This window comes from Theropithecus gelada, chromosome 11 (genome assembly GCF_003255815.1).
Source record: "Theropithecus gelada isolate Dixy chromosome 11, Tgel_1.0, whole genome shotgun sequence".
Taxonomy (NCBI): Eukaryota; Metazoa; Chordata; class Mammalia; order Primates; family Cercopithecidae; genus Theropithecus; species Theropithecus gelada.
Genome location: NC_037679.1, coordinates 94,576,795 through 94,698,481, shown reverse-complemented (window position 1 = coordinate 94,698,481; position 121,687 = coordinate 94,576,795). Strand labels below are relative to the sequence as shown.

The 121,687-nt window shown below is 38.4% G+C and overlaps 3 protein-coding genes and 2 pseudogenes across 13 annotated transcripts; 3 read left to right on the top strand and 2 right to left on the bottom strand.

Annotated features, from left to right (window-relative positions):
* The first annotated feature begins 2,913 nt into the window (after positions 1-2,913).
* CLEC9A (C-type lectin domain containing 9A) lies at positions 2,914-39,197 on the top strand. Its single transcript, XM_025402939.1, has 9 exons — positions 2,914-3,210; positions 14,355-14,509; positions 24,729-24,832; positions 25,369-25,517; positions 27,019-27,099; positions 33,966-34,112; positions 35,906-36,057; positions 37,583-37,704; positions 38,655-39,197. The coding sequence occupies exons 4-9, from the start codon at positions 25,427-25,429 to the stop codon at positions 38,785-38,787; spliced, it is 726 nt and encodes a 241-aa protein (XP_025258724.1). The 5' UTR covers positions 2,914-3,210; positions 14,355-14,509; positions 24,729-24,832; positions 25,369-25,426; the 3' UTR covers positions 38,788-39,197.
* On the top strand, positions 11,482-18,496 carry LOC112635070 (annotated as a pseudogene).
* A 10,608-nt stretch (positions 39,198-49,805) lies between the features above and the next one.
* Positions 49,806-78,680, bottom strand: CLEC1A (C-type lectin domain family 1 member A). Of its 5 annotated transcripts, XM_025402322.1 has the most exons (7): positions 78,423-78,641; positions 72,336-72,433; positions 69,060-69,158; positions 61,175-61,351; positions 55,445-55,596; positions 53,253-53,371; positions 49,806-50,898 (listed from the first exon to the last, which is right to left on the bottom strand). In XM_025402322.1, the coding sequence occupies exons 4-7, from the start codon at positions 61,299-61,301 to the stop codon at positions 50,718-50,720; spliced, it is 579 nt and encodes a 192-aa protein (XP_025258107.1). In that variant the 5' UTR covers positions 61,302-61,351; positions 69,060-69,158; positions 72,336-72,433; positions 78,423-78,641; the 3' UTR covers positions 49,806-50,717. The 5 variants fall into 5 exon arrangements, with proteins under 5 accessions (XP_025258107.1, XP_025258104.1, XP_025258106.1 ...); XM_025402319.1 differs by lacking the exon at positions 72,336-72,433 and having other exon boundaries at positions 78,423-78,680; XM_025402321.1 differs by lacking the exon at positions 72,336-72,433 and having other exon boundaries at positions 69,018-69,158; positions 78,423-78,601.
* Positions 78,681-79,841: 1,161 nt separating this feature from the next.
* On the top strand, positions 79,842-95,189 carry LOC112634989 (annotated as a pseudogene).
* Positions 95,190-99,464: 4,275 nt separating this feature from the next.
* On the bottom strand, positions 99,465-112,556 carry CLEC7A (C-type lectin domain containing 7A). Of its 7 annotated transcripts, XM_025402273.1 has the most exons (7): positions 112,490-112,545; positions 112,267-112,384; positions 109,761-109,859; positions 108,572-108,709; positions 107,292-107,443; positions 104,947-105,065; positions 100,163-100,345 (listed from the first exon to the last, which is right to left on the bottom strand). In XM_025402273.1, exons 2-7 carry the CDS (start codon positions 112,367-112,369, stop codon positions 100,174-100,176), a joined length of 783 nt encoding a protein of 260 aa, XP_025258058.1. In that variant the 5' UTR covers positions 112,370-112,384; positions 112,490-112,545; the 3' UTR covers positions 100,163-100,173. The 7 variants fall into 7 exon arrangements, with proteins under 7 accessions (XP_025258061.1, XP_025258062.1, XP_025258057.1 ...); XM_025402272.1 differs by having other exon boundaries at positions 99,982-100,345; positions 112,267-112,545; XM_025402274.1 differs by lacking the exon at positions 108,572-108,709 and having other exon boundaries at positions 99,982-100,345; positions 112,267-112,545.
* Between the last annotated feature and the right edge of the window lie 9,131 nt (positions 112,557-121,687).

Here is a 121,687-nt window from a genome sequence, read left to right as displayed (position 1 = left end):
CAGTAATGCATATTTCAGTACACGCATTTTCCCAGTATTTGAAATTGCATAGATCTCACTTAATAATAGACCAGAACTTACAAATTTAGTCTTAGGTAGTTTGTAAGAGATGTAAACTAGTATCATACCAGGTATTATAATCCTGGCAAAAAATAAGCTTACTGTATTCCAATCACTTTCATTATAGATTATCTGTATGAGGTAACCTCTATGTAATCAGAGGGTTAAATAGGAAATTCATTTCATGGAGGTAAATCATTGTGGTTAAGGGCACAGACCACGCAGTAAAACTTCCTTCCTTCCTTCCTTTTCTTCCTTCCTTCCCTCTTTCCATTTCTTTCTGTCCCTCTCTCCCTCTCTCCTCTCTCTCCCTTTCTCTTTTTCCCCGTCTCGCTGTCTCTTTCTCTGTGTCTCTCTTTCTCTCTCTTTCTCTCTCCTGCGCTCTCTCCTTCTCTGCCCTACACCTCTCTATCTCGGATCACTTGGTAAACACCAAGACAAAAACCTGCCAAAAGAAAAAGGAATAGCTCACCACATTTTTCTAAGAACTTGAAACACATTAGGGAAGCGATTGTGCCATCTTATAAGAGTCGCACTTTCCTAAGAATTTGACACAGTCAGAGGATTATGCTATCTTTCCACACTCATAGTTGGATGTGCCATGTGATAACCCCAGCCAGGAAGGAGGTAACAGTCAGACACAAAGTTCTGTAGAAGACAAAAGCAGAACATAAGTCAAATCATCCATGATGCTGCCTCCGGGAGTTGACTTGACCGTGATGAAATGTATCAGAAATTGACAACATTCCATGACACCACCATGGTTTCTGTGCTGAGGATGGACATTGGAAAAAAACGCACAAGTTAGACAGTTGATTTCTTATCCTGCCTTTTCCTCTGCCTCCAAACTCTATTAAATCCAATATAAATAAAAATCCCATTAAGTGTTTACTTTTTAAAGCTTCTTCCCAGAATCAGTTGTACATTATCTTCTTTCAGCATACTTTCCATTTACCTAGACTGAAAGTTTGATTCCCTCATGAAACGTGCTCTTCTAAAACTTTCCAAAGTATTGCATTTGATTGTCAGAATTGTCAGAAGGCAGGTGAGTTGTTGTGTAAACCTTAACTTTATACAATATCAATGTATCCACCTTAGAACAATTATAAATTCAAGATGCAATGTCTTTTTAAAATTATTCTCTTTTTTTGTTTTGTATTTTATTTTCTTCTTCTTGTATACTATCATTTCCCTAGAATCTCTTTTCCAAAATGATATGTTAGATTTGGAATTCAATGATGAAAGACAAAAATAAGTATTTAAATGAGGAAGTATGTATTTCCTCTGTCTCTTTTTATTTGTTATCCTATTCAATATGCAACCCCAGGCTGTGTGATCTAAATTAAGTTTTTTTATCCTCTAAAGCCTAGGTTTCATATCTAAAAATTAAGAATGATATTACCAGACTTGTAGGGCTGTTGTTTGCACACAAAGGAAGAATTAAATGTGATAATTTATAGACTCGCCTGAGAACATAGTATTTTATTATTAGGTACTCAATAATTGTTTTTAACTTATCCTCACCTCCTCACCTCACCTCTGTAAATTTTAACAAAAGACAGGAGACCTGCATACTTACCAGTTCCTTATTCTGTATATTGAGTAGGGTAGAAATTTTAGAGACCCTCTAAAAATTTGTATCCTTGCTATCTTGCCATGTTATGGATTCCTGAATTATTTTATATTACTGGTCTTTTGCTCCATTGCCACCTTTCAGGATAAGGCTTACATCCATTATCTGAAAAGTCAGGGGTATATATTAATTATCTTGATTTCTTTATATTAAATATGGACCATTTAATGCAATGCTTGAGTTAGTTTTGAAAATATCTCATTTCCTCCCATGTTCACAAAAGTCAAAATATGAAAATAACCTAAATGTTCATTTCATTGATGAACAAGTGGATAAAGAAAATATAGTGTGTGTGTGTATATGTGTGTGTGTTTGTGTGCGTGTGTGTGTATATATATGTATATATACACACACATACACATATATATATACACACACAAGAAAAAAGTTTCCACAAGAACCTCCGTGTTCTCATTTAGAATTTAATTTTTTACCTCACACACCTATTTTTTTTTCTACTTCCACTTGACACCTTTCGGGGGTACTAGGTAAGTTGTACCTGAATTCCACTTTCTCCCTCAAAATATCTGTCTCAAATTTGTATATACCTTAGTAGGTATCAATCAGGAAGGTCTCCCCCAACCCATTCAATAGGCCCTGCCCCAAAATTGGAAAAGTTTAAGAAATTCAGAGCCCTGTTTATGTACTTGGGTGTACATTTTTGCAGACAAAAATCCCCTGTGCTCTATCTACTCATCAATCTTCCCCCTTCCTATCAATCTTCCTCCTTCCTATCAGTCTTCCTCTTCCCCTGAATCATTGATAACAACTGATCTCTTTGTTTTCTTTGTCCTGACTTTTCTGGAACGTCATATAGCTAGGATAATATGATAGTTTTTCCTACTGGCTTCTTTCACTTAGTAATATGCATTGAAGATTCCTCCATGTTTTTCATAGCTTGACAACATGTCATTTTATCCTCGAACCGTATTCCATTGTATGAATGTACCGCAGTTTGTTTACCCACTCATCTTTTGAAAGACATTATAATTGCTTCTAATGTTTGGCAACTATGAATAAAGAAAATGTGTGTGCCAGTTTTTGTGTGTACATGTTTTCCACTTTCTATGGTTCCTAGATTGTATGTTAATACTATACTTAGCTCTATAAGAAACTGTCAAGTTCCCCAGCCCCGAAGGTGCAGGCTGCAGAGATGGCGTGGTCCTGTGCCCCGGAGGGCAGCAGCTCCCACCCCCGCAGTTTGGAAGGGGCGGGGCTCCCGCTTGTCCTGCGGCTGTGGCAATCTGTGGTGAAGTTGAAATGCTTTTCTGCTAGACTGGCAACATGTTTTGATTCTTCTCAAATAACTTGCAAGCTGCTGTGAAGCACATCAGCTTACCTTGCCCTGAAGGAAACACACTCAAGGGCCCACAAATGATTAAACCCAGCAATTTATGTGACAATAGCATTTTTATTTTTCTTATCAAGATCTGGCTATTTGATCCACATAATGGTAAAGATTCGCAAGTTAGCCACCATCTAAATGATTCAAACTGATGATGCTCTCTGCAGAAGAGGTAAGAACCACTGGCAGTAGGGTGGAAGGTATGTCATTACAGATAATGCTGACAGAGAAAGTAATCTGAGCCTACCTTATAAGAAAGGCGTGATTAAAGGAGAAAGGGGAAAGGGCATTGCAGGTTAGGAAAGATTCTGAACAAATGTAAAATAATATGAAGGTGTGAGCTGATATATTTAGGAAATAATGAATGATATGTGGGGGTATGTATCATCTGCAGAGGTGGGTGAGGGAAGATTCTAGTGGAGATGAAGGCTGGAGCTGCTGGTGGAAAGACATCAGTGTATTTCAAAGGCCTGATGCTGGAGGCCATAGAGAGCCTCTGTAAATCAGGCAGCCTCCTTACTCTTGCTCCTACTGATCCCTCAGTCTAAAATGTCCTCTTCTCTTTCTCTTTAGAGATAGAGGGAAAGGGAATCAAACAATAATCTCCAGGAGGCCCTCCCTGGTTATTTCTTACTCCTCTGTTGATTTCTTTTAATCTGTGAAGTGTCTTCTAACTCATGACCTGAGGCTTTACTGACTCTGCTGACTCATTGTCTGGTGCTACTGATTGTCTTCGATCTTGTGTCAGTGCCCCCCCTCCCTGCCCCCACCGTTTTGGGAAGGAATTGGCTTCAGTTTTTACTCAGATTGAAATTTTATTTAGAAACGGGAGTAGCAAGGACAGGTGCAGTTAGTTACACCTGTAATCCCAGCACTTTGGAAGGCCAAGGTGGGAGGATTGCTTGAAGCCAGGAGGTTAAGAAATGGGCATAGCAACCAATGTCAATAGAAGAAACAGCATATCACAGGATGTGATAAATCTCAGGAAAAGTTATGCACAAATTACTATGGGATCAGGAACGAGTGAGCTGCCCGATGCTGTCAGTGAAGGCTCTGAGGGCTGGGAAGGATTGCCAGGGTTACAGGAGACAAATAAATGCTACAAATAACGTTCAAAGTAGAAGGGGAAGTGAGGGTAGCGAAAGGAATGCAGACAAGGCTGTGCCTTGTTTGGAGTGCTAAGAAGTTCAGTGTTGCAGATGCTCAATGTCATGCCTTAGGAGGGAACTGCAAATTAAAACAATAAGGAGAGACCACTGCATACTATTTGAATGACTAAAATCCAAAATACTCACAACATCCAATGCTGGCAAGGATGTGGAGCAACAGGAGCATTCATTCACCGCTGGTGAGAGGTAAAAAGGCATAGCCACTTTGGAAGGCAGTGTGGCAGTTTCTTACAGAGCTAAGTATAATATGTACATACAATCTAGCAACCATAGACGCAGGACAAGAACTAGGGCAAAGACGCCGCAGCCACAAAGGTTTCCAACCAGAAAATCAACACCCCAAAGATGCCGTAACATTATCTATGATCAATCTCCATCTGTATATTGAAATCAATCCACCTATCTCCTTAGGGATTTCAAGCTTGTAATTTTCTTTCTTTTGTTCGCTCTGGACACTATCAATTTCTTTTCATCTCCACTTGTTCATTCACCTTCACCTCCCAGTGTGGTGCAATATCTCTATGTTAAAAACAAGCAAAAGCCATCTTTTGTTTACCATGCCCCCATACACATGATTCTAATTTTCTTATATTTCTTCTTAACATTTCTCTAATTTTCTTAACAGCAAAAAGGTTCAAAAATCTCTCTGTGCTTACTGTTTCATCCTACTCTTCTTTTATGCTAATTAGGCTTTTTCCTTCACTATTTCTATGAAAACACTCCAGTCAAAGTCACCATTAACCTCCATCTGAACACATCTAATGGCTGGTTCTCAGAATTCATCTTACTCACCAGATAAGCATTAAAAAAAAAAACTGATTATTTCCTTTTCATAACATATATTCTTCACTAAAATATGTTGTTCCTTAGGACACCGTTCTCTTCGTTTTCCTTTTGCTTCACTCAATCCCAATCCTCCCTCAGATTTGGATTCCTCCTTAAATTAATTTAAAATGTTGTTGTGTCCTAGAATTCAGTTCTTGGTCCTCTTTTTTTTTTTTTTTTAATTCATCCTGGGATGAACTAAATTGGATAGTACCCATTGAATGGCCATAATGGGAGTTAATTTCTTGTAACCTCATGACTTAACAGCCATACATTGATAATGCCCAAAATTATATTTCCATACCGTTGCTTGATTTCCAGAACCACATATCTGACTGGATTCTTGGCATATTGACTTTGATCTACTATAGAATTTTTTAACTTAACACATCAAAAAATGGGCAACTCTTCCCAACAAGTTTCTCCATCTCGATAAATGAATATTCCATACCTACGGTTCTTCCGCCAAAAACTTGGAATCACCTTTGACTTTTCCTGCTGCTCTCACATGAATCAAACCTGTCAGAAAATATTGTTCACCTTGGAAAATATGGAAACACAGTTATTAATTATGGAAGTATTGTTGACTGAGATACCTTAAAAGAAATACTGAGTTAGCATGATAGGAGGATTCATTCTCCCTCTGTTCTTTAACAGTCTTTCCATTCTCACATCTCATGCCTATTTCAGAGGACACTTTTAAAGTGGGGCCTAATTGGATAGTACCCGAGAATGGCCAGAATGACAATTAATTCAGAAGTATTTACAAAGATAGAAATAGGGAAAAATGAAGATGAAAGTCGTAGTTATCAAAGACATAAGGGAAACAAAAATAAACTAAAAGCAGAAGAAAAATAAATGGTCACAAGGAGGAGACAGAGGATGAATACAGGATGGAATTTATTTTGAAATGTATTAATACAGTCACCCAATTAGGTGAGTATACCTGACCTGGATAATAAAATGTCTTAATTAAAATGAAGCACTATGAAGACAAGCTGATTCATTCAAATCCTGGATCAACATTTACTTGTCCTGTGGCTTCTAGCAAGTTACTGAACCTCTGTGCTTTATTTTTCTTAATAGTAAATTTGCCATAAATTCAGTGCCTACCACAAATATAGCTGATAAAAGCATATAGAAAGAGCAATAAATGGCAGCTGTCATCGTAGAAGTAAGTTTGGATTATTCTGGATTGTCTTAAAAATGGAAGAAACCTGGGAAATTGCCCAAGCACTGACAGTGAAGCTTAAACAAATCAATCCTCATGAACACAACCAGGGTCTGCCTTGAGCCTGTCCAGAAGAACTCGATTATATCACTTTTCTTCATTTGTAGCATTTTTCATGATATAAAATTATCTTGATCTTTGCTTTCTAAGTTTCTTTACTATCTGTGCTCCCCACTCTTTACTATAAGCTCATTGCTGTATGATTCATTAATGATTAGTCCCCAGAAAATAGAAACATGCCTGAGACTTCAATAGTGATCAATAAACATATGAAATGGGAAAAGTCCCCTTATCCCCTTTGCAGAGAGTGCAGTGGAGGTATGGCTAGCTTCTTCAGTGCACCGCTACTCAAACCTCTAGGGGAAGGGCAGGCTGTGGGGCTCTGGCCCCACAGCAGTGTCTAGGAGTGAATGTTTGCATCTGAAGCCCCACTGGGCGTGTGTTACAGGGTGTTCTTTTAGTTTACCCATCCATAGGTGGCTTGTGTTAGTCAGCTCAATTAGACCCTTACCTTATAGCAAGGACAGAGGCTTTCTGTATCCAAGAGTTCTTGCCTTGGTGTACCAGAAGAATCAGATTACACGTGGGCTTGGATAATGAGTGAAAGGTTTTATTGAGAGGAAGTAGCTCTCAGCAGATGGTGGAGGCAAAAGGGAGATGGTTTTCCCCTGGAGTCTGGCCACTCAGTGGCGTGGGCCAGATTGTCCTGGCCAAACTCTGCCTTGTTTCACCAGTTGGTGGCCTGCCCATGTGCTCTTGACATGCAGCCACTTGTGTCTTGTTCCATTGATGTCTACTCTCAATGTCCAGCCACTTGTGTGTCTGCCTGCTAGGATCTTGGGATTTTTATAGGCACAGGATGGGGACATGTGGGCCAGGGTGGTCTTGGGAAATGCAACCTTTGGGCATGAAGGCAGGAGTGCCTGTCCTCACCTAGGACTATGAGCAAAGGCCCGGGGGTGGAGCCCTCGCCAAGGACCCACTTTTCTCTACCCAGCACTTCTCTGCCCCCCTTCTATATCACATACATTCAGGTAAATGATTAATTGCCCCTGTCATGAAATTTTATAGTAATTTTAAAGGAAAGTGCAATGGCGGATATACTTAACATACTATGAATCCTCAATTCAAATATACTTGATCAGTTCACTTTCTTTCAATCAGTCACACTATTTCCCATAATCACACTGGGTAGAGTAGATGATAGCACATTTTTCTTATTGTTAGTGTTTTGTTTTTGAGACAGGGTCTGGCTCTGTCACCCAGACTGGACTGCAGTGGCAAGATTCATGATCTCAGCTCGTTGTAATCTCCGCCTCTTGGGCTCAGGTGATCCTCCCACCTCAGCCTCCTACGCAGTGGAGCTACAGGCATGCGCCACCACACCCAGCTAATTTTATAAACCATGGGTTTCACCATGTTGCACAAGCTGACCTCAAACTCCCAGGCTCAAGCAGTCCTCCCACCATGGCCTCCAGAAATACTTGGGATTACAGGAGTGAGCCACTATGCCCAGTGCCTGGTACTGCTTTTTACAAGAAGTATACTTTCAAACTTCCAGACTTTTATTCAGATGTTTGCCCTGACTGATAAACATTGCCTTCTTCTTTCTCTTCTTAGGCAATATTTACCTTTCCTTCAAATATCAATGCAAATCTTAATTAATCCAATTGATTATCATTCTTATTTTTTCACTTACGTATGTTTTGTATGCAAATGCTTGATAAACTTTGTGATATGACTGCAGTCTGACACATTTTTCCCTTCATTTTCACTACTGTTTGTCACAAATGATCTGCCATAATTTTGGTCTGATAGTTATTAGTTGTTTGGTTTATTAACTTTTAATAAAGCTCATTCCACTTTGAAATCCACATGTTTAAGCTTTCTGTAAATGAAGGAGAAAATATTAATTATACTTTTCTATGACAGGAAATCTTACAGAATTTAATATTTGTGTGAGAGCCTGGTAAGTCAAAGGTGAACTAACAATTGTAATGAAGAGAGAGGACCAAATATCACTGATAGAAGCACCTAAGGCTTTAGCTTAAAGGTGGTAAGAAGTCTGTGAAAAGCTATCACCAATTGCAAAATACTTCCTTTTTTTCCTGTCTGCAGTCATAACACCCACAGTAGTCAACATCTTATGGTCCTTCTCTTTTACACATCCACAGGCCATCCCTGTATGTTAATCAGTCTTATCTACAATGTTCCACATTCCACTAATTTCAATTCTTACTGCATGTACTCCTTGTCATTGCTATCTTAGTGTCTTTTACTCATTCTTCAGCTATAAACATAGATGATGGAGTATATGAAAGACATCAAAATGTAGTAGAAAGAATTTACACACTGGGTAGATGCTACTAGGTGCTACTTTTTACAAGAAATACCATGATTTAAAAAGTCCCCTAAGTTTCTTAAACTTCTCTTCCCATGTTCAAAATCAGGATGATAATGCCCATCATACATACATGCATTCATTCATTCATTCAACAAATATGTATTGGGTAACACAGGAAATCCTCACTTAACATCATCAATAGATTCTTGGAAGCTGCATAGAAACAAGGTAGAACCAAACTAACCAGCATATTTCTGGTCACAAAAACATCACCTACCTTGTAAATAAAGACTCAAAACACTTCTAAGAGTAAACATCAAAACAAATGTGAACTATGCATAATATGTACATTCAGAAAAGATGAATGAAAACAAGATAATTATATACCCAATTTGTAGTAAATCAGTGGGTGTTGGTGGTCATAGTAGTAGGTAAAATCAAGGAATAGATGTTTGTAAAATAAAAATTGACACAAGCACCTCCTAAAACATGCAGTTCAACAATACACAATCAGGAATAGGGCGGACTCACTGAGCCCTTTCCAACTGCATTGTTTATTTACCTGCATTTGTATATTGACTATTTTACAGATTCTTATTTTACAATCATTTGTATTCATTCATTCATTCATTCATTCATTCATTCATTCATTTTCCCACATACTTATTTCAGCTCCGTGTCTCAGGTGGCCAGAGACCATACCGGCAGCTCAGGACCAAGGTGGGCACTGACTGTGAAGGGGCCACCATCCCATCGCAGGGCATACTCACACACACGCACCCTCACTCACACTGGGACCGTGTAGACACGCCCACTCACCTAACGTGCACATTTTGGGACATGGGAAGAAACAGGAGGGCCCAGGAAAAACCCATGCAGATGTGGGGAGACCATGCAAGCTCCACACAGTGGCCCCAGCTGGGAAGGAATTTTTTTTTTTTTCTCAACATCGTTATAACAAAACAACCTTACACAGAAGGATGTTACTCAAGAACCTGCTTTAACTGCATGTCAGTCACTATTTTAGAGCCATGGGACATTTTCTTCTGGGAATAAAGGACAAAAAATTTATGACCAAAGATATCTCTATGCGTGTTGGGTAGTGATCAGCGTTATGGAAAAGAGTGAAGCAAGGAAGAGGGACAAGAACGTGGGCTGGTGTGTAGTTGAGTAGGGAAGATGTTCTAAATGTTCAAAAAGAAAGTTCACATAGCCTGAGAATGAGTGAAGGAAGAATTTTAAGAGTCCCTTTTGGCTAAAACAGAAGTTACAAGGACACACGCTGTGGTAGGTGAATGGTAAGTGACTGAATTTACCCAGCTTACAACTGAGAACTACTGAATATTTTAACTGAGATTTTTAAAAACTCAGTGACAAAAATGGGTTTGGGATTTTAACTTTTTAAATTTTTAGTACTTTTAAGAAATTCAGCATTGATTTGAAGTGAGCTTTTTTATTATTAAGAATTGGTTTTTTTGGTAAAAATATTTGAATCATACTAAGTTTCTGTTTCCAAAATCAGGTACTGTCTTATTTTTTTGGTTGTTTATTCTTCACTTCATTCTCAAAATAATTTGAAGAGTGTAGAGAAAGAAATTTTAGAATGGAAGATCATTTTAAGTGAATTGACAAAGAATTCACAGAGAAGGAGATAGCAGGGAGAAAAAAAATATGTACAAGCTATGTCAAAGGGCATGTTAGTAAACAAAATATCTGCCACTACAACTCACATAGTTACTATATCGAGAAGTCTAACATTCTGCTATTTAGAAGAAAAAAAAGAAATCGGATCACTTATAAAGTAAAAGACTACCACTTATTTGGAAAAATGGAAGCTTTTTTGATCATGGGGGTTTAACAACAGCAACAAAATCTTCCATAAAACTATGTAAGAGCTACTCTAATGGCAAAATAGACAACATCCTCCCCAGTATTCGTATGATAAACACATCAGCTAGCTTTGTATGGCTGTTCTTATAACTATTTTCAATGCAAGCTAAAATAACTTAAAAGCTCATTTCATAAAGTTAAATGTATGCAATACAATACATATTACATTGTGATGAAAGGATACTAGGAAACCATTCAGCCTTAAATATTAATCTAATCACCACTATACCTGAAATTAGGTGATTTCATCACATCAAAATTCTCCATTTCCAAGAAATTCACTGTAAAGTGCAAACATTACTGAAGAATAATGCAGCAAGTCACTAACTGTATTATTTTACTTTATTTGATAGTTTTCCTTCAATATCTAAATCTAAGCAATATCAGGCCTGCCCCACGTGGAGTCTTCAAATAAAAAAAATTGATGTATAAAATATGCAAGAAGTTGGGTAAATTCTAGGTCATAATCAGGAATGATTTCTTCCAACACAAGGCCATGAAATTTAGCCTCTGTAAGATCCAATTATATTAGACTTGCTTCTCACAATGGGATAAACTGTATATCTGCTGGTGTGCTATCCATCGGAAATCACTTCATTTGAACAATGTGATTTAGACTATGCTAGGGCTAAGATGAATCATGAACTTTTGTTCTTCAGAAGGATACACATGGTGGAGTATCTATTTACTTAATGTTGAAGATAAGGAGACAGGAAACAAATGCTCTATCTACTTCTTTACCACAAGTTATTTATTATTTTTGTGTTTTTGTGTTCACGGTCCACGTATCTCTGAACACCTATTAAAGGGCTTCCTGGAAAACAAAAAGCAAACAAACAAAAAAAAAAATGTGTCCCATCTCACATGGTTCTACCCTACCAGAGAGGAAGATCATATACTGACAGATACTGAAATTGTAAGAGTTGGACACTACATTTTGCAAAGTCATTGAACCCTGTGCTCACTTGCAGTCTTCAGGTAGCCATGAAGGTTGAAGATGGATACATCACCTTAAATATTGAAATTTGAAAACCAGCTCTCACCTCAGGTAAGAATGCCCAGAGCTAATAATTTGGAAATGAATTAGAAAAATGAATACAACCTTTTTTTTCTTTTTCTACTATTGATAGTATATATAGCTTAATTTCTTTTTCCTGAATAACGTGAGTGCTCTATAGCATTTGAGCTGTACCTTCATAGGCTCATACAGACCTATTTAGAATACAAATATCAAATATAAGGGCAGGGAACTTTTCATTAAGCCTCTGAGAGTTTAATGTTTGAAGGCATAGAGGTTTAGGGGACAAGGGAAGATAATGTTTGGAAACTTCATTTTCTAAATGTGAGCAACAACAACAAAATAATCTTCCATAAAGGTATGTAAGAGCTACTCTAATGGCAAAATAGACAAAATCCTCCCCAATATTCCTACAATAAACACATCATCTAGCTTTGTATGACTGTTCTTATAACTACTTTCAATGCAAGCTAAAATAAAAGCTCATTTCATAAAGTTAAATGTGTGTGTGATTCTCCAGTTGCTGTTTATTAAAGCAGTTATTCATGGGATGGGCAGGCATAAAACAAAACAAAACAAAAAATACAAACACATCAGGCCTTAACAGAGAGTAATGTTTTGGCTTGGAGAGGTAAAGTCCATTGGGGATGAGGATGGGTGTGTGGTATGGGAGTGGGCCATGCCTATTGTTGATGATCATCAAGAGAACACAGGTGAGATCTGCCAGCAAAGCTCTTTCTATTACTTGGAGAATCTTGAGACGGCAGGGACAGGGGCAGGGGTGAGCCTTCCCCATAGCTAACCCACACTGCCTGCTCCTTGATATCTTTATTTTATGCCTACAGTGGCATACTCCTGGTGGCGTGTGATGGCCGATTCTGCTGATTCTGTGCGTGGGGATGGTTGTTGGGCTGGTGGCCCTGGGGATTTGGTGTAAGTGCTGACTCTTTGCCAAAGATTCGACTGGAGGAAGGTAATACTGAAGGGTCATGGCATATCCTACTAAGCTTCTCAATTGTCACTATTTGTCTGTCTGTCACTACTTCAATTGTCCTATACATAGCTGCCAAGATATTCTCAATGAAGGAGAACACCGACCTTTTCCTTGTGATCAAAATAACTTTCTAGGTTTTTATTACTTAAAAGTATTTTTAAGAATTTACTACTGGCTTTTAAGAACTCCTAAATATGGATCCAAACTATTTTAAAAAACTATTTTGTCCCTCTTCCTATCTTGCATATCCTAAGAACCATGGAGTTTTTCAATTTCATATGTAAATCCTATGTTCCCCTGTCTGAAATCTTTCTCATTCTATTCTCTCTACCTCAAATTTCCTTCATCCCACTTTGTTTACTAAAATATTGTGCTGCTTCCCTCCAGTAAATCTCACAGTCCTCCAATGGCACACTGTAGTCTGCATAGCTGTTGCTTGTTTACATATTTGTTGATTTTTCATAAGATATTTTAGAATCTTTCATTTATCATCTTTTATGTCTTTGTTATTTACCTAATTATCACAAGTACTTTATTTATTTATTTGAAACAAAGTTCTGCTCTTTCACCCAGGTTGGAGTGCAGAGGAGCTATTTTGGCTCACTGCAACGTTTACCTCTCAGGTCTGAGAGATTCTCATGCCTCGGCCTCCCGAGTAGCTGGCAGTAAGGTGCGCACCACCACGCCCGGTTAAGTTTTGTATTTTTAGTAGAGACAAAGTTTTGCCATGTTGGTCAGTCTGGTCTCGAACTCCTGGCCTCAAGTGATCTGCCAGCCTCGGCCTCTCAAAATTCTGGGATTATAGGCATGAGCCACCGTGCCCAATCTTATCACAAGTACTTTAACTGTAACAAGAAATCAGTATGCATTTTAAAATAAATGAATAGTCTGGCATCACGCAAGGAACAGAAAATGAGTTCATTCACCTCTCTGAACTCAGCTGAGAATCCTGTATTCAAGAAAATGTCAAAACAACTGCTTTGGGCACGTTATTGATCTAGGGATCTTTTTTATTTGTGATTGTCTCCTTCAAACAGTTCACTTATTAACCCTCAGGTGTCAGTTTTGTGTATTTCTTAATCTGTTCTTTATAGCCCCTTCACTCTTTTCAACACTCATTTAATCACCTGTATCTAGTAAACTCTTCAGATATTGGCAATTTTAATGAAATGAAAATTCAATAAAAAATCTTTGCATCATTTTTATAATTCTGATTACAAAATGTTATTATTTATTTTTTAATCTAGCTGTCATGCAGCAAAATTACCTACAAGTTGAGAATGAAAATCTCTCAGGAACTCTGCAACAATTAGCAAAGCTCTTCTGCCAATATGTAATAAAACAATCAGAACAAAAGGGCGGCTGGATGTGGTGGCTCACGCCTGTAATCCCAGCATTTTTGGATGCCGGGATGGGCGGATCCCCTGAGGTCAGGAGTTCGAGACCAGCCAGGACAACATGGTGGAACCCTGTCTCTACTAAAATACAAAAAAACTTAGCTGGGCATGGTGGTGGGTGCCTGTAGTGCCAGCTACTGGGGAGGTTGAAGCAGGAGAATTACTTAAACCTGGGAGGTGGAGGTTGCAGTGAGCCAAGATCGTGCCACTGCACTACAGCCAGAGCGATAGAGTGAGATTCAGTCAAAAACAACAACAACAACAACAAAAACAGAAGGGTACTTTTAGTAAGTATTGTTTTTTTAACCTCTTCATTTCTCTAATCCCTGGAGCATTTCTCTGACGGTAACTGAAGGGAGTCTTGAGATCTGCAGAAAACATTGAATGTAGGGAAAATGTAATTCCAATTTAAAAACAGCAACAACATTCTTGTGCTTGGTTTCTCCAGGCGACCATAAACACAGCCCCTGTGACACAAACTGGAGATATTGTGCAGATAGCCGCTATGGGTTCTTCAAATACAACTTGACATGGAAAGAGAGTAAGCAGTACTGCACTGACATGAATGCTACTCTACTGAAGATTGACAACCAGAACATTCTGGTAAGAAGATTCTTATGTCAAACATTTTGGAGGCAAGGGAGAAAACTCTCAAATGTAACACTTGACCTTTTTTGTTTTTTACATTTTTCTTAACATCTTTCAGTTTGTACTAATCTAAGAACCTTATGGAAACCTAGTAAGGATTACAGAACCCAAATATTCAATCCAATCATAATCTTCTACAACATTGCTAGAGTTGATCAGTCAAATTGACTTGTCCCTTCCTGACAGCTCAGGTACATAGTCGGTCACACAAAAAGAGTCAGCCCAGTGATGTTCTCAATCATTTGTGTCCTGTGTTGTTCTAACTTGCTGCACTGCCCACTTACTGTTTTTGTGGGCTCAAACTCATACAGAGGATATCCAGTAAAATTAATTAGCTTTTGTTTCCGCTCCAGCAAAATAAGAGAATTTCCTAAAATCTCAGCTCTGTTACAAAACTATTAATTGAAGACATATATGTATATCCTGAATTTGTATTAGTCTAGGCTGGTTCTAGTTTAAAGATTTATAACTAAAAGTAGTCATGCAATTTTTTTTAAGAAAAAAAGGTATAGGTGAATTTCAAGTAGAATTTATCTGTCAGGTTCTGTAGGGAAGTATGTAATGTTGATATATTCCAAAGAAAAGATTAGGAAATTAGAGAAAGGTTACTAGTGGCTTAAGCTTTTAGAAATAAGCAGTCAAATGCGACTGTCACACAATATCTCCTGTGGAATGCCATTCTGAGTCTTACATATTGGTCAAGAACCTCAAGTCACTTCCTATTTGCCAAAAATGCATTCTCACTTGTTATTCCGGGAGGTGTGAAAGAATGTAGACGTTTGTCCTCCATTTAGTTTTCTTACTCATATACTGATTGATTTACCTATTCCTTCATTAATTCAACAAATATGTGCTAAAACTATCCAGGACTTGGACCTATGCAGTTAGTAAAACACAAAAAATAATCCTTAAGCTCAAGGAGTGTATATTTTAGGTGAAGCAACAGCCAAGAAACAAAACAAACGACATAGTATACAGTATAGTAGGTAGTGATTATTGCTAACTAGAGATAAGTAAACCAGAAAAGGTAGATGTATGTTATTAATAAATCCCTTTGAGAAAGACATTATATACTCCTTGACTCAACTAACTAAATTCATGCTTCTGTAGGTAAGATTTTATAGGCAAGCTAAGCAATAAAACCAAGCCATATAGAGTTTTAAATCTAAGGAATATAAAGCTCACCAATAAGGTATTTCTTTGTGTTTTCTTTCTCTAACTGTTTACATTTATTCCTTTGAATCATGTTTGGTAGTCTATTTGGGAGTATAATCTTCAATTGATTGCAGATATAAATATATGCTATAAACACAAAGGAAGATTAGAATATCAGCTATTTTGTGTACAATTTTACTTGTGTCCTACAAGCTTTTTTAAGTTCTAAGACAAGTGAAATTGGTACAGATTCAAATATCAAATGAAATACATTAATATTAATATAAGCATGTAATCCAACTTTTTTTTTTGTCCGAAGTCTTATCATAAAGCTTTGTCTTTATGTCATTACCAACAGCTATGGAGGGATCTGACCATTGTGTTTATTTATGTTTACAATAGGAATACATCAAAGCCAGGACTGGTTTAATTCATTGGGTCGGATTATCCCACCATAACACTAATGGGGTCTGGAAGTGGGAGATGGCTCAGTTCTCTAAAAATATATGTAAGTCCCCAACACTCAGAATAGAAAGTAATACTAGAAACTCTTATTCTTGAGATCCCCTTTCCTCTCAGTCCAAGTCACTTAATAGTTGAGATGTGTCTCTACACCCTACTATGGGTTATATAAGCAGCAGCTGAGTCACTTACCCCCTACTTCAAACAAGAGAGCACTGGTCATAAGACAATTCTACTTTCCTCTCTCCCCTTCTTAAACTCTTTTATCTAAGCCACAACCGATCTTTATACCTAATATTATTCCCCTTCATTTCTACATTCATCTTTATCACGGAACAGAGTGTGTGTGCATCCGTGTGTGTGTGTGTGTGTGTTTAGATTGCTCTGATTCTCTCCATATATATATATATGGAGAGAGAGAGATGGAGTCTCGCTCTGTCACCGGGCTGGAGTGCAGTGGTGCGATCTTGGCTCACTGCAACCTCCACCTCCTGGGTTCAAGTGATTCTCGTGCCTCAGTCTCCTGAGCAGTTGGGATTACAGGCACGCACCACCACACCCAGCTAATTTTTGTATTTTTAGTAGAGACGGGATTTCAGCATGTTGGCCAGAATGGTCTCCATCTCCTGGCCTCATGATCCGCCTGCCTCAGCCTCCCAAAGTGCTGGGATTACAGGTGTGAGCCCATGGGGCGCCTGGCCCTCTCCACATATTTTTAAATCAAAATTTCATCCTTATTATTTTACAGTTGAAAGTTGTAAACTTGAGAGTCTTTTGACTTTTCAGTGGCATTTTGCCTACTCTTCTATCCTCCAAGTCTCCAAGAATTCGATACATTGTGGTTCACAGGATAATTCCAATGTCCATTAATGAAGCTCTATCCTCCTACACATGATGCAGGCAAATGGGCTGTTAACACTGGCTTGTGAACCTCAGCCGCTTCCTATTATGGTTTTCCAATGTCCAGTCTCAACATCTTTCGTCCATCCTACATATCAAAACTACAGTCTCTCTCCAAGTAAAATTTAAACTGATAACCAAATCTTGCACAATCTGATCATTACTTATACTATTAATTAACTTATTTAATAAATATTTAGTAAGTATTTACTACAGGTGGGATCTCAGGATACTACAGCTACAACTCTTCACAGACCATGGGCTTTATCTCCTATTACTTGCTGCCTCATTCACAATATTGCAGACAAATTAGTGGGTTTTTAAAAAAATTCTTCCAACAAATCAAACTCGTTTTCTTGTCTCAAGGCTTTTGCATTTGCTATTTTCTTCTCCTAGAATGCTCTGCCTCCACAACTCCATGACTGTTTCCTTCTTGTGAATCAAGTCTCTATTTAAACATCACTTCTTCAATGAAGCTAAGTCTAATTACCCAAACTAAATTAGCTTCCCTTCAGCCCACATCCACACAGTCTACCACTGTTTTGTTTCTTTGTAACTTTATCAGTGTCAGAAATTTTCTTGTCTATTTGTGGGCTTCTTACTGGCATCACCTGACTGAAATGGAAGTTCCCCCACAGGAAAGCCCTTGGCTTTCTTGCCTTTCCTTATCAGTCTATCCTCAGCCCATAGAACAATGTTGTCACATAGTTATGCAGATATATGCCAAATAAACTAATAAATACATATTCTTTGTCCTCTCATGATAAACAATCTAGAAGAGAATAAAAGATAACAGCCATTACAATACAGCATGCTGTCTTAGATCATCTATCCTGTAACATAAATCCTCAGTTCAAAAATATTGAATCAATTCACTTTTCCATGAACCTATTGCCATCCATTGCAGCTATTTGTCCTGTCCATCTCCTGTCTGTTCATCTAAATCCTGCCCTTCCATCAATACCGAACTAAAGTCTGAACTTGTAAATAAAACCTTTTCCCATCATTTCAGAGCTATCTCAATCTCTTCTTTGGGGCTCCTGTTGTACTAGTGTTCCCGTGCTCCTTAATCTTACGCTACACGAAATTGCTATTGAGCTTTTCAGATACACATACCTTCTACTACCAAGCAGGTTGGGAGTTACTCAATAATGAGAAACTTCTTTTCTCTGTTTTCCCCAGAGTCTCCATTTTGTGCATCAAAATACTATACACAGAGTTTGACTGTTGATTACTTCCTTAGTCTCTGAAGGAATTTATTCTACCTTTCCCATTCACAGGTTTGAGCTTTCTGAAGATGGAAAAGGAAATGTGAATTGTGCTTATTTTCATAATCAGAAAAGGCACCCTACCTTCTGTGAGAGCACACATTATTGAATGTGTGAGAGGAAGGCTGGCATGGCCAAGGTGGACCGGCTACCTTAATGCAAAGAAAGGGGCCGGATATCACAGTTAAGGGCTTTATTGCACAATGAAAGTTCTGAATGAAAAAAACAATAGCCAAAAATTGCTTATTTCTTCCTTTCTTCTCCTTGATGTCATTTTTAATATTATCTTTACTACCAGAATCACTTGCCCACTCCCTTCTTTGAATATCCAGAAGCCAACATGTAAATTGATCACTTGTTTCCCAATTATTCTACTTTCCCTTAATTTTCTTTCTTCTTGTCTAATTTCTAATTACCTGAATACAATATGATTTACTGCATCTTCATATATACACACATAAAATTAAAATCAGGACAATATAGGCTAGTGCTTAATTAAGTTGGGCAAAATATCGAAGCTTAAAATGTATGCAGAATATCTAAGTTTGAAAGATAGCGTGATGTAACAAAACGAATACTAAACTTGGAATCGGTAGAACAATTTAGATAATGTCACTTAAAGTACAAAAATGAACAAGTCACATAGATTTTTTTACCTTCTATTTTCTCATACTTAACATAGGAATAATACATTCTCCATTTATACCTCACAGTTCTACAACTTAAAATAAAACTTTGTAGTGTTAACTATACCAGAAACTTTACAAAAGCAGGCACTGTGACTTCTCCATTTACTATTGTATTACCAGCACCAACCCCAGATCCTGGCTTACAGAAAACAGAAAGACATTACAGAAATACAATTACTATTCCAAGTTCATTTCTGGTTAGACTCAACAGCAGTAATTTTGTGCAAAAGAAGGAAAAGAAAGTTTGTAAGAAAGCTCGTGGGGTTTGTAAAATGAATAAATGCTTCTCAAGAAGGCCCAGAGGCTACTACACAGAAGGACAAGTTAAAATGCTTTAGTTAGGTCTTTTCCTAACAACTCTATGCTTGCTTCTTGCTGAATAACTCAGCAAGTATTTATAGAATACATGGAAAGGCACCCTTTCACAGGATAATAGGCAAAAACTGCATTTCTTTCCCATAGCTTCCCTTCTTTAGTGAATACAATTTATAAACATGATTCTCAAACATCTCAGCTGAGATATTGGTGAAAACATTGAGACATTCAAACACAAATGCTGATGTTACTCAGTGGGAAGCCTGAGGACACACAGAGATGTGGGTTTTTACAAGCACCATGACATAATTCTTGTACAAGTAGTCTTTAATACAGTTGGAGAAATATCACTACTTTAGAACTTACTCTCTCTGTAAGTAATTTAGTGTCTTTAAAACTCTATTTCCTCATCTATGAAATGGGTTTAATATTATGACCTTGCTCATAAGGTAATTGTGAAGCTCATTTGATATGATTATATAAAGTATTGATCAGAATACCAAGCACATAATACATCCTCAATAAATGTGTGTTACTCTTAAAGCTTTGTACACTAACACTCAAAGACACTTGAATCTTTATCTTTTTTCTAGACTATTAATAAACAAGCAGATTTGGAAGGCTTAGGAAAAATAACAGAAATACCTCAAATTCTACTTGCTATTTCAAATGTCTACAGATCTTGGATTTGGAGTGAATGTATTATTATTTTCTTATTTTTAATTGTTTATTTAGGGAAACCAGATAGGAACCAATAATTCAGAACATTATCTAAAAATTAACCATATCTTTGGCTTTCGTTTCATCTCCCCAAAATGGGAAAGCATATGTTCATACATCACTATGGCACACATAAATTTAGAAGAATAGTATCTTAGTGCATGGCAACAATACAGCTTAAAAATGTAAGCCAATCAAACTGTGCCTACAAAGATATTTTTTTCTGGGTATTCGTATCTAAAGCATCTTACACATGAAATCAAAATAACAGAAACGTTGGTAGCACAAATCAGAACACTTCATTCCAAATACTAAATCTTCTATTATCTAAGTGAACTTAGCAAAATTTGACTCCTCTGTGCTTCAAATTACAACTAAGTTACAAGCATACCTCACAAGTATTGTGGACGCAGTTCCAGACCACCACAACAAAGAAATCATTGCAATAAGGTGAGTCACACTAATGACTTGGTTTCCTAATGCATATACAAGTTATATTTGCCCTAAACTGTTGCCTATTGAGTATGCAATAGCACTATGTCTACAAATGTACATACTTTAATTTTAAAACACAATACTTTATTGCTAAAAATGCTAACGATTACCTGAGTCTTTAGTGAGTGGAAACCTTTTAACTGGTAGAGGGTTGTGCCTCGATGTTGATGGATGCTGACTGATCAGAGTGGTGGTTGCTGAAGTATGGGGTAGATGCAGATGCAGCTATTTTTAAAATAAGATAACAGTGGGCCAGGCACGGTGGCTCACGCCCTGTAATCCCAGCACTTTGGGAGGCTGAGGTGGGCGGATCACGAGGTCAGGAGTTAGAGACCATCCTGGCCAACATGGTGAAATCCTGTCTCTACTAAAAATACAAAAATTAGCTGGGCGTGGTGGTGCACACATGTAGTCCCAGCTACTTGGAAGGCAGAGGATGCAGTGAGCCGAGATTGCGCCACTGCACTCCAGCCTGGTGACAGAGTGAGATTCCATTCAAAAAAAAAAAAAAAAAAGACAACAGTGAAGTTTGTGGCATCAATTCATTCTTCCTTTTATGAAATTTTTATCTGTAGCATGAAATCATGTTAAATAGCCTTTTACCCATAGTAAACTTCTTTCAAAATTGGAGTCAATCCTCTCAAATCCAGCTACTGCTTTAAAAACTAAGTTTATGCAGTGTTTGAAATCCTTTGTTATTATTTAAACAATGTTCACAGCATGTTCACCAGGAATAATATTTGTCTCAAGAAACCATTTTATTTGCTCATTCATAAGAAGCAGCTCCTCATCTGTTCAAGTTTCCTCATGAGATTGCATCAATTCAGCCACATCTTCAGGCTTCACTTCCAGTTCTAATTCTCTTGCTATTTCCAGCACATCTGCTGTTACTTCTGCCATTGAAGTCTTGAACCCCTGAAAGTTATCCATGAGGGTTTGAGTCAACTTCTTCCAAGCACCTGTTAATGTTGATACTTTGACTCCTTCCATGAATCACAAATCTTCTCAATGACATCTAGAATAGTAAATCTTTTCCAGGTGATTTTCAATTTACTTTGCTCTGATATATCAGAAGAATCACTATCCGTGGCAGTGATAGCCTTATTAAATTTATTTCTTCAAGAATAAGACTTGAAAGTCAAAATTACTCCTTGATCCATTGGTTGCAGAAATGGAGGCTGTGTTAGCAGGAATGAAAACACTAATATCCTGGTACATCTTCATCGGAGCTCTAGAGTGAATAGAGGCATTATCAATGAGCAGCAATATTTTGAGGAAAAAAAACAAACTTTTTTTTCTGAGCTGTAGTTCTCAACAGTGAGCTTAAAATACTCAGTAAACAATGCTATAAACAAGTGTGCTATCATCCAGACTTTGTTGCTTTATTTATAGAGAATAGGCAGGGTATATTTAGGACAATTCTTAAGGTCGCTAGAGCTTTTGAAATGATAAATGACTATTGGCTTTAACTTAAAGTCACCAGTTGCATTAGCCCCTAACAATAGAGTCAGTTTGTCCTTTGAAGCTTTCAAGGCAGCCACTGACTTTCCTCTCTAGCTATAAAAGTCCTATATGTCATCTTTCCAATACAAAGCTGTTTCATCTATACTAAAAATCTGTTGTTTAATGTAGCAACCTTCACTTATCTCAGCTTTATCTTCTGGATAACATTCTCCAGTTTCTAAATCAATATTTGCTGCTTCATCTTTCGTTTTTTTGTTAAAGAGATGGGTTCTTTCCTTAAACCTCTGGACCAACCTCTGCTGGCTTCCAATTTTTCTTCTACAACTTCCTCACCTCTCTCACTCATCGTAGAATTGAAAAGAGTTAGGGCTTTGCTCTGAATTAGGCTTTGGCTTAAGAGAATGTTGTAATTGGCTTGATCTTCTATCTAGACCTCTAAACTTTCTCCATATTAGTAATAAGGCTATCTTGCTTTCTTATTATTTGTGTGTTCACTGGAGCAGCACTTTTAATTTCCTTCTAGAATGTTTCCTTTACATTCACAACTTGGCTAGCTGTTTTATGTAATAAGTCTAGGCTTTGGCTTATCTTGGCTATTGACATGTCTTCCTCACTAAACTTAATTATTTTTAACTTTTGATTTAAAGTGAGAGACATGCAACTCTTCCCCTCAACACTTACAGGCCTTTGTAGCATTATTACTTGACCTGTTTTTAATATTGTTAGTTCTCAGGGAATATAAGGAGGTTCAAGGAAAAGGTACCGAGATGACGGAACAGTCAGTGGGTGGAACAGTTAGAACAACACAGTATTTACTGATATTTATCAACAAAGTTAACCAGCTTATATGGGTATAGTTCACGGTGGGTCCCCAAAACAATTATAACAGTAACATCAAAGATCACCATAACAAGTAATAATAATGAAAAGTTTTGAAATAGTATGAGAATTACCAATATGTGACACAGAGGCATAAAGTAACCATAGGTTGTTGGAAAAAATGGCACTGATAGACTTGTTGAAAGAGGGTTGCCACAAATCTTCACTTTTAAAAAATGCAATATCTGCAAAGTACAATAATACAAAGCTCAATAAAACAAGATATGCCTGTACTCGATGCTAATGATAGCGCCTATTTCATTGATTCATTGGTAATAATAAAAATAATTTATGTATAAGTTTTTGAAAATAGTACTTGGAATATAATTAACAATAAATAAAGGTACGATTAAAAACATCAAAAGTAATAAAGGGAACATATTAATCCTGCACTAGGAGAAGCCAATGGCTCCATACAATGAAATTTATCAGGGAATGTTCTATATTTGGGGAAAAGGAGTCTTTCTGAGCCTGATATTTAGTGCTGATAAAAGTTGAGAACAATTGGAAATTAATGACAACTTATGCTTCTGTTACCGTGTTCCTAACATTAGTCTCAATGTACATTTGGTATGCTTATGATTTCTTCCTCTGTTTCTCCTCAAGATAGAAGTGACCCTACTTCAAGGCTATGTGGGATTAAGTTATGTTAATTTTCAGATATGAATCTCAGGTCATGTGAGCATCACATAAAATATTGAAGAATGGGGCCAGGCACAGTGGCTCATGCTTATAATCCCAGCACTTTGGGAGGCTGAGGCAGGTGGATCATCTGAAGTCAGGAGTTTGAGACCAGCCTGGCCAGCACAGCAAAACCCCATCTCTACTAAAAATACAAAAATTAGCTGGGTGTGGTGGCAGGTGCCTGTAATCCTAGCTACTTGGGAAGCTGAGGCAGGAGAATTGCTTGAACCCAGGAGGCAGAGGTTGCAGTGAGCCAAGATAGGGCCACAGCACTCCCGCCTGGGCGACAAGAGTGAAACTCCATCTAAAAATATATATATGTGAATGGGCTGGATATTCTCTTCAATTGCCCCTGGGGATTATCTCACTTCCAACCTGTGTTTTGAGAGGCTGAGCTCAAATGAACACATTATCAGAGCACATAAACTTGGCCCCTGAATTGTAAATTCAGCCAATGGAAGGCACTGATGATCAGAGGTAGGGTATTAATTTGACGGGCTCTCTCCCTGCCATGTGTTGGTTTGGCAAAGGTACACGTTCTCTTTGTCAGGCAGGTCATGCAGTTCCAATAAACATTTTCAACTTAATTATTCAGGTGACCTGACAGCTTCCCAGTGCATATGTCACACCCCTTTTTGGTTCCCTTAACACTTCCCGAAACTTTATATACAGTCCTTTAATTAAATGCCCTTAGATTACCCCTTGAGTATGCCCTTTGTTTCTTTCTGGGGGCCTGATTGCTAGGGAAAAGACTGATGAATCCAGTGAGACACTGAAACAAAAGCAAACATTGTAATTTTGCATAATGTTGGGACTCGTAGACTATGTTACTTAGACATAACCTTTGGCCATAAAGACAAGTGGTCAAACGATGAATGATGATTAAAAGTCTCAAATTTCTGATGCTATAGTCACAAGATGTGGCAGAAATGGCCATTTGTCAGCTAAATAGTTCATGCTTTCCTTCTAGAGTGAAGTGGTCATCAAGAGTTTGCTGTCCAGGCAAAAAATACATTTTGCAAGCTCAAACCTTGTGTCCAAAAGTGGGCATGCCTTTGGTGGATGTGAATGTGAGACATGCTATTCTAGGTTATGGCTTTCAAGAGCAGGTGTGGATTCATCACCTTCTCTTTTCTTTCCCAGTGGATGGAAGTCAAGGACTCCAATGTCTCACAAGATGAAAGAATCCCAAGTCTCATTTGGAGGAATGCTATCACTAACTAGGATTCGTGGAGCTAAAACATTATGTAAGATATAAACTTTTATTGTGTTAAGTTGCTGATATTTTGAGGTTTATTTATCACAGTAACTAGCATTACACCAACAAATATACAGTATGTAAATTTAGCTTAAGGTTGAAAACCCTTCCTAGCTTTGTTGTTTGAGGCTACCCAGTTATCTCCCACTCTTTACACCCTGGTTTGCCCAATGTGAGTTATCTTTATATCTTTACTATCTAGGTCACCCCTATGCTTCATCTCCTATACCAAATGCAAGTGCGTTCTTTGCACTTACATCTTTTTCTTCTAAACTCACTGCTATCACCTTCAACATCTGCTACATTTTGGAAATCATATAAAAAATGTTCTATCATTGGCCATTCTGAATTCACTTCTCTCTCATTTCCTTTTTCACCAAGTTGTGTTTTGGCTTAGACTTCATAAACTTCCACTTTCTGAATGAAGGTGCATCTATTCTACTCCTTAAACACAAATATAGTTTCCCACTACTGTGAAAATGTAACCAATTTCAGTTCTTTCACCAACCTGCTCCAAACCACAAGAGGAGTTATTTGTTCCAGCCTCCTGTGTGGACTGCTTTCCTATCAAAGCACCTCAGACATGCATGAGGAAGAAATATACACCTCTCTTCAGTGGGATAGTCCAGCACCAAACACTTACCAGAAATGTCTGTCTTCCAACAAATGTTCAGGTAACCAGTTCTAGCTATTTTGTGTGAGACTTTAGGGTTCATGTTTTTTGTTCTTTGTGTTCTGTTTTGTTTTTTTCTGCTCTATCATGAGGCCAAGATGCTTATTCTAATCTGAGATAGTCTAGTTAAGGGTACTGTAACGTCCATGAAATGCTAATGAAGTGGAGAAGGAGTAAGTAAAGGTGAAAAATAAAAAGAGCAATTAACTTGATAAATATGTGGAACTGTTTTTTCCTCTGCCTCTCTGGAAAAGAAAAAGACGACCTCGATTTGGGAAATTTGTGAAAAAATACAACTTTAATTAACTGAAGTCCTATTAAAACATTCTGCAAATTATCTGATAAATACTAACAAATAAAAAGAGAAAACATAGGTTGAAAAACTGGCAAGATCTCATTGGCTTAGAGTTGTTGGCTACAGTGATTAGTTCTGTCTGCATCATTTAATATCCATATTAGTTCCTGTCTGCTGGTGTAACCAATCACACAGACTTAGGGGATTAATAGAACGTAAATTTATTATCTTAGGGCTCTGGATGTCACAAGTTAAAATGGATTTCAATGGGCTGAAACCAAGGTGTTGGCAGGGATCTAGTGGAAGCATCTATACCTAGTCTTTTCTGGTTTCTAGAGCTGCATTTATTGCTTTACTTGGCTCATGGACTCTTCTTCTGTCTTGAAAGCCAACAACATAATGTCTTTAAATGTTTCTCAGCCTCCATTATCATGCCATGCTGTCCCTCCAATATCCTACCTCTCACTTAAAGAGGACCCAGATAATTCAGGTTAATCTTCCCATGCCAAATCCTTAACTTAATGACATCTTCAAAGTCCCTTTTCCACATAAGGTAACTTACAAGTTCCAGTAATTATGACACTGACATGTGAGGCAGGGGCGTTTCTCTGCCTATCACAATATCCAAAGATAAATTTTAACTATTTTTCTCTGATTAGTGTTTGAATACAAAAAAATCACATAATCCTTTTTTTCCTCTCTGCAGGTTTGTAAAATTACCTTGGAAAACTTGTTCGTCTTCCAAAAATGCATATTTAAAAGTATATATTTAAAATGTGTATCTTTCTTTTATTTAATCATGTTCAAGTAACACTGAAGAGATGGGGAGATGTGAGACAGCATTTTTTATCTCAAAAGATAAAGCTAGCATTTGGCTTGGGGGAATCTCTAAAAGATGGTTGGAAAAGAATACATATAATTCGTTGATAAGGTGTGACATCAAAGATAAGGATAACAGAAGTATACTATTAAATCTATTTAATTTGGCAATTTCCATATCACATGTATTCCAAGTTGTGAGTTGCATTTCAATGCATTTGAGCAAAGGTTCTCTTTTTCCTTTTCTTTTACACATTCCAGGCCCCAACAACTCTCAGTAGAAAGGCCAATGTTAATTTATTTTTTTACTCAATCTCAATCCATCCTTGCCCCATCTTTTTTATCTACTTTCTCTAACTTGGTTTCATTTTTCCTATTCCATGGTTAGGAGCATGGTGTCTTGTGATGGTGATTTCATGTATTTTCTGCATGGGGTTATTAACAGCATCCATTTTCTTGGGCGTCAAGTGTAAGTACAAAAATATATTTTCAAAATAACCTATATTGATATATGTATTATACACTATAAATAGCTTATATATAATGATATATGTATATAATTATGTATAGAAGTTCATAATTTATAAATGAATGGAAAATCAATTAAGTAATATGTGAATGCACATAAATGATGTAAAATAATGGCCTCAAATTTCAAGCATTTGATAGAACTCTCTGAGCACTTGGATGCCACTGATAACTTTCAGTGATCTATTGCATGTTTTTTAACTCAAATTATGTGCTGTAGGTCTCTGGGAGAAACAGTGAAAATTATAACATATTCTGATTCAATTTGTGAGTCATGCTAACGTGCTAAAGCATGCAATTTGAAAGATTTCACATTCTGCTTTTCTGTTTCTAATACATATTTAATTTAAATTTGACTTTTAAAGAGTATTTATATTAGGCAAGTTTCAAGTTAAAATGTTTAATGCAAACCGAGAGCTTTGTTCGGCCACATTTAACCACATTGCTTTTCAGTCCAAATAGAAGAAATGTTTTCATGTTTGACAAGTGCAATTTTTATACAATTTAATAATTACAGAGCTTCTGTTTCCAGAAAAAGAACTATGAACCTCTAACATCACTCATGCTAGTACTAAGAAAAATGTACATTAAAAGACAGAGGTGAAGGGTATTGTTTGGATAGATGTTTGTTTCTTATATGCCTTGGCAAATCATATCTCTAGCTAAAAGACATCAGCCGGAGAGGAAGAATTATGAACTCTGAGAATAAGGAAGGGAAAGGTTCAGATTCGCACTCACAAAATATGGGAAGTTTGATCTTGCTCAGGTAATGTCATGAGCTTCATTTTCTGCCGGGTTTTGCAGGAAGGTTTTAAGAACTGCTAAGAGCTTAATCAGTGATTGTTACTTTGTCTATCTCCTCAAATAAAGTTTCACAGCTTAACAAAAATGTTAGAACTTCAAGACAGCTTTCTTTTTCTCTATCTACTCTCTTTGTGTCTTATTAAAAAATACATATTTTAGGCAAATGTGAGTTCATTTTTTAAGAAGCATACATATTAAATACCTGTTTATCAAACACAATAGAAACAATTTATATCTAAAAGACCAGTTAAGTCAATTAACATCTAATAATCCACTTCTGCAAAAATTGAGGACTTTTAATGACACATTGCCAAGCTTCATTGTACCTCTACAATATAAGAATTCATATTTAAATTGCACTGCAAATATTTAAAAGTATTGTTTAAATGTTAATTCTATATAATGAATTTCAATGTTATTTTACAAATAATTATTTGGGGTAAGAAGATTTTGAAACCTAAAGTATAAAATCATTTCCAATTAAAAACAAAAATTAATTGAAGATGCAACATCTTGAAGCAGTGTTGTCAAGTGAATGGGATATATAATTTGGTTTTTATATAAACATAAATCTATAGTCTCCAATTGCCAAATATTTTTTCTACTATATAGACAAAAATCATATATTACATAATAAGGATGATTATAAGAGTACACTTTAGGCCAGGTGTGCTGGCTCACGCCTGTAATCCCAGCACTTTGGGAGGCCGAGGTGGGCGGATTGCCTGAGGTCAGGAGTTCGAGACCAGTCTGGCCAACATGGTGAAACCCCATCTCTACTAAAAATACAAAAAAATTAGCCAGGAGTGGTGGCATGCGCCTGTCATCCCAGCTACTCCGGAGGCTGAGGCAGGGGAATTGCTTAAACCAGGGAGGTGGAGGCTGCAGTGAGCCAAGATTGCAGCACTGCACTCCAGCCTGGGCAACAGAGCGAGATTCTGTCTCAAAAAGAAAAAAAAAATACATTCTACATTTTCCATGTTGTCAAAAGATTTGCTGTTCAGTGTATACGTAAGTGTCTTCTCGGTCTAGTAAAGGAAATCTCTTTATATGAAACCTATAAATCATATTCCTAAGATGATGAGTTATTTTAAACTGTCTTAATTGTGACCCAGCAGCACCACTTTTGGAAATTGTTTCTATGGAAAACCTGCAATTTAACAATAGGGGAAAAGTCTCAAATACCCACCACATTGATGAGAGACCATGTTAATAAATAAGGGTACATCATCTACACAACAGAATACCTGGAAGCAAGAACAACAAAAGAAAGAAGAAACACTTCTGTATGTAAAGTGCAAAAAAACGGCATTTAAAATTTGGCTGATGAGATCAGTTGTACCCCAAACATCAGCATCATGCAATATACCTGAGTAACAAACCTGCACATGTACCCCTTGAATCTAAATAAAAGCTGAAATTATTTTTAAATGTATATGCTATGTTACAATTTGACTAAAAATGGACATTTTCTTGAATTTAAACAAACAATGGAAGGTTATATAAGAAATACTGAAAGTGAGGGCAAGAGGAGTGAGATAAATCGTGACGATGCGCAGAAAAAGATATTTCAATGTTTACTTTTTGGATTTTTTTTAATGTTTTAATCCTATGAATGTAGTGTATCTTTAAAAAAAGTTAACTCCCCAAACACAAATTATATGAAGAAAATGTTACTTTGATGAGGATAAAAGAAACATAGCTAGAAAACCATGTGCTTAAGACTTCCAATAATTTCTAGAAAATTCTTACAAATAAAAGTTTTTGCTTTTTAAATTTTGTCTTAATAGCTAAAAATGTATACTTACAAAACTTAAATATCACTATACAGATGTAAAGTATATTTTCCTTTAGTTTTTGTTCAAGTGTAGTGACTATTAATTTTTATTGTTGTTGTTTTAAAATTTATAATTTGCCTAGGTCTTCTTATACATTTTTAACACTTAGGGCTTTAAAAAAATACAACCAGTTACCATATTGAAACTGTTGTGTTAAGCAATAAGCAGCTTCTTCATGTGAAACATTCTGTTCAATAACTAATTACTTGTCCCAGCTGGTTATAGATTAAGTTATAGCCAGTAGGCTTTGAGTTACAAAAGTCATGTTTATTTTTTAATAAATATTCCATTTTGATTATGTTCCATTTTAAATTAAAATGTTACATCCAATTCTCTTTGTGAAAACTTGCCTTGTAAGACAAATGTCAAAACATATTTAACTTATATACATATATATATTTTTTAAATAGGACCATGTTCTGACAAAAAGTAGTAAATGAAAATTATAACCTGTTATTTAAAAGTATCATAACATGAATATAATGAAAGTGCTGATTACAAATTACTCATATATATTACCAAAGGACAGTTCATTCCTACCTGACAATAGAAGGACTGGCAAAATTAATTCAGTCATATTTATATAAAAGAATACAATGCCATTATTTAAAGAAATCTTCTAGAACCATTGTTATTGTTTTGGAAATATGGTTATGAAATATTTTCTCATGAAAGCAGCAGATTTCTAAAAAGACATTTATATAAAAATATGGTTTTCTAAAGGCTGTATATAAAATACTTTTCTATATATGTACATAGGAAAGAGTTTCAATAGACATAAACCAAATACTAATGGCCATATTTGAGTGGTAGGTTTCAAAGTAAGTAGACTTAATTTTCAGTTGTCTTCCTACTATTTCACATTTTCTAATTTTTCTACATTATTTATGCCATTAATTTTTTTATTAAAAAAACTCTATAGTTCAAAATATTTTCTAAGAAATCAGCTTTTTTATTTGTTTTTACTGTTCATTTTCTTGATTCATCAATTAGGTATAATTAGGTATAAGATCATATAACAAATAATTTTATTTGGGGGACGTTAAAAGTATTTTGTTATTTTTCTCTAGGTAATTATATTGTTTTGTCTTTAGTCCTCATTGCAAATTTATTACAACTTCAACCCCAATAAAGGTGCTATATTTTGCTTCCCATTTAGGGTGAAACTCTGAAGAGAAGTCTCATTTCTCTTTCTCCAGTTTTATTACAGTTTCATATAGTATAAGCTGTTCAGATAGTAATAAACAAACAACAACAGCTTCTATAATATGGCTAATCTAAAAAAGCATCTAAATATAAAATTTTAGAATTATATATTGAATCTAAGAGGAAAATTATTATTTTTCAATGTCTAAACATGCCAGATCATTAATAGGATAAAATTAGCGCATCATTGTCCTACACTCGACTCTGGTTAGATCCATCATTTTGCTAAAAAGAGGGAAAAAACTCCAAGCAGCTGACAGCCTGAGTTTTTTTAGCTATCCACAGACGGACAGGGCATAAACATCTGCTTTGTGTAGTCCATGGCTTTTGATGTCTGGTATTTTCTTCTCAGCAGCAATGTTGATAAGTAAAACAGATCAGAATATGTAGATATGTAATTAAATGGGTTTTTTTTCTTTTCTTTTCTTACTCTTTTGCCCAGGCCGGAGTGCAGAGTGCAGGGGTATGATCTCACCTCACTGCAACCTCTGCCTTCTGGGTTCAAGTACCTCTCCTGCCTCAGCTTCCTGAGTAGCTGGGATTACACGTGCACATCACCACGCCCAGCTAATTTTTGTATTCTTAGTACATGGCTCTGCCATGTTGGCCATGGTGGTCTCGAACTCCTGACCTCAAGTGATCCACCCCCCTCAGCCTCCCAAAATGCTGGGATTACAGGCAAGAGCCACTGCGACCAGCCTGTCTTGGTCAGAAGATTTTTGTGTGTGATCTTGGTTACCTCCGTTTTGTGGTTAAAAATATGAACATAATTTTAGAGATTTGCCCATTTGTTCTCCTCTTTTGTTCTGTTTCTCTTTAAGAGAGGATTTTTAATCCTAAAGGTCTAGCTGACATGCATAGGTGTTTTGATTTGTTTCTTAATCCACTAATTAATTTTTCTTGATGCCATTCTCTCTATACAATATGTCTATTCAATAGCCACAATCTGATAATGATTAACATATCATAAACTTATTTTAAACCAATTATATAACTGAGTAGAATCAATTTACCTGATTCCAAAACCTCTATTAATAGTGGACAAAAAGATAGCTATAAAATACAATAAAGAATCCAGAAATAGACTCATACAAATATGCCCAAATGATTTTTTCAGCAGTGCAAATCAATTGAAAGAAGGATAAGCTTTTCAACAAATGATGCTGGAGAAATTAGACATCCATAGGAAAAAAATAAATAAAAGAAAAAGAAAATAAGCCTAAGTCTTACACCTTACACAAAAATTAAAAGTTAACTCAAAATAGATCACAGTCTTAAATGTAGAGCATAAAACTATAAAACTTTCCAAAAATATAAGACAAAATCTTCAGAATCTAAAGGTGCACAAATAATTCTTAGACTTACATCAAAAAATGATTAATGAAAGGAAAAATTGGTAAGCTGGATGGACCTCATCAAAATGAAATGTACGTACTCTGCAAAAAACACTAGGAAGAGGATAAAAAGACATGTTACAGGCCAGGTGTGGTGGCTTATGCCTGTAATCCCAGCACTTTGGGATTTCTTGAGTCCAGGAGTTCAAGACCATCCTGGGCAAGAAGGTAAGACCCCATCTCCACAAAAATAAGTAAGTAAATAAATAAAAGACAAGTTACAGACTGGGAATAAATACTTGTAAATCAATATCTGACAAAGGACTAGAACCTAGAATGTACAAAGAACTCTCAAAACTCAACAGTAAAAAACTAGAACATCCAATGAGAAAATGGCAAAAAGACATGAAAAGACATTTCACCAGAGAGAATATACAAATGTCAAATAAGCACAAGAAAAGATGTTCGATGTCATTAGCCATTAAGGAAATGCAAATTAAAACAACAGTGAGATATTACTACATACATAATCAGAATGGCTAAAATAACAATAAGTGACAACATCAAATGCATGTCAAGCTACAGAGAAAGCGGATCACTCACTCATTCCTGGTGGAAATGTAATATGCTGTAGCCACTGTGGAAAATAGTGTAGCAGTTTCTTAAAAATCTAAACTTCACACTTCCTTAAAACACAGCAATTGCACTCTTGAGCGTATACCTCATAGAAATGAAAATTTATGTTCACACAAAAACCTGTACATGAGTGCCTATAGTAGCTCTATTTGTGATGACTAAAACCTGAAAACTACCCGGATGTCCTTCAGTGGGTGAACAGTTAAACTAGTAGTGGTAGTCCATATCATGGAATTCTACTCAACAATACGAAATAGGTGAGCTATTTATTTAAACAACAGTCTGCATGAGTCTCCAGAGGATTATTCTGAGTGAATGAAGTGAAGAGCAAAAGGTTACGTACTGTAAGATACCATTTATATTTCATTCATGTGATAGACAAGGAACACAAATTAGTGATTGCCAGGAGTAAACAAGGGGTGAAGGCAAGAGGGAAGTGGGTGTACTTATAAAAGGGCAAGGACAGATCCTGATGGTAATGGAGGAGCCGAGTTTCTTGATTGTATCAATGTCAATATCCTGGCTGTGCCATTGTACTATAATTTTACATGTCTATGTACTGATATGGAACTATGTTCAAATATGTATGTTAATGATAAAACAAAAGGTGAAAAACCATGTAAACATATTGTTACCATTTGTATTAAGGGGAGAGAGCGAGTTTTATATTCATTTGCTTTCATTTGTGAAGTTTCATTTTGTTTTATGTGTAACATTCAAAAGCTCCCAAATAATAAAAATTAAATTGGTAAATCTGGTTGGGGGGAGTAAAATCGAGTGAATTAAAAAGTGGTGCAAAGAGAAGTTTTGTTCCACGTCCTTTGTAGTGTTTGATTCTTGTACAATGTAAATTTTAAGCAAAAACTAAAATAATACAAATTCAAGTCTCAAAAATAATAGTAATTTGTAGTTGTCTTTAGTTTGTGTTGAAGGATTCTTTTGCTATAAAATGTCAGTATTTTATTAGGAATGATTGCTGTCATTTGAAGTGTTGCAGGTGTCCACCATTGCGATGCAGCAGCAAGAAAAACTCATCCAACAAGAGAGGGCACTGCTAAACTTTACAGAATGGAAGAGAAGCCATGTCCTTCAGATGAAATTTTGTCAAACCTTCATGCAAAGCTCTCTTAGTTCAGGTAATGGATAAAAATCAGTTTCCACTGTATACATCTAAATATATACACCAATACCTCAAAAGAAACAGTAACACACATTTTGTTCTCTGCAAAACTGTTAGGATTTCATAATAAGAGTAACATAATTTTGATCACTCTTTAGTTCAATCTTATTATAACATCCAATACTATGTGGAAACACCAGGGATCCAAAAGAATACAACTAAAGGAAATGTACTGTCAAATGCCAAAGAGGTGTGTGTGCAATTAGTAGGTCGGATTAAAAAAATACATGCACACACACAAAAAGACATTGTTTTATCCAGCCATTCAAATTTGTAAGGGTATTTTAATTCTAGCTCCAAATTTCCCAATATATTTAGATACTGTTTTAGTTTCAAGTTTAGATAGCTTTGAGCAGAAAAATTCATTTTGAAAATGAGTATTTACCACAAAATTCTTTTACGATGCAGGACCTAGCTCTTTTTTAAAATTCTATGAATTTACTCTAGTTTAATCTTTTATATGCTTTACAAGCATTTTAAACCTAACGCAGTCTATTTCTGCCTGTCATATAGTTTGTCAAGTATTCTATGGTTACTTAATTGGCATTTCATAATGCTTGTACATATAGTTTAGAGAATTAACTTTCCTAGACTGGATACCATTTACATAATTGCCAATGAGAGATGTCAAAAATCAACCATAGTTCTTTCTGATTAAAATTTAATCAAGTATTTGAAGGATCACTGTGTGCCCAACAATGTCTCTATGTGCAGCAGACCACTGCAAACTCGAGTGAGACCCACCTCTGAGCCATCAACCTTCAATAGAACAACAACATCCATTTTGGAGACCTACAAATCCAACACGTTCTTCAACGTCACAAATACCATTGTCTACATTATTTATACTATAACTCTAACAATGTTCAGGATATTGGTTAGCAGGGATTCCAAACAAAAGGTATTGAAGAGCTTTAAACAACTCAACATCTGGCCCATGGAAGCTACTGATGAGTTATTTCTTAGCCTAAATACAGGGACTGTCTAGAAACTAGAGTTGTGGAAGTTTCAGTGTCTTTCGTTCTATAAACCTGTGCCAGAAACACTTGGTCAAATTCTCGGTCTTTGGTCCCCCTTTTACATATTTGACCATTCTTCATTTGTGACTATATTCCATCTTAAAACAGGTTCCATAAAACTGATTAAACATTAAGGCTTACTTCTTAGTTGTATCAGAGTCCTAAACTAAGCATATTGTTCACTTATGTTCTTCTCCAATTTTCCTCACCTGCATGTTTTCAAATCACTTCTTAAGGTGGATTACTTGTTCTCTCCATTATCTATAAAATATTTCCTTGTTTAGCTCTCAGAATTTAAACATAAATTCAAGGCTTATGATTCAATCCATGCAACGGTCCAGTACATTTCCGGCTAAATTGGGGCAGTAAGATTAACCAACATGAAACAATAAGCAAATAAGTGAAGACAATAAATGATGTGAATTCAAAAAAGGAAAGACTGATAAAACGGGAATAATCAGATTAACTATTATAGAAGATAAAAAAATTAGTTAAATATATCCCACAATTAATTTCATATTTAAGTTAAAGGCCCATTGCATGTAGAACGTATTACATGAATCTTACTCTATTGAGCCTCAGAGAAGCTGAAATTGGTAAGTGCTACATCATGTGAACCATTATGTTATGGGATTCAGCCTCACTGAGGGTGAGGCAAGGGGCTTTTTGGGGGATATATGTTGTTAATATTTTACAATAAGATACTAAAGTAAAATGTTTATATTCAAAGCCCATAACTGCAGTCCTTGTCCAAACAACTGGATTCAGAACAGAGAAAGCTGTTACTATGTCTCTGAACATTGGAAAATTTGGCACACCAGTCAAGAGAATTGTTTAAAGGAAGGTTCCACACTGCTACAAATAGAGAGCAAAGAAGAAATGGTAAACACTGTTTTGTGGTCTCATGTTATTCTGAAAATACCATTTTACTTATGAAAAGAAATCCCTCATTCTCATAAGATAAAGTTCCTTAATATTGTATAACAGCAGTATAATTGTAAAAATAAAGGTTTAAAAGAGACAAAGTTAGAATCCGTATGTTTTATTTTCTTTTTAATGGGAAAACATAAAAACAGGATGGTTATCTGAAATTGAGAAGAATATGTTTGTTCTATGTCTTTGGTTAATTAAAAAAAGGAGGGAATAAGGAGAATACTATTTCATAGCATGATAATCCACTTCAAGATGTACGTACATTATAGTTGCAGATATGTTTTAAATGTATTATTTTCAATGCTGTAGGCAAATATAACAACCTATAATAATCTTGTAATTATCAAGAAAAAACAAGTATAAAAACTGAAGTGATGCCATGAAATAAATAGGTCTTGAAAAATAAGTATCTGCTAAATGAAATGTTTAATTGGCATTAAATCTAGTTTACCAACATCTTAAGAAGTGAATAGGCTGGGTGGGATGATTCACACCTGTAATCCCAGCATTTTGGAAGGCCAAGGTGGGTGGATCACCTGAGCTCAGGAGTTCAAGGCCAGCCTGGCCAACATGGTGAAACCCTGTCTCTACTAAAAATACAAAAATTAGGCGGGCATGGTGGTGGGAGCCTGTAATCCCAGCTACGTGGGAGGCTGAGGCAGGAGAATTGCTTGAACCCAGGAGGCAGAGGTTTGCAATGAGCCGAGATAGTGCCATTGCACTGCAGCTTTTGCAACAAGAGCAAAACTCCATCTCAAAAATATAATAATAATAAAATAAAACAAGTGAACAATAAGATGTTTCCTTGAACTCATTCTACCCATAAATATATGTGAAATAGAATGCAAAATTGCACACTTAGGTGCTATAAAAAATGTATACCTGCTATATTCAGTAATTAGATGAAGTTCATTTCAACAAAAATCATGAGAAAATAATTTGTTAAGGATATGCAACAAATCAAGAACACTTGAAGTAAATTATTACAATTATATGCTCAAAAAGTTATTTTACGTGTAAATTTGATGACACAAATTAGAATGCTTCTTCTAACCGAATGTGCTCATACTTAAGTTACTCCTGGAATCTCATGAACTATTTTTCCACATCGAAGTATTCTGAGAAAGACTATTCTATGTGGTCTATGATGTCAAGAATATTTTTACTTTTGATATTGAAGGTTCAGTATAACACTTTCTTTTTTTTTTTGATGTATACTACCTGCCGGGCTCTGAATATGTTGAAATTTCCCAGTTGTTTATTTTTTTCATAGTCTTTAACACCACATGGATCACACAGCAATAGAAAATAGTCTAAAAAATGTATCTGCACTTTTTTATAATACTCCCTTCTCTCTTTTTCCAGATTCAAGTTCCCATTAATTTCTAGCTAGGCACAATGTCACACTTTATATTTCACTAGAGTTTTGTTTGTTTGTTTTCTCATTTCACAGTTCAGGTCTTATCTCTTATAGGATTTTATCACTGGCAGCTTGAGGAAGATTAGAGGAAGCTACGATTACTGGGTGGGGTTGTCTCAGGATGGACACAGCGGACGCTGGCTTTGGCAAGATGGCTCCTCTCCTTCTCCTGGCCTGTAAGTCTCTGAGTAAAATGCTACAAGAAAAGTTAGAAACATGAGGGAATTCAAAAGTTTGTTTTACCTTGTATCATTAATTTTCTCCAAGGGACAAGCAGCATGATAATGTTACAGGCGGCTAATTGGGATTTTTTGTTTGTTTGAGGCAGAGTCTCGCTCTGTCCCCCGGGCTGGAGTGCAGCGGCGTGATCTCGGCTCACTGCAAGCTCCGCCTCCCGGGTTCCCGCCATTCTCCTGCCTCAGCCTCCTGAGTAGCTGGGACTACAGGCGCCCGCCACCTCGCCCGGCTAATTTTTTGTATTTTTCGTAGAGACGGGGTTTCACCGTGTTAGCCAGGATGGTCTGGATCTCCTGACTTCGTGATCCGCCCGCCTCGGCCTCCCAAAGTGCTGGGATTACAGGCGTGAGCCACCGCGCCCGGCCTAATTGGGATTAAAGCTAACAAAATTAAGAATAGCTTCATGCCTTCTAAGTCTTTCTCCTTCCCAGCCCTGCTACTATTATCTTATAGAAAATTCACCTCACAATTTGAGTGTCTGATGAATAATATAATTATCAAGTGTGTTTCTTTTGTATTGCTTAGTATGTAGAGAGTAACTATTCATTTCCACATTAAGCTTTTCAGATGGCAGTGGGGAGATGGAGAAGCAGAATCAGGTGCCTTAGTATTTTGAAAATTAAGAGTCAGCAAAGACATTCTAATTTAGGGACTGTCTTTGGGTATCTATGTTTCCGTTTTCTTTACATGCTGTTTTTGTTCAAATTATATTAACATTCCTTATTGAGAGAAATAAGCAGTTACTGAAGAAGGAGGACGAAACCACCACAGGAAGGTGCTATGTTAATACAAAACAAAACAAGTAGCTACACACATCTCATTAGTTACCCTCAGGAACATCTCTGAAACCCCCAAATCTAACCTCAGAAATGCTGACTTGCCTTTCCAGGTTGCCAGTAGAGATATCCCAGTCAACCAACCAAGTCTGTGGATACATCAAAAACAGTTCCCTTCTTTCGTCTAACTGCAGCACTTGGAAGTATTTTATCTGCGAGAAGTATGCGTTAAGATCCTCTGTCTGAAAGAAATTGTGTTCAAAGTGTTCTATTACACTGCTATTTGGAACAGGCCATTGGAAAACCCACCCTCCAACACCCCCGCAAAAAAAAAAACACAAAAAAAACGGTAAACCAAAATGTGGGCAATGAAATTAGCAACCTGGGACTCAATAATATACTTGGGAATATTCTTCCACACCGTCCAGATTTCATTCGATATTGTTCACATTGCAAGAATAAAACTTATTTAGAGCTACGGAGGACAAAACCCCGAAGAATTAAGAACAAACGCACGGAAATCATTTTTATTGTTTAAAGCCCAGAATGACTGTAAATTTCACACAAGGTACAGATCTATGTTGTTGGGGGAGGTGAAGCAGTTACAGCTGACTAATATTTTTAAAATAAATAAATAAATTTGGCCTTTTAAACTCACCGTCTGTGAGATCTTTCCATGCATTTTCTAGCCTTTCAGGCATTATGTTATCAGACTGATAGGATAGAAGAACAGAGATATGAATTTCCAAATTGAAAGAAAGACAGATTTCTATCTGCAGCCTGTAAGACAATGTACTTTTTAAGATTCGATTTCTACTAGAAAGATGAACTACTAGAATTGGACATAAGCAGAAGGAATAGTTGGGATGCCAGGATCAGAATGTTCTCCAGAGAATTCTGTGAATTCTCTCTTTCCTCTCAATGACCATCCCTACCATTCACAAATCAAAGGGCTCATGGTCTGGTCCCTCAGGGTTAACACACCAGCACTTTCGATTACATCTTTCAGTGCCTCAATTGCCTCGTTGTAAAATAACAACAGAACTTACTTCAAAATATTGTATGAGGATTAGACTGTAAATATATGTCAGTGCCGAGAATAGTCTTGCACAGAGTTGAACACTCTATCAGTGCTTGGTTTTGTTCTCTGGACTTTATCACCAGTCATCTCTACACATCAACCTTTATTTGTGCATCCCAGACAAAAATGATCCCTTTTTTTGTTCCTGTTGCAGGGATATTGAGAAGTTAAAGTTTATGGGTAAAATGTCAGCAACCTTTGGAGAGAATATCTGCTTTAAAGTTAATGGATTCTCCTCAAATAAATCCATAGACATTCTCTGTCCTAAGTCTGTAGGCTCCCTGAAGCATGGACTATCTTATCCCCAAGAGACGATTAATAGCAAAGTACCTTGTGATCTACAGAAAGAACAGATTCCTTAATTATTATTATATTACTTGTTACCACTTACCGTCCCTACAGGAATGCCTTACCACTTAGTAGGTTCTCAATAAATATTTGCTTAATTCAATATAAGTTTATTTAATTCTTCATTTCTCACAAGGAGGAGCTGAGATTCATTAGATTATCATCTTTTCTTCCTAAGCGTAAAGACATCACTTAAATATATAAAGTAAAAATAAAACCTAATTCTCTGAGTCACTGGAAATCATTTAAATGAAACTAAATATCCTCTTACCTAAATGTCCGTTTACAATGGGTAAGGTTGTGTAAGGATGAGAAGAGCATGTTTTTGCTTATTTACCTTGACCTAGAGTTTAAATGTGGGAGTTTAAGTAAAAGAGATTTTTCTCTAATTTTCTGCCGAATCTGAAAAAGGAGAATAGCAGAGAAAACACAGCATATATTGTCTCCTGTGTTCGATTTTTACAGCCGACAGCTGGCAGCTGAATGTAATAACCTGGAATAAAGGAGAAACAATAGCGGAATTTACTAGCAAAGATTGTTTGCCTTAAAGATTCTTCAAAGCATTGTCATGGAACTACGTTTAGAGAAAGGATATGAAGCATTTATGATCATTCTTTAAAAAGTACAATAAAGCAAAAGGCAAACATTCTTCAACTGATGTCATCCCGTTGTATGATGCAGTATTTTCAAATTAGAATTTATCTATAGCACAGCTGACTTCAGCTCCTACAGATCTCCTCAGCAATAATGCTGCTTTCCACACAGATGCTGTAGTGGGGGGATTCTTCTCTGCAGGTTGTTGTTGGTCCAGGATACCAAGGCTTTTCAAACACAACACTGAGTATGCCAGTCTTAGATCCTAGTCCCACCAACAATGAATTGGGCATCTTAGATCTCTTTCATTGAGTTCTAAGTTAGCCTTAAACAAACTAAAAGAAAACTAAAAATAAAACTGTCTTGCAAATGTAAAAAAGCTTTTGTTACATGTTTGGTTAAAGTACATTAAATGTATAATATATATATACATATATATATTATAATATTGGTAGAATAATAGTAGATATTATTCGAGCCTAAATATATATTCATATAATGAAGTGTGTACAAAAGTCATGCAGACTTTAAATCAGAGGATCCTGCTGTTTGTAATCTTCAAATACTATAAGAATCTCCCTACAGAGGAGTCAACTCCCACATATTAAAGCTGGCCCTGAGACAACCTACTAGACTTTCTACCTTGTTCATAATGTGTTTGCATCCTTAAAATAAAAGCTCCCCATTATCCTTCTCACACTTCCTGCTGTTACAGGGCTCATGGCCTGTTTCCTGTTGATAAATCCTGAGAGCAGGTTCAATATCCTCAGGAAAAGAAAGAGCTTATTGTGTACCCGGGGATCTCAGCTCTACCAGGAAAGGCTGGGCTCCTCGTTTGACTGTTCCTGCAATTTCTTCAGAATTACATAAACAAGAACCTAGAGAGAAAAAAGTCTCCTCATCCAGAAAAACCAATTCATACAGTGCCCTTCTCTGATTCTCAACTGGATATTGTTCTTAGCAAATCAGATTTTAAAATTCACTTTATCATTATTTCCTATTCTTAATATTGATTTTTCAAAAGTGTGTAGTGAGAATGTTATGCAATACACTTTTTCTGTTGTTTTGAAAAGTTTGTTCACACTGTGATCGATATTGTGAGTTTTGCTATAAAGACAAAGGTAAATTAAGGGGAAAGACGAAGAAGAATAAGAATAATCCCTATAAAGACAAAGGGATTAAGGGGAAAGACGAAGGGAAGGAGCTGAAGTATGTCAAATGTATGTTATTTTTTCCTCCTCACAATGTAAAGTGACACTATCCCTTAGTCCCAGACTTGGAATGACATACCATTCACCACTCACTCTGCAGGCAGCTAGACTCTTCACATCAATGGCACTTAAAGAGATGCTTGTCATCCATCCCTGAGCTAGACTGCAGCTATATAGGATGCTAGGAGTCAAAACTTCAATGAGTGCATGTCTCTGTTTTACAACTTAGTCCACAAAATCATTTGACTTCCTCCTATCAGTCATATTTTCCTTCTGTAGCAATAAGGCTTACATAACAATTGCTTAACTGCAGACTTACTTCTCATTTCTTGTTATGTACCTATTAATATGAACTACTTCCATTGAAAATCTGCACTCATCATCAAAAATATTTGGTAATAAAACCCTTAGCTCCCCAAAGTAGGTGCCCTTCTACAATTTGTTCATAAACACAAATTTCCAAAGAAGTTGGTTGTTATTAATAAATCAAGTTTAGCCTAACACTGCCTTCTCACGTATTTTAAGTTTAGCCTAAAGGATTCTCTGTACATAATGTCAACTATAACAAGTTGAGGTGTAAATAGACCCTAGCCTACACTTGTGCCAATCACTGTGTTTTGGGCAATCAAAGGTAGCCAACTGTTTGAACTGTGTTCAAATAAGGCAAACTCCGAGCTGTAACCAATCCAGCTTTTTCTGTACGTCACTTCTGTTTTCTTTACGACGTTTTCCTTTCTCTGTCCATAAGTCTTCTTCCACCACATGGCTGCTCTGGAGCCTCTGAGTCTACTCTGGCTCTGGAGGCTACCCAATTTGTGAATGCTTCATTGCTCAATTAAACTCTTTTAAATTTAATTCAGCTGAAGTTTTTTTTTCTTTTTAACATTGCTTATGCATGTGTGTGTGCCCCCTATATTTAAAAATAAATCGCTAGATCCTTTTTAAAATATTTTCTTGACTTCCTTTACATTTTATATTGAAGTTCACACTATGAAACTGATTTCACATTTACTTCATTTCAGCTAACAGTAACATTATGAGGAAATTATAACTATTTCTACTTCATATGCAGTGAAATAGGCTTCATGAAGTAAAGTGACTTGCCTAATAAGTAAATCAGAATAAGAGATCTAAAATCTTGAGGGGCGGAGCAAGATGGCCAAATAGGAACAGCTCCAGTCTCCAACTCCCAGCGCGAGCGACACAGAAGACTGGTGATTTCTGCATTTTCAACTGAGGTACTGGGTTCATCTCACTGGGGAGTGCCGGACGATCGGTGCTGGTCAGCTGCGGCAGCCCAACCAGCAAGAGCTGAAGCAGGGCGAGGCATTGCCTCACCTGGGAAGTGCAAGGGGGAAGGGAATCCCTTTTCCTAGCCAGGGGAACTGAGACACACAACACCTGGAAAATCGGGTAACTCCCACCCCAATACTGCGCTTTAAGCAAACAGGCACACCAGGAGATCATATCCCACACCTGGCCGGGAGGGTCCCACACCCACGGAGCCTCCCTCATTGCTAGCACAGCAGTCTGTGATCTACCGGCAAGGCAGCAGCGAGGTTGGGGGAGGGGCGCCCGCCATTGCTGAGGCTTAAGTAGGTAAACAAAGCTGCTGGGAAGCTCCAACTGGGTGGAGCTCACAGCAGCTCAAGGAAACCTGCCTGTCTCTGTAGACTCCACCTCTGGGGACAGGGCATAGTAAACAATAACAAACGCAGCAGAAACCTCTGCAGATGCAAACGACTCTGTCTGACAGCTTTGAAGAGAGCAGTGGATCTCCCAACATGGAGGTTGAGATCTGAGAAGGGACAGACTCCCTGCTCAAGTGGGTCCCTGACCCCTGAGTAGCCTAACTGGGAGACATCCCCCACTAGGGGCAGTCTGACACCCCACACCTCACAGGGTGGAGTACACCCCTGAGAGGAAGCTTCCAAAGCAAGAATCAGACAGGTACACTCGCTGTTCAGAAATATTCTATCTTCTGCAGCCTCTGCTGCTGATACCCAGGCAAACAGGGTCTGGAGTGGACCTCAAGCAATCTCCAACAGACCTACAGCTGAGGGTCCTGACTGTTAGAAGGAAAACTATCAAACAGGAAGGACACCTACACCAAAACCCCATCAGTACATCACCATCATCAAAGACCAGAGGCAGATAAAACCACAAAGATGGGGAAAAAGCAGGGCAGAAAAGCTGGAAAATTCAAAAAATAAGAGCACATCTCCCCCGGCAAAGGAGCGCAGCTCATCGCCAGCAACGGGTCAAAGCTGGACGGAGAATGACTTTGACGAGATGAGAGAAGAAGGCTTCAGTCCATCAAATTTCTCAGAGCTAAAGGAGGAATTACGTACCCAGCGCAAAGAAACTAAAAATCTTGAAAAAAAAGTGGAAGAATTGATGGCTAGAGTAATTAATGCAGAGGTCATAAACGAAATGAAAGAGATGAAAACCATGACACGAGAAATACGTGACAAATGCACAAGCTTCAGTAACCGACTCGATCAACTGGAAGAAAGAGTATCAGCGATTGAGGATCAAATGAATGAAATGAAGCAAGAAGAGAAACCAAAAGAAAAAAGAAGAAAAAGAAATGAACAAAGCCTGCAAGAAGTATGGGATTATGTAAAAAGACCAAATCTACGTCTGATTGGGGTGCCTGAAAGTGAGGGGGAAAATGGAACCAAGTTGGAAAACACTCTTCAGGATATCATCCAGGAGAACTTCCCCAACCTAGTAGGGCAGGCCAACATTCAAATCCAGGAAATACAGAGAACGCCACAAAGATACTCCTCGAGAAGAGCAACTCCAAGACACATAATTGCCAGATTCACCAAAGTTGAAATGAAGGAAAAAATCTTAAGGGCAGCCAGAGAGAAAGGTCGGGTTACCCACAAAGGGAAGCCCATCAGACTCACAGCAGATCTCTCGGCAGAAACTCTACAAGCCAGAAGAGAGTGGGGGCCAATATTCAACATTCTTAAAGAAAAGAATTTTAAACCCAGAATTTCATATCCAGCCAAACTAAGTTTCATAAGTGAAGGAGAAATAAAATCCTTTACAGATAAGCAAATGCTTAGAGATTTTGTCACCACTAGGCCTGCCTTACAAGAGACCCTGAAGGAAGCACTAAACATGGAAAGGAACAACCGGTACCAGCCATTGCAAAAACATGCCAAAATGTAAAGACCATCAAGGCTAGGAAGAAACTGCATCAACTAATGAGCAAAATAACCAGTTAATATCATAATGGCAGGATCAAGTTCACACATAACAATCTTAACCTTAAATGTAAATGGACTAAATGCTCCAATTAAAAGACACAGACTGGCAAACTGGATAAAGAGTCAAGACCCATCAGTCTGCTGTATTCAGGAGACCCATCTCACATGCAGAGACATACATAGGCTCAAAATAAAGGGATGGAGGAAGATTTACCAAGCAAATGGAGAATAAAAAAAAGTGGGGGTTGCAATACTAGTCTCTGATAAAACAGACTTTAAACCATCAAAGATCAAAAGAGACAAAGAAGGCCATTACATAATGGTAAAGGGATCAATTCAACAGGAAGAGCTAACTATCCTAAATATATATGCACTCAATACAGGAGCACCCAGATTCATAAAGCAAGTCCTTAGAGACTTACAAAGAGACTTAGACTCCCATACAATAATAATAGGAGACTTCAACACTCCACTGTCAACATTAGACAGATCAACGAGACAGAAAGTTAACAAGGATATCCAGGAATTGAACTCATCTCTGCAGCAAGCAGACCTAACAGACATCTATAGAACTCTCCACCCCAAATCAACAGAATATACATTCTTCTCAGCACCACATCGCACTTACTCCAAAATTGACCACATAATTGGAAGTAAAGCACTCCTCAGCAAATGTACAAGAACAGAAATTATAACAAACTGTCTCTCAGACCACAGTGCAATCAAACTAGAACTCAGGACTAAGAAACTCAATCAAAACCGCTCAACTACATGGAAACTGAACAACCTGCTCCTGAATGACTACTGGGTACATAACAAAATGAAGGCAGAAATAAAGATGTTCTTTGAAACCAATGAGAACAAAGATACAACATACCAGAATCTCTGGGACACATTTAAAGCAGTGTGTAGAGGGAAATTTATAGCACTAAATGCCCACAAGAGAAAGCAGGAAAGATCTAAAATTGACACTCTAACATCACAATTAAAAGAACTAGAGAAGCAAGAGCAAACACATTCGAAAGCTAGCAGAAGGCAAGAAATAACTAAGATCAGAGCAGAACTGAAGGAGATAGAGACACAAAAAACCCTCCAAAAAATCAATGAATCCAGGAGTTGGTTTTTTGAAAAGATCAACAAAATTGACAGACCACTAGCAAGACTAATAAAGAAGAAAAGAGAGAAGAATCAAATCGACACAATTAAAAATGATAAAGGGGATATCACCACCGACCCCACAGAAATACAAACTGCCATCAGAGAATACTATAAACATCTCTACGCAAATAAACTGGAAAATCTAGAAGAAATGGATAATTTCCTGGACACTTACACTCTTCCAAGACAAAACCAGGAAGAAGTTGAATCCCTGAATAGACCAATAGCAGGCTCTGAAATTGAGGCAATAATTAATAGCCTACCAACCAAAAAAAGTCCAGGACCAGATGGATTCACAGCTGAATTCTATCAGAGGTACAAGGAGGAGTTGGTACCATTCCTTCTGAAACTATTCCAATCAATAGAAAAAGAGGGAATCCTCCTTAACTCATTTTATGAGGCCAACATCATGCTGATACCAAAGCCTGGCAGAGACACAACAAAAAAAGAGAATTTTAGACCAATATCCCTGATGAACATCGATGCAAAAATCCTCAATAAAATACTGGCAAACCGGATTCAGCAACACATCAAAAAGCTTATCCACCATGATCAAGTGGGCTTCATCCCTGGGATGCAAGGCTGGTTCAACATTCGCAAATCAATAAACATAATCCAGCATATAAACAGAACCAAAGACAAGAACCACATGATTATCTCAATAGATGCAGAAAAGGCTTTTGACAAAATTCAACAGCCCTTCATGCTTAAAACGCTCAATAAATTTGGTATTGATGGAACGTACCTCAAAATAATAAGAGCTATTTATGACAAACCCACAGCCAATATCATACTGAATGGGCAAAAACTGGAAAAATTCCCTTTGAAACCTGGCACAAGACAGGGATGCCCTCTCTCACCACTCCTATTCAACATAGTGTTGGAAGTTCTGGCTAGGGCAATTAGGCAAGAGAAAGAAATCAAGGGTATTCAGTTAGGAAAAGAAGAAATCAAATTGTCCCTCTTTGCAGATGACATGATTGTATATTTAGAAAACCCCATTGTCTCAGCCCAAAATCTCCTTAAGCTGATAAGCAACTTCAGCAAAGTCTCAGGATACAAAATTAATGTACAAAAATCACAAGCATTCTTATACACCAGTAACAGACAAACAGAGAGCCAAATCAGGAATGAACTTCCATTCACAATTGCTTCAAAGAGAATCAAATACCTAGGAATCCAACTTACAAGGGATGTAAAGGACCTCTTCAAGGAGAACTACAAAGCACTGCTCAGTGAAATAAAAGAGGACACAAACAAATGGAAGAACATACCATGCTCATGGATAGGAAGAATCAATATCGTGAAAATGGCCATACTGCCCAAGGTAATTTATAGATTCAATGCCATCCCCATCAAGCTACCAATGAGTTTCTTCACAGAATTGGAAAAAACTGCTTTAAAGTTCATATGGAACCAAAAAAGAGCCCGCATCTCCAAGACAATCCTAAGTCAAAAGAACAAAGCTGGAGGCATCACGCTACCTGACTTCAAACTATACTACAAGGCTGCAGTAACCAAAACAGCATGGTACTGGTACCAAAACAGAGATATAGACCAATGGAACAGAACAGAGTCCTCAGAAATAATACCACACATCTACAGCCATCTGATCTTTGACAAACCTGAGAGAAACAAGAAATGGGGAAAGGATTCCCTATTTAATAAATGGTGCTGGGAAAATTGGCTAGCCATAAGTAGAAAGCTGAAACTGGATCCTTTCCTTACTCCTTATACGAAAATTAATTCAAGATGGATTAGAGACTTAAATGTTAGACCTAATACCATAAAAATCCTAGAGGAAAACCTAGGTAGTACCATTCAGGACATAGGCATGGGCAAAGACTTCATGTCTAAAACACCAAAAGCAACAGCAGCAAAAGCCAAAATTGACAAATGGGATCTCATTAAACTAAAGAGCTTCTGCACAGCAAAAGAAACTACCATCAGAGTGAACAGGCAACCTACAGAATGGGAGAAAATTTTTGCAATCTACTCATCTGACAAAGGGCTAATATCCAGAACCTACAAAGAACTCAAACAAATTTACAAGAAAAAAACAACCCCATCAAAAAGTGGGCAAAGGATATGAACAGACATTTCTCAAAAGAAGACATTCATACAGCCAACAGACACATGAAAAAATGCTCATCATCACTGGCCATCAGAGAAATGCAAATCAAAACCACAATGAGATACCATCTCACACCAGTTAGAATGGCGATCATTAAAAAGTCAGGAAACAACAGGTGCTGGAGAGGATGTGGAGAAATAGGAACACTTTTACACTGTTGGTGGGATTGTAAACTAGTTCAACCATTATGGAAAACAGTATGGCGATTCCTCAAGGATCTAGAACTAGATGTACCATATGACCCAGCCATCCCATTACTGGGTATATACCCAAAGGATTATAAATTATGCTGCTATAAAGACACATGCACACGTATGTTTATTGCAGCACTATTCACAATAGCAAAGACTTGGAATCAACCCAAATGTCCATCAGTGACAGATTGGATTAAGAAAATGTGGCACATATACACCATGGAATACTATGCAGCCATAAAAAAGGATGAGTTTGTGTCCTTTGTAGGGACATGGATGCAGCTGGAAACCATCATTCTTAGCAAACTATCACAAGAACAGAAAACCAAACACCGCATGTTCTCACTCATAGGTGGGAACTGAACAATGAGATCACTTGGACTCAGGAAGGGGAACATCACACACCGGGGCCTATGATGGGGAGGGGGGAGGGGGGAGGGATTGCATTGGGAGTTATACCTGATGTAAATGACGAGTTGATGGGTGCAGCACACCAACATGGCACAAGTATACATATGTAACAAACCTGCACGTTATGCACATGTACCCTACAACTTAAAGTATAATAATAATAAATAAATTTTAAAAAAAAAGAGATCTAAAATCTTCATTTTCTAACCACAAATACAGTTTTCTTTGCATGACACAATATATCAACAGAACTTCCTCAACCCTGAAGAAAATTTTAAGGAAATCAACAGAAAATTGAAAGGAAAATTCTCAAGGAAGAATCTGCAATCGTCTTTGCTAAGTGACAATCTAACAAAATGAAATTTATGAAAGTGAGCACTAGTGTGTTCTTTCTATCATATTATTGCTACTCTATGTCATTTTACCATGAGATAGATGTTTATGAAAAACAAAACTGAAGCACCTCAGTTGCCACTGTTGAAAAACAAAGATTTATAATGTTATCCTTTCTAGCATTAAACCCTCAGAATTGACTATCAATAAACCAATAAACTTGGTGGCTGTGATGGTGTCACTCCCAACGATCCCTGTTATACTTGTGCATGGAGTCATCTCAAGAAAGAAGTGCCTCACAAAGGGGCAGCTACAAAGATGTCACTGTCTCTGTTCATTTCCCACTACCTGACTGGAAATTGTGTGCACTAATGCAACTCAGCTTCCTCATCAACCATGTGTTGATGCCATAAGCTTGCCTCAAAATATTTCATTTTAGGAAAATGTTAAAACTGTTCTCTTGAAGACAACATGTATTTCAAAGACATCTTATTTTCTCCGAATAATTGTGTAATCCGTACTCTTGTAAATTCCCCAAAAACTCTCAGCAAGGCACGATGAAAATAATGATTGCCATCATATTCTGAAAAGCATTTCCATGCTGAATTTTCCCACAAATCACAAGTCCATTGTAAAATCACACACACTTCACAGTATTTACATTTATTATTATTAAATCTTCAGTACCTGAAAGGTATAAATATGGGTCAATGGAAGAAAATAGGAACTGAAACTGTTACAGGTGCAGATGAAGAGGCTGACTTTTTTCTAGTCTTTAATCTCTCTGAAGGGAATATCGGGGACGGTAGTTCTGATATGAAACTGAGATGGGGATACATTTCTTTCCTGGGAGAAATTCCTATGGAAGGGAGACAATGATCAGAGTCTTAATGGACACAGGAAGGAATGTTTATAAGGCATTGAGATTCTCATATCAAGAGACATCCCTGTTGGGAAACAGGGCATAGACAAGGCAGATGGGGTCTTCACTGATAGATTGGGAAGGGACTAGTATGAACTGAAACAAACAAAAAGAATGCCTTGTGTATTTGGTGGTATAATCTGGGGAGTAACTGCTAATTTCTGATGGACTGCTTGACTGTCAGGGAAAAGGATGTTACTTCGATGTATTTCCTCTACAAAAAGTTTCTCATTCCACCAAGTGTAAGGAAGACATGGAAACAGGGAGGTGATATTAGACATTGAGAAGAAAGAAAGCTAAAAGTTATCTCAAAGCCAAGAAGGTAGATGACATTATGGGTTTCTGAGGTTGGTTGGTGGCATGTAAATAAGACTTCTTGTGACTTTTAAATATGTGCATAAACTCAAGCTCACAAATGCTGCTGATCCTGAACAGGAAACACGAGAACCCATTTTGTACTAGTCAGAGAGATAGTGTTTCCTGATTATGTTCCATTTCCTGATGTCTCAAGTAGCCCTTGCATTGGCATTGCCTGGCTCACTCTGCTATTTGTAGTTGCAGAGGGAGAATCAGTCACCTTCGCCTAATGTTTCAGGGGGGAAATGGAGGCTCTCTGTCTTCACCATTCCCGCTCTCCTCTCACAGATACACCGCTTCAATTCTTGGCAGTCCTTTGAGAAGATCATCCCATTAAGGATGGCCACACAGTCTCTGCTTCTTGGGCTGGTGACATCTATTATAATCTCGAACCTTAAAAAATGAAGAAAAAGTAAATTTAATCACAGTTTATTTCTAAAATAAAATATTAAATACCCATTCTTCCTAGGGTGATAAAATTATAGTCTAGATACCAGAATCAGTTTACTGGGAAAATGGGGTCATATGCCTCTTTCTCTTCAGCCCCTAAGTTTCCACACTCATTCTTAGACACAGCAGGTCACCAGCCATCCCATTACTGGGTATATACCCAAAGGATTATAAATCATGCTGCTATAAAGACACATGCACGCGTATGTTTATTGCGGCACTATTCACAATAGTAAAGACTTGGAACCAACCCAAGTGTCCATCAGTGACAGACTGGATTAAGAAAATGTGGCACATATACACCATGGAATATTATACAGCCATAAAAAAGGATGAGTTAGTGCCCTTTGTAGGCACATGGATGCAGCTGGAAACCATCATTCTCAGCAAACTATCGCAAGAACAGAAAACCAAACACCGCATGTTCTCACTCATAGGTGGGAATTGAACAATGAGATCACTTGGACACAGGAAGGGGAACATCACACACTGGGGCCTGTTGTGGGGTTGGGGGAGAGGGGAGGGATAACATTAGGAGATATACCTAATGTAAATGACAAGTCAATGGGTGCAGCACACCAACATGGCACATGTATATGTATGTAACAAACCTGCATGTTGTGCATATGTACCCTAGAACATAAAGTATAATAAAAATAAATAAATACATAAATAAATAAATTATTAAAGGGGGAAAAAAAGAAACAGCAGGTCACCCAAAACAGCAAAAATCATTTCTAACTAAAGTGAAGCTACGTGTTCTCCTCCAAATTTATATAGTTTCTCTGCCACTTAAAAAGTTATCTACCTTCTCTGTAACTCAGTTTACTTAACTGTAAAATACAAATGATTACATCAAATATATCCTGTCTCCCGGGAGAATAAATGATATATTGTATATAGGGAAGAAGGATGTCTGTTCAAATACGGCTTTAAATGTGATATATTTTGATAGACAAATTACAATTTCCCGTTTCAAAGGATACTGATATGGTTTGGATGTTTGTTCTTTCCAAATCTTAGTTGAAATATCATTCCCAGTGTTGGAGGTGGGGCCTGGCAGGAGGTATTTGGGTCATCGGGGTGTATCCCTCATGAATGGCTTGGTGCCCTCTTCTTGGTGATGAGTGAGTTCTCACTCAGTTAGTTCATGCAAGATCTGGTGGTTTAAAAGGGCCTGGAACCTCCTCCCACCCCCCTCTCTTTTGTGTTCTCTCTAGCCATTGGACATGCCAGCTCTTGCTTTGCCTTCTGCCATGAGTAATGCTCCCTGAAGCCTCCTCAGAAGCCAAGCAGATGCTTGTACAGCCTGCAGAATTGTGAACCAACTAAACCTCCTTTCTTTATAAACTATCCAGCCTCAGGCATTCATTTATGCTGATGCAAAAATAGACTAACACAGATACCATGTGTACTCCTATCTAAATGCTCACGGCATATATGAGACTAGTGTTTTATATTACACCTTACATTTTCAGCAAATCTTTTCTCAGAGACTGCATTTTTTAAAGATGTGTTCCCTATTTTACTAATGCACAGAAAGCCAAGAAATCTTATCCTATCTCTGGGTACTGACCAGTTGTGTGATTTTAGGCAACCGCCATTACAGCCTGGACTCCTGGGCTTCAGTTTATTCACCCATAAAGATCTCTCTCTCTGTCTCCCCCTTCTGTCATCCACAGTATGTCCCAGACACAAACTTCTGCCAGCAGCAAGAGAACTACCCTGATATTTCACTAATGCCATGTATCTGTCTCCCTCACTGGCTTATAAGCAGTTCAAAAGCAAGCACTGGCCGGGTGCGGTGGCTCATGCTTGTAATCCCAGCACTTTGGGAGGCCAAGAAGGGCAAATGGCTTGAGTCCAGGAGTTCTAAACAAGACTGGGCAACACAGCATAAACCCAACTTTCCAAAAAATACAAAAAATTAGCTGGATGTAGTGGTGCACGCCCATAGTCTGAGCTACCCAGGAGGCTGAGATGAGAGGAGAGCTTCAGCCTGGGAGGCAGAGATTTCAGTGAGCAGAGATTGCACCACTGCACTCCAGCCCGTGCAGCAGAGCAAGACCTTATCTCAAAAAACAAACAAACAAAACACACACACACACACACACACACACACAACAAAATGAGGATGCACTATGGTTCAAATATCTTCAGTCATCCTCCTGCAAACACAGTATCCAGTACAAAGCAGAAGTTTGAGTAATACTTGATGGACCAAATTCTTGAACTCTGTCACTCAAGCAAAATATCTTTGTTAAATGCCTTTCCCATAAAATATCCTGAAGGCTTACAGTTCAGAAGCGAAAGGGGTTCCATCCATCCACAGCCAGGCCTTGCCACTGTCAGGGCGCAAAAGCCCTGTCCAATAAGAGTAGAAAAACGGAGAGCGGCTCTGGAACATGGCAAAGTCCTGCAGAAAGCACACAAGAAAAGCTTTAGCTTTGGAGGCATGATCACACACATGGACAGACATGCATGGGCCAGCCAACGCTTTTCTCAAAGCACACACCAGTCCTGCTTCACACAGATGCTCACATGCTTAAGAGAAAAAGCATCGACGCTGAGGCCTGTCCGAAATTTGTCCGGGTTTAATAACTCGTTTTGTCTTAGTAAATGTGGAACACATATCGATATTCTGAAAGCAGAAATCACATCAACCCAGATTTATTCCTGACCCATGGCTTTTAAGGCACAGAATTAAACATGAATGTTGATATAAAAATATGAGGGAAAGACTAATAAAGAGATGTGGAATGATTCTGGGACAGGGAAGAATATGGAGGGAAAAGTGCAGGAATGAGGTAGCAACCTTTATAAATGCCTGGGAAAGGAAGAAAAAAACTAAAAGAAAAATTTGCAAGGATGATTTACATCTTAGACTAGGAAGGGGAGAAAGAAATTTTTAAATTTCTATTTATAAATATTTATGTGCATACATGTGTATAGTCCTATACATGGTAATTCTTTTCCCAATATCCATATTTAACATATGTTTACATTTAAAAAGTGATTTGCTTCCTTCTATCTAGTCTCACTCTGCACTCCTAATACATATTTTTGGAGAATTGGTGGGGACAGGGTCTCACTCTGTCGCCCAGGCTGGAGTGCACTGGCACGATCATGGCTCACTGCAGCCTCAACCTCCCAGGCTCAGTGTACTCCTAATATTTTAACATAGACATTATCTAAATATTTATTATAATTATCCATTTATACAATGAGTTTCTCAAGGCCATACACTTTGTTTCATTGTTACATCCATAACCCCTCAGATAATTAATAAAATATACCGATTTAATGAGAGATTATTGCAAATGTAAATGAAGCTATTAGCAAGCAATAGTCATAGAGTAACATGTGAAAATAACTGTAGTTGAAAATCTTTATTCTAATTAAATAGGGGGGTCCCTTCAAATTAAAAGTTTTGAAAGCAAATCATATGAAAAGGATTTAAATATATACAAATATATGAAGTTCATATAAAAAATAACTACATAGATTTAACAAGAAAATGTCCTACCACCTGATATAGTATAGTTCAATTTTATACCTGAGTTTGCAGTGTATGCTGGAGGCAGAGGAATCAAAGAGAATAAGAAAAATTAGGAGGGTTTATGCTAGGGCACACTGTCTTAGTCAAAGAAATTGCCTCGCTTGATGCCTAAATTAAGCCATCGAGAAAGGGTTATAAAATGTCTTAGTAGCTGAGAGAAATTACAGAGGTTCTTTCATCACAGATTTCAGGAAGTAGGTAGAAATTAAGAAGTAACTAGAATGATGTTAAGAATTTGTATAGTGAGCTGAGAATTTAATTCAATTAAACAACCCTTTGTTGATAACCTACTCTTTATCAAGAAAAATCTCTGCCAAATTCTAGAGAAACAATGATAAATAAGCAATGGCCATACTATTTAAGAACTTCAAAGGCAATAATAAATATGAGAGAAAGTGGAATAATCATATTTTAATTGTGTACTTTAACTGCATGTATTAACTCAATATATGTCAGTTTGTAGTTTTATTGTCACATTTGCCTTGACCAATCTATCCTAGACTGTAAACTTCTGGAAAGCAAGATATATATTTGCAGGTTATGGTAATAATTTAGTTAAATATTTTCCACTTAAAAGCTTTGCCACTTTTAAAATGGAAGAGCAGGCAGTACTATCTTCATGTTTCTGACATTGCATCAATATTCTTCCTTTTCTACCCAAACCAAAACAGGAAAGAAGTTAGGACATTCTACCTTTGCTCCCTGAGAGGGGAGTTTAAAGTGATATTGCTTATCTTTCTAAGGGGTGTGTATTTCTGGAGAACACAACTCCTTCTAGCTACTTCAGGGAACCATTCAAAGCAATAGGAATAAGACTCAGGCCCTGATTGAAACGAGTGTGAAAAACTGTGGACCGATATTCTTGATCCTTAGAATCTTCTGGCTTAACTCTTTTAAGGCCTCTTTTTGAGAAAAGCCTCAGAATCTTACCAGATCTTCTTGTTTGTTTATCTTCAGCATGGTACAGTTCTCACTGAGGCAGAAATATTTACAGTCCTCCCAACTTTTGCCGTCTTTATAGAACTGGTAGCATTTGTCTCCATGCCACTTCCATTGGTCAGTACAAGGGCTGCACCTGTGCGCTTGGAAAAAAGCCAAATTTATTGTTATTTTCTGTATGAGTCTGTCTTGCTCCTCTCTTGAAATTACATAATATTTGATGTCCTAAGAAAGAATTAACTCCTCTTCAATATTTAATTAATTGCCCAGGCAATGATAACTACAATGTTTACTGGATACCTACTAAATGCCAGGAATTGTAACTGGTCCTAAGTATGTTGTAGAAATTAAAACAGACACTAATTGCTTATGTGGAATCTAGTAATAAATCATTGGAACTTTCTTGCCACTTGCCTGTGAAATTCAGCACGTGAAGAGAATATTCAATTTCACAAAGCAGTTGAAACATACAGAAACTCCAACCACATTGTGTTTAGGAAATAAAGTTTCTATAATGTTCTCAAAATTATCTTACATAATAGTAAAATAAGTTTTAAAAAAGACAGTATATACCGATCTGATGTGGAGTCTTTTTAAGGAAAAAAATACTGAGGCAAGTGTGAAGTTAGAATGCTGAATCTCCATGTGTCACAAATTAAATTGGGCATCCAGGCCAGAGAAGTATGGGTAAGGATCGCAAATATAGGATCCAAGCCCTGAGCACTATAGTTTTAACCCTATGTGGATACATGACCTTGGGTCATTTAGTTAGGAACCTAATCCAGTCTCTTGAGGGTTTGTAGTGGGATGAGAACTCAAGTCATATCCATAACAATTTCTTTATTTTAAAAGCAACTTAGTTAACATGTTAAAATCTCAGTAGCTAATACACAGGTAGGTATTATATTATCATTTAATCTTCTTGTAAGTTTGAAATATTTCATGAAGTAAAACAAAATTTAAATAAATAAATAACTTAGAAGGATATCTTTGTCATGTTATGAAAAACTTGCTGTGGAAGTCAATAGTTTTTGCACTCTCTCGGACAGGTCTGCTTGCTTCGGAATTCTACCAGGAGAAATGTAACAACCTGGAGAGACTCAAGCAAAAATGCAGGGAGCCTCAAACTTCCTAAAACACAGAACAAGAATGGGAATGATGCTCACCTAAAAGGATTATTGTAAAGATTAAATACGTAAAAACCAGAGTCCAGTTTGTGCAGAGACTTACGCATAAGAAGCATTTAATAAAGGTCAGTTTCAACTGTGGTCCCTGGTGTTATGAGAACTTAGATGGGTAATACGTGCTTGGAGTGCTGTGCTGAAAAAGATTATGAAGCAGCAACTGGACTCAGCAAGGAGAATCCTGGTTCATTCTGCTCTGGATTCAGTAAATAAAAACTATGTAACTGCAATTTTAGTACAGTGCATTAATACCTCATTCCCATCTCACGTACAATGTTTTCTTAAATACCTTTGATCTTCAGATACAAGTGACCCTCTATGTGCTCTATGTAAAAACAAGTCCCATACTTGCATGGGAATTAATAGAGAAATTTTCAATGAATGTTTAAGAGGAAGCAAGGGACAATTAGATCAAAAGGTGAGAGACTAAAGGATGGAGAGCCTTATGTGAAATAGGTAGTGATACGATGTAACTAAAGAGACAGAAATAGAGAAACCGCTTTACCTCCTTAACTTCAACTAACTAAATATTTAATATACTATTACTGAAACCATTGGAGGAGGAAAATGGAATACAGGTCAGAAGAAATTCATTTCTCTATGTGTACATATAGATATAGGTATAGACCTAGATATAAATAGATATACATATACATACACCCTCCACTCCAGCCTGGACAACAGCGTGAGACCTTGTTTCCCCACCTCTCTGCTCCCCCTCAAAAATATATATTTTTAAAGAAGAAAATGCATATTTTTGGCCAGAAAAATGGGTGGACTGAAAATGACCTGTTCTCAAATGTTTTGTCCATGGCACATACACCTAAGAAAAACAAAATATCAACTAATTTCTAAACGGAACACGTACACTTTCTATGAACTCTCTTTACCTATAAATTACTATTTTTGTATATGATATAGTGCAACAAATGTTTACAGATATTTAGGATCAATAAACAATAATGGTCATATTAGCAAGGCCAAAAACCCCAGGAAGGGCATTCCATTTCATAAATACATGAAAATATGTCATCCTTAAAAAAAAGGCTAATCGTCTTTTTTTTCTTACAGTCCTTTCTCTCTCCATTTCCCCTTCATTTTTGCTGTGTTTTGGACAAAAGGAATGTAAATCTGTTTACATGTCTGGCCCAGAATTTTTTCCTCATATATCTAGCTCCCCAAACAGCATTCCTGGTTTCCAATGTTCCCCTTGTAGCCAGAGAATTGTTCCTCCTTTCACTCGATCACATCCCTATGCTTCTAGCTGTTTTGCCCCCAAATTCTGGAGCTGTTTTTGAATCTTTCATTTCTCACACATCCATTTGTGTCCCATCATGCAAAATCATTTCCACAAACAATATCCTAGTTAGAAGAACCATCATATTTCTCCTGGATTTTAGTAATAGCCATCTCTTATCTGATTTCTCTGTTGCTATTCTTTCCTCTTCCAGTCCAATTTTAACATAATTGTAGATTAAGCCTTTAAAAACTTATGCCAGATCATGTATTTCCTCTGCTCAAGACCCCATAATTAATCCTCATCTGCTCAAAATAGCAGCCAAATCTCTCGCAAAGGCACCTAATGCTATCTATGATCTCTACCTAGCCTCCTGTTAGTCTCCCACTCCAACCACGGGGGCTCCTTATTATTCCTTGAATATGCAGATACATTCATGTTTTAAGGCTCTTGTGTTTCCTGTTTTACCTATAAAGCTTGTTATTTATCTGTATTACACGGCTAACTTCCTCAACTTTTCAAGTCTTTGCTACCATATAATCATCTTAATTAAGGATTTATGACTGTTCTATTTAAAGTAGCAACAGACTACCCTTGAATTCCTTATCCGTCTTGCCTTGTTTACCTTCATTTCTCATAGGATTGATTAATCTCTCATACATTATATTTAGGCTGGCTAATCATTATTGTATACCTGGGACCTAGAGTTTCCCAGAATCTGGGACTTTTAGTACTAAAATAGGGAACATTGGGGGAAAACTTGGAAATGCTGGTTGATACAGTTTGAACATCTGTCTCCTCCAAATCTCATATTGGAATTTGATCCCCAGTGTTGGAGGTCGGTCCTAATGGGAGGGGTCTCGGACAAGGGAGCAGATCCCTTATGAACAGCTTGGTGAGTTCTCGCTCTATTAGTCTCAGGAGAACTGATTGTTAAAAAGAGCCTGGCACATCCCTCCCCAGTCTCTTGCCTCCTGGACTCTTGTCCTGTTACCTGCTGCACTTTCCCCCATGTGTGAAAGCTGCCTGAGGCTCTCAGAAGAAGCAGATGCTGGCACCACGCTTCTTGTACAGCCTGCAGAATCATTAACCAAATAAAACTCTTTTCTGTATAAATTACCCAGGCTCGGGTACTCCTTTATAGCAACACAAACAGATAAAGACATGAGTCATCTTATTTTATGTTTTTCAATATACTTACTTCTACCACCCCACTAGAGTAAGTGGTCCATGAGAGTAGACACCCTGTGTGTTTTGTCAGACAGATATGCATCAGTAGGCATTCAGTAAATACTCCAACCATACTGGTAGTAGTGCTAACTAAATGGATAAATATCACTTCAGTGGGTGGATGGATGGATGGATAATGGGTAAGATGAGGGTAAGAAATAAAAAGTAGCGGATTAAAACTGAGAACTGACATCTAACCAAAAGTATGTAAGAATTTTATATGAGAAGAAACTTTAATATATTTGCATTTAGATTTTATATTTAAATTAAATGACTTATTTGCATAGTTTCTCTTTTTATTTGTTTTTATATACCTAAATAAAAATTTGAAAGACCATTTGTGTTAGGAAAATCTCGGTTACCTTAAAAAAAATTTTTTTTTGGCCAGGTGCAGTGGCTCATGCCTGTAATCCCAGCACTTTGGGAGGCTGAGGTGGGCAGATCACTTGAGGCCAGAGTTCAAGAGCAGCCTGGGCAACATGGAGAAACCCCATCTCTACTAAAAAAGTAAAAAAATTAGCCAGATGTGGTGGTGCACGCCTGTAATCCCAGCTGCCCAGGAGGAGATATGAGAATCGCTTGAACCCAGGAGATGGAGACTGCAGTGAGCCGAGATCACACTACTGCACTCCAGCCTAGGTGACAGAGTGAGACTCTGACTTTAAAAATAAACAATAAATAAGTAAATAAAAATAAAAATAATTTCTGAGATAGTGTCTTACTATGTTGTCTGGGCTGGTCTTGATCTCCTCAGCTCAATCTTCCAGCCTCAGCCTGTCAAGTAGTAGATTATCTTTTTGAAGATATGGCAAACAACAAAGGAAAGTATGCACACTGGGCTTTGTTGGAAAATTCGTAAATAAGCACCAGGCGGGGTAGTTCACACTTATAATCCCAGCACTTTGGGAGGCCGGGGCAGGGGGAACACCGGAGGTTGGGAGTTCAAGACCAGCCTGCCCAACACAGTGAAAACCCATCTCTACTAAAAATACAAAAAAAAAATTAGCTGGGTGTGGTGGTGCACACCTGTAGTCCCAGCTACTTAGGAGGCTGAGGCAGGAGAATTGCTTAAACCTGGGAGGAGGAAGTTGCAGCAAGCTGAGATCGTGTCACTGCTTTCCAGCCTAGGCAACAGAGTGAGACTCCATCTCCCCCCACCCAAAAAAAACAGAAAAAGAAAAATTAGTAAATAAGGACATTATGACCATTGAGGTCATTAGTCATGTAGAAAAGAATCACTTAGAGAAGTAAAACTGTGCCTATTAATATTTTTTCCTAGGTAGCCACGCAATCAGGATGTCTGTTTCAGGTGGGAAGTGGTGTCTGTATAGTAGATGAGGAGACTTTGCCCTCCTTCAGAGTTCCTAAAAAAGAAATAAAAAGTGGAAACCTGAACATGTATGCCATTTCCTAAGTAAGCATGATAAAGAGAGCAGAAGAGAGAGCTGACTTGAATAAAGTGGATTATCACAAAACTTGAAAAGAATAGAATAGGAATACACACACACTCACACTGAAACGATGCTCCTAGCTTTCTCCAGCAGTAAATTTATCAATGGTGGTTCACCTACCACTGGCACTGTCATCATCTGTGGTCCTTAATAAGCTACGTATTTCTGATACCCAGCCAAGTTATCCTGAATTAAAATAACAAGTTTGATTCAGGTTATCTGCATTTTTGGACTAGTCCCTGTATGATTTTTAAGATTTGAGAACTACAGTTATGAGTTTGCTTACTTCTTACTAGGAAAGAATTTGTAAGAACATCTGCTGAGGTAAACTGAGACATAACCCTGTATTTTCTTTACTTGTTGTCTTATTTTGGTTATTCATAGTTAATTGTTTGTATTGTTTTAAAATGTCTGCATTTGAAGAGTCCCTTGATGTATGGTATCACAGATACATGTGAATCACAGGATCCCAACAACTGATCATGATCTGGAAGCCCAAACCCTTTTTCAGTTTGCCAGACCTCTAGTTAAATAATACTTGACTCTCACTTTCACCGGCGGGCAATCCATCTCTCTGTTGCCAGATAACATGGGGACAGAGTGACCAGGACACACTTACCTCCAGCTTTGTTATAGAGCTCACGACAGAGTTTTTCAGCCACATGCTGCAGACTTCCTGCAAGCTTTATGTTCTGGACTTGAAGAGATTGCAACTCTCGGGATGTATTTCCTAATCTTTCTTCCATTTGAGAAATGGTGCCTTGACCAGTATTGGAGAGCTGGTAGTACTGAAAAACTAACCCAAATGACCAAGTCAGACTGGACAGCTTATTTCTATGTTTTATTTCCATTTTCTGCCTATGGGGAAAACAAACAGTATATTTTTTAGTATCTCAGGCTCTGAGATCTCATATTGCCTATATTCAAGTTTGGACTCTAGTACATATATGAAAAGTTGTATCACCTTGGGCAAATTAATTTCTTTAAGTCTGCCTAAAAATGTGAAGTCGTGGGGAGAAAATGGCAGCTAAGAGGGCTAAGGTGGAGCTCCCACTTGGACAACAGAACTGCGTGAGGAGACTCACACTGTGAACTTTTCCTCCAGGAACCATCTTAGGAACATACCAGGAAAACTGAAAGAATTCACAGATCCTTTGAAGGAAGCAACTCAATACTGAAAATTCTGTAAGACAGCCACAAATGTGTGAAGGGGGGAAAACCCGCCTCTGAACGCACATCCCTACTGGGGAACCTGAAAATCTGGGTTACATGAGAAGGATTTAACCTTACCTGGAACAGAAATGGATATAGGGAGCCAAATATAAAATATATGCAAAATATAAAAGTAGAAGAGGCAGAAGGAAGAGTCCTGTAGGCACTCCCATTCTCCATCTCAAGACCAGGGAAGCCATCCCTGACTTTGTCTCACAGAGGTCCTTGGACAAGGCAGCCAGTGGAATTAAAGAGGAGTCACAGGATGAAAGAAGCTTCCAAATGAATTTTGTAATAATTTCAACTGGATACGAATTTTCTTAAGCAGGATCCAGGGGGCAAAGAGGAACTGCTACAGATATCAGCACAGGAACTGTAACAGATGGTGTGAGAAGGTGGGGAGGGGCGTGGCCTGAAAGCCTGCTTGCTTTCTCAGTGGGAAGGGTTGTAGCCTGGGGCAAGATCAGAGCCCCAGGCATGAGCTGCCAGGATATAAACTCCGTGTTGTTGGTGGGGCATGGGAGGAACAAGACTTGCCTCACCAGCTATGTGGGAGCTGGGTAAGGCCTATCACTGCCAGCTTTCTCCCACTTCCCTGGCAACCTGTATGACACAGCAGAGGCAGCCGTAATACCCTGAGAAGCAACCCTCATGAACCACAGCATTCATGGCAAGCCCTGCCCAAGGAGAGTGTGAGCTCAGACCTGCCTAACCCTGACCCCATGAGATGTTTTTTCCTACCCACCCTGGTACCCACACACAAAAGACATAAACTCTTGGGAGCTGTATGGCCCCGCCCACCACCTGAGAAACCTGAATACTTATCCTGGCAAACTTAGAACAAGCTTACATCTCCTGTCTACTACTGCAGCTGGTGCTATCTTTAAAGCACCACCTCCTGGCTGGAGGCCAACCAACTCAAACCATTAGAGTAACTCAGGACAGAATAACCCTGCTCCAAGGAGGGAGAAGACAACAGCTAATTCCACTGCCTGCAACATCCTGGCTAACCAGAGGTCCTGAGTGTGTCCATCTGACAACTTCACTGCTAGCATAACCAGCATTCAAGACAACCAGCACACTAAACATATCTACAACCAAGGACTCTCACAGAATCTACTTCACTTCCTTGCCAACTTCATCATAGCAGGTGCCCCACAGATGGGAGACCTGAGATGGATCATATCACAGGACTCTGCAGACATTCCCCAGCACCAGCCTGGAGCCTGGTAGCACCCACAGTGGCTAGACCCAGAAGAGAATAACAATAACTGCAGTCTGGCTCTAGGGAAGTCCTATTCCTAGGGGAAGGGGGAGAGCACAACATCAAGGGATCACCCCATGGGATGAAAGAATCTGAACAGCAGCCTGTGTGTTCCAGATCTTTTCACTGAAATACCCAATATACCCAAATGAGAAGGAAACAGAAAAGTAAGTCTGGTAATATGACAAAACAGGACTCTATAACACCACCAAAAGATAACACTAGCTCCCCAGCAATGGATCCAAACCAAGAAGAAATCTTCAAATTGCCAGATAAAGAATTCAGAAGGCTGATTATTAAGTTACTCAAGGAGATACCACAGAAAAATGAAAACCAACTTAAAGAAACTTATTTATGGTTTTTTTTCTTTCTTTTTGAGACAGAATCTCACTCTGCTGCCCAGGCTGGAATGCAGTAGTGTGATCTTGGCTCACTGCAACCTCCGCCTCCCAGGTTCACTTGATTCTCCTGCCTCAGCCTCTCAAGTGGCTGCGATTAAAGGTGCCCACCACCATGCCTCTCTAATTTTTATAGTTTTGTAGAAATGGGGTTTCACCATGTTGGCCAGGCTGGTCTTGAACTCCTAACCTCAGGCGATCTGCCCTCCTCAGTCTCCCAAAGTGCTGAGATTACAGGCATGGCCACCATGTCTGGCCTAAACAAATTTTAAAAAACAATATAGGATATGGATTTTAAAAATTATCCAGAGAAATAAATATCATAAAGAAAAGACTATCACAACTTCTGGAAATGAAAGACACACTTAGAGAAATACAAAATGCACCAGAAAGTTTCAACAATAGACTAGAACAAGAAGAGAGGACTTCAGAGCTTGAAGACAAGGCTTTTGAATTACCCCAATCTGACAAAGACAAAGATAATAGAGAAAAAAAAAATGAACAAAGTCTCCAAGTAAGTTGGAGCCATAGTAAATGGCCAAACCTAAGAATAATCGTTTCTGAGGAAGAAGAGAAATCTAGAAGTTTGGAAAACTTATTTGAGGGGATAAACCAGGAAAAATCCCTTGGTCTTCCTAGAGATCTAGACATTCAAACACTAGAAGCTCAGGATGTAAGTGTTCTCTGGCTGCGATATCTGTCACCCCATTGATTGCCAGTGTTCATTTGGCTCATCTGGCTGGCTAGGCATGTGTCCCCTTCCTCTCTCACTGCTCCAGGTGCATCCCTCCTGAATGCACATGGTCGAAGAGGATGACTATACCCGATAGAGGAGGACCAGTCTGGTCAAGGGTATACAAGTAGTTGCACTCTCCTGCTAGAACCTCCAAACAATCTCTCAAATACTAGAAGCTAAAAAAACACCTGGGAAATTCATTGCAAAAGGATTATCACCTAGGTAAATATTCATTATGTTATCGAAAGTCAAGATGAAGGAAAGAATCTTAAAAGTTGTAAGACAAAAACATCAGGTAATCTATAATGAAAACTTATCAGATTAATAGCTTACATCATCAGAAACCCTAAAAGGCAGAAAGGATTGGGGTCCTATTTTGACCCTCCTCAAACAAAATATCGTCAGCCAAGAATTTTGTATCCAGTGAAACTAAGATTCATAAATGAAAGAGAGATAATGTTTTTTTCAGAGAAACAAATGCTGTGAGAATTTGTAACTACCAAGACAGCACTACAAGAAATGCTAAAAGGAGTGCTAAGTCTTGAAACAGAATCTCAGAACCTCAAAATACACCAAAATAGAATCTCCTGAAAACATAAATCTCACAGGACCTATAAGACAATAACACACACACACACACACACACACACACACACACAGTAAAACAAGATATTCAGGCAAGAACTAGCATAATGAATAGAACAGTACTGCACATCTCAGTACTAACACCGAATGTAAATGACCTAAATGCTCCACTTAAAAGACAAAGAATGACAGAATGGATAAGATTTCACCAATCAAGTATCTGCTGTCTTCAAAAGACTCACCTAACACATAAGGACTCACAAACTTAAGGTAAAGAAGTGGAAAAAGATATTCCATGCAAATGGAAAACAAAAATGAGCCAGAGTAACTATTCTTTTATCAGACAAAACAGACATTGAAGCAACAACAGGGAAAAATAAAATAAAATAAAATAAAACAAAGAGAGACATTACAGACATTATATAGTGATAAAAGGAATAATTCAACAGGAAAGTATCACAACCCTAAATATATATGCACCTAACATTGGAGCTCCCAAATTTATAAAACAATTACTACTAGACCTAAAAAATGAGATAGACAGCAACACAATAATAGTGGGGGACTCTAATACTCCACTGACAGCACTAGACAGGTCTTGAAGACAGAAAGTCAACAATGAAGAACAAAGAAAGAAACAATGGACTTAAACTATATCCTAAGACAAATTGACTTAACAGATATTTACAAAACATTCCATCCAACAACTGCAGAGTATGCATTCTTTTCATCAGCACATGCAACATTCTCCAACAAAGGCCATATGATAGGCCACAAAACAAGTCTCCATAAATTTAAGAAAACTGAAATTATATCAAGTATTCTCTCAAAGCATAGTGAAATAAAATTGAAAATTAACAATACAAGGCACGCTGAAAACTACACACATACATGGAAATAAAATAATCTGATCTTGAATGATCTTTGGGTAAACAACAAAATCAAGATAGAAATTAAAAAATACTTTGAACAGAACGACAATATTGGTGACACAACTTATGAAAACCTCTAGCATACAGCAAAAGCGGTGCTAAGAGGAAAGTTCATAGCATTAAATGACTACATCAAAATGTCTGAAAAACCCCAAATAGACCATCTAAGGTCACACCTCAAGAAATCAGAGAAACACAAACAAACCAAACCCAAATCCAGTAGAAGAAAAGAAGTATCAAAGATCAGCGCAAAACTAAATGATATTGAAATGAAAAAAAAAAAAGACATACAAAAGATAAATGAAACAAAAAACTGGTTCTTTGAAAAGATAAATAAAATCCATAGAGCAGGCCCGGCGCGGTGGCTCAAGCCTGTAATCCCAGCACTTTGGGAGGCCGAGACGGGCGGATCACGAGGTCAGGAGATCGAGACCATCCTGGCTAACACAGTGAAACCCTGTCTCTATTAAAAAATAGAAAAAACTAGCCAGGCGAGGTGGCCGGCGCCTGTAGTCCCAGCTACTCGGGAGGCTGAGGCAGGAGAATGGCGTAAACCCGGGAGGCGGAGCTTGCAGTGAGCCGAGATCGCCCACTGCACTCCAGCACTCCAGCCTGGGCGACAGAGCGAGACTCCATCTCAAAAAAAAAAAAAAAAAAAAAATTCCATAGAGCATTAGCAAGGTTAATCAAGAAAAGGAGAGAAGATCCAAATAACCTCAATTACAAATGAAATGAGAGATATTCCAACTGATGCCACACAAATACAAAAGATCACTCAAAGCTACTATAAACAAAGTCCAGAGGGGATAGACAAATTCCTGGAAATATACAACCCTCCTAGATTAAACCAGGAATAAATAGACACTATGAACAGAACAGTAAGAAGTAGTGAAATTGAAACAGTAAGAAAAACACTGCCAACAAATAAAAGTCTATTCACAAATGGATTCACAGCTGAATTCCATCAGACATTCAAAGAATAATTGGTACAAATATTACTGAAACTATTCCCAAAAATAGAGAAAGAGAATCTTCCCTAAATCATTCTATGAAGCCAGTATCACACTAATACCAAAATCAGGAAAGCACAGAACAAAAAAGAAACTAGAGACCAATATCCCTGATGAACACTGATGCAAAAATCGTCAACAAAAGACTAGCTAATTGAGGGCCTGGTACGGTGGCTCATGCCTGTAATCCCAGGACTTTGGGAGACTGAGGCAGGTGGATCACCTGAGGTCGGGAGTTCGAGACCAGCCTAACCAACATGGAGAAACCCTGTCTCTACTAAAAGCACAAAATTAGCCAGGCGTGGTAGTGGGTGCCTGTAATCCCAGCTACTCGGGAGGCTGAGGCAGGAAAATCACTTGAACCCAGGAGGCGAAGGTTGCACTGAGCCGAGATTGTGCCACTGCACTCCAGCCTGGGCAACAGTGTAAGACTCCATCTCAAAAAAAAAAAAAAAAAAAAAAAGACTAGCTAACTGAATCCAACAGCACATCAAAAAGATAATACCCCATGATAAAGTGAGTTTTATCCCAGGGATGCAGGGATGGTTTAACATATACAAGTCAATAAATATGACACATTACATAAACAGAATTAAAAACAAAAATCATATGATCATCTCAATAGATGCAGAAAAAGCATTTGAAAAAATCCAGCATTCCTTTATGATTAAAACATTCAGCAAAATTGGCATATAAAGGACATACCTCAATGTTATATATATATATACACACATACACATATATAACATTTTAAAATATGTATTATATATATTTATATATAAAATATATATTTTTTTAGATGGAGTCTATATATATATATATAGATTATATCTATGATAGATATTTTTAGATGGAGTCTCACTCTGTCACCCAGGCTGGAGTGCAGTGCAGTGCTGTGATCTTGGCTCACTGCAATCTCCACCTCCTGGGTTCAAGTGATTCTCGTGCCTCGGCCTCCTGAGTAGTTGGGATTATAGGTGCCCACCACCACGCTAATTTTTATATTTTCAGTAGAGACGAGGTTTCACCATGTTGGCCAGGCTGGTCTCCAAGTCTGACCTCAAGCGATTCGCCTGCCTTAGCCTCCCAAAGTGCTGGAATTACAGGTATGAGCCACCATTCCTGGCCTAAAAAAATGTATAATTTAAATAATTTATCTATATCTATTTATAAATACATAAATAGAAATGTGGAGTTATAATATTAGTTCCCAACTTCAAGAATAAATTCTCAACCTATATTTATTGCTTGATAAATCTTTTTATGTATACTCTCAAATGTTACTCAACATAAAACCACCAATCTGTTTATATGTTGGTTATTATATTGAGTATTGACAATATACCATATATTGTTACTTATTCAGTTATTGAAATAGTGTTATTATTTTTTCCATGATTTTATAGTTTGCAATTAGGATCATTGAGAACAAGTAAATTCCTAAGGTCATTTTACTAGAAATTTTCAACATTCAGATTTGAAATTCAGGTCTCTACATCTAAGTATAGAAATCTCTCATGAATCATGAGAGTTCCTCTGTATTTCCAAGAATAATGGTGGCTGCAAAATAATAGTTATATCACAATGAAATAAAACTTTTGGGATCAAAGGGGGCAATAAGAAATTATTTTTAATTTTGAAATATAAGATACAAACAAAAGTCTTAAAATTCCTATAAAACCCAGTTTTTGACATTAAAATCTGCTCTTCTAGATAACATTTTTCTTTGAACAACCTTCTTCAGCTGTTTAGGAAACATTGCTGTGGGGACTTCACCTACTGAGGCAAATTCATCCACTTTCTTTTTTAAGGTTTTTAACTTGTTTTTACTAGTTTGAAATTTAAATATTTTTAGATATGCATTTTTCTGATTTGATTTTCACAAGTTTTTATAAAATGACTGTGTAACTTCCTGGCCTTTAAAATATACGACGATGAAGGAGTTTACCTACTCTCCTTGTATTGACGGTATGTGTGGCTCTGTGGGTAGTATATTCTGCACTGGCCCACTGAACCTTGTATTCTCAGAGTCAAAACCTCTGATACCCTAGTCTTTTGTGGAACGGGAGAGGGCTGAAGCATGCATTTATTTAAAATAAATGATATTTTTAGACAGTGACATATAAACAACCAGACAAAACCCTTCTTATCTCAAACAGAATGTTTAATTCTAGTTGGCAACTGATTGTCATATTTTAATTCTTCTTCCATTATTCACCATTTAAATAGCTGCATTTAAAAAAAGATACACTAAGTTTTCCAAAGGCTAAAGAATTAAAGCTTAAAAAACAAATCCATAACAAGTGTTTCTCATCCTAGACAAACCTTGGAACCAGGATCCTCCCCCAGGTCAGAGCGCAGACTTACACAAAAGCCCCAGGACTGCCAGCCCTATCAGCAGCACCAAGCACAAAGTCAGCAGGGTCAGGGCCACTGGTCGCCACGTTGAAGAGGGAGCCCTGTGCTCTGCAGGGAATAGAAGAGAAAGCAGGGTTTGGCTTTTTCTTCCTCTTGCATCTAAGTCAATAACAGGTAAGGGAGATGAGTTGATTCTGCACGGGAACAAATTATGCTGGACAACAGTAACGGGGGCTGGATAACTTGATTTCTGTCCTCAGAAACATCATCATAAGGCTCAGTGCAAGCCTCACTTATCACAGCCAGATTTTCTCACAAGCCCCACCCATGTGTATCCACCTCTCAAGTCTTACTTTGCACTGAAGCACACTATGCATTATCTTTATGTGGTTGTTTGTACAATCTTCTGCTTGTCAAAATTCTAATTATGAAAGACTGTCATGAAAATGTCTGAAACACAGCCTGAGAATCTCTGAACCTTACCAAGGGACAACTTTTTACATAATCAGGGGAAAGATGAAATTAATTTGCTGTTACTTTTGAAAAACATCCCCCTTCCCCCAAGTTCCGTATATGCTTTTTCTAAAGGGCAAATTGCATGTTAGTAATGGGAAGTAATAATTTTACTGTTTTTCTGTGGAATTGCTTCATTGAAAGTCCCTCTTTTGTAAGGATATTGTTTGTTCATTCATTTGATTTGTATTTTTTCAAAAATAGATTATAAAGAAACAGGATCATCAATTTCTGAAAGATGAATCTAAACTATTTTTGCAACAGTTAAATAATTTTTAAAACTGTGGCAAACATGCTTTCCTTGCCCTCCATTCTCGTAAGTTTGACTAGTAATTGCAGAGACTTTACTGTAAGTCATGGGTAGACCCTTCACCTAGTGAGGTCACCTATCTGAGTCTGAATGACCTAATGTATCTGACAGGGAAGATTTTCACTCAAGTGCAGCTAGCATCTAGCATTGTGATAAAAATGAACAAAGAGAGAGTGAAATCCTCAAAGAAACTCTCATCTCTTTGTAGCCCGTTAGTTCTACTTCACTGAGAATTCAAGTCACGTTCTGAAACAGAAAGATTAAAGAGTTCAGAGGGGCTTTTTGAAAGAAAATTCTTTTCCTTCTAGCAAGGTCCTATACATAAAACATCCCAGGTACAGAGATTTTCCAGGCTGGAGTGCAGTGGCGTGATCTCGGCTCACTGCAACCTCCACCTCCCAGGCTCAAGCAATCCTCCCACCTCAGCTCCTGAGTAGCTGGAACTACAGGCACGTGCCACCACGCCTGGTTAATTTTTTTTTCTATATTTTTGTTGGAGATGAGGTTTCACCATGTTGCCAAGGCTGCAGGCTGTTCTCTAACTCCTGAGCTCAAGTGATCCTCTTACGACACCTCCCAAAATGCTGGGATTACAGGCATGAGCTACCACGTACAGAGATTTATATGAAACATTATTTCCAAATGGGGAATGATAACTAGTAAAGAATATAGAAATAGACAATATGATTACTATCCTCTGGAACTTACAATCTAGTAGGGAAAATAAGTTAAAGTCTCAGAGTAGACATACTGATGTATTTTAAAATGTGAATCTTATTTCTTAGCAATCATCTCCTTTATAAATAGCTCTCATTACATTTAGAATAAAATCCGAATCACTTTTCACAGATTGCTCCTTTTTAAAAAAAAAAATGGCAATTTTATTATGCTACTTCCCTACTTAAAAACTTCAAAAGCTTTATTGCACTTAAAATTAAATCCTGCATTAGTTTTATTGAGACCTTCCTTAGCTCTTTCATCCCTTTCTGAACTATTTTCCTCTCACTTACATGTACTACCCACAATGGCCTTCTGTTTAATCCTTGATCTGATCAAGCTTGTCCCTAAGTACCTTGTATCAGCCCTACTTCTGCCTCTGCATTAATTTCAGTTTCAATGGCACATCCTTGGAAGAGGTCCATGAGTCCATCTCTAGCATATCACTCACCCTGTACTAGGTAATATTTTCATGACCTTTGTTTCTTTTTGCCTGTCTCCTTTCTCTCCATTTAACATTCCATTAAAACAATGATCTTGTCTATCTTGTCCACCAGTGTATTTCCACTACTGAAAGTAGTGCCTGGGACGTAAGGGTTGAGTAAATCTTTGACAGTTTAAATAATTGAAAAATGAAATTATAAAAAATTAATATGACTTAAACTAAGTTTTAAAGAGATAATTGGGTTCTCCAAAGTTAAGCTTACAGGGTTTTTGTTTGTTTGTTTGTAGTCCATTGACTTCTCAGCAACATCTATGTCAGCAGAAAACAGACTCAGCTAAATACATCTCCCAGCCATGGTGGTTTCTATACACTGACTTTTGTGAGATTATATCATGAACAAATCTCAGGGAGATTTGCTTCCTCCTGTTTCCTTCAGTTAACTGAGCTATGTGATTTAGTCTTGGTTTTTCTGGAAAAGGATGGTTTTCTCATGGTATTGACTGTAAAAGTATTTCAGATCAGCAGAACATAAAAAAAAAAGATTAGAGGCAGAATATAGTTGGGGTGAATCATCCTCTCCAAAACCCTGTATTTGTAAACTTCCATACAGTCCAAGAAAGTTAATCATATGGATATTTCTAGGTTCCACAGTTAAAAGTGCTTATGTGAGCTCATCACCATGGTGATTTTATTTTTCCACATACCTCTTATTACCATTAAATATATTGTATATCTTTGTTACTTCATTTAGCTTATATCTGTCTTACTCCAGGAAAAATTAAGCTCTTTCTTGGAAAATATCTATTTAGCCATTATTGTAACCCAGTTCCTAGTGCAGTAGTTGAAATAAGCTCAATTAAATTTAAATAAATGAATGAATAGGTCCATTATATGCAAATATCTGTGTTATATGCCTACCTACCCCTACTCAAACATAGTTACATTAATACACATCTCAAAGTCATAATAATTTTTAAAATCCTGTTACTTCTTATAATTAATATTTGACCGAAATTAAAAATAAGAGGTAAAGGAGAAGAAGAACTATGACAGTCAACCAACTTATTTATCTCTTTATAAATCTGTTTTCCGCCAGGCATGGTGGCTGGTGGCTGAGGCCTGTAATCTCATCACTTTGGAATCCTCCCAACTGAAGCAAGAGGATTGCTTTGGGCCAGGAGTTCGAGACCAGCCTGAGCAACATAGTGAGATCCCATCTCTACAAAAGATAGCAACATAGTGAGACCCCATCCCCATCTCTATAAAAGTTTTAAAATTCATCAGCCATGTTGGCACACACCTGTAGTCACAGCTACTCAGAAGGCTGAGGTGGGAGGATTGCTTGAGCCTGGGAGGTCAAGGCTGCAGTGAGTCGTGATCGTGCCACTCTACTCCAGCCTGGGTGACAGAGCAAGATCTTCTCTCAAAAGTAGTGATGAAATGAAATGAAATGAAATAAATCTGCTTTCCCTTGCATAATATCGAGGACACGGGAGGTGTTGTTTTTCTGCCCAAAGGACCAAAAAGAGTGAACTTAAATTCCTTCTGTGAAGTGATGGCCTGGACTTTAGAAATCAGACATCTTTCAATGATAATTATATTCATGAAAAGAAAAAAAAATACAGGATCCTTCCTAAGATTGCCTCTAGCTCAGAAAAAATAAAAGAAGTATAATAGGCTTTAAAAGATTTTTAAAAATCTCTTCTAAGAAATCCTCTTTCTCTGATCAAATTTTCCCATTTTGAAATTTTTCTTCTCTCTTCCCATCTCCCTCTTGCTCTCTCACTTTCTCTCTCTCTTTTTCAATATTCTCCATCCAATCATTCTATATAAAGACATGGATAAACACAATTCCTGGGTAGTTCATCTTCCACGAAACCGAGCTCCCATGACAGAAAGTCCATGAAGTTGAAAGTTTCACTTTTTCTTTTTCTTTGATGCTATTTTTCCTTCTAGATGTTTTTCTTCTAACTATGAGTCTAATGTTTCTCAGTTTTATTCCAAGTGCTCCTAATCATACTGAAGTCTCTCTCCAGGGATCACCCTCACCCTAACACGAGAAAGATTTTCACAAAAATAAGATGCCTGGGAGGTCGCTTGAGTTTGGCTTGGCTTTATTGTGGTTTTATTTTTTGGAAGAGAACCCCTTTGCTCTCTCCTGAGGCATATTTAGAAAGGGGTGTGGATAGGCCAAGGAATGATATAAACATCCCTAAGAATAATAAGATATATATAGAAAAAAAAAACCTTTCCTGTATCCTCTTAGTATAACTATAGTATAAAAGGCCTTTGTGCTAGGCTCAAATTTTGGATACCAATTACTGTGTAATTATATGAAACTTTGTGGGTGGAGAGTTGTCAAACTGAACCAGTTACCCTTCATCAGGCATCAGAGAGAGAAAATTTTGTTTTCCACCCAAGAAACTAAGCTGACATTACCATATACAGTCTATTAGTATACTTATGAATGCAAAAGGTCTTAAAAGCTGGAGGAGACACCGAGAGTTTAAATAATGTGCACGTTACAAACTAGTTGCAGAGCTAGGATTAAATCATTATGCTTAACGCCATACTTTGCACACTATTCTGTGAGCCAGTCAGGAGTCACGGAGACATGGGGGCAAAACTGGTGGCAATGTACACAATATTTCAGAAAGCACTTTTTGATCCCTTTGTATTTTGAAATGTAAATGTCTCTGTTTCCTTAATCCTCACATGTAGTGCATAGGAAACCTCATAGGAGTCTGAGTTCATGGGTTGAGTCTGCTTTTCTGTGTTAATGTAAATGCAGGTTTCTTTTCTCTTATGAATCTATTTCAAATATTGCTATTTTCATACTCTCTAAATGAAAATGTGTGTTATCCTTCCTATTATTTGAAAAAAGTATATATCTAAGAACATACAAGCTATTTCTAGAATATCATTGAGGTTCCAATTCACAGTATTTAGAAACTTAATTATATTTTTCCTCTTCAGTAAAATTTAGGTGATGCAATTTTATATCCCCATCAACAGACACTATTTACTGAAATATAATTCAAAAACAACATTACCATTAATGATAATTTCTCAAATTTCTTGAGTTACTGAGAAAAATGTCTTATATGAATGTTCTCATCTAGCCTCACAAACAACCCCTATAAGGTAGATATTATTATCTCATTTTACAGGTAGGGAACTGAGGCCTAGCGGGTTTAGACAGCTTATTCAGGAACACACGGCTACTATTAGTAACTCCCCAGGATTGTGTTTCTCCATGTCTTTATATAGAATGATTGGATGGAGAATATTGAAAAACAGGGAGAGAGAAATAGTTACTAATAGTAACTATAAGTGTGTTCTAGATACACTTTATTTCATTGGAAGCAACCTTTGCAAAAATTCAATTACCAAGGAGTCACTGAAGTTGCCTAACTTTGCACAGCTAGTAAGTAATAGAGCTACCCAAGCAGACTGATTCCAGAGCTGGACATTTTCAGTCATCTTCCTATCCTCCCAACACATCTCAGATCAATATTTGTACATGGCAGTGCATCTGGAATCATAGAACGACAGCAGCTTGCAACTTTTCACTTCTACATTACGAAATATCCACTCTACCAGCAAGATGAATTTTGAAAGCAAAATTTAATCACACTTCCTCTCTTCCATAGGAAGAAATATTTCCCAAGGCTCATTCTGTTCTAGTCAGTTTCTTAGTGTGCTGTATCAGGCTCCTCCTAATAGGATCCCATTATACTCGTTAGCCTCATGGGTCCAGATCACGTCACTTCCTCCGGGAACTCGTAAAACTAAACTCAGTCAGTAACTCATTCATTCCTATATTGCTTCTGTGGCCTCCAACACTGATTTAACAGCACTAAATGATATTTACTACAACTATTGATTTAGAGCATTCCTTCCACTTCTCTAAGCACCTGAAAAACAGGCTCCTCTAGTACATCCCATAATGTCTTGTCATGAGTAGGTTTGATTTAAAAAGTTCTTGAATCAGTTAACAGTGATTTATGTCGTGACTGTGATGAGAGATTTATGCTGTAATTGAGGAAATAAAACTAAGACACTGGGAAATGCAATAGTACTGTAATTAATGCGAACAAGGGTAAAGAGGAACTTGAATTTATTATTAAATTTTTTAAAATTATTTAACCAAAGTAATTGTTCATTTTATTATGTAACCATCAGTTCCTTTTTAAACTACTGCTATCAAAACTAAATATTTTCTTCCTTTTTGATAAATTGTTAAATACTCATTTTTAGTCTTCCTTTTACTTAAACTCTCTGCAGTATTTGTTATTTATTGTTTTTAAAACTCACAGTCATCATCACTGACTTTTCCAATACTCTTGAATTTATTGTCTCTTCCATTACTCTGATTTTCCATTACTCTTGACTTTATTGTCTCTTGATGCCCTTGATGTCTCTCTCCCAGATTCCTGCTTCTACCACTCTCTGCTGTTCATTCCTAGTAGCTCCTTTTGGAATCTTTCATTCTTCTTGCTCCTAGGTGCTGATATTCCCTCAGATTTTCTCCTTGATACTCTATTCTTCTGTTCATTCATCTTTTCATTTTACATTCCCTCCCTCAGTGATCTCACTCACTCCCATACATTTTAGTTACTATCCATTTGTTTTACTTAATGACTTAGGTACCTCATCTACTTTATTTATTTATTTAATTACTATGCCAGTGATTCCCACAAATATGTGTAGCCTAACCCACATCCTGCATATACAGGTGTCTTTGGACAGCTCCAAATGCATGTCCCTCCTTCTACAGACACCTTAAACTCAAACTCAATTCATCACCTTTCCTGTCCCTTCTATAGTTTCTGTCTCAGTTAAACAGCAGTACCATCCACATTACGTCAGACAGAACCTAGTCAACCTACCACCGAGGTCCCTTTCCTTGTCTCCTCACATGTAACCAATCACTGATTATCTAAACTCCATCGCCTCGACATCTTTCATATCTGATTCTTTTTCCTCATTTGTACTATACTGCCTCAGTTCAGGTTCTTTTACTCTTGTACCCGACTAGTGAAAAAATTTGGTATCGGCACATCCAGTTTGATATACTTTCAACCCATCCTTTCCGTTGCAGCCTGGAAGGTCTTCCCCAAATGCAAAATTTTGTTTCTTCCTATCTAAATCCTGCATTGACCTCATTTTAGATATTGAATAGAATTAAAATAGATCAGCATGCCCGAAAATCCCTCCTTAACTTGCTAGACTTACCCCTTTGCCAAGTTTCCCTCCTCCAACTCTACACCTATGCCATACATATTGCTTATAGTTCTCTAAAAATACAAAGCTACTGAAAACCTTCATGACTTTCCCTTCGTATATCTCTCTGTCTGTAGTGTTCCCCAGCCTCTCAAACATCCTCACTCCTGATTCCACATTATGTGGAAGATCTTAAAATTAACTCAGCTCCACAGTCGCTCCTCCTGTTAAGCCTTTCCTAAGCTCCTCTACTTAATTAGGTAGACATAACCAAGCTCTCGGCTGTACTGTACATGCTTCTGCCATAACACCTTATTATACATATTCTTCAGTTGAGAATTGTATTAGACTTTCAATTTCCTTATGAACAGGGACCATATCACATTGGACATTATATCCTCAGTACTAGGATAACATGACCCCAAACATAAGTTTGTGAAAAATATATGAGGTTGTTGTCTTTCATTTTCACTATCTTAATTGTTTGGCATTTTTACTATCTTGTTTGTCATTTGTAAACACAAACATAGTTGTTATGTCAATTGTTATTGACAAAAGTCTAGAAATTAAATGAATGTGTGTGTGATTTGTATTAATTCTAAAAAATAAAAGTTGCCAGCTCTTAGTGGTGTCATATCAGTATGTTGAATCTGAATCCTCCACATTGCCAAAAATTTCTGAGTGATTTCTGCTGTTATTTTTATCAGCGAGGTATATCAGATATGTTTATCTAAGAAATAATTATACTTCTATGATGGCATTCCCCTGAATGTTTGTATTACCATAAAAAGATGAAAACAAGATCTCATATATGTTGCGTAAGATAACTATTTCCAGATGATTTCCTCCAAGACAATTCTTTGTTACAATTCTTTGTAATGTCTACTCCTACTGTTTCAACTTCCATTTCTTACAAAGAAGCTCCCAGATGTTGCAGCTACTGTTTTATCTTGCTCCACATCCCTCTCCACCCTTCAACCTCAGCAGAACTTATTTGTACATGCTGTTCCTGATTATGCTGATCACTAACCCTTGAGAGACTTCTGGCTCCAGTCAAAGGTGGAAAATGAAGTTATATACAAGCTACTCAAAACCACAGCCCTACAAATGGACTCTTCCTAAGATTTTTTGGAGGAAAACACTTTGTATCCTATTACACATATCCTGTGGCTACAGAAGCTGACATCCCTACTTTGTCACTTAGCTTCATTTCAAAGAGGTTGGAAATCCCCAGTGTCCCTTAACAGCTTACTGGGTAGTTTAGTTTAAAAACAACAACAACAAAAAAAGAGCCATATTAGTAGGTCTCAGGTGGAGAGTCATTTAATAAATAGAAAGTGAATGGAGGGTTTAGTAGGAGAAAGGAAGGAAAACTAAAAGTTATTTGATAAAGAAATAAGGAACAGGATCTTTTTTTAAAATTTTTAAAATGTATGTCCAAATTTACAAAGGTGAAGAAAACGATGATATAATCAGAGGGAAAGGACATATTAAAATACAGGCACTGAATGAATGCTAAAATGTGGGATTCCTTTTAACATTCCATTTCTTGAGAATTCCTCAAGTGTTCCTTTCAGCAATTTTGTGTCAGTCTATATCAGTTCAGACAGACATTCAACTATTTTACATAATTTATCATTCTCAGTGCTCACAACCACCTTGTAAAGGAAGTTTTATTACTTCTATTTAATATTAATTCAAATTAACATGAATTAATATACTTAAAGTATTTAAAACACTGCCAGCACATAATGAGCCCTTTATACATGTTTGTGGCCATTAATATTTTATAAATAAAGAATGTGATGCTACCAGGATACTTAAATAACTCATCCAAGGTTACGCAGAAGGAAAGTGACGTACCTGGGTTAGGACCTAGAACCTAGTCCTGTGTATATTACCATGTGAGTCCTTTTCACTAGAACTGAAGTCATATTTTAGCTTTAGATTGGCTGAGTGGCCCAGGAAATAAAATCCTTCTCTAACTGTGTGAATTATGGAACTGAATAGAACTGGAAAAAAAAAAAATCACTACTATGTCACAGGACATGGAAATAAAGTTATAAGATAGAAGTTAAATGTACAAATTTCTAGGAGGGATAGCTCATCTCACACATTTCACAAGGGCTCTGGTCTATCTGGACTCCAGGAGACAGGGTACCTGTGCGCCGGGGCTCTGGACGCCGAGCTGTGGCAGAGGCTTGAGAATGCAGGCTCATGGTGGTGTCTCCATCATCATCCAGCATGTCCCTCGTGCTGCTGTACTTGGGCTGCATCTGGATTCCTACAGCGGTGAGAGTGAAATATGGTGGGATTGCCCTGGGCCGCCTGGCTACTGTGAGCTCGTTCAGGAAGCAAGGCACTGAAAGGCATTCCTAATGTTCTTTCCCAGCAAGTAGCAGGGGAAGTCTCTGACTGCAGTTCCTGACTGGACAGGCCCAGCCCCTCTGCTGTGAGCTTGTACTCTGAATGCCAAATCAATCAGGCTGAGGGGAAACAGCATGTGTTTTCGGTTTAGGCAGTCTCTGTCTAAACAGTTATCAAAAAGTTGGCCTTTCTCAGGTCTTTTTTGTTTACCTGTTTGCATTTCTCATGTAACTTCAGTGTAAAGAAGGCAAGAACTTACAATAGCATGGTGTAGCCCTGTGGTTCCTTCAGAGCACGCGGAATAATAATAACTTGGAAGGACACGCATCCTCATTTCTTACCCATGCTTTAGGGAGTCACTTAGTTTAACCTCTCTGTGCCTTTGTGAAAAGAGAAGAGATTATAGGATCTAGCCCCTTCCTTTCTCCAAGAACAGAGTAGTGATCATTCTTATAGTATCTGAACTTGATGTAACATTTTATAGCACATTTGGTACATTATGATCATGAGGAATTATACATTTTACTGGAAGTAAAAACTTTTAAAACTATTACTAACCACCATGTGGTTTGCAGAAGCCAGTTAGTTTGTGCCTAAATCTCCTAAACTGAGAGGAAAATATTTTAGGTAATGTGAAAAAAATTCTTCCTGAATCAGTACATTAGAATTAGTCTGTTTGTGCTGACCTGCAACAGGATACCTGAGACCAGATAAATTACAAGCAATAGAAATTTATTTCTCAGCATTCCAGAAGCTGGGAAATCTAAGATCAAGTCACTGGCAGGTTTGGATGTCAGGAGAGAGCTGCACTCTCTGTAGTGGAGGAAGGCTATTCTCACGTGGCGGAAAGCAGAAGGACAAGCCAGCCAAATGCTACATGTAGCCTCTTTTATAAAGGTCTTAATACCATCCTCAAGAGAGAAGCCCTCAAGGCCAAACCATCTCTTAAAGGCCCCACCTCTCTCAATACTACCACACTGGCAAGGCCTGAATCGTGCAAGAAACACATTCAAACCATAGTAAGATAGTTATCAGTAACAACCTTGTGGCTTTGGGAGGACAATTAACAATTTGCGTCTGCATTTCCTAAACTGAAAGACAAGAAGATTGTTTTAGATAATGTCTAAAAGTTCTTCCCGAATCTGTACAATAGGCTTATATTACTCTACCAAAACGTTTCCAGATGTTAAGTGATAGATGGGCAAAATCAAACATGCTAAATATAAAGGAGTGTCAGAATGCTCCAGGTGGGGTAGCCAGACCATCTAAAAGATCTATGAGGAAGTGCATATTGTGGATTCCCATGTGTTTTAAGCTGTGTGTTGTTCATCAAATTATTCTAAATTTTTTAAAAACAGGATTTTTTTTTTTTAGATGACAGATTGGAGGCAGTGTTAGCATGACTCTACCACTTGGCAGGATAAAATAGTGAGTAAAAAACTCTCACTGTGGGCCAGGCATGGTGGCTCACACCTTTAACCTCAGCACTTCGGGAGGCCAAGGTGGGTGGATCACCTGAGGTCAGGAGATGGAGACCAGCCTGACCAACATGGCAAAACCTCGTCTCTACTAAAAATATGAAAATTAGCCAAGTGTGGTGGCGGGTGCCTATAATCCCAGCTACTGGGGAGGCAAGAGGTAGGAGAATCACTTGAACCCAGGAGGCAGAGGTTGCACTGAGCCAAGATCGTGCCACTGCACTCCAGGCTGGGTGACAGAGCGAGACTCCCTCTAAAAAATAAAAATAAAAATTCTCACTGTGTACATTTTTCCAAGAAGCAATGCAGGAACTGAACAGGAAAACTGAAAGAATCCATAGACTCTTTGAAAAAAGCAGCAGGTTACATCCCACGCCGTCAGTTAGGTGAAAAACTGTAAGCCCCCAGGGTGTGAGAGGTGAAGAGACTGGCTCCAGGATACAAACCCCCACTGGGGAACCTGAAAGTCCATGCCATGGGGGAAGGCCTTAACCCTTCCCAGCACTGGAACCAATTCAAAGAGCAGTGAGGAACATAAAAGTAACAGCAGCAGCAGGAAGAGGCCTGTGTGTATTCCCAGTCTCCAGCATGAACCAAGGGAAGCTATTCCTTATTACACCTCACAGACAACCTCGTGGAACTCAGCCAACTAGCTCAGCCAGGGGATGCACATTGTAAAAACTCCCAACTGAAATTCACAATATAACCTCAAGAGAAGATGAACTCCCTTGGCCAGAACCAGAAAGATGAGTGGGAAATGTGTTGCAGCCACGAGTGCAGGATCTGGGTGCCAGCTGTGTGGGTGAACAGAGTATGGCATGGCCCGAAAGCCAGCAGTTGCTATCACCATGGCAATTTGGTGTGAGCTCTGAGTGCAGACTGCCTGGAACTTAGCTCACTGCCGCTAGCAGAGTACTGCAGGAGCCAGATCTGCCTTGTCAACTGTGTGAAATCTGGGTTAGGCTTACTGCTGCCTGCTACTCCCCACTCCCTGTGCAAACGCATCTCCAACAGGGACCGCTGCTTGCCATGCACATGGTGACTCAGAGTGCAGACCCACCTAACACAGCCCTCATCTGACTTTGCCCCTCCATTCACCGTGGTAGCTTAATACAAAGGACAGAAACCCTGGGGAGGTTTATAGCCCCATCCATCACCTGAGAAGCCAGACTACCTACCCTGGGCAACATAAGGCAAGCACAAATCCCACTGCTACTACCACACCTGGTACTCTTTTGCAAATGCCACCCAGTAGCTGGAAGGCTACCAACACAGTCCATTACAGCATCTGTAGGTGGAATAACACTGCACTCAGGCAGGACAAAACTACTGTATGACCTCAGCTACTACCACTTCCTGTACCACCCTATCTAACCAGGAGGTCCTGAGTCTATCCACATGACCAGTTTATTACTACTTGAACCAGCATTCAAGAAAGACAACGCACTAAAGTTATCTATAATCAAGGAATCTCACAGAGTCTATGTCACGCCTCTGGCACCCCCATCAGACCTGGTGCTGATACCTGCTGTTGAAAAACTGGAGGACAGGTCATGTCACTGGATCCTTAGCAGACATCTCCCAGCACTAATCTGGAGCCACTGAGTGGCTAGACCCAGAGGAGAAGCAGCACTCATAGTAGTCTGTCTGTCAGGAACTTCTACTCCTACGGAAAGGGAGAGTGCGCCACATCAAGGGAACACCCTGTGTGACCAAAGAATCCAGATGGCAGGTCTTGAGGATTAGATTGTTCCACTGGTGGGAAGTTTCTTTCAATAGAGGCAGAATTGAAGTGCTGGGTTCAGCAGGGAATGTCTACAGCTGTCCCAACAGTCAGACAGCCCTGATGCTTGTCAAGGATCTTGGAGAAAGGGACTTCTTACCAACCTCGTCCACCACTGCAGACACAGCTGGGTCTTCTCCCACAAGAGCTCAGCATGGGTGCACCCATAGACAGACTTTCTCGAACACTTCAGGGTGACCGCATCCCCACAGGAGAAGCACCCTCCAGTTTCAGGCTTACATAAGAGGCAGAGTCACAATTGTCTACTTGGAACATTAACATTCCAACAGATGAAAAGAGAGGCCTGTCTGATCTGAATAGCCAGAATGTTGGGACAGGTGTGTGTCTGGGAGATGGATAGCTTCCCTGCTGACCTGACAAGGGAGCCAAGGTGGCTACCACCCTTCCCCTGATAAGACTTCAGTGTGTCTCACTGACAACTCCCCCAGCCCCCTTTGTCAAGGTTGAGACCTCTGCCCACCATTGGGTATTGCATTTACCCACCTTCTTTAGCCACAACTGGTTCCTACCTGGGAACACCTCCACTACTGGCCTGAAGCCTGAACCATCAACCCAGTGAATGAAATACTGGGGAAAAGTAAAAAAGTTTAAAAGTGCATACCACATTGGAATGAGATAAGCTTCCAGAGACAGTAAGTTTGCTCACACACTGAGTACATTACTGCTATGTCTAGCATCTGAGAAAGCCATCATACAAAGTTTCTCTATAACCACGGAAATCATACAGACTTTTCAACCCTAAAAGCACCAAGAACCAAATTAGGCTATAACAAACAATAAACATTAAAGTCAAACCCTTAAGAAGGAAAATAAGAAATAAAATCACACAGTCAAATCAAAAATAAATTTAAGAATAATTAGAAGAAACAGTCTACCCAAATGAGGAAAACTAATTCTGTTAATATGATAAAATAGGGTTCTATAACACCTCCCAAAAGATCACATTAGCGCTCAAGAAATGAAGCCAAACTAAGACAAAATTTTAGAAATAGCAAATGAAGACTTTGGAATGTTGTATAAGAGCTACTCAAGGAGATACCAGAGAAAGGTGAAAACCAACATAAAGAAATTTAAAAGAAAAAAATTCAGATTACAAAAGAAAAATTTTCTAGAGAGCTAAATATCATAAAAAAGGAACTTCTGGAAATGAAAGAAACATTTAGGGAATTACAAAATACAGTGGAAAGTATTAACAAAAGACTAGAATAAGTAGAAGAAAGAATTTCAGAATTCAAAGACGAGGCTTTCAAATTAAGCCAATCAGACAAAAATGAAGAAAAAATAATCAAATGAACAAAGTCTCCAAGAAATACGGTAGTATGTAAAACAGCCAAATCTAAGAATAATTGGTGTTCCTGAGGGAAGAAGAGAAAAAAAAGTTTGGAAAACTTATTTGAAGGAATAATTGAGGAAAACTTCCCTGGCCCTGCTGGAGATTTAGATATCCAAATCCAAGAAGCTCAAAGAACTCCTGAGAAACTCATTGCAAAAAGATCACCACCAAGGCATAGTCATTAGGCCATAAAAGTCAACATGTAGAAAAGAAATCTAAGAGCAGTGAGACAAAAGGCATCAGGTCACATATAAAGGAAAACCTATCAGACTAACAGCAGACTTCTCAACAGAAACCTTATAAGCCCAAAGGAATTGGGACCCTGTCTTTAGCTGCCTTAAACAGAACAACTGTCAGCCAACAATGTTGTATCCAGCAAAACTAAATGAAAGACTGATATAATGAAATGAAAGAAAGATAAACTCATTTTCAGACAAACAAATGCTGAGAGAATTTGTAGTGTTACCAAACCAGCACTACAAGAAATGTGAAAAGGGCCGGGTGTTTTGGCTGATGTCTGTAATCCCAGCACTTTTGGAGTCCAAGGCAGGAGGATCACAAGGTCAGGACACCAGCCTGGCCAATATGGTGAAACCTCATCTCTACTAAAAACACAAAAATTAGGCCAGGCCTGATGCCTCATGCCTGTAATCCCAGCACTTGGGAGGCCGGGGCAGGCGGATCACCTGAGGTCAAGAGTTTGAGACCAGCCTGATCAACATGGCGAAACCCCATCTCTACTAAAAATACAAAAATTAGCTGGGCGTGGTGGCGGGTGCCTGTAATCCCAGCTAGCTGGGAGTCTGAGTCAGAAGGATCACTTGAACCCAGGAGGTGGAGGGTGTGGTAAGCAAAGACCAGGCCATTGCACTCTAGCCTGGGCAACAAGAGGGAAAACTCCATCTCAAAAAAAAAAAAGAAAAAAGAAAATACAAAAATTAGCCAGACCTGGCGGTGGGTGCATGTAGTCCCAGCTACTCAGGAGGCTGAGACAGGAGAACGCTTGAACCTCGGAGGCAGAGGTTGCAGTGAGTCAAGATCACACCACTGCACTCCAGCCTCAGTGACAAAGTGAGACTATGTCTCAAAAAAAAAAAAAAAAAAAAGATAAGAAAAGAAAAGAAATGTGAAAAGGAGTTCTAAATCTTGAAACAGAAGCTCAATATGCACCAAAATAGAACCTTTTGAAAGCATAAAACTCACAAGGCCTATCAAACAACAACACAATGAAAAACACAAAGTATGTAGGTAACAATTAATATGATGAGTAGAACAGTATCTCACATCTCAATATTAACATTGAACATAAATGGCCTAAATGCTCCACTTAAAAGAAACTGATTGGCAGAATCAATTTTAAAAATTACAAACCAAATATCTGCTATCTTCAAGAGATTCAACCAACATCTAAGGACTCATATAAATTCAAGGTAAAGGTGTAGAAAATGATATTTCATGCAAATGAAAATGAAAAGTGAGCACGAGTAGCTAGTCTTATACCAGACATAACAGACTTTAAAGCAACAATAGTTAAAAAAAAAGAAGTCAAAGAAGGTCATTATATAATGATAAAAGGATCAATCCAAACAGAAGATATTACAGTCATAAATTTATATTTACCTAACCCTGGAGCTCCCACGTTCATAAAACAATTACTACCAGAGCTAAGAAAGAGATAGACAGCAAAACAATTAACAGTGGAGGACTTCAATATTCCACCTGTAGCAGTGGTTCATTGAGACAGAAAGTCAACAAACCAATAATGGACTTAAACTAAATTTTAGAACAAATGGGCTTTACAGAACATTCTTTGCAAGAACCAAAGCACATACATTCTTCTAATCAGACATGAAACCTTCTCCAAGATAAACCATGTGATGGGATACAAAACAAATCTCAATAAGTTAACAAGTATCTTCTCAGGCCACAGTGGAAAAAAACTAGAAATCAATACCAAAAGAAACCCTCAAAACTAAACAAATACATGGAAATTAAATAATCTGCTCATTATTTTCATTTGGGTTGACAATGAAATCAAGATGAAAATTTAAAAATTAATTGAAATGAATGATAGTAGTAACACTAGTTATCAAAACCTATGAGATATAGCAAAAAAAAAAAAGGAGTGCTAAGAGAAAAGTTTATAGTGCTAAATATCTACTCGAAACTTCTGAAACAGCACAACTTGACAACCTAATGTCACACCTCAAGGAACTACAGAAATAATAACAAACTAAACCCAAAGCTAGCAGAAAGAAAATGACAAAGATGAGAGCAGATCTAAATGATATTTAGATGAACAAACCAAAAAAATTTTTTAAAAAACCCAAAACATCAATGAAATAGAAAGCTGGCCCTTTGAAAAGATAAACAAAATAGATATACCATTAGCTAGATTAAGCAAGACAAAAAGAAGATTCAAGAAAGTTCCATTAGAAGTGAAAGGAACAACTAGTACCAGCCACTGCAAAAACATGCCAAATTATAAGACCATCGATGCTAGGAAGAAACTGCATTAACTAACAGGCAAAAGAGCAAGCTAACATCATAATGACAGGATCAAATTCACACATAACAATATTAACCCTCAATGTAAATGGACCAAATGCCCCAGTTAAAACACACAGACTGGTAAATTGGATAGAGTCAAGACCCATCAGTGTGCTGTATTCAGGAGACCCATCTCACATGCAGAGAGATGCCTCAAAATAAAGGGATGGAGGAAGATCTACCAAGCAAATGGAAAGCAAAAAAAAAAAAAAAAGCAGGGGTTGCAATCCTAGTCTCTGATAAAACAGACTTTAAACCAACAAAGATCAAAACAGACAGAGAAGGCCATTACATAATGGTAAAGGGATCAATTCATCAGGAAGAGCCAACTATCCTAAATATATATGCACCCCATACAGGATCACCCAGATTCATAAAGCAAGTCCTTAGAGACTTACAAAGAGACTTAGATTCCCACACAATAATAATGGGAGACTTTAACACCCCACTGTCAATATTAGACCAATCAATGAGACAGAAGGTTAACAAGAATATCCAGTACTTGAACTCAGCTCTGCACCAAGCGGACCTAATAGACATCTACAGAACTCTCCACCCCAAATCAACAGAATATACATTCTTCTCAGCACCACATCGCACTAATTCCAAAATTGACCACATAGTTGGAAGTAAAGCACTCCTCAGCAAATGTAAAAGAACAGACATCACAATAAACTGTCTCTCAGACCGCAGTGCAATTAGATCAGAACTCAGGAAACTCACTCAAAACCGCACAACTACATGGAAACTGAACAACCATCTCCTGAATGACTACTGGGTACATAACGAAATGAAGGCAGAAATAAAGATGTTCTTTGAAACCAATGAGAGCAAAGACACAATGTACCAGAATGTCTGGGACACATTTAAAGCAGTGTGTAGAGGGAAATTTATAGCACTAAATGCCCACAAGGGAAAGCAGGAAAGATCTAAAATTGACACCCTAAGATCACAATGAAAAGAACTAGAGAAGCAAGAGCAAACAAATTCAAAAGCTAGCAGAAGGCAAGAAATAACTAAGATCAGAGCATAACTGAAGGAGATAGAGACAAAACAAAAACAAAAACAAAAAACCCTTCAAAAAATCAATGAATCCAGGAGCTGGGTTTTTGAAAAGATTAACAAAATTGATAGACCGCTAGCAAGACTAATAAAGAAGAAAAGAGAGAAGAATCAAATAGATGCAATAAAAAAATGATAAAGGGGATATCACCATCAATCCCACAGAAATACAAACTACTATCAGAGAATACTATAAACACCTCTACGCAAATAAACTAGAAAATCTAGAAGAAATAGATAAATTCCTGGACACATACACCCTCCAAAGACTAAACCAGGAATAAATTGAATCTCTGAATAGACCAATAACAGGCTCTGAAATTGAGGCAATAATAGCCCACCAACCAAAAAAGTCCAGGACCAGACAGATTCACAGCCAAATTCTACCAGAGGTGCAAAGAGAAGCTGGTACCACTCCTTCTGAAACTATACCAATCAATAGAAAAAGTGGGAATCCTCCCTAACTCATTTTATGAGGTCAGCATCATCCCGATACCAAAGCCTGGCAGAGACTCAACAAAAAAAGAGAATTTTAGAACAATATCCCTGATAAACATCAATGCGAAAATCCTCAATAAAATACTGTCAAACTGAATCCAGCAGCACATCAAAAAACTTATCCAACACGATCAAGTGGGCTTCATCCCTGGGATGCAAGGCTGGTTCAAAACATGCAGATCAATAAACATAATCCATCCCATAAACAGAACCAGCGACCAAAACCACATGATGATCTCAATAGATGCACAAAAGGCCTTTGACAAAATTCAACAGCCCTTCATGCTAAAAACTGTCAATAAACTAGGTATTGATGGAACGTATCTCAAAATAATATGAGCTATTTATAACAAGGATGCCTTCTCTCACCACTCCTATTCAACATAGTGTTGCAAGTTTTGGCCAGGCAATCAGGCAAGAGAAAGAAATAAAGGGTATTCAATTAGGAAAAGAGGAAGTCAAATTGTCCCTCTTTGCAGATGACATGATTGCATATTTAGAAAACCCCATTGTCTCGGCCCCAAATCTCCTTAAGCTGATAAGCAACTTCAGCAAGTCTCAGGAAACAAAATTAACGTTCAAAAATCACAAGCATTCCCATACACCAATAACAGACAAACAGAGAACCAAATCATGAGTGAACTCCCATTCACAATTGCTACAAAGAGAATAAAATACCTAGGAATACAACTTGCAAGAGATGTGAGGACCTCTTCAAGGAAAACTACAAACCACTGCTCAACGATATAAAAGAGGACACAAGCAAACGGAAGAACATGCCGTGTCCATGGATAGGAAGAATCAAAATCATGAAAATGGCCATGCTGCCCAAGGCAATTTATAGATTCAATGCCATCCCCATTAAGCTACCAATGACTTTCTCCACAGAATTGAAAAAACTGCTTTAAAGTTCATACAGAACCAAAAATGAGCCCGCATTGCCAAGACAATCCTAAGCAAAAAGAACAAAGCTGGAGGCATCATGCTACCTGACTTCAAACTATACTACAAGGCTACAGCAACCAAAATAGCATGGTACTGGTACCAAAACAGAGATATAGACCAACAGAACAGGACAGAGGCCTCAGAAATAATACCACACATCTACAACCATTTGATCTTTGACAAACCTGACAAAAACAAGAAATGGGGAAAGGATTCCATATTTAATAAATGATGTTGGGAAAACTGGCTAGTCATACGTAGAAAGCTGAAACTGGATCCCTTCCTTACACCTTATACAAAAATTAATTCAAGATGGATTAAAGACTTAAATGTTAGCCCTAAAATCATAAAAACCATAGAAGAAAACTAGGCAATACCATTCAGGACATAGGCCTGGGTAAGGACTTCATGACTAAAACACCAAAAGCAATAGCAACAAAAGCCAAAATAGACAAATGGGATAATTAAAGAGCTTTTACACAGCAAAAGAAACTACCATCACAGTGAGAAGTCAACCTACAGAATGGGAGAAAATTTTCACAATCTACCCATCTCATAAAGGGCTAATATCCAGAATCTACAAAGCACTTAAATTTACAAGAAAAAAAAACAAACAACCCCATCAAATAGTGGACAAAGGATATGAACAGACACTTCTTAAAAGAAGACATTTATGCAGCCAACAGACACATGAAAAAATGCTCATCATCACTGGTCATCAGAGAAATGCAAATCAAAACCACAATGAGATACCATCTCACACCAGTTAGAATGGAAATCATTAAAAAGTCAGGAAACAACAGATGCTGGAGAGAATATGGAGAAATAGGAACGCTTTTACACTGTTGGTGGGAATGTAAACTAGTTCAGCCATTGTGCAAGACAGTGTGGCGATTCCTCAAGGATCTAGAGCTAGAAATACCATTTGACCCAGCGATTTCATTACTAGGTATATACCCAAAGGATGATAAATCATGCTGCTATAAAGACACATGCACACGTATGTTTATTGCGGCACTATTCACAATAGCAAAGGCTTGGAACCATTCCAAATGTCCATCAATGATAAACTGGATTAAGAAAATGTGGCACATATACACCATGGAATACTAGGCAGCCATAAGAAAGGATGAGTTCATGTCCTTTGCAGGGACATGGATTCAGCTGGAAACTATCATTCTGAGCAAACTATCATAAGGACAGAAAACCAAACACCACATGTTCTCACTCGTAGGTGGGAATTTAACAATGAGAACGCTTGGACACAGAGTGGGGAACATCACACACTGGGGCCTGTCATGGGGTGGGGGGCGGGAGGATTGGGAGAAATACCTAATGTAAATGATGGGTTGATGGATACAGTGGGCCAGCATGGCACACGTATATCTGTGTAATGAGCCTGCATGTTGTGCACATGTACCCTAGAACTTAAAGTATAATAATAAAAAAAAGAGAGAATAATATGATCTATGGAAATAATGTTAACTGTTTTTTCTAGTTTTGTGTCTTTTGCAAATTTGACATTGTTGATATAGAAATATAGCTTCCCAAGCTGTTTATAAGGCAACCGTCACACATTTGTATCTGTCAAATTCTGAATTTCTAGGTTTTTGTTTGGTTTGGGTTTGATTGCTTTTTGAAGCAGTCAATATGTTATATAGTAACAAATAAAATATAAATAGTTTATCCTCCGGGGAAAAAAAAGAAATGAGAATGGAAACATTACAATAGATACCACAGAAATACACAAAATCTTTTGAGACTACTATGAACACCTCTAAGTACACAAACTAGAAAACCTAGAGGAAATGGATAAATTCATAGAAAATACAACCCTCCTAGATTAAATCAAGAAGAAATAGAAACCCTAAACAGACCAATAAAAAGCAGCAAAACTGAATCTGTAATTTTAAAAAAAAAAAAAAAAAAAAAAGCCAACCAAAAAAAGCCTAGGACCAGATGAATTTACAGCTGAATTCTATCACTCATTCAAAGAATTGATGCTAATCCTACTGAAACTATTCAAAAACTGAAAAACAGGGAATCCTCCCTAAATGATTCTATGAAGCCAATATCACCCTGATACCCAAACCAGGAAAGAATATAATTTTTAAAAGACCAGTACTACAGACCAATATCCCTGATGAATATAGACATAAAAATCCTTAACAAAATACTAGTTAACTGAATCCAACAGCCAATCAAAAAGATAGTACAATGCTGGGCGCAGTGGCTCATGCCTGTAATCCCAGCACTTTGGGAGGCCGAGGCAGGCGGATCACTTGAGGTCAGGAGTTGGAGACCAGCCTAGTCTACATGGCAAAACCCCATCTCTACTAAAAATACAGTAATTAGCCAGGTGTGGTGGCACGTGCCTGTCATCCCAGCTACTCCGGAGGCTGAGGCAGGAGAATCGCTTGAACCCGGGAGGTGGAGGTTGTGGTGAGCTGAGATCATGTCACTGCACTCCAGCCTGGGCGACAGAATGAGACTCTGTCTCAAAAAGAAAAAAAAAAAAGAAATATATAAAAAGATAATACATCATGATCAAGTGTGTTTCATCCCGGGGATGCAGGGATGGTTTAACATAAGCAAGCCAATAAATGTGAAACATCACATAATTAGAATTAAAAACAAAAAACCGTACGATCATCTCAAAAGATGCAGAAAAAGCATTCAATAAAATCCTGCATTCCTTTATGATAAAAACCCTTAACAAACTAAGCATAGAAAAAGCTTAACCTCAAAATAATAAAAGTCACATAGGACAAAGCTACAGCCAACATCATACCGAAGGGGAAAAGCTGAAAGCATTCCTCTTGAGAACTATAATAAGACAAGGATACCCACTTTCATTATTTCTATTCAACATGGTACTAGAAGTCCTAGCCAGAGCAATCAGGCTAGAGAAAGAAATAAAAGGCCTCCAAATTGATAATGAGGACGTCAAACTATCACTGTTTGCCACCAATATGACTGTACACCTAGAAAACTCTGAAGACCCCTCTGAAAGACTCCTAGACTTGATAAACAAATTCAGTACTCTTAGATTACAAAATCAATGTACACAATTCAGTAGCACTGCTATACACTAATAACGACCAAGCTGACAGTCAAATCAATAACTCAACCCTTTTACAACCGCTGCAAAAATAAATACCTAGGAATATACTTAACCAAGGAGGTGAAAGAGCTCCACAAGGAGAACTACAAAACACTGCTGAAAGAAATCATAGATGACACAAACAAATTGAAACACATCCAATGCTCATGGATTGGAATAAACAATATTGTGAAAATGACCATGCTGCCCAAAGTGATCCACAGATTCAATGCAATTTCTATCAAAATACCATCATCATTTTTTCACAGAACTAGAAAAAACAATCCTAAAATTCATATGGAACCAAAAAAGAGCTTGGATAGAAAACACAATCCTAAGCACGAAGAACAAATCTCGAGGCATCACATAATTAGACTTAAAATTTTACTCTAAGTCTATAGTTACCAAAACAGCATGGTACTGCTATAAAAGTAGACACATGAACCAGTGGAATAAAAAAAAGAGAACTCAGAAGTAAAGCCTAATGTCCAGGTAACGTGCCTCACACTTGTAATCCCAACACTTTGAGAGGCCCAGGCGGGCGGACCACTTGAAGCCAGGAGTTCGAGACCAGCAGAGCCAAGATGGTGAAACGCCTTCTCTACTAAGAATACAAAAATTAGCTGCATGTGGTGGCCAACACCAGTAATCCTAGCTACTCGGGAGGCTGAGTCAGAAGAATCACCTGAACCTGGGAGGCAGAGGCAGCTGTGAGCTGAGATTACGTGTCACTGCACTCCAGCCTGGGCAACACAGCGAGACCCCATCTCAAAAAACAAAAACAGAAAACAAAAAAGAGGCAGCGGCAAGGCGCCGGCGGGAGCTGGTTTGTGGGTAAGTGGGTTCTCTGCGGAGGCAGCTGGGAAGGAGGGGTTGCAGTTGAAGCGGCTCGGTCAGCTGACGAGGCCAGACCTCAGCAGTCCGAGCTGGAGCACAGCAGAGCCCAAGGCGCTTTCCCCGGAGGGTGGGGACAAGTGGGCAAGTAGCCGCCACGACTCGGCCTATCATGTCCTCAGAGACGACTGGAGCCACCGAGAACCGAGGCCTCCCCGAAGGCGAGTCGTCGCTGCCGCCGCAGCGCCCTCGAGCGGGAATCAAAATCAAAACTCGCCGAGGACTGCGCCTGTAGTCCCAGCTACTCGGGAGGCTGAGGCAGGAGAATGGCGGGAACCCGGGAGGCGGAGCTTGCAGTGAGCCGAGCTCTTGCCACTGCACTCCAGCCTGGGCGACAGAACGAGACTCCGTCTCAAAAAAAATAAAATAAAATAAAAAAATATCACTGAGGACGAACAGATCAACGCCAGCAAAAACGAGGAGGATGCAGGAAAAATACTCGTTGGTGGCCTGAGCTAGGATACCAGCAAAAAAGATTTAAAAGACCATTTTACTAAATTTGGAGAGGTCATTGACTGTACAAAAACAATGGATCCCAACATTGGATGGGCAAGAGGGTTTGGGTTTATCCTGTTCAAAGATGCAACCAATGTGCAGAAGGTCCTAGACCAGGAGTACAGGCTGGATGGCCGTGTCATTGACCCTGAAAAGGCCATGGCTATGAATGAGAGGTGACAACGTGCCAGCAGCCCTCGCTCGCTCTCGGCACCTCCTCGGCCTTGGCGTCCGCTCTGGCCGCACTTGAGGAGCCCTTCAGCCTGCCGCTGCACTGTGGGGGCCCCTCTTGGGGGCTGGCCAAGGCAGGAGCCAGGTCCCTCTGCTCGCCAGGAGGTGTGGAGGGAGAGGCGCGGGCGGGAACCGGGGCCGCCCGCGGCAGTCGCGGGCAGGCACGGGTTCTCTGGTGGGCGTGGGCTCTGCGGCCCCGCATTCGGCGAGGCAGGTAGGCGCCTGCTGGGCTTGATCAGGGTCGAGATCCCTCTGGGCTGCGGGGGTGTCCTGGCAGGGTGCCACAGAGTCCCATGGCGACTGCCAGTGAGAGGTGAAGCCCGCTGGGCTTCTGGGAGGGTGGGGACTTGGAGAACTTTTCTGTCTAGCGAAAGGTTTGTAAATGCACCAATCAGTGCTCTATGTCTAGGTAATCAAGTGGGGACTTGGAGAACTTTTGTGTCCAGCTAAAGGATTGTAAACACACCAATCAGCACTCTGTGTCTAGCTAAAGGTTTGTAAACACACCAATCAGCCCTTTGTGTCTAGCTAATCTAGTGGGGACTTGGAGAACTTTTGGGTCTAGCTAAAGGACTGTAAACGCACCAATCAGCACCCTGTCAAAACAGACCAATCAGCTCTCTGTAAAACAGTCCAATCAGCTCTCTGCAAAATGAACCAATCAGCAGGATGTGGGTGGGGCCAGATAAGGGAATAAAACCAGGGCACCAGTGGCAGCAGTTGCAACCCGGTAGAGTGCCCTTCCGAGGGTTGGGGACTTTGATTTTTTGTTCTTTGTAGTAAATCTTGCTGTTGCTCACCCTTTGGGTCGGCAGCCTTTGTGAGCTGTAACACTCCCTGTGAAGGTCTGCAGCTTTACTCCTGAAGCCAGCGAGACCCGGAACCCACCAGGAGGGACAAACAGTTCCGGACGCGCCAACTTTATGAACTGTAACCCTCACTGCAAAAGGTCTGCAGCTTCACTCTTGAAGCCAGTGAGACTACGAGCCCCACCGGCAGGAACGAACAACCCCAGATACATTTAAACATCCGAAGAAATGAACAACTCCGGACGTGCCACCTTTATGAATTGTAGTCCTCACTGCCAAGGTCTGCAGCTTCACTTCTGAGGGCAGCGAGACCATGATCCCACGGGGAGGAATGAACAACTCCAGACGCGCCACCTTTATGAGCTGTAACACTCACCGTGAAGGTCTACAGCTTTACCCCTGAAGCCAGCGAGTCTACGAACCCACCTGCGGGAACAAACAACTCCAGACACATCTGAAGGAATGAACAACTGCAGACGCGCCACCTTTCTGAACTGTAACGCTCAGGGATAAGGTCTGCAGTTTCACTTCTGAGGCCAGCGAGACCACGAACCCTCCGGAAGGCATGAACAACTCCAGACGTGCTGCCTTTAAGAGCTGTAACACTCACCGGGAAGGTCTGCAGCTTCACTCCTGAAATGAGGAAGACCACGGACCTACCAGAAGGAAGAAACTCCAGACACACCATCTTTAAGAACTGTAACACTCACCACGAGGGTCTGCAGCTTCATTCTTAAAGTCAGTGAGACCAAGAACCCACCAATTCCGGAAACATGACTTCATGGAGGGTCTGAATCCTGAAGCCACTGAGGAAAAGATCAGGGAGTACTTTGGCGAGTTTGAGGAGACTGAGGCCATTGAAATTCATTGGATCCAAAGTTTAACAAAAGACAAGGTTTTGTGTTTATTACCTTAAAAAAAAAAAATCTGTGAAGAAGGTTCTGGAGAAAAAGTTCCATACTATCACCTGAAGCAAGTGTAAGATCAAGGTGGCCCAGCCCAAAGAAATTTACTGGCAGCAGCGGTATGGTTCTCGGGGCTGTGGAAACCACAACTGAGGTAACGTGGAGGTGGAGAGTGGAGGGTGGACGGTGGACGGTGGACGGTGGACGGTGGTCAGGGTAGTACAAACTACAGCAACAGGCACTGACATGGTGGCCCTCAGAATACCTGCAAGCCATACTGAGACAGCAGCAGGAGAGACCAACCAATCACACACATGCTGTGTTTGGATATGGAGTGAACACAAGTATGTACCAAATTTAACTTGACAGACTTTCTAGGCTTGTCCCATGTGCATCTTATTTAAAATTTCCCACACGGAAATCACTCTCTTGTTTACTATTTCCAGAGCTCTAGTTATTTAGGCAGCGTGTGGTGTCTGAGAGGCTGGAGGGGCATTACTGGCTGATTTTTAGTACCAGGTCCTCCAGAACAAAATGGCAGTCTTTGCTTCCTGTTGCCGCATGCTGCAGCCTGGACCTGTGGGCCCTGGTTGTACAGAGTATATTGTATCTCAGGAAACCAGTGTCACCTTTTAATTTTATATTATTTATGTCATACACTTCCAGTAATGGAAGGGTTAATTTTACTGTACTTTTTAGTACCTTTGGGGAATCTAATGTAACATATTTTACACGTGTCCTGATTTTCCCACAACCTGGGTATTGAAGCTATCCAAGCATTTAAAATAAAACATTAACCCCCCGCCATAAAAAAGCCAAATACTTAACATCCAACTGATCTTTGTTGAAGCATGCAAAAACGTAAACCTATTTAATAAATGATGCTGAAAAAGACTGGCAAGCCACATGTAGAAGAATGAAACTGGATCCCAATCTCTCGCCTTACACAAAAATCAACTCTAGATGGGTCAAAGACTTAAATCTAAGAACTGAAACCATAAAAATCACAGAAGATTACATTAGAAGAACTCTTCTGGACATTAGCCTATGCAAAGAATTTATAACTAATACTCCAAAAGCAAATGCAACAAAAATGAAAATAAATAAATGGGACTTCATGAAACTAAAAAGCTTCTGCACAGCAAAATAAATAATCAGAGTAGACAACCGACAGAATGAGACAAAATATTTGGAAACTATGCATCCAACAAAGGACTAATATCCAGAATCTACTAAAGAAAAAAAAAATCCCATCAAAATGTGAGCAAGGGACATACGTAGCCATTTCTCAAAAGAAGATATACAAACATGAAACAATGCTCAACATTACTAATTATCAGGGAAGTGCAAATTAAAACTGCAGTGAGATACCATCTTACTCCTACAATAATGGCTGTTATTAAAAAGTCAAAAAAAAAACGATAGATGTTGGCATGGATATGGTGAAAAGCAAATGCTTATACACTGCTGGTGGGAATGTAAACTAGTACAACCTCCATGGAAAACAGTACGAAGATTCCTTAAAGAACTAAAAGTAGATGCACCATTCAATCCAGCAATCCTGCTACTGGGTATCTACCCCAAAATAAGTTGTTGTATATGAAAAAGACACTTGCACATGTATGATTATAGTAACAGAATTCACAATTGCAAAGATATGGGACCAACCTAAGTGCCCATTAACCAATGAGTGGATAAAGAAAATGTGGTATAAATACACCATGGAATACCACTCAGCCATAAAAAGTAATGAAATAATGTCTTTTGCAGTACCTTGGTTAGAGCTGGAGGCCATTATTCTAAGTAAGTCAGGAGTGGAAAACCGAAAACTGTATGTTCTGACTTACAAGTGGAAGCTAAGCTATAAGTAGGCAAATCCATACAGAGTGATGTAATGACTCAGAAGCAGGAGGTGAAAAGGGAGGGGGAGGGATTAAAAAAACTACATATTGGGTACAATGTACACTACTCAGGTGACTGACAGGTGCATTACAAACAGAATTCACAACTATATAATTCATCCATGTAACCAAAAACCTCTTGTACCCCAAAAGCTATTGAAATAATACATAAATAAAAATAAAAATACTTTCCTGTTGCACAGTGCCTTGTAAGAAGTAGGAAATAAAAAATTGTTTGTTTGCATTGGGTTGGATATCAGAGAGCCATATAAAAGAGAAGGTAGTCAAAATTGCGAAGATGAAGTTATGTAAAGCCCATATGTGAATAAAACAGAGATAGAGGGTTAAAAATTACAACAGCTGGGATCAGAAAGAAAGGCACTTAGGAGGTGCCTGTAATTATGATTCTCATAAAATAGCAATTAGAACTATTTACCAAGCTTCGGTTATTCAAGTATATTACTAATAATTTTTGATAATCAACCTATAGTAACATTTATACTACTTTTCCTTAAAAGTTTTTTTTTCAAAAATAAGAATATTTTTGACTATCAACTGTATGGCAAGTACTATTCTCAGACTCTTGGATACATCCATGTACGGCAAAGCTGTCAGCCCTTTTAGAGACTATATTCTATGGGGAAAAACAGATGATACATAAGAAAGATAATAAGTATCAGTCTGGTGTAAAAGTAATTGCGGTTCTTGCCATTACTTTCAATGGCAAAAACCGCAATTTTGCACCAACCTAATAAGTAAATAGTACAGTATATTAGACTATAATAAATGCTATGGTAAATAAACAGAGGTAAGGGAGATGAAGAATGTAGGGAGAAAGGGTTGGTAACTTTAGAGTTATCTGAGTAAGCATCATTAAGAAGCTCATGTTTGTGCAGAGATGGGAAAGAGGTGAGAGACCAGGTCCTGCAGCTTTGTCAGGTAAGAATCATTCAGGTAAAGGAGATAAGAATCACCAGTACCTTGAGGTGGAAGCATGCCTGACATGGTTGAGAAACAACAGAGAAGCCAGCGTCCTGAGTGCAATGAGTAAAGATAAAGGAAGTAGGAGTTTAGCTCAAAGTTAAGAGGACCAGAATATGTAGCTTCTTATAGGTAATTACAAAGGTATTTCATTTTTGGGTGGTTTTGTTTTTACTCTGAGATACATGAGAAGTTGATGAGAATTTTCAGTAGAGAACCGACATGATTTTATTTAAATGTAATGGCCTCACTCTGATTTGTTTGAAAATAGACTGTAGAGAACAAGGGTGAAGGCTCAGACACTACTTCAAAAATTATTGCTGTAATCCAGACATGTGAACATGGTGGCCCCTCAGCATGTCTCCTGGTGTGATCATTACTCATCTCGAATTTAACTTTTCAACTGAGGTTCAGCTAGCAGCTATTTCACTTTTTCTGTCTCTTGGAAAAGTGTGTATGTTTTCTGTTTATTCACATATATTTCCATATAAGCTGTGATATAAACGTATCTCAACACGTCAGGTACTCTTTGTCTTGCACAACCTAGAGCAATCTTACTTTACACCCTCACTTTCATGATAACTCACGTCATGGGTTAGGTTGCCTGGCCTGTCCTAGATTAGTACAGCTGGATCTTCAGCATCCAGTTATTTACCTTGATTACCATAATTTCTTGACTCATTCACTATATCCTGAGGACCTGGGAGGAATGAATCAAAGCAAAACCAAAATTAAAATACTAGGTATCTCTTCCAAACTCCATCCTAAGCCTTAACTACTTAAAACAGTTAACCATACTCATGTTCTCAGCCTGATCTATCTCTTCCTTTTCTTTTATGTTTATTATACATTACATCATTTATCTATTTATGTATTTATTTTTAATTATACTTTAAGTTCTGGGATACATGTGCAGAATGTGCAGGTTTGTTACATAGGTATACATGTGCCATGGTGGTTTGCTGCATCTGTCTATCTCTTCCCTTTCTACATTTTTTTAAATAATGAAAACACAAATTTGCATATTAAACAACAATAGTAAACCTCACAAAAATCTTTACCTTCTCTTAGGTGTTTTAAATTTTTTAGATCTCAAATTAATGCTTTAATATCAAAATATCTACTGTAAATATCCACTCCACCCATACCAAATTCATCGTCATTTTTGGGGAGAGGGCAAATTGTGATAGGGATTGTGACACACAGGCACATAATTTAGGGGCCAGGGGTTTTTTAATAAGAGTTTTTTTTATTGAAATGAAATGCACATAACATAAAAACAGCCATTTTAAAGTGAATAATTTAGTGACATTGGTACAATTTCTTTTCACATATTAATCAACATTAGAGGACTATAAATGCCTCACCAGTAATATAGAAATATCCATTGGAAATAAAAATAGCACCAGTGGGAAAGTATGAAAAAAAATAAGACAAATCAGCACATCAGGAAATATAGTTTCATTCCAATAATACCATTTTACAGTAATTAATGAAAAAAGTCAAAATTATAAAACAGTACATCACAAAACTAATAAAACATGTTTCATATTCCAAAATGTTAACACTTGTTCCAATGAGACTGGTTACTTTTTTATATTCATCATCAGATTTTATGTATTTCTATGTATTTTTGTATTTAAAAAGCAGAAAACTTTCCTATGAGAGCAGTTTCCCTACAATTACATATTATACAAGATTTTATTAGAGATACGGCAGACGTACTCTCTGGGTTATTTAACTGATAAAGAAAAAGCAGGAGTTCCTGCTTTTTAAAGATGATAATCATAATTATGATCAGATCGATGAAAATAATAAAATTGCTCTGATTGTGGTGAAGATTTTTTCCCATTTCTTCATTTAGCTATTCAGAAATATATTTCACCCTCAGTTCATATCTGATATACTGCTAGAAGTTGAGGGTCAAATCATGGCAACACACCATGCGTGTCAATGGCATTGTTGAGCACAAAAACAACTCTGATGGAGCCAGAAATTAAGACTTGCTTATGGTTTACCCCAGGTAAATGCCAAGTCAATGGCAGAATGAAAATTCAAGCTTGGTGCCAGGTGTGGTGGCTCACGTCTGTAATCCCAGCACTTTGGAAGGCCAAGGTGGGCAGATCACTTGAGCCCAGGAGTTCAAGACCAGCTTGGTCAACATGGCAAAATCCAGTCTCTACAAAAACACACCAAAAATTAGCCTGGTATGGTGACATGCACCTGTAGTCCCAGCTACTTGGAGGGGCTGAGGCAAGAGATGGCTGCAGTGAGCCGAGATTGTGCCACCGCACTCCAGCCTGGGTGACAAAGTGAGACCCTATCTCAAAAAAAAAAAAAAAAAAATTCAAGCTTAGCTGTCCTGATTCCATGTCTAGGGATTTAGCACGTAGAACAATAACACTGGCCTACCTGTAGGTCGACAAATACAGAAATCACAGCCTCTCCCTTCAATTTCTTGGTTAAGATTACAGTTTGCCAAGCTCACTAAACATTTTCTGCATTTATTTTGACCTCAGCTGTTACTCTTCTCTGTTCCTTTTTCTGTCCACCTTACTAGCTCACATATTTCTCTTTCCTCCTCCACCCTTCCCCTTGCATTGAAAACTTCTTCTCACAAATACTATATGAAGGCACACTACACAGTTGGTCATAAATGACTGACATATGAATCCATACACAATTTGGAGATGGGTTTTCTTGGGTAGCTGTGGTTCTGATCTGAAATCTGTTAAAATAGAATACAGTGAGGTAATTAGAACAAATGTTAAAGAATACCGTCTACAGGACGCTCAAATAAATTAGTAAGGATATCGGTGAAAAGATTTTTGAAGTGTTTCTATTATTGGAAAAGGAAGCTTAAATCTAAATTGTTGTGAATCTCAAGTGGTTAAATGAATAGTCTCCATCATTAAGGCAGAAAAATAACTTAATTTTTTCAAGAAATACTACTAGCTGCATAAACTTAAAAAAAGTTCCTGACAAAGAAGGAAAATTATTTAATATTCTATAAAAAGTTCTTTATATATCTTTCAGCCTATTACTTAAATGTTTCTTTATCAAACAACAGTTTAATGAAATTATTACTGGATATACTTAATGAATAGACCAAGCAGAAGCATTAATGCTGAAAGGGATCTAGAACTGAAAAAGAATCAAAGATGCCCAGGCCATTTAAAGGCAGCGCAAACAACTCTGCATATTTTAATGTATCCTGGAAGGAGAATTACATTACAATACAATGCTTGATAGTTATGGAAATCAACACTGGTAAATAGAAGTATGGTCCTGTTCAATTTAGTCTTCAGTCTCCTGAAGCAGCAGTGTTAATTAGTCAAGCTCAAAGGGCATCACTGAGCCTTAGTGCAAAAGCTATGACTTGGCACTCTTCGTCCTGGGTATCTATGTCTCCTTCTTGACCCTGAGGTTGGAAGATTGAGAAAACTTTGCTTTAGAGATGACTAAGGCTAAGATTAACTACTTAGATTCAGACCTCAGGGAGAACTCTGACCAGCATTATTCCTTCAAAATTTTCCTTGATCTCTAAGTGTTTTGGGGGCATAGACACAGCTAGATTAAATAAATGCCACCCAGAAAATCAAAGACTAGTAACATAAACATATCAAAATGTTAACTTGGGCCTGCTTGTGATTACAGAAAGAGTCCTCTAGCCATACATGTAAAATAGCAAAAGAAAATTCAAGACAAACAAGTGCTATAAAAAAGTAGAAAATACATTTGGCTGATTGTTAATAAATTCACTGTACATAGCCTAGCAGAAGGAAAACAGTTAAGTGATTATACTCAGCTGTTTGTACTGTTCACACTATTGGGTGAACAGACCTGGTGGTGAGAACAGAGGCAAATGAAAAAACACTTCAAATTAATTCTGCAAAGATTTTAAGATACAATGTTAACAACCCTATAAAAAGCAATCTGACATAAAAGAAAACTAATCAACACAAAACAAAAATAGGAAAAAAAACAGAAACAGATACATACAGGAAATTGGAATTATTAGACACAAGCTAAAACAACTATGGTTAGTGTATTCTGAAAGTTAAAAGATAATACTAAGAATGTTGGAAGAAAAAATAGAAGTATAAGTGTTGAAATAATAGATTTGAGAAAGAACCGAACTAAAATTATAAAACTGAAAATGTCACCAAACAAAATAAAAAACTTAATAGAGGCATTTAACAGTAGATTAGCCACAGATGAGAAAAAATAGATGAACTGGAAGATATGTGAAAGGTAATTACATAGATTGGAGCAAAAAGCTAAAACAGAATGAAAACACAGGAAAAAGCAAAAGAAACATATAGGATGGTGTCAACGGGTCTGTAATGAATGTAACTGAGATTCCAGGAGAAGGGAAAAAAGATGGGTCAAAGCAAAATATGAAGCAAGTATGGTTGAGAATTTTTCAGTAACATGTATTACCTTCAAACAGATGACCTCTCAAAAACAACAATAAAAAATAGAAAACAGTGGAATAATACATTTGAGTGGCTGACAGAAGAAACAACCGACCTCTAATCCTATACTTATTGGAAATACCAGCCTTAAGAAAAAATACCTGAAATGTGCAGTTGGAAAGGAAGAAATAAATAAATAAAATCATAAATATGTGGGCAAATTGAAATGAATACTAGTGCATAAATCTGCTGTGCACCACCATTTCTAATTTTTGTGTGTGTGTGTGTGTGTGTGTGTGTGTGTTTTTCTTGTAGAGATGCGGTTTCACCATTTTGGTCAAGCTGGTATCGAACTCCTGACCTCAAGTGATCCGCCCACCTCAGCCTCCCAGAGTGCTGGGATTACAGGCGTGAATCACTGTGCCCGGCCCAAGGGCTATTTTTGTTTGTTTTAGACTGAGTCTGGCTCAGTCACCCAGGCTGGAGTGCAGTGGCACGATCTTGGTTCACTGCAACCTCCTGGGTTGAAGCAATTCTGGTGCCTCAACCTCTGAGTAGCTGGGATTACACGCGCAGGCCACCACACCTAGCTGGAGGCGTAGCTGTAGTCCCAGCTACTCTGGAGGCTGAGGTAGGATAATTACTTGAACCCAGGAGGCAGAGGTTGCAGAGAGCCAAGATTGCGCCACTGCACTCCAGCCTGGGAGATAAAATAAAAATAAATAAATAAAAATAAATACACTAATATAATAGCATATAAATGGAGGAGGGAGTCAACAGAGTAAAGGAATGCTCTATGATTTTTATATTGGTCAGGAAGTACATAAAAATGTCAGTTAATATTAGTCTTTGATGAGTGAAGTATACATGTGTAATTCCTAGGAAAACTGCTAAAAGATTAGTAAAAGAGATGTAAAAGACACGAAAGAGCACATTACAAATGAAAAGAAAAAAAAAATAAGAAAAAGTGTTAAATCAGTCCAAAAAGGAGGAAAGAAAGGGAAAAAAGTAACAATTCTACAACTTTATGTGCCTGATAACACAGCTTCAACACATCGAATCAAATGTTTACAGAACTATAAGTAGAATCGCAGCGGAAGATTTCAACACAATTCTTTTCATATGGAAAGAGGAAGAAGCACATAAAAATCAGAGAACTGCAAGCACGTGGAGCATGTTCTCTGATCACAGTGGAACTAAGCCTGAAACCTAAAACAAAGAGATAACTGGAAACACGTATGTTTGTAAATTAAGAAATACATTTCTAAATAACTCCGGGGTCAAACAGCAACTCACAGTGGAAATCAGAAAGTATTTTGAACTGAATGACAATGAAAACACATTAAAATTACAGCCTTTAAATCTACATACTTGAGATAAAGGAAGGCTTAAATTCATGAGTCAAGCACCCAATACAAGAAGTTTGAGATGGAATAGCAAATTTAAAACAAATAAATTAGGTCAGGAGATTGACACCATCCTGGCTAACACGGTGAAACCCCGTCTCTACTAAAAATACAAAAAATTAGCCAGGCGTGGTGGTGGGAGCCTGTAGTCCCAGCTACTTGGGAGGCTGAGGCAGAAGAATGGCATGAATCCAGGAGGCAGAGCTGGCAGTTAGCTGAGATCGCCACTGCACTCCAGCCTGGGCAATAGAGCAAGACTCTGTCTCAAAAAAATAAAATAAAATAAAAATAAATTAGATGGAAGGAAGTAATACAGACTAGAATCAAAGTTAATGAAAGAAATAATAAAAAGAGGCAGAGTCAACAAAGTCAAAAGTTATTTTCTTTGAAAAACTAAAGCAAACCATACTCCCACTGAGATGAAAAAACACACACAGGTGTGCACACACACACACTAATAATAAGAACTTAAAAGGGACATATTTCATATTCTGCAGATATTAAAAAGCAAATGAATGACAACTGCAGTGACAAAGACCAACACATAATAAGGAATAATGTATAATCGTGCGAATGTGAAATACGTTTAAAATATCTTTTTAAAATGCAAAATGTGAAAATGTGGTTGCTTTTTAACTTAATAATATCGCTCATTAACTATGTACAAGACACTGTGCTAAATTATTTTACTTTTATATCCATCTCACAATTCTAAGAGGAAAGTACTCTTTCTTTCTTTCTTTCTTTCTTTTTTTTTTTTTTTTGAGTTGGAGTCTCACTGGAGTCTCACTCTGTCATCCAGACTGGAGTGCAATGGTGCAATCTCAGCTCACTGCAACCTCCATCTCCCGGGTCAAAGCATTTCTCCTGCCTCGGCCTCCCGAGTAGCTGGGATTTCTGGCAAATGCCACCACACCTGGCTCATTTTTTAGTGAAGATGAGGTTTCACCATGTTGGTCAGGCTGGTCTCAAACTCCTGACCTCAAGTGATCCACCCACCTGGGCCTCCCAAAGTGCTGGGATTACAGGTGTGAGCCACCGCACCCGGCCAAGAGTAACTTTCTATTCTTGTTTATGGAAAATGAAACTCATAGAGGAAAAGTGACTTATCCCCAATGTCACATGATCAGTGAGTGGGGTAATCATTAACCCAAACTGAGGTCTGGCTTCAAAGCCCATGTTCTTAACCAGGGGGTTACACTGACTGACAGTGACTGCTCCTTGCCTGGACAACTTCAAACATGTTGGATGCCTCCCTGGTAAGAAAACTAGAAAAACAGCTGTGTTGATGCTGCTAGATGGCCTCACTCCTTTTCACTCTAAGGTTCTCCTCATCTTTCTCCTTTTGTCGTAGCTCACTATTTCTCTTCTTCTATATCTTTCTCTCTCTCTTTCTCATATATGGTCAGCAAATCAGGTTCTTAACTGCTTGACAGAGGTTTTCATAGATGAGGTGGAAACCTCTCTGAGAAAGAGGATGAAGCATTGTCTCTCCAAACACTTACAGGTTAGAAGAGAATGTTGATCCATCCTCCCAGAGCCATGGTACCTCAGTCTGGGGCCGAGAAAGGCCTATCCAAAATGAATTATCAGGTTGGGAAGACACTTGTTTTACTATAAATCCCTGAAACAAAACATATACAAATATATAACAGAGAGAGAGAGAGAGAGAGAGACCATTATCATGGACACTGAGAAAAAGACAGCTGATCGAATCACTTTGGTAAAGAATGCATGCCTAACCTGACATCAACCTGTCATTGAATGTTTCAAAAGGCCTATCTTATTTATTTAAAGTAATTATCATTTAATTTTCCAAAAGAATAGATTTATAATGTGAAGATTGTACTGCCTCCATTCAACCTATCTGACAAAATCCCAGATGACAGGCCCCCTAGGCAGTTTTCATGGATGATTAGCCATTGTCTTCTCCAATTGAAGAAATAAATTGATGCTACTTTTGTTAAGAAATATTTCTCAGAGTTAGATAAAAACTTAAAAATGATTTAGTCCAACTGCATATTTTATGAATAAGTAATCTGAGATTCAGCGAAGATATCTGAATTGTTTACAAATCTATAACAATTTATTTTCAATTATAGGCTGGCCTAAAAGTCAGATAGACTTGTAACCCAATACTCTTTCTTTGTCATACATGTAGTTCCATTAACTTTAATATAAATTATTACTACTGAGTAAGGCATTACAGAAACAAAGACAAAATGAGAATAGTGAGAGTAGATGTAGAAGTTATAGACTGGTTTAGATTTATAATGTAGAATGTTTCCTGTAAACACCTTCTCGTACCTCATCTAAGCTCTACCCTTCATTCAAGTGCCACTTTTTCTGAAAACTTCTTAGGAACACGGGGATCTCTTTAAACTCCTATAGCATTTATTGCCAATGCCAGATATTTAACTTTTAATAGCTTCTGAGTTGCTTTTTTTTTACTTAAAAGATTGTATGTGTCCTGTGATAGCAGGGTTATTTTTTTTTTTTTTGAGACGGAGTCTCACTCTGTCTCCCAGGCTGGAGTGCAGTGGCCCGATCTCGGCTCACTACCACCTCCGCCTCCCGGGTTCAAGCGATTCTCCTGCCTCAGCCTCCTGAGTAGCTGGGACTACAGGCATCCACCACCATCCCTGGCTAATTTTTGTATTTTTAGTAGAGATGGGGTTTCACCATATTGGCCAGGCTGGTCTTGAACTCCTGACCTTGTGATCCGCCCGCCTCAGCCTCCCAAAGTGCTGGGATTACAGGTGTGAGCCACCGCACCCGGCCAGCAGGGTTATTTTTTAACCCTCTTTGCCTTTCCCAGTATCTTGCAAAGAGTAAATAATTTCTAAACATATATTATCATTGTTGCCATTTTCTTGATAATTATGATGACAAGGAGGAGAATTTTCTACTTCACCAAATTTAACAATTGAAATACAAATGCACAAAAATGGGTAATGGCCTGATTATTGCAGTCATGCGTACATGGAGTGTGATTGAAAGGATTTGTTTTAAGGTGAAACACAGTTTTTTTTTAATTAGTTAAAAATAAATAAGGCCGGGCGCGGTGGCTCAAGCCTGTAATCCCAGCACTTTGGGAGGCCGAGACGGGCGGATCACGAGGTCAGGAGATCGAGACCATCCTGGCTATCATGGTGAAACCCCGTCTCTACTAAAAATTACAAAAAACTAGCCGGGCGAGGTGGCGGGCGCCTGTAGTCCCAGCTACTCGGGAGGCTGAGGCAGGAGAATGGCGTAAACCCGGGAGGCGGAGCTTGCAGTGAGCTGAGATCCGGCCACTGCACTCCAGCCTGGGCGACAGAGCGAGACTCCATCTCAAAAAATAAATAAATAAATAAATAAATAAATAAATAAATAAATAAAATTAGTTAAAATAAAAATAAATATATACTATGCACTTTATGTGCTTAAGGCATGCTATGATTATAATTATAGAGATATTAAAAATGACTTTTGGCCGAGTGTGGTGGCCTCCACCTGTAATCCCAACACTTTGGGAGATCAAGATGGGCAGACCACTTGTGCCCAGGAGTTTGACACAAGCCTAGACAATATGGAGAAACTCCATCTCTACGAAAAATACAAAAAAAAAATTAGATGAGCATGGTGGTGTCCCCTTTAGTCCTAACTACTCAGGAGGCTAAGGTGGGAGGATCCCTTGAGCCTGGGATGTCGAGGCTTCATGGCACTCCAGCTTGGGCAACAGAGTGAGACTCTGCCTCAAAAAAAAAAAAAGACTTCATTTTAGGAAAAATTGTCATTACCTGGAATCTCCTTCTATTTTCCTTCTGGATACAGACCACAGATAATTACAACAGAAGTTTACACTTACCAATTCCTTTGAGCTGTCTATCTTTATGAGATTAGAGCCCAGTTGCGAGCATTGTCTTTTACTTCCATCCCAGGAATTTAGTGACGGGCTGAATAGGTAACAGCTCTTCTCATATATAATCCAATTAGGAGGACAAGGGCTGGAAAGAACCCCTGGAAATAAAAGATTAGTACCATGAGGTTCATAGCACACCAATTCACTCTTTTAGTATGAACACCATTCATCTTAAGGACACTTATGAAAAAACCAATGAGTTGCCATTATTATATTTCATTTTCAATTCAAACTACAGTGATATGATTTTACAGATGAGAATACATTCAAATCTTCCTATTCATTTAGAATTTAAAAATGAATTAGCTATAAATAGTATTTTAGGCAGCCAGCTATCCTTTTTTTCTTGATTTGTCTTCTATTCCTTCTAATTTAGCTCAAAACTACCTTTCTCCTTAATAACTCCTTAAAATAATTCTACTCACAATCAATCATTGAGGTACACAGCAATTTCATATTGCTACTTAACTTATTTTATGATGTAAGATCTACTTTAGAATGTGACTTTCCAAATGAAAAAAGTATAGGTCAGTTATTCATATTACACACTATCTCTCTTATATGTTATTAGCTACTTAATAAAAATAGTGAGGAGGTATGGGTCCAGAGATGAAAAACTGAAGTGAAAACATTAAGTCATAGTCAATTATGATGCAATTAGAAGTAAAGGTCAAGTATATATAGAATTGTAATTAAGTAAATGAAATTATATGATTAAACAAATTTGATGAGTTTTCAGGAACATGTGTATTAGGTCTACCTCTTCTGTATATTTTTAATATAGCTTCTTTATTCTTGGCAACATTTTCCCTTCTTTCCTTTCTCCCTGTCATTCTTCCTTTCTAATGTCATATTTCCTATTCTAACTGTATCGCATTAAAAATATCAATTCTGTAAGGGGAGAGAACACTTTTCTTTTATTTGTATCAAATTATATGATCTCCTGTAGATCTAAGCACATAGCCAGTGATAAATCGGTTACTGATTTTAAAAATTAATAAAGTCCAATTTAGAACTGTTCAGCCACGTGCATAAAGTACTTATAATTTCACCTTATTGTATATATGACAGGGATATATTACACTAAGTTAATACTAATATGTGTGCTTGCCTTAAATGTACAATCATTGAATCTAAGCATATTTTCCTTACACCCCTGCCCCAGGCCTCAGCACCAACAATTAACCCTCTTGAATCAAGATTCCGTCCTTTAACTATGCCCTTGCCTGTAGTTTTGACAGCTTTGGTAGGAGTCACACTCTCTTCTAAAGGTGATTGTGTGGGTTGACTGTGGTTCTCTTTATTTCTTGATGGAAAGTAGCCATTCTCCAATGAGTTGCTTCCTGAATTGGGTCTCCAAATAGCTTCATATACCAACAACAATAATAGCGACAGAAAAAAAGTCATTCTTCTATGTTTGAAAATGAAAATCCCGAAACCCATATGTTATTGGAATAAAAGAATACATTATTGATTAATGATAAATAGATGATATATTGCTGTGGAGAAGTAAAGATGATTGATAGAATAGATGAAAAGAAATAAATAACTTTCATAACGGAGGTATAGTTAAAAAAAAAAAAAGAAAAAAGAATGTAGAGAAGATAGAACGAGGGAGGCAGCAAGAGGCAAATGTCATAGAGTCAACTGGACCCATGGCAGATTTGAAATAGCAACATCTTTCACCTTTCTTCTATTACTTAAAAATGAGAGATCCTTGAGAAACTGCCCAGCACCTATAACATAGAATGCACTTGACTAAGTGCATCTGACTAATTAAGGAATGTCATGAAGACTCTCTGAAGGTGTTTAACAACAGATTACATGTGATATAAAATCTAAAAAAAAAATTCATCCATTACAAAATACCGACTTAAGACCAAGTGCCTCAGGAAATTTCTGGTCTATTCAAAGGTGTTTATATTAAAGATCAGAAATAAGTTCCCTAAATAATGTGACTCATAAAAACAGCTTAATGTCCATTTAGTGAATTTATTTCATTAGGAAGACAGCACTATATTGTACTTTCTTCTTCGGCTCCATGTGTTTCCTTCCATTAATTTATTATCCTTTGGATTCTACAGCTTTGAAACCAGCTATGCAAGGGAGGTAGGAGAGCAATGCAGTTAAGAGTATGAGTTTTTTAGACAGATTGCCTAAATTTCTAATCATGGTCCCACCACTAACTAGTTTATAACCCTGGAAAGGTAAAATAACCTCTCAGTCTCTCACACCCTTTATAAGTGAAATGGGCATTAACAGCTGCAACCCAATACAGACAAAACCAGATTACATACAAATTAAAGTAGATTATGCATGTCAAGCCCTTAAAAGAGTGCCTGGCACATAATAATTGCTTACTAAATTGTCTGTTGTTGTTATTGTTGTTGTTGATCTTCTCCACCAAATACTCACCCATGGTACCCAGGACCACAGCTATTACCAGTATCACCAAGCATAGGATTCCCAAAATCACAGCAATGAGGCGCCAAGGAGGAGATGCAACACAAGATCCTGAGGAGCCAGAGGGGGCAGAAATGGAATAAAGAAAGAGAATGACAGACGGTGGGGCACTTCAATTCTACAGTTCATCAAAAATCTGGCCTTGCACAGTGGCTCACACCTGTAATCCCAGAAGGGAGACAGAGGTAGGAGGATTGCTTGAGGCCAGAAGCTCAAGACTAGCCTGGGCAACACAAGGAGATCCTGTCCCTACCAAAAAAAAAAAAGAAAGAAAGAAAGAAAAAATTTAACTAGCTGGGCATGGTAGTGAGCTCCTGTAGTCCCAACTACTCTGGAGGCTGTGGCAGGAGGATCGCTTGAGCCCAGGAATTCCAGAGCAGCATGGGCAACAGAGCGATACCCTGTTAAAAAAACAAAACAAAACACAAAACAACAATAACAAAAAATACTGGCAAATTTTAAAGTGAATTATTAATCACTGCCTAGGTTACCTAGTTATCAAGGATTTGCTGTGTTTTTCTCCACTGGTAAGGATACCTCTTCTTCAATTATAATTTCAGCACATTGCCTTGATATCTGTATGCTCCTAATTTCAGCTCCACATTGATATCTACAGGTCATGATATTAGTAGGATCCCTGAAATCCCACTGATTCTTAGAGGAAATAGCTTAATGTTGGGAAGAGAGCAATGATTACTAAGGGTAATTTTCCCTTTTCATATGTTTGTTGCATGACCCAGGGCAAATTACTCCCTTTGTTGTTTTTTATTCCTCTTTGTGAAACTGGGGTAATAATATCTCAAAGGATTATTGTGGGAATTAAATGAGCTAACACGTATAAAAGCACCTTGTTTAGAGACTGCTAGCTCATTATAGGTGTGTTGTTACAGGATACCATTTGCCTATACATATGCATAAACATGCACATGTCTCCCTACCTCTTGCCTCACCCACTTTTTCCACCCTTCCTCAATAGGTTGCCCAAGAAAAGAATTACATCAGTACTGAGAGGAAAATATTTGTACAATGTGAAGAATCAGAAAGCAGAAGAAAGCAAACTCTGGTGTCAAAACCAACAAATGATCTATCTCTCTCTCAAAGAAAATAGGGAACTAATTTTGTATTAACATTGCCATAACCAGAATGTATTTCTGCTTTCCACTGAGACTAAGCTGTCAGGACATTTCATAGAAGTGTCACATAGAGTAGGCGAAATCACCCACTCTGTGAATACAGAGATCCTCCAAAGCCCTTCTTTCTATTTCATTTCATTTACTTTTTGTTTAAGACTCATGTCCTGCCGATGGGATGTTTTTATCCACCATATATTAATATATTTTCCTTCACTGGTATACCAATAATTGTTTTTTGTTTAAAAACAATTTAATCTCTTAACACAAAAAAACATGTTGTTCATATATATACTTCTTTAAGTTTCCTGGCCTCCATTCAATAATCTAGCCTTTCTATCAAACAAGCAACAAGTCACTCATACGGAAATCCTTTATCTTTGTGTATTATCCCACTTATTACCGATTCCTCACTGATGAAATGTCTATATCTATATAAAATAGACATTGTATTTTCTACCATCAAACATAATTAATTTAAATACTAATAATTGGTCACTGAATAATTTTCATGAAAAAAAGTTTAGGGTGCATTCAAATTATCTTCAGTGACATCTGAAGCCCTTTAAAAGTATATCCAGGCCGGGCGCGGTGGCTCACGCCTGTAATCCCTGCACTTTGGGAGGCCGAGGCGGGCGGATCACGAGGTCAGGAGATCGAGACCATCCTGGCTAACACGGTGAAACCCCGTCTCTACTAAAATACAAAAAATTAGCCGGGCGTGGTGGCGGGCGCCTGTAGTCCCAGCTACTCGGGAGGCTGAGGCAGGAGAATGGCGCGAAACCGGGAGGCGGAGCTTGCAGTGAGCTGAGACCCGGCCACTGCACTCCAGCCTGGGTGACAGAGTGAAGACCCCGCCTCAAAAAAAAAAAAAAAAAAAAGTATATCCATAAAAATGTACACATCACAAGCCTCTCAAATTTTCTCCCCTTATATCTTTTTGTTTTGTTGTTTGTTTGTTTTTATTTATTTATTTTTTTCAGAGATGGAGTCTTGCTCTGTCACCCAGGCTGGAGTGCAGTGGCGTGACCTCGGCTCACTGCAACCTCCACTTCCCGAGTCCAAATGATTCTCCCGTCTCAACCTCCCAAGTAGCTGGGACTGCAGGTGTGTGCCACCATGCCTGGGTAATTTTTGTGTTTTCAGTAGAGACGGGGTTTCACCACATTAGCCAAGCTGGCCTCAAACTCCTGACCTCAGTCAATCCACCCGCCTCGGCCTCCCAAAGTGGTGGGATTATAGGTGTGAGCCACTGTGCCCGGCCTCCCCTTGGATCTTTTCAAATGGGAGAGCTAAAGGCATACATTAGAAAAAATATATATATATACCTTTCTCTGAAACAACAGCTATCCTGGTATTGCTTCGAGAGTCGAAGTGTAATTGAGTATATCCATCTTCATCCAAATTTTCTAAATCAGGATGATATTCCATTGTTCTTGAGAGGCCCTGAATAGACATAGCATTTGGGAGCTCTCTTCTTTCTGCTCCTCAGATGACTGCCTGTGGACGAAAGAGAATCTCTGAGTCAAATCATGTGGGATAGGTACTTACTGGGGTTTAACAAATTAAGCTTAAGTAGTTCAGCCAGATATTCAAGAGCAGGAAATGAAACTATGCTGTGGTAATTTTCCATTTGTACCTTTAGATCCTGTTTCTGAGACTGCTGACTCAGGAAAACTAAAAGGTAGCATAGCAGGTAAGTCTTTGTTTCAGACCAAATATAAGAAAAAATGCATAAATTAATGTCTTATGCTGCCTTCATTACTCTCACAACGAAAGCTGACATTAATTAATTTAACCTATGCAAACTATTACAGTTTGGATGCTCTAAGTTTACCATAACTTTGTTCATGTTTGTATTCATGTAAATTTTAAATTACATAAACAGGTACTGAATGTCCACCTTTTCAATTGGCGGGAGCTTAGAATACAAGGAAAAATGATGCCTAAGAAGAAACACATCGCCTAATAGAGGAAATATATAGATGGGTAAATGAGGGATGGCATGAGGAGGTGCACTGTTGTAACAACAGACAGAGAGACAGAGAAAACAAATCTCTTTGAGAATTATCAGATATTAATAACACAAAATAACAATTATTTATTGAACAATTACTATGAGCTAGGAACCACATGTTGCACATGTTTTCTTGTTCAATCTCACTTTTCCAAGTCTATATAGTAGGCATTATTATTTCTATTTTGAAATGAAAAAAATGAGACAGAAAATTTAATATCTTTCTCAGGTTTAAGAAGCTAATTTTAAAAATTTAGAACAAGCAATCAAATGAAAATTGACTCTTGCTGCAAAACTCATGGTCTTTTCTGTTACACTACACTGCCTCTTTCATCATTCCATACATTTACACTGCAAGGAACAGCTTATGGAAGGTGTTGGGACTGAAATATTATGCCAGATGTTTGATTTTTTTCCCTCTCTTCCAGTTTCCATAGTAATGATCAAATCAAAGAAATATAGAAAACACCCAACATTGCTGGAAACTGAAGAGGTGTTCAACTCATTTACCAGACCTTGAAGCCCGTAGAGTGCAGGAGACATCTGTGTGTTGTCAAAGATCAACAAATCTGGATACTAGTTAATGTGGTGAGGACAGGTTTTATTCGGTAATACTATTGCAACAGGAAACAGTGCAGCTGAACTCAACTTCCCCAAAAGTAAAGCCGATGACATTTTAAAGTGGAGTGTGCTAAGGAAAAGATACTGAGTGGTGTTAAGGAAGGTTAATGTGACTAGACCCTCTGGATTTGTTAATTGGCCCTTATCTAGAGGGGAGAGAAACTTTGCCTCTCTATATGACAGAAGGACATGGTGATATAGTTGAAGTGAAGCACCCAGCTAAGTTAGTCCTTATGCTCCATATGAAAGAAAGAGCAAGATTTATCTCCCTGAATGTTTGCATTTCAAAGAAACAGCTCCCAAGTCCTTGAAGAAACAGTTCTGTGTGGTAGATTTGCTTCTCAAAGGGCAGAGAAAGAATTTAACGGTAAGATTTCTTTTTCTTTTTCTTTTTTTTTTTAGATGAAGTTTTGCTCTTGTTGCCCAGACTGGTGTGCAAATGGCATGATCTTGGCTCACCGCAACCTCCGCCTCCTGGGTTCAAGCGATTCTCCTGCCTCAGCCTCCCGAGTAGCTGGGATTACAGGCATGCACCACCACGTCTGGCTAATTTTGTATTTTTAGTAAAGATGGTATTTCTCCATGTTGGTCAGGCTACTCTTGAACTCCTGACCTCAGGTGATCCTCCCGCCTTGGCCTTCCAAAGTGCTGGGATTACAGGCGTGAGCCACCGCACCTGGTCTAGCTGTAAGATTTCTAAAGTAACTGCTCTAAAAGGAATTCGGGAGCCTATCTGTTACCAAGTTTTGACTGGAACAAAAAGTAAATTCTCCTAGCAGCATTGGGCTTCCTTAGCTGGCATTTTAAGTAGAGCTGAGTCATCGTATGGACCTTGCCGTAAGCTGCTAGAAGGCATGCTAGAGTTTGCCAAGTCTCTAGTGCAGAGATTTGGGAGGAGGTGTTATACGATGAGGGTTCTGCAGTTCTCACGGTCTAACACCTATCAAAATGGAAGAGAGCTCACGGAGAGTACATAAATGAGCTTCCCGCCTTACTTCAGCTGCCACAAAAGTCTTACTAAGTTTTTGTAGACATGTTGCAAAGTGGTAATGTGGATCTTAATCTCAACATTCATCAGTCTTTCAGTTCTATAATGCAATGTTTGGAAGGCAACGTATGAGGTTCAGGACACGCAGCCCCAAAATATGGATTCTTGGCATTTGAGAAAACAGCAGGATCAGGAAGTTCACTCTCACACCTTTCTGCATCTTTCTGCCCTGAAGCAGATCATAAGACCCTTATTCTAGAAGTATCCTTTCCCAGAGGAAAGAAACATCCTTATCTTTGAAGACACAGAGATGCCAAGAAGAATCTGAACAAATTAGCCTTGCTAAATTCCCTCCAGTTTATTACCATTAGATCACACTCCCCTTGTCCAATGTAGGGGAGAAAAAGTAGTATCTTTTCCTTGCCCATCACAAGGTTCATGACTGAGACCCCTACAACAAAAGACAGATGAACAAAACAAAAGCATATAAATGTTTTATGACAAGAGAGCCTTCTGAAATGAAGACACAGGGCAAACTGAATATTTCTATGGACAGTTATGCAGAAGTATGATTGGAGAACAAAAGGGTATAATCTAATGGTAATAAGCTGAGTAGAATTTAACAAGGTCTGTTTGTTCAGGTAACTTCTATTAAATTAATTTGGATGCTATTCTCTTGTTAATCTATGTTTTATTATAGGTGCCATGAACCTAACAATAAGTGAGGAAAAGGAATCTTTCACCTCTGCAAAGGGATACCATGGAATTTCTCAAACAGTGAATAAATTGGCTCCAGGAAGAAGGGTCAGCCTCCTAAACAGAAATAGAGAAATAGAGAACAATAGCAAGGGGAGTACCTTGCAGTCAGTAATAAGAAGCTGTCTTTACTATCAAATCAGGCCTCCAATGGGAGTCTTTCCCTGTAGTGACTTTAACTGTCTCCCCGTATTTAATCACAATCCTATGAAAACAGTTAACTCTCTAAGTGGTCAAAGAAATTTTTCAATAAACATAAACTTTAGTCTAATTCTCATTTTTCTCCTTTTTTGTCTCTTTGTCTAAAATAAAGCAATTAAACGTTAATTACACAAATCATTGACAAACTAGAAAAACAATGCCCTTCATATGTCAAGACAGTGGGAGAGATAGTCTGTGTATTCAGAGAAAAATACTCCTCATTAAATGTTAATGCAAGAAACAGGTGGAAGGCCGAGCATGGTGACTCAGGCCTGTAATTCCTGCACTCTGGGAGGCTGAGGTGGGTGGATGACCTGAGGTCAGGAGTTCGAAACCAGCCTGGCAAACGTGATGGAACCCCATCCCTACTAAAAACACAAAAAATTAGCTGGGTGTGGTGGTGGGTGCCTGTAATCCCAGCTAGTCAGGACGCTGAGACAGGAGAATTGCTTGAACCCGGGAGGTGGAGGTTGCAGTGAGCCGACGTCACGCCACTGCACTCCAGCCTGGGTAACAAGAGTGAAACTCCGTCTCAAAAAAAAAGAAAAGAAAAGAAAGAAACAGGTGGAAACAAACCAACCTAATAACAACAACAAAAAAAGACAACAAACAACAATTATCTAATTTACATTTTCAGTGAGATTTGTTGAAAACTTGCATCCGTAAAACAAGTGGGTCTTCCAAGAAAAAAGAGCAATCCGGCTGGGTGCGGTGGCTCACACCTGTAATCCTAATACTTTGAGAGGCTGAGGTGGGTGGATCACCTGAGGTCGAGAGTTTGAGACCAGCCTGAGCAACATGGAGAAACCTGGTCTCTACTAAAAATACAAAATCAGCCGGAAATGGAGGCGCTTGACTGTAATCCGAGCTACTCAGGAGGCTGAGGCAGAAGAATCGCTTGAACCCAGGAGGCAGAGGTTACAGTGAGCCAAGATCATGCCACTGCATTTCAGCCTGGGCAACGAGAACAAAAACTCTGTCAAAAAAAAAAAAAGAAAGAGGCCTGGCGCGGTGGCTCACGCCTGTAATCCCAGCACTTTGGGAGGCCGAGGCGGGCGGATCACGAAGTCAGGAGATCAAGACCATCCTGGCTAACACGGTGAAACCCCGTCTCTACTAAAAATACAAAAAACTAGCCGGGCGTGGTGGCGGCGCCTGTAGTCCCAGCTACTCGGAGGCTGAGGCAGGAGAATGGCGTGAACCCGGGAGGCGGAGCTTGCAGTGAGCCGAGATTGCGTCACTGCACTCCAGCCTGGGGGACAGAGTAAGACTGTCTCAAAAAAAAAAAGGAAAGAAAAAAGAAAAATGAGCAATCTGAGAAGAGTTACTAGAAGTGAAAAATATATTAGAATTACAATTAATGGAACCCAGAGGTAGATTGAATATTACATCAATAAAATAGCTGAAAGAACCGAATTCATAATAGCTGAGTCTCAGGAATGGAAAACAAAACATTGTATGTTCTCACTTATAAGTGAGAGCTAAGCTATGAAAACACAAAGGCATAAGAATGACAGCTACTCGGAGGCTGAGGCAGGAGAATGGCGTGAACCTGGGAGGCGGAGCTTGCAGTGAGCCGAGATCGCGCCACTGCACTCCAGCCTGGGTGACACAGCGCGAGACTCCGTCTCAAAAAAAAAAAAAAAAAAAAAAAAAAAAAGAATGATACAGTGGATTTTGGGGACTTGGAGGGAAGGCGGGAGGCAGGTGAGAGATGAAAGATTACACATTGGGTACAGTGTACACTGCTCAGGTGACGGGTGCAACAAAAATGTAAGAAATCACCACTGAAAAACTTATCCATGTAACCAAACACCACCTGCTCCCCAAAACCTATTGAAATAAAAAATAAAAGAATAGCTGAGTCGGTCTGCTCATTCACTGCTGTATGCATTATGTAGTAGTGTTTATTCTCAGAATTAAACCTCAAAAAGTAGCATTCTTTTCAAACAAATATCAATTTTGTACATGTCTAATGTGCCTTTCTTGAAAACTCATACAAATAAATGAAGAGAAATAAGTAACCATGTAAATATATAGAAATAAATGGATACATGAATTAAACAGAAAAGATTATGGCTGGGCATGATGGCTCATGACTGTAATCTCAGCATTTTGGGAGGCCAAGGCAGGTGGATGACTTGAGTCCAGGAGTTCGAGACCAGTCTGGCAACATGGCAAAACTACATCTCTACAAAAAAATACAAAAAATTAGCCAGCTATGGTGATATGTGCATGTGGTTCAAAGTATTTGGGAGACTGAGGTGAGAGGATTTCTTTGAGCCCCAGAGGCAGAGGTTGCAGTGAGCCAAGATGGTGCCACTGCACTCCAGCCTGGGTAACAGAGCAAGACTCTGTCTCAAAAAAATAATAAAAATAACAAAGAAAACAAGATAATTAAAACCAAGTTAAGCATTAAACTTAAGAACCACTGCAGAAAAATATGTTAAGTCCTCAGAAGATAGCAACATTTCGAAGTACCTTCCCAATTAAAAAAAAAAAAATCAAACTTATCTTCCAATTTGAATGCTAAATCAAACCGGGAGGCGGAGGTGGCAGTGAGCCGAGATTACGCCATTGCACTCCAGCCTGGGAGGTAAGAGCGAGACTTCGTCTCAAAAAAAAAAAAAAAAACACACACACACACACAAAAATTAGCTGAGTGTGGTGGCAGGTGCCTGTAATCCCATTTGCACCCATAACAGGGACGGTCTATTTCGAGGGTAGATTGTGCCCCCATGCCATTGCTCAAGGGTCCCCTGAAACTGTCTCGGGCAGTCAAAATGAAAAATGGTCAGTTTGGAACTCAATGTCCTTGGTCAACTACCTTGTTCCTGCTTCTTCCCGTTTATCTCACTGAACCCCGGGACTCCTTTTCCTTGAAAAGGTGGACATAGAAAACTTATAAATAGACTATTTATAAGTTTATAAGTAAATTTCATATACAATAAATAAACAGCCTATTTGTAAGTTTTCTGTGTCCACCTCTTTTTTTAAAAAGTGTTATTTCTTCTCCTCCCTCCTTTTCTTCTGACCATTTCAATAGTAGCTATTACACTTACTTCTTTTTCAAGAGTACAATTAGAGAAAAATTCAATTAAATGAATTTCAGAATTAATCCTGAAACCAAGTTTGGGTACTTTTAAACTTATCATTTACTTGAATTTTGAATTGTCTTTTTTTCAGGGGGATGGAGTCTCACTCTTCTGCCCAGGCTGGAGTGCAGGGGTGCCATCTCGGCTCACCACAACCTCCGCCTCCCGGGTTCAAGGGATTCTCCTGCCTCAGCCTCCCGAGTAGCTGGAAAAGGAGTCCTGGGGTCAAGTGAGAGAAACTGGAAGAAGCAGGAACAGGGCAGTTGACCAAGGACACTGAGTCCCAAACTGACCGTTTTCATTTTGAATGCAGGAGGTAGTTTCAGGAGACTCTTAAGCAATGGCATGGGGGCAAAATCTCCCCTCTAAATAGACCGTTCCTATGTGGGTACAAATGGAGAAACTTTGGAAGAAAAAAAAAAACCCATCTCCCAATGTGGGAGTCAAGAAAAAAGTGGCATAGGAAGCAAAATTCAGCTGTGTATGTTTATTTGTTTGCTTTAGGTTACCTGCGGGTCACCCTTCTTTATTTTACCCATAGCACCTTTGTGTTCCATTGCATTCACTTTTGTTACTTTATTGGCCATCCATGTTTCAGTGAAATATGTTAACTCTATTTTTTTTTCTCCTGTATCCTATAACGCAGCATTATCTTTAGTAGAAAAGCATGGCAGAATGTGATGCAAGACAGGCCAAACAGGAAGGTCTCTGGACTGTCCCAATATTGATTCAACCAGAGTATCTCTGATGTTGCTTTTTTGATAGGTGGAAATTTTATATACAATTTCATTTAGAAAAAAAGCAATTGAGCTATGAAAATATTGGGAAGCTATTCACCTGACAAATTCCATTCATTTTTAAAAAGAGAGACAACAGGCCGGGCACAGTGGCTCACACCTGTAATCCCAGCACTTTGGGAGGCCGAGGCAGTGGGCAGATCACCTGAGGCCAAGAGTTCGAGACCAGCCTGGCCAACATGGCAAAACCCCATCTCTATTAAAAATACAAAAATTAGAAGGGCGTGGTGATACAGGCCTGTAATCCCAGCTGCTCGGGAGGTTGAGGCATGAATCCTTTGAATCCAGTAGGTGGAGGAGGTTGCAGTGAGCTGAGATCCTGACACTGCACTCCAGCCTGGCACCAGAGTGAGACTCTGTCTAAAACAACAACAACAAAAAAAAAAAAAAAAAAAAAAAACACAGGTGGGCGCAGTGGCTCACGCCTATAATCTGAGCACTTTGGGAGGTCTAGGTGGGTGGATCACCTGAGGTCAGGAGTTTGAGACCAGCCTGGCCAACATGGTGAGACCCCATCTCTACTGAAAATACAAAAATTAGCCAGGCATGGTAGCACACCCCCGTGATCCCAGCTACTCGGGAGGCTGAGGTGAGAGAATTGCTTGAACACGGGAGGCAGAGATTGAACCACTGTATTCCAGCCTGGGCAGCAGAGCGAGACCTCACCTCAAAACTAACTAAGGCTAAATAAATAAATAAATAAATAATTTTTAAGAAAAGAAACAACTCAATATAGGTGAATTAAATTACATAAGAAAGAAAAAACTTCAAGTCACTGGTAGAGCTTCGAATTTCAGAGTCTACATGCTATCCAATAAATGCTGCATGTGGCATTGTTGCTTCTGACTCTGTCACTGATCGACTGTGTTTAATTTTCTGTGCTTGCTTCTTCACCAGTAAAATGATAATGGGTCTTAAATCTCTGTTGGGATCCTTGTGTGGCAAATAAGATAAGTACAGAAAAACTGATAAAAAAAGATTCCCTGTGGTGTTTGAGCTGAGCTAAGCCAGCATGAGTTAACCAAAATGATGTAGCAAAATCCGCAGGCGTGAATGAGGTGATGGTGCCATCTGCTGCTTCGTTTTAGGAATTTCAAGGTAAGTTACAGGAAGTTAATCTATTTTATTCATTTGCAAGTAAAACTGAAAATTTTCTGCAGGCTAGACCTGTCTCATAATAAAAATGGCACTTTCATTCTGCTAACAGGCATCTGTGGTTCTTCATTTCTTCATTCCTAAGGAATTATCATCATCAGGAGTTAGCTTCTATTAAGATCACCTGTTAGAGTTCAATAATTACCATGTACATTTATTTTTAATTTTAAATTTCTGCCACCATCAGTTCCCAGAAAGAAGGGAACATTTCTTGCTCAGTACCAATTCCCAGCGCCTACAGTGATGCATTAACAACATTAAATGAATGAATACGATCATATACCTAGCTTTCTTTCTTTTTTTTTTTTTTTTGAGACTGAGTCTCATTCTGTTGCCCAGGCTGGAGTGCAGAGGCTTGATCCTGACTCACTGCAAGCTCCGCTTCCTGGGTTCACGACATTCTCCTGCCTCAGCTTCCCAAGTAGCTGGGACTACAGGCGCCCACCATCACACGCAGCTAATTTTTTGTATTTTTAGTAGAAACGGGGTTTAACTGCGTTAGCCAGGATGGTCTTGATCTCCTGACCTCGTCATCCACCCGCCTCGGCCTCCCAAAGTGTTGGGACTATAGGCATGAGCCACTGTGCCCGACTATAGCTATTTTTAATTTGTTTATTTTATTTCTCTATACCACACTGTAGGCACCACAAGAACAGGTTCTATGTATATTCATTACTGTCAACCCTATTAGCACTAAAGAAAGAAGGTATTCACTAGAGCACTGATAAATAAATGAATTAATTAATGAATAAACCAAAAAATGAGAAAAAATATTTCTAATCCATATATCTTTGTCAAAATAAATTAAAGGGAAATCAAAATATCTGAAATTGTTATTTTTGTATCTAGCTTACTGAAGTATATGTTCAGCCTTTTAAAAATTACGTAGTTGGCCAGGCGCAGTGCCTAACACCTCTAATCCCACCACTTTGGGTGGCCAATGGGTTGACTGCTTGAGGTCAGGAGTTCGAGACCAGCCTGGCCAACATGGTGAAACCCCATCTCTACTAAAAATACAGAAATTAGCTGGCATGGTGGTACATGCCTGTAGACCCAGCTACTCGGGAAGCTGAGGCACAAAAATTGCTGGAACCCAGGAGGCAGAGGTTGCAGTGAACC

What these genes read in the sequence shown, in the direction of transcription:
- CLEC9A (XM_025402939.1), top strand. Translation starts at nt 25,427, where the DNA reads ATGCATGAGGAAGAAATATACACCTCTCTTCAGTGGGATAGTCCAGCA. An exon ending in CATTTTCTTGGGCGTCAAGT is followed by an intron (nt 27,100 to 33,965) that starts GTAAGTACAAAA and finishes TGTCATTTGAAG; the next exon opens with TGTTGCAGGTGTCCACCATT. An exon ending in TAGAGAGCAAAGAAGAAATG is followed by an intron (nt 36,058 to 37,582) that starts GTAAACACTGTT and finishes TATCTCTTATAG; the next exon opens with GATTTTATCACTGGCAGCTT.
- CLEC1A (XM_025402319.1), bottom strand. Translation starts at nt 78,537, where the DNA reads ATGCAGCCCAAGTACAGCAGCACGAGGGACATGCTGGATGATGATGGA. An exon ending in TCCAGAGCCCCGGCGCACAG is followed by an intron (nt 69,159 to 78,422) that starts GTACCCTGTCTC and finishes TATTCCCTGCAG; the next exon opens with AGCACAGGGCTCCCTCTTCA. An exon ending in GGCAGTCCTGGGGCTTTTGT is followed by an intron (nt 61,352 to 69,059) that starts GTAAGTCTGCGC and finishes CATTTGGGTTAG; the next exon opens with TTTTTCAGTACTACCAGCTC.
- CLEC7A (XM_025402272.1), bottom strand. Translation starts at nt 112,396, where the DNA reads ATGTCTATTCAGGGCCTCTCAAGAACAATGGAATATCATCCTGATTTA. An exon ending in AGCTGTTGTTTCAGAGAAAG is followed by an intron (nt 109,860 to 112,266) that starts GTATATATATAT and finishes CTGGCTCCTCAG; the next exon opens with GATCTTGTGTTGCATCTCCT. An exon ending in TGTGGTCCTGGGTACCATGG is followed by an intron (nt 108,710 to 109,760) that starts GTGAGTATTTGG and finishes TGGTATATGAAG; the next exon opens with CTATTTGGAGACCCAATTCA.